The 144,179-nt window shown below is 36.0% G+C and overlaps 1 protein-coding gene and 3 long non-coding RNA genes across 6 annotated transcripts; 2 read left to right on the top strand and 2 right to left on the bottom strand.

Moving 5' to 3' along the window:
- Positions 1–11,116: 11,116 nt before the first annotated feature.
- LOC127953179 (uncharacterized) lies at positions 11,117–19,128 on the top strand. The gene is made up of 6 exons (XR_008153101.1): positions 11,117–11,131; positions 11,231–11,281; positions 11,470–11,577; positions 11,984–12,154; positions 12,298–12,419; positions 18,240–19,128. It is a non-coding gene; the product is annotated as an uncharacterized LOC127953179 (long non-coding RNA).
- A 12,285-nt stretch (positions 19,129–31,413) lies between these two features.
- LOC127953111 (NACHT, LRR and PYD domains-containing protein 12-like) lies at positions 31,414–105,429 on the bottom strand. Of its 3 annotated transcripts, XM_052552008.1 has the most exons (11): positions 104,866–105,429; positions 88,366–88,449; positions 85,339–87,273; positions 79,305–79,478; positions 78,807–78,980; positions 68,961–69,110; positions 68,645–68,815; positions 66,314–66,487; positions 65,281–65,439; positions 32,291–32,337; positions 31,414–32,182 (listed from the first exon to the last, which is right to left on the bottom strand). In XM_052552008.1, exons 1-11 carry the CDS (start codon positions 105,375–105,377, stop codon positions 31,647–31,649), a joined length of 4,116 nt encoding a protein of 1,371 aa, XP_052407968.1. In that variant the 5' UTR covers positions 105,378–105,429; the 3' UTR covers positions 31,414–31,646. The 3 variants fall into 3 exon arrangements, with proteins under 3 accessions (XP_052407968.1, XP_052407969.1, XP_052407970.1); XM_052552009.1 differs by lacking the exon at positions 78,807–78,980 and having other exon boundaries at positions 104,866–105,423; XM_052552010.1 differs by lacking the exons at positions 68,645–68,815; positions 68,961–69,110; positions 78,807–78,980; positions 79,305–79,478 and having other exon boundaries at positions 104,866–105,423.
- Positions 105,430–106,612: 1,183 nt separating this feature from the next.
- LOC127953182 (uncharacterized) lies at positions 106,613–108,399 on the top strand. Its single transcript, XR_008153104.1, has 2 exons — positions 106,613–107,039; positions 108,268–108,399. It is a non-coding gene; the product is annotated as an uncharacterized LOC127953182 (long non-coding RNA).
- An 8,330-nt stretch (positions 108,400–116,729) lies between these two features.
- On the bottom strand, positions 116,730–120,168 carry LOC127953181 (uncharacterized). The gene is made up of 6 exons (XR_008153103.1): positions 119,984–120,168; positions 119,156–119,255; positions 118,034–118,149; positions 117,806–117,890; positions 117,193–117,320; positions 116,730–117,072 (listed from the first exon to the last, which is right to left on the bottom strand). It is a non-coding gene; the product is annotated as an uncharacterized LOC127953181 (long non-coding RNA).
- Positions 120,169–144,179: the final 24,011 nt, after the last annotated feature.

The raw sequence follows: 144,179 nt of genomic DNA on the forward strand, positions 1-144,179 counted from the left end.
AATCATAAAGTGTCACACAAAAAAAAAAAAAAAAAAATAATAATAATAATTTGGCGTCACGTACTCTTTGACTATCCATCTTTCATGCCGAATCTTGATCGTTTATATCAGCTGTCGTTCCTTTGACGTACTTGATTGAAAATCACAGGTGTCCAATCACAACAGACTTCCGGAAAAGGGGAAGTAACCAATGACATTTGAGGTTATAAAAACAGTAAGCCCCGCCCCTCGACTGCCAAAACTAAATTTGTTTGCGCGAGCAAAAGCAGCAGGTGAGAGCAGTGAGAGCGCGAGAGCGTGGGGAATGATCATGCGAGTGCTGTAAAACATGTTCCGAACAAGCGAGAGTATGGCAAGCCAAAAGGGTCATAATTACGCCTAGATTAAACGCGTTTGCATACAAAACGCCGTTTTTTACGTCGTTTAAAACGGTATTAGCGCCGTCAAATACGCCGTCCTTATAGCAGACGCCGTAAAAAACGCGCGTAAACCGTAAAAAACGCCGCAAAAAACGGCGTTTTAGTGTTTGTAAAAAGCGCCGCTTTTAACGCCGTCGGCTTGCCACAGGACGCCGTAAAAAACGCCGTTCTGAATGCACAAAAGCGCGCGTTATTTACGGCGTTTTCCTTGTAGTATAATGAGCCACGCCCGCTGATTTCCACAGCCAGTAATAATGAACTGTTCTCACCCAATCAAAGACGAACAGAACCAGACCAGACTAATTTACCACAGATCGTTTAAGCGGAAGAAGTGCCTGTGAACTGATAGGAATATTAAGTAACTTTTTATATATTTTAATCGCTACAAACATTGAACATAGGCCGATTACACATCTTTATCCTACTTGAATGTAACTGTTAATTATTTAACAATTACAAACCCTAGTTTATATATCATTTACTACCCAAATACCTTTTATGTATATACATAAAGTGCTGGTTCGAAATATTCAATTAGCTTTGAGTCATTTAATTTCCAATACAAGAAATCATACATGATAACGGAAGTCGACCAGAGAGTGTGTAAAAGCTGTGCAGCTACAGAAGTTGGAGGCAATGGTCCTAGTCTTGTTGACCACTATACACCGCTACAACCGCTGGTTCGAGCCCCGCTCCAAACTGATTCTGGTATACAGGGGAGTTTATTTGCTGTTTAACAAACAAATATACGTTGAGGCATTGCTTCCACACATATCATTTTTTTCCGCTCTCATGATAATAATGAGTTGTTTAGTTAAAACGGCATATTTTCTCGTAATAACGAGATGTTACGTCCTTAAAACGACACATTTCTTTCTCAACAACATTTCATAAAAAACAGTATGATTTTCCTGTTATAGATTACATAATGTGAGCAAGCGAAGCGATTGTCCGAGCTGCTGTCGCCGTGGTCCTGACATAAAAGAGCATCTGCACGCTACTGAAATTCGAAGAATACACTGTTTTAAATGTATAGTAATATTTTTACTGTAACGTCATGCTTATTTGGATTAATCTCCAATCTTACTACAATATTCTATCCAATAACTGCATTCAGACCAAGAGGATATGACATGATCAAATCAAACCAGTTACAAAAAGAAAAAAAGAGGAGTGACAGTTTGATTCTATTATTATTACATCACTATTATTAATATTTCGTTCTGTCTGAAAAACGGAAAAAACGAAAATGAAGCTATATTTTTCGTATTTTTTTGTTTGTGGATAAAAATGATCTTATGCATTTGTGCGTGAGCGGCCCTGAAACGCCACTTTTCAACTCAGCCTGTCTTCACTGTCTGTCCTAAAGCAGAATAAGAGTTCATCTGATACAGCTCTGCAATTTAGTCACATCGTTTCTTCATATTGTTTGGCTGTTGCGACTATATTTCTTGCAAATATAGATCTCATATAAAGAGCAACACTGCACTTCTAGGGTCGGTGGCGTCTGGGCTTCTTATCTGCATTGTCCTCGCCTCACACCCACGCTCAGCGCAGCCTATTCCTTAAAGCCTGGAATATACCCCATGCCCAAAGATTCGATGCGACGCACGGCTCGATTCAGGTAAAGATAGCAATGTATAGTCAATAATATATAATAATCGGACTAAAAATGGGCCTAACGCCGCCCACGCATGTGAAAGAAATATTAAAGAATAGTTTATTTGCTTATTTGTTTTTACCCACGAAAAAAACATCTAGCTTAATTTAATTTTTCCGTTTCTCAAACAAAACAAAATAACAACAACAATAATAATAGTCTAATAATTATAAAATCAAACCGTTTGTCACTCAAATAAATAAAATATAAAAAAAACAAACATTTTTTTTAACAGCAGAGAGAAGTGCATGTGGGTGACATAAAACAATTGCATGTGCATGTCAGTGCTGCTATATTGTTAGCTAAAACTTTTTAAATGCTCAAATGAAATAAAATAAAAATGTAAATAAAAATAAAACAAATCTATTAGATTAAAAACTTAAACTGAAAATAAAGATGCTGCCTCCACAACAAAATAAATTAAATAACTAAATTAAGTAAGTTCTAAAGAACAACAAAAAATAAATAAATATTCTGTCAAATACAGAGTTTTAAACAGTATCTGCGCCGCAAAATACGTCGTTGTGATAACAAACGCCGTAAAAAACGTGCGAAAATACGCCAGTGACGCCGTATTTGACGGCGTTTTAGTGTGTATGAAAACGCCGTTTTTTACGCCGTTCATGTTGCCATATGACGGCGTAAAAAACGTCGTTTTGGTTGCACAGAGAACGCGCTACGGCGTTTTGCTAATAGTATAATGAGCCACGCCCACTGATTCCTACAGCCAGTACGTATGAACGGTTTTCCAATCGGCCAATTGTAATGCTGCTCATTAAAACTGCTCAGTCGGTGCCACATTATTTTATATTTGCCCGTTACATTTTTATTTTGAGCAAATCTGAGTCGTGATACTCTGTTCGTGTTTTCTGGATAATCGCAAATGTCAGTACAATTTAAATGAATTAAAGATTGTTTAAAGCAGTGGTTCTCAAAGTGTGGTGCGAGTAGCACTAGTGGTACTCAGGCTCCCTCTAGTGCTACGAAGAGGAATCACTAAATGAAACATTAATGAACGTTAATAAATTTTAATTTGATCTTTATTTGAATAAAGTTGTTTTTTTTGGTTGTGTTGTTGTTGTTTTACATCTAAGTACAGTACAGTTTTTATTTCACTTTTGGTACAACACATTTTAATTCAATCATTTTTTTTCATTTACCGGTATGTAAGCACAGTACAGTGTTAATGCTCAAACTGTGTATTTACAATGTTGAAGTGGCTGACAACAATAAATAAAACTGCCTCGTGTAAAACTGTGCAGAGCTGTAGCTGAATAGTTAGGCCTACGCTGCTGAAATGTAATGTTGCTCATTATGGTGCTGCTTGGAGAGCCAAATATTTTCTGAAGTGGTTGGTATAAAAAGTTTGAGAACCACTGGTTTAAAGAAATGGTATAAAATGAATTCATGCTTTTTAAGAACTTCTCAGTAAAACATTTATTCTTTCCCCTTGTAGAGTCATCAAGGATCCAACTTATTATGCAATAAATTATGCAAAAAATATTTGGCAGAAGAGCTGGGCCAACAGATGAAACTGGTTCACTTTCATTAAATGGACAAAACATAGACCTAACCTTTTCAAGTTTGTTTAGAGTATGTCCCGTTATACATTATTACTTTCATGTTTTTATTTCTTGACTCCAAAAAAAAAAAAAAAAAACTGTCCCCAAAACATACAAATTTTTTTTTGGGAAAGTTGGTCATGTTTTTACATTTTTATAGACCCAAATAAGTGCTGCTTGTGGCAATGACTTTAATAGTCATTATTTTAATATGTAAATATGTTAAGATGTTGTAGTAGTCATTTTAATTTTAGGTCATGTGAATCAATGTCTGTGTTTAGGTCTTCTGGAATGTTGGTGAAATAAAAGTGCCAAGTTTCCACACCAAATTTGTTTTCTAATTTATTATTTAACAGTCAAATACATTCAGATCTTGCCCCACAATTTTTAACAGAGCTGAAAGGAAACAAAAAAAAAAGAAAAAAAAAAGGTGACGCTTATACCTTCCCAAATCCGAGAGATCCTTTTATTGCAAGGAGCATTAATTCCCTGAATTCCTCTTCTTCTGACACACCTCTTGGCAGGTAGAGAGTCAGGGCACAGGTTGAAGCATATGGAATCCTTCAGGTAGGCTCCTCTTGGTCATAACATTCCACTTGGCACTTTTGCTAAAAAGCAAATTATTAACCACCACCTCCCACAACTGGCCACAGGAGTTCAGCCCAGAAGTGAACTGCTGGATCTTACTAGCCAGATTCAGATTTTAGTTTTGCTTTAAATAAGTTATAGGCTTAGCATTTAAAATAAATGTTGTTCGTAAATAATTGCAATATAATTTATTTTATGACATACAGTTAATTAAAACACGAGGAAGAGGGTTTTTCCTAATAGCAGGACCTTTGCAAATGTTTATTGAACTGAATCAATATAACAAGTACGGTATTTTGAGTGAGTTTACTATTAATAGTAACTAAAATTGTAACTATTTTCTCATTTTGCTCTATTTTGACAAAAAGATTCCAAACAAAGCCACAGCAGAACAATGTCCTCTTCAAGCAACAGCAGCCTTTGGTATTAAATGATTCACTTTATTCCTCATTGAATGAATCAGCCATTTGAATTAATGATTTAATGTCTTACTCTAACCTCTCTTCTTTGAAAATTTACATTTGTGATTATAAAATTTTTCAAGGTAGTAGTAGCCTTAATTAAGAAGAAATTTAAAATGAGAAGAGTCTAACTTCAAATAGTCGCTAAAGAACATTTTTTGACTTACACAGAACTTTAAGGATAGATACATTTTAACAAAGACTGAAGTCAATCCAGAATAGTAGCTATGTAATATACACAAATTTAAACTAATTTAAACTGCCTAACTAAATTAAAATCCTTGCCCTAAAAGGATCTCTTGGCTTTGGGAAGGTGTAGGCTAAGTGTTCTAAAACTTAATTAACATTTTAAAGTCACTTTAGCCAGGGCTGTCCAATCCTGCTCCTGGAGGGACACTGTCCTGAGAGTTTAGCTCCAACCCCAATTAAACACACCTGATTCAACTAATCAAGGTTTTTAGACCTACAGGAAATTTCCAGGCAGTTGTGTTGTGGTAAGTTGGAGGTAAACTCTGCAGAACAGTGGCTATCCAGGACAGAGTTTGGACACCCCTGCACTAATTTTGTCATATTCAATAATCCTGAATGATTAAAGGGATGGTTCACCCAAAAATGAAAAATTCTCACATCATTTATTCTAAACCCTTCTATACAGGTTTTTATAGACCTGTATAAATTGTAGTACACCAGAATCTTCTGTCAGCTGTCGAGTGCAATTGTTCAGCTTCTGCTGACAACGCAAAATAAAGATTCTCCTGGCCATCTTCATATCATTATCAACCAACCAACCAATCGAGTGATTAAAATAACAATCGAACTCGGATGTAAACTAGTCTGGTCTGAGTCAGGTCATCATTGATTGGGTGAGAACAGTTCATTATTACTGGCTGTGGAAATCTGACAGCTGACAGAAGATTCTGGTGTACTACAATCAACTTTAGTGAGGTAAGGATTGCTTTGTTTCAGATTATATAAAACATGGGCGCTGTCCTGCAACCATTTTTCTCCAACCGCAATTAAACACACCTGATTCAGCTAATCAAGCCCTCAACAGCATACTGGAAACTTCTAGTCCGGTGTATTGCAAGTTGAGCTAAACTCTGCAGGACAGTGATCTTCTAGGAATGAGTTAAGACACCCCTGTTTCTGAACCTTGGATTTGTGTGCTGTCTTTAGCACTAAGTTGAATGTTCTTATTCTATTCTTAATTATCTCTTTTATTATATTGCTGAACATTTTGCATCCTGAAATGTAAATTTTCAAAGAAGAGAGGTTAGAGTAAGACATTAAATCATTAATTCAAATGGCTGATTCATTCAATGAGGAATAAAGTGAATCATTTAATACCAAAGGCTGCTGTTGCTTGAAGAGGACATTGTTCTGCTGTGGCTTTGTTTGGACTCTTTTTGTCAAAATAGAGCAAAATGAGAAAATAGTTACAATTTTAGTTACTATTAATAGTAAACTCACTCAAAATACCGTACTTGTTATATTGATTCAGTTCAATAAACATTTGCAAAGGTCCTGCTATTAGGAAAAACCCTCTTCCTCGTGTTTTAATTAACTGTATGTCATAAAATAAATTATATTGCAATTATTTACGAACAACATTTATTTTAAATGCTAAGCCTATAACTTATTTAAAGCAAAACTAAAATCTGAATCTGGCTAGTAAGATCCAGCAGTTCACTTCTGGGCTGAACTCCTGTGGCCAGTTGTGGGAGGTGGTGGTTAATAATTTGCTTTTTAGCAAAAGTGCCAAGTGGAATGTTATGACCAAGAGGAGCCTACCTGAAGGATTCCATATGCTTCAACCTGTGCCCTGACTCTCTACCTGCCAAGAGGTGTGTCAGAAGAAGAGGAATTCAGGGAATTAATGCTCCTTGCAATAAAAGGATCTCTCGGATTTGGGAAGGTATAAGCGTCACCTTTTTTTTTCTTTTTTTTTTTGTTTCCTTTCAGCTCTGTTAAAAATTGTGGGGCAAGATCTGAATGTATTTGACTGTTAAATAATAAATTAGAAAACAAATTTGGTGTGGAAACTTGGCACTTTTATTTCACCAACATTCCAGAAGACCTAAACACAGACATTGATTCACATGACCTAAAATTAAAATGACTACTACAACATCTTAACATATTTACATATTAAAATAATGACTATTAAAGTCATTGCCACAAGCAGCACTTATTTGGGTCTATAAAAATGTAAAAACATGACCAACTTTCCCAAAAAAAAATTTGTATGTTTTGGGGACAGTTTTTTTTTTTTTTTTTTGGAGTCAAGAAATAAAAACATGAAAGTAATAATGTATAACGGGACATACTCTAAACAAACTTGAAAAGGTTAGGTCTATGTTTTGTCCATTTAATGAAAGTGAACCAGTTTCATCTGTTGGCCCAGCTCTTCTGCCAAATATTTTTTGCATAATTTATTGCATAATAAGTTGGATCCTTGATGACTCTACAAGGGGAAAGAATAAATGTTTTACTGAGAAGTTCTTAAAAAGCATGAATTCATTTTATACCATTTCTTTAAACCAGTGGTTCTCAAACTTTTTATACCAACCACTTCAGAAAATATTTGGCTCTCCAAGCAGCACCATAATGAGCAACATTACATTTCAGCAGCGTAGGCCTAACTATTCAGCTACAGCTCTGCACAGTTTTACACGAGGCAGTTTTATTTATTGTTGTCAGCCACTTCAACATTGTAAATACACAGTTTGAGCATTAACACTGTACTGTGCTTACATACCGGTAAATGAAAAAAAATGATTGAATTAAAATGTGTTGTACCAAAAGTGAAATAAAAACTGTACTGTACTTAGATGTAAAACAACAACAACACAACCAAAAAAAACAACTTTATTCAAATAAAGATCAAATTAAAATTTATTAACGTTCATTAATGTTTCATTTAGTGATTCCTCTTCGTAGCACTAGAGGGAGCCTGAGTACCACTAGTGCTACTCGCACCACACTTTGAGAACCACTGCTTTAAACAATCTTTAATTCATTTAAATTGTACTGACATTTGCGATTATCCAGAAAACACGAACAGAGTATCACGACTCAGATTTGCTCAAAATAAAAATGTAACGGGCAAATATAAAATAATGTGGCACCGACTGAGCAGTTTTAATGAGCAGCATTACAATTGGCCGATTGGAAAACCGTTCATACGTACTGGCTGTAGGAATCAGTGGGCGTGGCTCATTATACTATTAGCAAAACGCCGTAGCGCGTTCTCTGTGCAACCAAAACGACGTTTTTTACGCCGTCATATGGCAACATGAACGGCGTAAAAAACGGCGTTTTCATACACACTAAAACGCCGTCAAATACGGCGTCACTGGCGTATTTTCGCACGTTTTTTACGGCGTTTGTTATCACAACGACGTATTTTGCGGCGCAGATACTGTTTAAAACTCTGTATTTGACAGAATATTTATTTATTTTTTGTTGTTCTTTAGAACTTACTTAATTTAGTTATTTAATTTATTTTGTTGTGGAGGCAGCATCTTTATTTTCAGTTTAAGTTTTTAATCTAATAGATTTGTTTTTTTATTTTACATTTTTATTTTATTTCATTTGAGCATTTAAAAAGTTTTAGCTAACAATATAGCAGCACTGACATGCACATGCAATTGTTTTATGTCACCCACATGCACTTCTCTCTGCTGTTAAAAAAAATGTTTTTTTTTTTTTATATTTTATTTATTTGAGTGACAAACGGTTTGATTTTATAATTATTAGACTATTATTATTGTTGTTGTTATTTTGTTTTGTTTGAGAAACGGAAAAATTAAATTAAGCTAGATGTTTTTTTCGTGGGTAAAAACAAATAAGCAAATAAACTATTCTTTAATATTTCTTTCACATGCGTGGGCGGCGTTAGGCCAATTTTTAGTCCGATTATTATATATTATTGACTATACATTGCTATCTTTACCTGAATCGAGCCGTGCGTCGCATCGAATCTTTGGGCATGGGGTATATTCCAGGCTTTAAGGAATAGGCTGCGCTGAGCGTGGGTGTGAGGCGAGGACAATGCAGATAAGAAGCCCAGACGCCACCGACCCTAGAAGTGCAGTGTTGCTCTTTATATGAGATCTATATTTGCAAGAAATATAGTCGCAACAGCCAAACAATATGAAGAAACGATGTGACTAAATTGCAGAGCTGTATCAGATGAACTCTTATTCTGCTTTAGGACAGACAGTGAAGACAGGCTGAGTTGAAAAGTGGCGTTTCAGGGCCGCTCACGCACAAATGCATAAGATCATTTTTATCCACAAACAAAAAAATACGAAAAATATAGCTTCATTTTCGTTTTTTCCGTTTTTCAGACAGAACGAAATATTAATAATAGTGATGTAATAATAATAGAATCAAACTGTCACTCCTCTTTTTTTCTTTTTGTAACTGGTTTGATTTGATCATGTCATATCCTCTTGGTCTGAATGCAGTTATTGGATAGAATATTGTAGTAAGATTGGAGATTAATCCAAATAAGCATGACGTTACAGTAAAAATATTACTATACATTTAAAACAGTGTATTCTTCGAATTTCAGTAGCGTGCAGATGCTCTTTTATGTCAGGACCACGGCGACAGCAGCTCGGACAATCGCTTCGCTTGCTCACATTATGTAATCTATAACAGGAAAATCATACTGTTTTTTATGAAATGTTGTTGAGAAAGAAATGTGTCGTTTTAAGGACGTAACATCTCGTTATTACGAGAAAATATGCCGTTTTAACTAAACAACTCATTATTATCATGAGAGCGGAAAAAAATGATATGTGTGGAAGCAATGCCTCAACGTATATTTGTTTGTTAAACAGCAAATAAACTCCCCTGTATACCAGAATCAGTTTGGAGCGGGGCTCGAACCAGCGGTTGTAGCGGTGTATAGTGGTCAACAAGACTAGGACCATTGCCTCCAACTTCTGTAGCTGCACAGCTTTTACACACTCTCTGGTCGACTTCCGTTATCATGTATGATTTCTTGTATTGGAAATTAAATGACTCAAAGCTAATTGAATATTTCGAACCAGCACTTTATGTATATACATAAAAGGTATTTGGGTAGTAAATGATATATAAACTAGGGTTTGTAATTGTTAAATAATTAACAGTTACATTCAAGTAGGATAAAGATGTGTAATCGGCCTATGTTCAATGTTTGTAGCGATTAAAATATATAAAAAGTTACTTAATATTCCTATCAGTTCACAGGCACTTCTTCCGCTTAAACGATCTGTGGTAAATTAGTCTGGTCTGGTTCTGTTCGTCTTTGATTGGGTGAGAACAGTTCATTATTACTGGCTGTGGAAATCAGCGGGCGTGGCTCATTATACTACAAGGAAAACGCCGTAAATAACGCGCGCTTTTGTGCATTCAGAACGGCGTTTTTTACGGCGTCCTGTGGCAAGCCGACGGCGTTAAAAGCGGCGCTTTTTACAAACACTAAAACGCCGTTTTTTGCGGCGTTTTTTACGGTTTACGCGCGTTTTTTACGGCGTCTGCTATAAGGACGGCGTATTTGACGGCGCTAATACCGTTTTAAACGACGTAAAAAACCCCAGACAGCACATGTACGTCTGGCCGACGTCGGCCCAATATCGAAACGTCGGCCTCTATACCTAAAACATCTACAAAACATCGGCCTGGCGGAGGCCGATATAATTTGGTCAGTGCTCTGTTCTCCAGCTCATCAATCGTCGGCCCTGAGTTGGTTCACGACCGCGGGCCGATGCCACGCTTATCTGTGTGTGCGTGCCCAGTATTCGTCTCTTTTAGCCACCCAGAGAGAGAGAAGAGGATAATCCCAGCGACGTCTGTGGCTCTGAGGTATCTGTAGCTCTGAGGTAACGTTACGATTTCACTTCAGCTCAATTAGACAAAAAATACTACTTTGTTAATTCTGTGACACTGAAAAAGTACTAGTGCACACGGTGTGTTTTATACAGTCAACTGAAGAGTCTGGCTCATTTTCAAATAATGTTACCGTTAACTTTTTGTGCCATTGTTCACGGTAGCGATTTTTTTAACATTAATGTTAACGCCTTAATTCGTTTTCAGAAGTTTCTCGGAGGGAAAATGTAAAAGTGGGTTAATAGCGAGAAGTCCTGAATGCTTTTCACCTTGTTTTTCACTCTTTTACAGGCTTCCAGAAATAATCCGGTGAAATAATATGAGCTATTGTTGCTGTTGCTTGTGAACTAAAAAATGATTTTAAAATTTATTATTGAATGAGACTGTACATTATAAATGTAATGCTTTAACTCTAGATGTTTGTTTGTGTAAATGCTGTGTGTGTGTTGAGTCCTGCGCGAGCGGGGAGCAGAGTTGCCATGGAAACGGGGCATCAACACAAACCCGTTACTGGCAAGCAGTAATCTCCGTCTCTCGCTGCAGTTTACACTGTTTTGGGTAAGTTTAGTCGCTAAAATCACACAAATATTATATACAAATGTTCCTGACACGTTTCTTGCTTGTTATTGACATGTTTCAATTAAATTTATTTTATAGAAACGGTTTAGTGTCTTTGGAAAAGTCCGTTATCATTTTAGCAGTTTTCAGGTAGGCTAACTATATAGATTGAGCTCTTGTTGATGAAACTCTGGGCTTTTAATCAAATCTTCGATTTGATTAAAACAAAATGATTTGTAAATTAATTATTGAATGATTATTGAATGAGTCTGTACTTTATAAATGTAATGTTTTAACTCTAGATGTTTGTTTGTGTAAATGCTGTGTGCGCCTTTGAGTCCTGCGCCAGCGGGGAGCAGAGTTGCCATGGAAACGGGGCGTCAACACAAAAACCGTTACTGGCAAGCAGTAATCTCCGTCTCTCGCTGCAGTTTACACTGTTTTGGGTAAGTTTAGTCGCTAAAATCACACAAATATTACATACAAATGTTCCTGACACGTTTCTTGCTTGTTATTGACATGTTTCAGTTAAATTTATTTTATAGAAACAGTTTAGTTTCTTCGAAAAAGTCCGTTAGCATCTTAGCAGTTTTCAGGTAGGCTAACTATATAGATTGAGCTCTTGTTGATGAAACTCTGGGCTTTTAATCATATCTTCGTGTGTGTATGAGATATTTTGATGGCACTTTGAATGTTTTGCTGGTGATTTGTCAGTATGTTATTGGAAAAGGCTGATTTACTGAATCGATGACGTCACTTACAGTGAGAGTGTAATCGGCTGAAATCAAGTTCACATTAGTTTCGATATTTCATGATAAACAGATATTAATACAAATTGTTCTGTGATTTCAGGAGGACAGAAAGAAACTCTACAGAACAGAAGTGAAGCTCCAAGATTTCAACATTTCTGAAGGGAGATTCTGACTTAGAAATACAGGTGACCTGAAGAAGCTCATGAAAAACATGAATATGCCTTTTTCAGAATACATTTCACCAATTTTAAGAAGTCCCTGACATCATAACGTAAGTCACACTCAACCTAAAACTAAAAATATAGATTGTGTTATTTTAAGATTATAATTTTAGTAGTAGAATATGTATATTACATGTTATTATAATTGTTATATATTATTCTGTCTTTTATCTCCATTTCACCTCTACTCTAGCTTGTTTCCTTCTAATGAACCTGGAACTGCAGAGTAATTATTGTTGTCTCTGTGTCAGCTTGTTTTGTTCCTGGATTCTTCAGTGATGATGAGCAGAGTCTGAGTGAACCTGCTGTCAGACAGTGAGTACCGTGGGGTTTCAGTCAGGGCCTTCAGTAAACAACTGTTAGATACCTGTACACATCTTACACATCTCTGTTACAGCTAACGCAGCCGTATGTGTAAAGGTGCGGTCACACTAGCCTTTGAACGTGCAAAATTATTTCGGACGCCGCTGCGAATATGAGCGGGAGCAAGATATAACGGTTTTCCCTTATCACAACATGGGTTAATCTGTGCTTTTACTGTGTCTTTGGCGATGGCGTCGAAAGCGTCTTATTATATTGCACTCTGTCTCTCTCTTTCTCTATAAATATACACACTAAACAATAAAAAAATATAGAACGTGTCCTCATTCAAATGTGCCATCTGTTCCTGTTTCCATTGACACTGCGAACCATGCAGCTTCTTTTTTAATTATCTTTTAAATATGTATTATATAAAATAGGATGCTGCGCTACGGCTAAAATAGGCACTTCATTTTTTAATTTCTGTACAGAGAGGTCACGCAGTGACGTATCATTCATCTACTGGTCCCACGACTTCACGTGATGCGAATTCGCAGGTCAAAGTTCACCAAACTTGAACTTTCGAATGCAGCGAAATGCGAAAATTTTCGCATGAGCCTGGGTTTCCGGTCTGACGCATTCGCATGTGTATGAATGGAAGTCAGTGGAATGAAAAGTGCAGTGTGACCGCCCCTTAATGCACATATTATGCCCCACACAGGCTCTCAACAACAATGACGGGGCTGATCAACAACTTCAGCTGTAGGCTAGATTAGTGTGGGTTAAAGGGATAGTTCACCCCAAAATGAAAATTTGCTGTTAATTTACTTTCCCTCAGGTCTTCCAAGGTGTGGGTGACTTTTTGGTAACAATTTATAATAAAGTTCAGTTGTAAGTCACTTTTAAGTGAGTAGTTAATGATGAACTAATCATTTACAAAACATTCATAAGTGCCTAATAAGTGATATACTAATAATTTGTGTACTTTTTGTAAATTCGTTTTAAAAGTTATTTACAAGTAATTAGATTATGATTAACGAATTATTTACAAAACATGACTGTGTTCATAGAAATAAATGATGTTAATATTTTTATCTATGTTCTGTAGATTAAGTTATAAATAATTTACAAGTGACATGAATATACATTCACTAATGATTAAGTAATATGCTATGATTTACACATCTTTCATAAGCAATCTTAAAAAAAAAAAATCACGAAAAAAATCAAACAGATCCTTAATTTTTAATAGTTACTAGTTAATATATTATGAATCACTTATAAATCATTGAAATGTCAACATTGTACTATTATCTCAATAAACAGTATAAATCATTTAAGATGTACATAAGATGTAAACTACTCATCAGTTGTAAATGTTTTACAAACTTTGTGGTTTTCAGTTGTGTGTGCGTATGTATATATATATATATATATATATATATATATATATATATATACACACACATATACACACGCACACGCACACACACACACACACACACATACACATATATATATATATATATATATATATATATATATATATATATATATATATATATATATATATATAAACACACCAACACACACACACAAAATCAACCAACCTGTAACCGGAAAGTTTACATTTACAACTGATGAGTAGTTTACACTTTAGATTGTGGGTGCAGAAAGCTTTGTAAGTTATTTATAACTTAATCTACAGAACATAGATAAAAATATTAACATCACTTATTAATCATCTATGAACACATAGTCATGTTTTGTAAATTATTAGTTTACCATTAGCTAATTACTTTTATTACATGGCTCTGTGGGTACTTGATTCTGATTGGTCAGTTGCGACATTCCGATGCATGTTATCCCTGGATAAAAACCTGTAAAATGTAATAACACAGGCTCATCCGGGTAACAGTAGTTGGTGCTGTACTCTTGCTTTAACTATTTTTTTTATTGGTGGAAGCTGTGCATTTGTTTAGCTAATAAATTATAAAAACTGTGTACAACAGTTGTGAACAATTGTTTAATTATCTCATCCTGGTTAGGGTTGCCCTGATTGACGATCCCATCGTCCATCGCCGATGGCTGATAGACATCACGATGCTGCGCCGGAAACAGCGTCATCAGCTCCAGTATCTCGCACGTGCATCTGTTGTCATGCGACAGAGAAGTCACATTCTATAGACAGTTTCTATAGATAGTTGTGAACGTGCTGACAGCTGGTTGCCCAGGCTATGGATTAAAGGTAATACTGTTGTAAGTAGTGTTCATTTTCTCCTAAATACCGATCATTTCGCTTCATTAGACCTCAATGTATCACCAGTAGCCACCGGTATTGATTTGGTCTTTTTTTTTTTCTGGACATCCACACAGCACCACAGTATTATCAACTAGAGATCAACCGATAGTGGATTTTTCCAATACTGATAGCTAGTTTGGACCACACTGGCCGATACCGATTTATAAACCAATAGTTTTTAAAATGAATACTGAACAAAATGGATACTGAAGGAGAGCAGTGGTCTGCGGTCGCGCTGTGGGTTCCCGGGTTTGTGTCCATTCTCGGACCATTCCATGTATTTCAACTGTAGAAAAGGTTGTTCCAAGCCGAAACTGACTTCTTTCATATTTGTCGACCAAAATACAGAAAACTACATCAGTATATCATCATAAACACAAACGTACAGTATTTTTGTTTAAAGAGACAACAGCCTAATAAATGCGCTGTCTGTCATTAATGTTAATCAAAGAACAAAAGAAACAAAAGAAAATCATTCACTGATCTCGACTGAATATATTTAATAACTTTAATTGATTAATCTTTATTTTATTTATAAAAAGAAAACTATGCAGTGTTTTTAAACTTTTAATTACAGTTTCTGTACCTGAAATTTTGTTTAGTTGTATTTAGGATATTGCTAATTGATTTGTTTGTTCATAACATCTGTAACACTTTAATATTTTTATAAATTAATAGTTTTTGCTATGGTATTTTATTTTTTTTTAAGCACAGGCAAAATTCCTCTTGCAGTGTTTTGTAAGCTGCTGATTTTTGCTCATGTTATTCAGCTGTAACAGAATGCTTTGTAAAAAGACAGAAACATGTTTGACATCTAAATGTTTGACTTAATTTTTTTATATTGGATTTTTTATCTTATTGGAATCGAAACTAGGAATCGATAAGCAGAATCGGAATTGGAATCGATAAAATTCAAACGATACCCAAGCCTACACACCGGACGCGTCACATTTTATTTGCTGCTATTTTAGAACAGTGCTTGATTATCTAATCATGTGCAGCATCTTTGAGAAGTCACAGTTATCACACACACCGGATGCGTCACATTCAATTCAAGCAGCGGTCTAAAACTGTTTATTTAATCACTAAACGGACATAAGTTTGCTTCAGGAATGAACTATGTGGCATATGTGTTTAAAGTTCAGTGTTAAAAAAAAAAAGGCAAACGGAAAGAAAACGCGCAATCTGTATTACAGCTTTCTATATGAAGCATACAGACTGTATTAGAGCCACAGAAAGACCAACCTTTTTGCTGTAAAATGCACAATACATAATTTATAGCCTAGGGTGAAGTCATTATGTAAATTTACAATGATTTGAGAGTAATATAATGTTATTTAATAGAAAACTATGTGAACGGCTGCATTTAAACTCGCGTTTGAAGTTTCCCACTCTGTGCAGCGCACAGTGTCACATGGCAAAACAAACACAACACGGAAAAATATCTCCATGGATTTTGCAGATAACCGATAGTTCTACAAATCAACTATCGGTGCCGATTAACCAGCAAAACCAATGAATCGGTCGACCTCTGTTATAACAATGTGCATGATACAATACTCATCAAATAATAAAGAACTCTTTTCATGTCCCTTGACTCAGATTAAAAAGTAATCACGGCCAACAAAATAACTTGTGCTTGGTGTTAACTGTTAGCCACTCATAGCACTCGTAGTTGCAATCTTTGAAATGGTGCATAAAAATGTTGCTGGCCTTCAGTTTAGGTGTAGGTCTTCCTTTCTCAGTTGTAGATCTTCATTTCTCAGTTATTCTCTTTTTTCTGCAAAATAGCACCTTAAAAAAGCATTTTAGTAGATTGGCAACCAGGTCTGTAGGCTGTATTTTCTTTTCATTTAATTTCACTTTCGTACTTCGTAATCCCTGACTAAAAGGGCAGTCTAACGCTGGGGGTAGCACTGGGCACGTCTCTAGACCCAGAGGGTGTGCTGTCATTGAATGTCAATATTTTGATTGGCTGATGATTCTGTCACTAATGCTTGTAACAAATCAAATGTGACTTCTTTCATCAAAAGGGTAGCACAATCTGTAGTGCTGGCCATAGACTTTTTGTAATGTAGGATATTCCAGGTCAACCTCAACTAAACTAATCACAAGCAATTTGTGAACATTAAACAAATGTAAATGATAACTAAATAGTCTTTAAAAGCTTTTTTCACACAATTTTGTTTTTTATAGGGCCAGCAGAGCCCTTCTCACCCTGACGGCCCACCGCTGCTGTCAGACAATCTCCAAGATGCTAGAAACTGCAGGACCAGTAAGTACAATCTTGAACATACACAACTGTATCATAAGTTTGGGAAGGTATGGTTTTTTGTGTTTTTGAAAGTCTTTTATGGCAACCACAGTTTAATATATGAAATGAAAACAGTTCACTACAATTTAAAATAATAGTTTTCTATTTGAATATATTTGGAGAAGTCATTTATTCCTGTGATGGTAAAGCTGTATTTTCAGCATCATTACTCCAGTCTTCAGTGTCACATGATCTTCAGAAATCATTCTTATATTCTGATTTGCTTCTGAAGAAACATTTCTGACTATTATCAGTGTTGAAAACCGCTGTGCTCCTTCACTTTTTCAGGATTCTCTGATGAATAAAGTTTTAAAACAGTACAGTGTTTGAAACAGAAATGTCTGTTTTAACGTTTGATAATTGATAAGACAGTGATAATTGAAAATGTTTATTGAGCAGCAAATCAGAATGATTTCTGAAGGATCATGTGACACTGAAGACTGGAGTAATAAAAATTAGCTTAGATCACAGAAATAAATTACATTTCACAATATATTCACATAGAAAACTGTTGTTAAATTGTAATATTTCACAATATTACAGTTTTTTTACATGCTTTTGATCAAATAAAGGCAGCCTTGGTGAGCAGAAGAGACTTTTCTCAAAGACGTAAAAAGAAAATCGTACTGACCCTTTTAACGGTAGTATAAATTACAAATATAATGTTCCACCTACTGAAATGTATATTCCATTCTAAAGAGATGCCTTTTCCACAAATATTACATTTACAGGGATCACGTGAAACACTTCATCAATAAACTGATTTTTGAGAGCATTAGTGGCAGTGTGTCGATTTTTGTTTATTGATTGGTGAATTGGAAGTGGATGTGCATTTATTAAACCTACTTGTGATTAAATCACATATATATATATATATAGCAAAATAAGCTCAAATTGAGGCAGCACCATCTATGGTGCATGGCCTGTAGTGAGGTCACTAAATTCTAACACCAAGAATTTATCAAAGTCCACTAAAGGAAGCAAAACCTATTGGTATTTTACTTTGAAAATAGCCTTCCAAATAATATTTGGGGCTCGGACACACTTTTTTTTGTTGTTTAAATTAAATTAAAATACATAGTTTAGTATTCAAACAACACATCTAATAACCATGCACTCCAGTTATATGTGATTAAATAAATAATATTTTGTCTGAAATAATATGAACAGCAGCAGCTATTCTAAACTTTCTCCTTTTTATTTCCTGTTTCTATCTCAGGATGGCCATCCCAAGGTTTCTAGAGATTACAGCAGCTCCAGACTGAATCCAAACTCACTTTTGAAGACTTCAGATGACACCAACGCTCACAAAGACTACAGACAACAACTGTACATGAACACACAAAACATTGGACACACAAAACAAATATTATCCTTATTTTGCCTGTAAGGGTAAATTTGATGATTTTCAAACTGCTTTATTGTAACGTCTCTTATATCTGTAAATGAACAATATTTACTCTCTGAGTTATGTGGACCTACATGTCCCCTTTTATTTGTAAGCATCACTTTAAAAATGTTGAAAGATAATGTTAATAACTGAATAACTCAAAACTGAATACAAAACTAGAGACTTGTTTAGTAAGATTTTATCAGAAAATATTTTTTAACTTTTATCATGCAATTTAAAACATTTTAATTGCTTAATTAGTATTGTTTGCCTGGTTTTATTTTGTGTTTATGTAACTCTTTTTAAAAAGTTCTTGGCATAAAGTTCGCATGCGATGCTGACAGCACAGAACACATGACTTTTTATTATGAACTAGATGGTCTTCCCAGTGAGTCTTAGTCATCTATGGCTTTTTAAACTGTAACCTTGAAACATGCATTTCCTGTAAACCTACTTTGAAATAAGTATTGTCAAAAGGTGCTATACTCATACAACATTTAACCATGCAAGTACTGTAGTAATGGTTATTTTTGTTTTTACTATGGGTTTACTGCAAAAGCTGTAGTAAAATCATGGTGATTGTAGTAAAACTGTGGTTGATTTTGTTTTTTCTATGGTTTTACTGCAAAAGCTGTAGTAAAATCATGGTTTATGTTCAAAAGACTACAAATAATCCCGAATTATCCACTTTTGATCAAAGCATCTGGTAAATGTTATTGTCTTTGTACATGTAATATGAAATAAATGAAAATATTAATACAGTTGCGTCTGTTCTTGAGAGTGGTGTGTATTGTTTTATTATAAACCAGCGGCGGTAGCTGCGGGTGGTCCGTAACGATGAGCAAAACGCCGGTGAACCGCGTCCACGCAGAGCGGCCGGGATGTATCGTCTCAGCATCGGCCGGAGAGCATTTCCGATCAGAGGCCGACGTCGCCGAGACATCTTGCCTATTAGCAAACGCTCCCTGAGCGATATCGTCCCGATGGAATTTTGTAGGTCGGCTCGACATCGGCACAACGTATGTGTGCTGTCTGGGACGGCGTTTTGTATGCAAACGCGTTTAATCTAGGCGTAATTATGACCCTTTTGGCTTGCCATACGAGAGTGCGTCACAGCCCCGTGCTCGCGAGACAGTATTTGTGCGCGTGGAGCAGAAACGCGCGCGGATACTTTCTGAGCGCTCGCGGTGCAGAAATGCGCCCGCGCGAGGATGGCATTTTGCGCGCGGATGCTGTTCTTTGCCCTCGTATCCTGTGCACGCGCCTAGATTTTATGTGCGCGAGTTTTGAGACTGAATAAACGCCATAATCTTCACCTCTTTACATTTTTTACAGGTTTTCTATTTAATTATTATTTAGCTGTCCATGTCTGATCCAATATGACCTGAAGCATTACATTCACTTAGATTATCAAACTACTCTTTATATAATCTATTTATTCACATCATCTACTACTGTACATTTGCTGAAGAGCTCAATGCACTATATAAACAGAATAATACAAAATCCAAATTTTTCGAAATACAACATTTTTATTTCTAAGATGATAACATTGCGGTTTGCCGAATTAAGTGTAATGAGTCTAACAAACTACTGTTTGATTTGATTATTGTTGAATAATGCCTGTGGTTTCATTTACATAAATACACTGATTAGTAAATAGTAATGTTTTATCAAAACAAAAGTATTTTATCATCATTATACAATATTTCTTGAATTACACCAACTTTCTGAGACACTGTTCATTCACTAGTGTAAACATATATTTGTTCACTAGTGTAAACAGATGTTCATTCACTAGTGTAAACAGAGATTGATTCACTAGTGTAAACAGATTGTTCGTTCACTAGTGTAAACAGATGTTCGTTCACTAGTGCAAACAGAGATTGATTCACTAGTGTAAACAGATGTTCGTTCACTAGTATAAACAGAGATTGATTCACTAGTGTAAACAGATGTTCGTTCACTAGTATAAACAGAGATTGACTCACAAGTGTAAACAGATGTTCGTTCACTAGTGTAAACAGAGATTGATTCACCAGTGTAAACAGATGTTCGTTCACTAGTGTAAACAGAGATTGATTCACCAGTGTAAACAGATGTTCGTTCACTAGTGTAAACAGAGATTGATTCACTAGTGTAAACAGATTGTTAGTTCACTAGTGTAAACATATATTTGTTCACTAGTGTAAACAGATGTTCATTCACTAGTGTAAACAGATGTTCGTTCACTATTGTAAACAGAGATTGATTCACTAGTGTAAACAGATTGTTCGTTCACTAGTGTAAACAGATGTTCGTTCACTAGTGCAAACAGAGATTGATTCACTAGTGTAAACAGATATTCGTTCACTAGTGTAAACAGATGTTCGTTCACTAGTATAAACAGAGATTGATTCACAAGTGTAAACAGATGTTCGTTCACTTTTATAAACAGATTGATTCACTAGTCTAAACAGATGTTCGTTCACTAGTGTAAACAGAGATTGATTCACCAGTGTAAACAGATGTTCGTTCACTAGTGTAAACAAATGTTCGTTCACTAGTGTAAACAGATGTTCGTTCACTAGTGTAAACAGAGATTGATTCACTAGTGTAAACAGATTGTTAGTTCACTAGTGTAAACAGAGATTGATTCACTAGTGTAAACATGTTCATTCACTAGTGTAAACAGAGATTGATTCACCAGTGTAAACAGATGTTCGTTCACTAGTGTAAACAGAGATTGATTCACTAGTGTAAACAGATTGTTAGTTCACTAGTGTAAACAGAGATTGATTCACTAGTGTAAACATGTTCATTCACTAGTGTAAACAGAGATTGATTCACCAGTGTAAACAGATGTTCATTCACTAGTGTAAACAGATTTTCATTCACTAGTGTAAACAGAGACTGATTCACTAGTGTAAACAGATGTTCGTTCACTAGTATAAAAAGAGATTGATTCACCACTGTAAACAGATGTTCGTTCACTAGTGTAAACAGAGATTGATTCACCAGTGTAAACAGATGTTCTTTCACTAGTGTAACAGAAATGAGTCGAACCAGACAAATTAAAGAGTCTATCAAAGCTGTATGCATTGAAACACAAGAGCCGAATTCCTCAGGAAGTCATAAATCAGTTCTAGTGCCACAAGAACCAAGCAAGATGACAGACAAACCAATTTGTTCACACAACAGCTTTCAACATGAACACCACTAGAGCAATTATTTACAATTTCAATTCGAAGAAGAGATTGTAAAATTTGTTGTTTATAATTGAAATGCAATGCTAGACATCACATGAAAACCCATGAGAGTACTGCACAAGTCCCATTGACCCCCCCCCCCCCCCCCACACACACCTAGCAGAACCAGACTGAAATTCCTAAGGGGGGGAAGGGCTTTAAACCTCTGTCTTCACAGAAAAGTCCTTTGCCAGAGAATGGCAAAGAAACTTCTTTTGTACATATATATGGACCAGAATGAACTCAAAAAGACTTATAAATGAATCATTCCATTGCTTAACTCCATATTCATTTATGTGTAACCCACACATTTGACTATCATGTATAATCACTTATTGTGTATGTCTTTTGATAACTATAGGATACATAGTCATGTCTAGTATTGATATACTCGAATTTTCTTGCTTGATATTGTCCTGACAATCATTTATTTGTAAAATATATCATAATCGTGTTATAGGAATCATGTCCAAAATTAGACCCTGCCAGAGCAGGAACATTCGGACCACATGCTTGGTAAGATAAACAAATGATTTATGATACCCCCCGAGCCAAGACAATATCTGATTGGTCAAGACAACATTTGAGGTGTGGCCAACAAGCCAGTTTAAATACCTAGGACATCGTAAAATCTTTGCTTTTAGTCCCTAGCTGCTGCTATTAACCATGTCCGCTTTTAGTCGGCTTTTAGTTCCAGCCTTGCTCGTGCTATCTGTTCTTTGAGCGCGGTTCTGCGTGCTTCAGCCTGCACGCCTGCTACTTAGCCACGATGAGAAGAAACACAACCTAGTCTCGTCAAACTTTATTTCTTTTCTTTCCCGTTTGAGAGTTTCGTGTTCTGAGTTAAGTTTTGTAACGTCGAGTCTCCGACGCCTGACCTCGGGTGCCCGTTCAACTTCGACCAGCGCACACGACTCTGCACTTTCAGCCAACGCCCAACAACCATGGGCTTCCCAAGACGTCACTTCAGCGACTGAACTTCCAGCCAATCAACGACCTCGGGATAGCCCTTTCACCGAGACTCCTTTTTCACAGGAGACGCAAGTAACTTTACCTCCAGACTCTGACATTTGTGCTGGTGTATCTAATATAATTTTACCCCATTGAGGAACTCAATGCGAGCGTTAATTACGTGATTGATGGTTGTTCATGTCTATGCAATTTAACGTATTGCTGTGAACTTGGGATTCCATATTTCCATTCTCTTAAACTCATCTTTCCCTAAATTTCGATCTTCCTGCAACTTGTGTGAATGTGTGTGTGCGTGCGTTTATGTGTTAGATTAGTTTATATGTCTTAGATTTATCTAATAAAGCCTTATTCATATTGAAAAGAGAAGTATCTTGTGTTTTGTGCTTACAAGTTAATGTCTTAAACTGCCGATCTTGTTACTGTGCTAATTGATAGTGTTTCACTATAGTTTGGATATTAGTATCCAGCACAGATTTTATGTTAAACGGCCCATTCACTGAATCGCAGGGCGTCTAAGTGACCAACAGTGAAACAGTGATTCTGTTCAAATTCCATTTAAAATCTTAAATGATTCCCTTTGAGCTAAATTGACCTGTTTCCCTTACACTAGTGTAAACAGATGTTCGTGATTTGTTGGTGATTTGAACACAATTGGACCAAATTGTGGAAGTGAACCACTATTAATAATGTATTATTTGATACAAATGTGTGTTTGTGTGTGTGTTTCACTCATTTATGTTCACCTTCAGTGTTCTTTAGACCACTGGAATCAACCACGTTCCTGGAGGCCCACCAACACTGCAAGTTTTCCAAGTCTCCTTAATCAAACACACCCGATTCAGATCATTGGAACTCTAACTTGGTTCTATAAGGTTCTAGCTGTGAGCCAATCAGCTTCGAATGCACACAAGAAGACCAATCAGGATCAATTTTCTTTCTCATGTCGCCAGACTGCGCCAACAGTAGCGAAGATTTAACGTCAAATAGTTTAATTGTAAAATAATTTTAATTTTAATGCCACAGTGAAATATTTTTAAATGTTTATTATCTCTTAAAAGGCATATCTCTGGTCTTTAGCGACCCGGGACGAGGGTACGGGCTGTTAATGGTTGTGTGGAGAGACAGTCAAAGGTTCAGTTTCCCAAAAGTATTGTTAGCTAGCTATGGTCCTTAGCTCTATTAGTAATGACGAACTTGTGACCATAGTTATTTTGGGAAACTTGCTGAAAAAGACAGCATATTCTGGTTGGGTATGTTTTGAAGCATGGCTGCTGGTTTGAGCTGTTCCTAAACAACTAGCTCCTGCTCAAGACCAGCTCAAACCAACACAAATTTATTTGTAAATAGTGACAGAGGAAGACTGGCTACCATACACAATATGACTGAATATAATACATTACCAGAGCTTCAAGTCGTTCCAATCACAATAAACTCATTCAGAAATGTGTGCCTTGTTGTTAGGAGACACATGACAAATGAAAACAATATGTTTTCTCAATATATGAAAATCAAGGAAGCCATTCACAGAAGCATCTTGGCAAGAAAAAAAAGAAGTATTTTTAGGCAGATTATATATTTTTTTCCATAACCACGTGTGACAGTTAAAAAGAAACGAGACATGAAAGAGAACTTAGTTTATTAATCACATGCTGTGACGGCATCTTTCTGTCCATGTGTTTCAGATGTGTGCTCTCAGAAAACACTTTATCAGAAGTTTAAACTCATATGGTTTAAAACACATGATTTCAGCGATAAACATGATAATCAGAACCAAAACAGACCTGCAAAAAAAAATAAAAAAATAAACATCTGAGCTGTGATGCAGCTCTATTCTGGAAAAGGGGGCGGGGAGCAGCAGCTCATTTGCATTTAAAGAGACAGGCCCAAAAAACTGCTTTCTGCTTCCACTCAAAATAGGCATTTTCATAATGATATAATAAATGATCTGTGAAGTATTTTGAGCTGAAACTTCACAGACACATTCTGGGGACACCTGAGACTTACATTACATCTTGGAAAAAGGGGCATAATATGTCTCCTTTAAAGGGTAAAAAAAATAAAAAAAGTAAGGCTTAGTACACTGCCCTGTCTAAACATTAATAAAACATTATTATTGAAAAAAAAAAACATATTACTTTGATTTTTCCTGTAAAAATAAATGGTCAAATTTTACAGTAAGGTTACCTGAATAATCATGAATTAATGCTTAATTCATCAAATACTAATGTTTATTAAAGTTGTTAACTAATTAATTAATGAATTAATGAAGAGCTATTAACTACAGCTGGAGTCGATATGGATTGATGCATGAAAAACAGCAGGCTTAATTACATGTTACTTCATGTTTGATAATTAATGTGCTATAATTAACATTTCGTCCCCTTGGAATTATAAGGTTCTATCTGACATTTTTGTCAAAATTGAGTTATTCAAATATTCTTATTCTGTGACAACTTATTTACATTAAGTGATGGTTTTTTTGAAGTTGTGTGCATTTTGGGACTTTTTATTGAAAAAACAAAAAGGTTCTATCTACAAAGACGAACTCTAACTTGGCTCTATAAGGTTCTATCTGCGTGAGCCAATCAGCACTTCGAATGCACAGAAGAGGACCAATCAGGATCAACTTTATATGTCGTGTCACCGGCTTTAAATCGCAGTGTGAGGATTATGGCACGAAACCAAGGTAGTGTTATTAGTCCAGTTTTATTTAATGTTATGATCAATGATATTTTTATGAATCTAAATAGAAGGATTGGGTCAGCTCTGTATGCAGATGATGGGGCCATATGGGTAAGAGGACGAGATGCCATAAGGGTGAGAAGTAAAATCAAGGAAGCAATAGGAAAGGTAGAACAATGGTCGTATAATTGGGGATTTAAGCTTTCTACAAGTAAGTCTTGTCATATGATATTTACCAGGAAGAAAGGGATAGATAAACAGAAGCTACAGTTATATGGCCACAATATGGAAACAGTAGATCATTTTAAATATCTTGGTATTTGGTTAGATCAAAAGGGAACATGGAAAATACACATTGAAAAAGTGGAATCAAAATGCAAGAAAGTCATACATTTAATGAGAGCGGTAGTGGGGAAAGATTGGGGAGCAAATAAACAATCATTAATGTATATTTTTAGGGCTCTAATGAGGGCAACAATTGATTATGGATGTTATGTTTATGGAGCAACAGCTAAAACCCATTTATTGAAGTTAGATAGAGTTAGTAATAAAGCATTGAGGATCTGTGCAGGTGTAATGAGATCAACACCAATTAAAGCAATCCAGGTTGAGTTAGGAGAAGTGCCCTCAGACCTGAGAAGAGATAAAATCATGCTTACATACTGGAGTCGCTTAAGTGGATGTGGGTTTGAAAACCATGCTAAGAGCATTATTCAGGAATGTTGGGAGTATAGTTCTTTTAAAGGTAATGGTTTTGGATGGGTAATAAAGACTAAATCAGAGGAATATAGAGTAAATAATATATGGTTTAACTCCCCTACACCTATCAGTAATATCCCTATTTGGTTATTTCCAAGAACTGAGATAGACTTAAATATATTGGAACTTAAAAATGAATGGGAAGAGAGTAGGAAAGGACATTTGGCAAGTCAGTACATAAGGAACAAATATTACAGTTATTTAGATATGTATACAGACGGATCTAAAGATGAAGAGGACAAGGTAGGAATAGGAATATATATACCAACAATGAATATAAGCATTGGGAAAAGATTACCTGATCAGGCATCAGTGTACACGGCAGAGATGATGGCGATTATTGTAGGACTGCAGTGGGTTGAGGAAGTAAAACCAGACAGAGTGGTGTGTTGTGTTGACTCTGTAGCAGCTCTTTATAGTATTCAAAATATGAAATCTAATAGAGAAGATCTAATGCTAGAAATTCAACAAAGTTTATTTCGATTACAGAGACTACGGATAGATGTGAGATTCTGCTGGGTACCTGCCCACACAGGTGTACAAGGGAATGAGGAAGCAGACAATATAGCAAAAAAAAAAATCAACTAAGATGAACAATGTCATAAATATATCTCTTGGAAAAGGAGAAGCTAAGGCGATAATTAAAAAAAAGAAATGTTAAAGAAATGGCAGGATAGGTGGGATGTGGATAAAAGTGGAAGGAAATATTACAGCTTGCAAAAATCTATTAATGCTCAGGGTGTGAATAGAAGTAATAGAAGAGAGGAGAGTGTTTTAACCAGGCTAAGGTTTGATCACACAGGGTTAAATAAAACACTGTTTTTAATGGGCAAAAGTCCATCAGATGAATGTTTGGAATGTAGGTCCAAGGAAGATGTAGAACATGTATTGCTATATTGTAAGAAATATAGAGATGAGAGGATGAGGCTAAAACAAAAGATAAGTCAGACAGGAAGGAAGTGGAACCTTGAAGGTTTATTAGGCACAACAGGAGATGGGCTAAAGGATACACAGAAAGCAGTTATACAATATCTAAAAAAATATAGGGATATACAATAGGATATAGAATTTTTTTTTTTTTTTTTTTTTTTTTTTTTTTATATATAAAGTATTATTAATGGATATAGCTCATGTTACATACTCTGATACAGTAGGTGGCGGTATGCACCTTTAAAAGTCATGGTTGCAATCTGCCAAAAAAAAATGAAAACAAGAAGAATGGCAAGAAAAAAGTTTTTAAAAAACCTAAAGATCTACAGTTTTATTGACGATCTTGTCAAGGACCGCAGCTCGAATTCCAGGCAAGTTCACTCTTTATTTTTTTAGGTCTTGCTGAGAAGATTGTTTTCATAGTTAGACACCACACTAGCCAGCAGCGCTAGCTTTATAGTTCCTGATACTAAGAGGCAAGCACTAAGGTAAAAAAAAAAAGAAAAAAAAAAACAACTAACGAACCTATCCTACTCAAAATAGTTCGTTTACAGTAAGTTATGATCGTTATGTGAACAAGTGAAAGATCGTTAAAGCAGTTACCTCAGTATTAAAACGATTTAAGAATGATTGTAGACTGTGTAGCTACTCAATGGGATACCATGCTAAATATATCTAATATAAATATTGTGTTTAAATATGATTTTTTTCTCCAGGCAGGTGACAAGGTAGATGCAGCAGGGTCTAGGGTCTTACCAGACAAAGCAGTGGGGAACCAGTGACTGCACCTAACAGTTTACAAATTAAAGACCTGGGGTCTACTCAGAAAAGAAGAAACGGGAGAAGTGTCTCAGACAGAGAGTATTATAAGTTTGTTTTAAAAAATGACTCCCAGAGAGTATAATAGTTCTGTGTTTTAAAAAATGAGTCTGACATTTTTTTTTTGTGATTTATATATAGTCAGTGAATCATTTTTCAATGATTATTAAACTTTATGAATTAATTTGCTGAAACATGTCTTTTTTCTTTTTTTGTTGTTGCAGTTTTTAAAGTCTTAAAATGTCAATATTAAGCCTTAAAGGTCAAATAGTCAACAATTTAATTGATTGGGTCTTAATTATAACAATAAACATTAGCATGTTATTTCAGCCATACTGATGTCTAGAGAGAAAGCCATTTTACCTGCTCAGATATATTACTGTAGCTTCTTTCTGTCTAAACAAAAGAAAGATTAAAGTAACAATTTCTGCAATAATGTGTTTAATTACCCACCAAATTGTTACTAAAATTAACATCTGCACTCCTAACATCTGACGTACCTTGCTTAATTTGAAATGTCCTAAATACATGAAAGTGCTAAAAAAATATAAAATAAATGTCATAGAAAGGATACAATTTTACTTTCGAACACATTTTGAGACATTGTTACAACATTAAGTTAAAGTTTATATTCAATGTTCAAATAATGTTTTGGCAGATAGAACCTTATAATTCTAAGTGAAAGGTGTTTTTTTAGAACTGGAAGGTTCTATCTGCATTTGACTCATTCCAAAAATCCCCATTTACAAATTCGATAGGATTTTGATATTGTTTATTTCGAATAAATTTAGGGTCGCTGTTATTTTCATGTTTGAAAGAAACTTGTTCCCCATATACATTTTCCTATATGTAATGCAAAAACTTTGAAGCTCAATATCTCAAAACTGCTCAGAACGAAGATAGAACATTATAATTCCAAGGGGACGATTTAGCTAAACTAAATCAAACGGAATTTTTAAAAAAGAATAAGAAACTCTTTGACTTTGAAATAAATTGAAATAATTTAATATCTTGATTTGAGCTTTATGATTGATCTTGTCTGCTTTGTGTTGTTCTCGTTCCCTTTAAACTCACCGTGCTGTGACTTATAAACAGCTAAAAAAAAAATAAAACTCTACAAATCATTAAATGAAAACCATTAAACATGCTGTAAGAGTCATCTTTATTCCTTTACACCACCAGCACAATGATCAAGATTATTTATTGTCCTTTTATCATTTATTTACGTCACATATGGACTCAAAAGAAAGTCCAAGCATAAAAACACACATAAGGTGAAATATTAAGGTTAAATATGGAGCGTCCAAAAGTTAATCTTAATCCAAGCAAAATCTTTCTCATTATTTATTCATGCGTCAATCCAGCTGTAGTTAGGACAGCTCTTCATTAATGTATGATTATTAGTTAACACCTTTAATAATCATTAGTATTTGATGAATTAAGCATTATTCTGCATTTATGTGAACAAAGCTCGGTGCTGTCATTGTTGGGAGACACTGCTCAGAGTTTCTCATGATTAAATGTAGACCGTTTTATCTTTCGCAGCCATAACAAACACAGATACTAATGCACAGCTTGCTTTGAACGAACTTCACACGGTCCAAGCATTCCTCAAGTGTTACCAAATAAATTAATAATAATCATGTTTTTTAAAGAGCCAAGGGCTCAAGAGTTTAATTTGAATGGGGAAAACAGTTAACAGATATTGTATAAATATTGCATAGTATCATAAGATCACTGAAAAACTCTAAATATTAAACAAAAAAATATTATTGGACAAAAATATATTACATTGATTTTACTGTAAAAAAAAAAAAAAAAAGTAATGTATTTTTAAGTACCAAGGGTGACCCAAAAATAATATTTTAATTTTAAAGGAAAAATAGCTCATACATTTTTTATAAATGTTGCAAGGTATCATAAAATATTTGAATAATTCTAAATAATCAACAGAAAATATTATAGAACAAAAAAGTTATGATGTTGATTTTCCTGAGGAATAAAAAAATAAAAAATAAAATTATTTTTGTGACTCAAAAATGTAGGGACTAAATGGTTTAATTTTGAAGGGAAAATTCAAGCTTATTGTATAAATATTGCAAAGTATCAAAAAACCATCTCAAAACTCTAGATATTAAACAAACAATATTATTAAGTAAAAACATTACTTTGATTTACCTGTTATTTATTCTTTTTACATATTTATTTATTTACTTATTTATTTTTACAAATCATGTATTTTACCAAGTGACCAAAGAATAAAACATAAAAACAATCTAAAGAGTTTAATTTTAAATATAAAATAGCAAAAACATTTTTTATAAATATTACAATGTTCAAATCACCTCAAAATTCCAAATATTAAAACCAAAATATTATTGAACAAAAACATTACATTGATTTCCCTGTTTTTAGTGTGACCCCAAAAATAAAGGAGCTCAAGAGTTTAATTTTAAAGGAAATATATACAAATATCGCATATTAAACATAAAATATTTTAATAATTCTAAATAATTAACAGAAAATATTATTAAACAAAAATATATTATGCTCAATTTCCTTAGGAAAAAAAAAGTTTTATTTTAAGTATGCAGAGCCCAAAAATGAAGGAGCTCAAGAGTTTAGTTTTAAAGGGTAAAAACAGCTAATAAAAAATTTATATATATTGCATAGTATCATAAAATCTGGTCAAAACTTTAAATATTAAACATAAAATATTATTGAACAAAAATATATTACATTGATTTTCCTGTTTAAAAAAATAAAATAGTTAAAATGTAAGTACCAAGTGTGACCCAAAAATAAAGGAGCTAAAGAGTTTAATTTAATTTTGTATAAATATTGCATAAAATCATTTAAAAATTCTAAATATTAAAGAAAAAAATATAATTGAACAAAAACATTATTTTGATTTCCCTGTTATGTATTTATTTATTACAAATCAAGTTTGACCCCAAAAATAAAGGAGCTAAATAGCTTAATATTAAAGGAACAATAGCTCATAAAAGTTTTATAAATATTGCATAGTATCATACAATCTTTTAATAAGTCTAAATAATAATTATATTACATTGATTTCCCTGTAAATATATATATATATATATACATACATAAATCATGTATTTACCAAGTACCAAGTGTGACCAAAAAAAAAAAAAAAGACAATCTAGGGTTTAATTTTTAAAAGAAAAACTACTAAACATTAGTGTATACATATTGCACAATATGATCAAATCACCTCAAAACTCTTAAATATTAAAATCAAAATATTATTGAACAAAAATATAAATATTGATTTTCCTGGAAAATTAAGAAGAGTTAGATTTCAAGTATGTAGAGTACAGAAGAGGATCAGGACCAAACAATAATAAAATCTTGATTAAAGTCATTATAATACGAGATTAAACTTGTTACATTTTGAGGAAATAGTGAATATAATATGTTGAGAATAAACTCATTAAACTACAAGAAAAAGAGACATTTTGAGAATAAAAGTCAAATAAACTGTAGAGAATGAGTCGATGAATATGAGAGAAGAAAGAGAGAGAAAGTAGAGACACAGAGTTGATCTGATCGAACACAAGACACACGAGGAAGCAGAAGACACAGAGGACCAGGATCTGAATCAGATTTACTTCATTTTCATCACAATAACAATATTTCACATCAGAGAAAAAGAGATTAATAATACTGTTAATAATTATGTACATTAATAATTATCTGATTAGAGAGGTTTCTATAAAACTAAAACTGGATGAACTCCTGAAAATAATATGACACAACAGAGGAAATATGAGATATTACTTTACACATATTTATCAGTGTGTGTGTGAGTGTGTGTGTGTGTTTAATGTTTAATGTGACACAGAGACACTGAAGAGTAGTCATAAAGTCTAAATCCAGCGAGTAGCGGCTGAGTGAATGTGTGTGTGAATGTGTGTAAGTGTGTGAGTGTGTGTGTGTCAGAGACGCTGTAGAAGGACAGAGAGTCGCTCGACTCGTCCAGAAACACTGCGACTCTCTTACAGGAGTCTGGAGCAACAGAGATACGAGTGTCTTTACGATTGTGAAGAGCAGTGAATCCTTGATCAGAGCAGATCAGAATCCAGGAGATATCATTACATCCAAACGCACAGTCACTCACTCCTTTCCTCTTGATTTCTTTATAACACACTGATATATCAACTCTTCCGCTCCATTCAGTTTCCCAGTAACAGCGTCCAGTCAGTCTCTCTGAACACAGAACCTGCTCATAATAATCAAATCTGTCGGGATGATCAGGATACGACTGTGACTTAGAGACCCGCGTCACCTTTCTGTTCTCCTCAGACAGAACGAGGTTTCTGTTTGCTGTGTTTGGATCCAGTGTGAGATCACAGGCGTCTGAACACAACACACACATTTACAACTCAACTACAAACAACAAAACTGTGTTTCTCTCTGTGTGTGTGTGTGTGTGTGTGTGTGTGTGTGTGTGTGTGTGTGACTTACATTTCTGAGGTCCTGCTGTGATCCTGAACTCTCCTCCGTGATCCACACTAGAAAACACACACACACAACTTTTTCTATTAACTCAAGAACGTATAATGCCAAGAACCAAACATCTAGCAGAATTGAAACACCAAATTGCTCAAATTAACACGCACAATACACAAGAAAACAATCTGCGTAATATTAACATACTGTAATGAGACAATTAGATGTTGTAACTCGTTTATATGCATTTAGCAATTTCAAGCATTCGATTACCAGGAAATGGATGAAGTTATAAATTGCATAACCATGAATTAGCAATTTAAAAGAAACAGAACAGGATTGTGTCTTTATTTGTTTTTGTGTTTTTGGTGAAATGATGTACAGAACACTTCTTATATTTTCTTTAAGGGTTAATTGGTTTGAACATTACATAAAATAATTAAAGAAACTGAACATTATTTGACTTCTACAAACCTCTGATGTGTAAAACTACACGACTGTGATTAGAAAGTTAAGTGTGTGAGATACCACACTTCTAAATTAAATTACCTGAGATCTCGTCACACCCCTAATATCTAATATATAACAACAATATTATTGAATAAAAATATATTACACTATTTTTAGCTTAATAGCTAAATTTATAGGGGAAATTTATCAAAAAGATTGTAGAAATATTGCAAATTATAATAAAATATCGTCAATACTTTAAATATTTGAAAATATGTATTACTGAACAAAAACATTGATTTTCCTGTAAAAATAAATAAATTGTTTTAAGTACCAAGTCTAACCCAAAAAAAATAAAGGAGCTAGAGAGTTTAATTTTAAAGGGAAAATAGCTCATAATATTTTAATAAATATTAAATAATATCATAAAATATTTTAATAATAATAAATAATGAACAGAAAATAATATTGAACAAAAATATATTACATTTATTTCCATTGAAAAAAAAAAAATTATATATATATATATTAATTACCAAGGGTGACCAGAAAAAAAGGATCTAAAGAGTTTAATTTATAAGGAAAAATAGCATAGTATCATAAAATAACCTCAAAACTCTAAATATTAAACAAAAAATATTATTGAACAAAAATATTACATTGACTTCCCTGTAAAAAAAAAAAAAAAAAAAGTATTATATATATATATATATATATATAATAAAAATCATGTATTTTAAGTACCACGTCTGACCCAAAAATGAAAGGGCACAGTTTAAAAAAATGTAATAGGGAAAAAATGCTAATAAAAATGGTATAAATATTGGATTGTATCATAAAATATTTTATTCAATGTAAATAATAAACAAAAAATATTATTGAACAAAAATATAATACATTGGATTTTCCTTAAAAAAAAAAAAAAGTTTTATTTCAAGGACCATGTGCGTCCCAAAATTAAAGAGGGTTAGAATTAATTTTAAACGGCCAAACAATAATACAAAACAAAACCATCTCGAGATTAAAGTCATTTAACAGCCTGAGAAATTTGACACAACAGAGTAAATATGATAAATTATTTTACACGTAATTATTTGTGTGTGTCTGTGAGAGAGAGAGAGAGATGTGTGAGAGTGTGTGTGTGTGTGTGTGTGTGTGTGTGTGTGTGTGTGTGTGTGTGTGTGAATGTGTGCAAGTGTGTGAGTGTGTGTGTTTAATGTGTGTGTGTAAGTGTGTGAGTGTGTGTGTTTAATGTGACACAGAGACACAGAAGAGTTTGAATAAAGAAGGTAAAATCCAGCGAGTAGAGGTTGAGTGTGTGTGTGTGTGTGTGTGTGTGTGTGTGTGTGTGTGTGTGTGAGTGTGTGTGTTTAGTGTTTAATGTGACACAGAGACACTGAAGAGTTTGTATAAGGAAGGTTAAATCCAGCGTATAGAGGTTGAGTGAATGTGTGTAAGTGAGAGTGTGTGTGTGTGTGTGTGTGTGTGTGTGTGTGTGTGTGTGTGTGTGTGTTAGTGTGTGAGTGTGTGTGTGTCAGAGACGCTGTAGAAGGACAGAGAGCCGCTCGACTCGTCCAGAAACACTGCGACTCTCTTACAGGAGTCTGGAGCAGCTAGGGTGACCATATGAGCTATTTTCCCAGGACGTATCCTTGCCAGGATTTTTATATTGTCTAAATATCCAGATTTTGTCTGTTTGCTGTGCAGTTCAATCATTGTGTGACATTCATAAGAGCTATAGAGAGCAGAGCAGACGGTTAAATCACTTGTACTTTGGTGTTATTCAATGATCGGTGCGCAGCGACGCTTCAAGTTCAAGGATTAATGAACAAACACCAAACATGTACGTGTGTTTACATTGCTCTGATCCTTCTCTGTAGATCTCACCTTCTCACACGATACGATTGGTTGATAACGTAACATACCTGTATGTTATTGGTCAAACTACTTTGGATGTTTTAGGTAATATGTAAATCCTGGAAAGGACGCGTCCTGGGAAAATGGCTCATATGGTCACCCTAGGATCAGCAGAGATCTCAGTGTCACTCTGGACATCTTCTGGTTGTGTCACACTCTTATTAACATACTGTTGTGCTGCTGATATGTATTTTAGAGTTAGACTTTACTTTATTGTCCTATATGTAGATGTTCCTATAGAAATGTGAATGTACACACATATATACACATACATTCACAACATTAAAGCAGTTTTTTAGTTCCCAGCATGCCTTGCTTCTGACTGGTGAAGTCAGTTAAGTGCTATGTCATGTGTTTACTGCTTAACGTTTCTATTATTTAGAAATGTAAAAGTGTTTCTGGTGTGTGTGAGTTTGTGAGGTTACTGTTGTTCAGGAGGACGAACACTATTAAGATTACATGTTACTTCTTGAAGAAAGAAAGAAAGGCTGTGCACTGTTCAGCACTGTGAAGTGCTTTAGTGAGAGCAGATGATATTGTAAACTAGCTATGTTTTAAAATATGAAACACATTTTGCAAATAATTTCTAAACAAAGAAATAAGCATTTCCATATATACTGCATGAGTAAACATGTTCAACATATTTTCACAGATGCTGAAAGATTTAACATTTACATTTAGCAGAAAAATGACTTACAGTGCATTCAGGCTATGTTTTTTTTATTACATTGGGAATCGAACCTGTGACCTTTAGCACTGCTAACACAATGCTCTACCACTGAACCACAGGAACACTAAGTTTAAAAACCCTCAGATGGTTTCTGGGGTCTTTTCTGACCCCAAATGACTTTTGCTCAAATAAAAAAAAATGTTCCCTTTGTCCAAATGGTATGAAACCTTCTACGGCTCTCAACACTTTCTAGATCTACAAAAAAAAAAAAAAAATTGGAATGATATATGTTTTTATGTTAGTGTGACAAAAATTGTGACACTCGGGGTCTTTGGGGTCTCTGGAGACCAAATCAAAATAAGACTAAATTCATCATCAAAATCAGAAACAACGCAGAACAAATCGACAGAAATGGCACAAATAAAGTGGCACACTTCCACCAATGCAAAAAACATCCACAATGCTAAATTATATTGCTCACAACACGCGTATACACACACACACACACACACACACACATAGAGAAATGCATTTTTGAGACTATAAAAACTGCTCTCTTATCATTTGTCAAATAAAATCATCCAAAATGCAGAACCAACACAAATATAAAGTGGTGACACTGACACCAACAATGTGTACACACACACACACACACACACACACACACACACACACACACACACACACACACACACACACACGTGAGGTTATAAAACAACTGCTCTCTTATAATTATTTTTAAAAAATCATGCAAAATGCAGAACCACCAAAGAGGGAGAGAGAGTGAGAGAGAGATGACAGGATGAGACAAAACAATTTAGCACGCGCACACACACACACACACAAACCTGCTCCAACCCCGTCTACAGAAGTCATGCGGTTTACAATGCTTACTGCTTGCAATGCATTCTAATGTAACATTATTGAAAAACAGGAAAAAAAATGCTAAACTTTGACAAAAAATATTTTATTTTTGTTATAATTGTGATTTTATAATATTTAGATATGAATCCAACTGAATCCAACTTGTGAAAAGATATCTTTCAAGTAGTCAAACAGCAAATAGCATATAGTGGAGCTCTATAGCCATCTAGTGGTTAAAGTGATTTTTTTTTATTTTAAAACTGCATTTTCCAAAAAATGGGTATAAATGTTACATTAAATCATTTAAAATGATCCATGTTATCCCCATGAATGAAAGTTAGAAATCTGGGTCTTTTATAAAGTGCATTTTACATAAAATGCTGTTTTTTTTTTTTGTAAAAAGCCTATTTAAATAAATATTTATTTATTTATAGAAATTTAAAAGATATCATAAACCCTCCAAAAACTGCACAAATGTTGAGTAAAAACATTAACAAACAGAGTAAAATTACATTTGTAAAAAAAAAAAAACTATTATCTTATTACAAAATTAAATGTTATTGTCTGGGGTCTCTAGAAACCCAAAGATCATGAGTGTATGCAGGAAACGAAGACCATCAGAGGGTAGGACTGCAAATTAGTCACTTAAGCCCTATTCGGACGGTACTAGTTTCCTAAACTACATTTGAGTTACCACCTGACGTCTGTGATTTTCATGCACCAACAGGACTAACATCTCCGTGTTTATTACAGAGGTGGGAGGGTCTGATTTGTGTATCGGGGCGTCACAGAGATCACGAGCTCTGTATGCGTGCATTGCATTCATTCAGAAAGGATTGCCATTAGTATTATTACACAATAAATACTAAACGGATAGTATAGCAAAAACCATGTTAATGTGTGGTTCCCTTAGTTTAACTTGTTTTTCTTTAAAAAAAAAAAAGAAAAAAAAAAAGAAAAATGTTTACATTTCATAAAGGTACATCTGTAATTAAAACATTATGTAACTGAGTGCACAAATGAAAGTGAGTAATCTTACCTGATGCTGATATTACAATAGCCGGTATTAACAGTTTACGTGATCTTGCTCTTGATTTTATTATTTGTATTATTTTTTTTTATTATTATTTATTTGCCGCTAAGCAAATCTATCAAACATCCGCGCAGTAAGAGCATCTACGGTAATTCACGTTGGCCAAAACACACAAGGAAACGCGTTGTGAAATAAAATATCACCGGCAATCACAGGCATTCGGACGGGATTAGTTTTCTCAGAGGATCACTGAGTTTGCTGAAAAACGGTAGGTAATCTGCTCTGGAATTATCACAGAGGTTGTGTGAGAAAAACACAGACGTGGCAGATTCTTCTGTGAAACACAGATTTCTCTAATGACCCCCTGTAAAACTAGTCCCGTCCGAATAGGGATTTAGAAATAAAATGGTATAAACCTCTTTAGTCACGCCTGTTTCTGTTTATTTGTAGTCACAGTCTACATAATACTTTTTTTTTTTTGTATGGAAATAAGTTTATTTGAGTCCACAATCATGAGTGTAAAACATCCTGAAGCAGTGTTAATGAGATAACTGGTGATTAATTGAATGATGATTGATCATTAGTGAAGACACCTGATGTTACCAAGCAGAAGCAAATTAAAATGACTTCTTTCACAGAAGCAAAGAGTTCACATTTTTAAGTCGCTAGTGGCTAGTTGTATTTATTATAAACAGCCACAAACTTCAAGCAAAACTGAAACCGCATTGGGCTCACAAGCCTCTCTCATTCAACAAGAATCCAAACGTTTCAATTTTTTTTCTATTTTTGTAACATTTGGTTACTAAACTATTATTCATCGTGTAGAATAAACAAGGCACTCATGTTCCAAAATCGGAGTAAAATCCTTCACATGCACTAAAGTGTTTGTTTAAGTGCAGCACGCTAATTTTACAGAGTCACAAAATGACCGTAGACTATATTTTATTTTTTTTCTTTTGTTAAGAGAAATATATTTTGTGTAGTCCTTTTTTTTTTAATTCATTTTATAAACAAAATATAAAAATTACATTCTAATCTTACTGTTTGACAATTGACTAATGAGCTTCAGTTGTCAGTCAGGAAAATAATCTAAATGAACAAAATGCTGCCATTATATAATTCACCAGATTTTTGTGCTGAATGCCAGTTCAGGCGACTCAAAAAACTTGCACACATGAGCTGAGACCGGACTTGAGATTTGATTGTATCCATCGCTCATGTCCATATCGATAAATTCCAAGTTTTGTGCAGAAATGACCACACGCCCACTTTTATGTTGTACATCTGTTTCACAAATGAGGCCCAAAGAGTTTCTCTTTCTTTTATGATATAAGATGGATCACAGCTAGATGTGCCATATATAGTCTTAATGCACTTTGCATCAAGTGGTACTTGCCTCTAAAAATAACACAATGCACGCCTAGCCAAGGGTTTTCCATTTGCATATTTACAAATGACAGTACACAAATTAATAACAGTTAATAGTCTTCCTCTCTCTATCTCACTTCTCCATGTCTCTATGTAAAATATGCTTAAAATAGAATACATACATTATAATTATATAATTATTAGGACTGCCCCTAATAGTCGACGAGAAGAGGCTTAGTTGATCTAAACTGTATTGCTTAGTTGCAGAAAAAAAATATCACAGAAAGTGACAAAGTCATGGACATATTATTAACAGCTGGTCTGTGTGGTAATCACAGTACAATGACGATTATCATCTGAAACATTAACTTAAGAGCAGAGAACCCCACCAGAATTGGACCCAAGATGATTCTAAAAAAGAAATTAATGTTAACCTAGAAAAATGTGTGCTATTGAAATGTTTGTAAAGTGAAGTAGTGAGAAAAAGTAAAGTGACGTGTGGCCAATACTTTGAATTTGTGCTCTGCATTTAACGCACCCAAGTGCACACTAGTGTTGTATATATATAATTATTATTATTAATGCTGAAAAGAGCTGAGAATATTTTTTTCATTTTTTGATCAATTGAAAGAACAGCATTGTAACATTTATCCTATTAATCGTTTTTATTTATCATCGTGTGTGTGCTAAATAAAACTTTTAATTTCTATATATACTGACTCCAAGCTTTTGAATAGTGTAGTGTATATTGTTACACTTGGAGTAAGACTGGAGTAATGATGATGAAAATGCAGCTTTGATCACAGGAATAAATTAAATTGTAAAATATATTCAAATAGAAATCAGTTATTTTAAATAGTAAAAATACTTTATTGCTTAAAATTTTAAAATAAATTACTGCTTTAGTGAACTGGTATTGTGTAATGTTGAAATATATAAATGAAAATCACATAACTAGCATTTCCAAAGTGTATATTGTTTATATGCACTCAAATAAACTAAAAGATAAACTACATTATTAGCATTATTTGTAATTTTATTATATATATATATATATATATATATATATATATATATATATATATATATAGATGTGTGTGTGTGTGTGTGTGTGTGTGTGTGTGTTTGGTTTGAACATTTTTGAACCAGTTTCTTGTTTTTTTTTTGGCATAACTGCATTCATGGACCTGCATCATATTAGTCAGCAGTCAACTGTACAGTGTTAATTTTGTCAGCAAATTCAGATTTAGTCTTAGTCTAGTCTTAAGTCTTTTAGTCTTAGTCTAGTTTTTTTAGTAGAACAAAGTCAACTTAGTTGACTTGACTAAATGTTTCCATCAGTCTGTTATGGAATGGTATTTATAAAATAAACATAAGGCCTGCTCTTAATGAAAAATATACAAGCTCTCTGAAAAAGATATGCATTCGTCCTGAATGATATGCAATGCATATGACATTCTTTCAAGATGAAGTACAGTTTTATTGAAATAGACAACCACTTAACTCTAAACTTACTGTCTTCTACTGTCTGTGCAAAATCAAAAACATTAAGAAATATAAAGTGCAATTCTCAAAAACAATAAAAAGTTTTCGTCCTAGACCTAACGTTAGCTCTGACATCTCTGTTCTGTCATTGCCCTTGGACCAGGTGCACGGCAAAACGTTAGCGTGTTGCTAATGAAAAAAGTCAGCTGAAATCACCCAAAGCTGTGTAACTAAGACTGTGCAACCACAACTAACTATAATGTAACAGGGAACTACACTAACTTTTTCCATTGGTGGCACTTGCACTACTGACTTTTTCAGTTAATGGCGCAAAACATGATTTGGTCACACAAATTATTTATAGTATAGTAATTACTGGATAACAATCAACAATAATGAAACTGTATTGCATACAGATGTGCTTTTTATTTTACTTGCCATCTTTTAAACCACATGCCTTGTTCTATTTCTTACAGTACACACTGTATTGCTCCGTCTTGTAGCTGGGGTTAGAGGGACCCCGGTGCAGGTTGTACAGTGGGCCCTGTTTAAAAGGGTTTAATTTGTATTGTATGTTCATTCTATTTCTTTATTTGTGCTATTTACACAAAGTTTAAATTTTTTTAAGTTTGTGTTTGTTCATTTATAATAGCACTGCATAGTCTTCACTGTAAAATAAAATACACAATCAAACCAAAATGTATTCAGACACCTTCAATGTTTCTTACAATATCACAGTTTATTTGCTGTAGTTTAGAAATTGGTAATAAAATATGACAATAACTCAGGGTTAAACTGTGTCAGGACAACAAATTCATCTTGATAATGTCGGATGCAATGCTTAATTTGGTTCAGTCTGTGGTGTGAAAAGGTTGCATTAGCAATTAAAGAAAGAAACACTTAAGCAAAACATGGTCAGGTCCCTAATAATTTTTTATTTTTTTTATATTTTTTAGTCACTAGTAAAACAATATAATCTATTTTATATGATTTTTGGATTGAGTTTGGATAAATTCTTGTTAAAACTACAAAGTAATTCAATCAAGAGCAGTGAGTGATTTACTTTCATTTTCATACATTAAAGACACTGACAGCAGAGCTAGTAAATTAGGCGCGGTCACTTTAAGAGACAAATGCATCCATTATAAAGATACACATCCGATTTCTTTCCAACTCTTTACTTTCACTGAAGACATAACCACAGACTTTTTGAACACACTTTCCAAGACGGGTATTTCGACATATTTAGTATGTATTTGTTGTCGGTACAAAAGCAAGAAGACTTTGAGACGCGTCTCTGCTTGCTCCCTGAACACCAGAACACCGCGCTGCTGAATTGAGCTCTTTCACTTTTCGCTCTTTTTCTTATGTTTATTTAAAATGCGATTTGTATTTGTTCGTTCAGGTGCAGGAGGACGCAAACGTCCTGAAGGAGAGCTCGGTTCAGTGTTGCGCGAGTAACCAGCTGCTCAGTTCAACTTTCCCGCATCGCGGGGCTGAAGCCAACTTGATGTGTTGAATGGAGCACGTTATAAAACGTATTCTTAAAATACACATTTCTATTTTAATAAATGCTCATATTAAAACATAGCATTACACATAAGTAGGTACTAAAATAATCAGTGATACATTTACGACCCCATAAAAATTTGGGTCGCAATGGCATTTCAAAAGGTCCTATATGTGACCATTTTGGTCGCAGTGTAGTTCCCTGTGTAAACAACTTAACTGTTATGAAAACGTCCTCGAAAATGTGCGAATTTCTGCAAACTCATCTTTGTTCTCTTTTCTGTGTAACTGCTGCTGCGTTTGTTTAGCTGTTGCGCTTGCATTTGCCGCGGCTTTTTAAAATGGCTCGGCTGCTTCTGCATAGATCAACCTACCCTCAAAGATTCGCTCTGATTGGATCTCTTCTCCATTCGTCCCTCCCATATATTTTTGTCTCATTTTTATTCGTTGAAAAAGGTTAGTTGACGAATATTTTTCGTCATAGTCTTCGTCAACGAAAATTAACACTGCAACTGTATGAAATGTAAGATGATGTACAGGACTGGGGCCAGTGCATTAACTTTGTTAAAATATTTTAACTAGGGTTGGGTATCGTTAGTATTTTCCACCTAACCATTCTGGTTACGGTTCTGGTTCCGATTCTGGGTTCCATTAAAATCATTAAACAACTATTAAAAAAATAGTGGTAGGGAAAAATGCACAATACTCAACTACTCAATGCTCAATACTGTTTTTACTTAGTCAACTTAATTTAAAGGATGGAAGTGTCAAAATTCAACATATATTACAGTATACAGATCTTCTTAAGTAGGTTTGAGTATGGTTAGAAATTTTCCGATTCCGTTTAAATGAACTAATATTAGTTTTTTTTTTTACTATTTTACCTTCATTGAATATAGTGTTGCTGGAAGATAGTGAGTAATGTTGATTTTAGATTTAGACAGATTTATAAACAATATTTAAGAGAAATAGGCCTTTTGTGTACATAGTAAATGTAAAAAAAATGTATGCATTTAGCAGACGCTTTTATCCAAAGCGACTTACAGTGCATTCAGGCTATCAATTTTTACTTATCATGTGTTCCCGGGGAATCGAACCCCCAACCTTGCGCTTGATAGCGCAGTGCTCTACCAATTGAGCTACAGGAACGCTGAAAGTAATATAGTAAAAGTCTTAGATCTTTGAGTTCAGCTCATGAAAAATTTCAGACTTTGTACTTTCGCTCAATTTCAGTTTGCTTCGGTACTCAGTCTGAGATAGCAAACCAGATTTTCTCCAGCTCCACACCAGCTATCCAATCAATGAACAGAGTGCGGGCTGAGAGCCGTGACATAGATGCTAACTAAGCGCAATCGCCGTATTTAAGAATGTAGTTTAGGTTAGGGAAATTGAAAACGACAGCAGACATGAAGACACGGGATGCTATTTGCTCTGTTGTGGAGAATATTCCCGGCTCTTGCCAAATGAAGCACGAACCAGAAGAGTGTTTGTTTCACATTTTTAATGGAGGGGATAGTAGTTATTATACTATAGCTTATGCCAAGATGATTTATGACTTTGACCTTTGACCTTTTGACAGGTTGAACTTCCGGTAACCTTATGATGGATGGGCGGAACTTTCCGACTTCAAGGGTTAGCCTATGACCTTTGCAATCATCGATCATGCGGTTTTGACAGAAAGTTTTACCCTATTGACCTGTTAGTTTTAAATTAAAACGGTATATGAAAGACTCCCCAATCATCGATCATGTGGTTTTGACAGAAAGTTTTACCCTATCGACCGTTAGTTTGTTTGAAGTTTACCACAGTTATACGGTTATGTGTGTGTGGTTATACGGTTTCTCCCCCTCCCATTACGTTTATGAGCGGTGTATAAATGGGGTCTGTGTGTTCTACATTTATATATATAAAACATCCTATAATTTATATATATAAAACAATTAAAGATTGAAAAACATTTCAGTTATATAATTTATATAATCTAAAACACATTTTAATTATTTCACATTTATATATAAAACATTATATAATTTATATAATCTACAACACATTTTAATTATTTCACATTTATATATATAAAACATTCTATAATTTATATAATGTAAAGCGATTTAACCAAGGTTGAAAAAAATATTCTGTTCTTTTAAAAAAGGTTATAAATTAAACCGTATAAAAAATATACTGAAACCGACTGCTTCAGATAAACAAGATCCAATGTTTTTTTTTTAGAGAGCAGAAAGGAGGTATTTTCACACACCTTTGATCCAGCGTCTGCGTTTGCACGCCACAGTGCACACTCGTCGGAATTTACTAACCAATCATAATATCTTCAAAGCCATTTTTAATTAAAACCAAACGTATCTCACACGGGAGTACCACGATTCTGACAGTTTTCTGACGGTTCACCTATGAATTACGGCTGGTGCGCGTCTAGCATCTCTTGTACCCCCTTTCTCTCTCTCCCTCTCTCTCCCTCTAATGCCCGTGTACACACATTCGTCTCCAAGTCTTATTTTCTTCTTTTAATGAATATAAACACATTATACATTCACAAACAATATAAAACAAAACATTTACATTAGTTTTGTTCATCACTAAAAAATATACATTTTACCAGGATCGGGGAAAAAATATATAATTGAACAGAATGAAGAATATGGTCTATTGAGGAACCCGGACGTGTCATTGACACAATTCAGTTAAATTCATTTCACATTATTTGTTGCAAGACATTTTCTATATTATATTTAAAACCTTTTATATCCATCTTTATATCATATCTTTTTCAAAAAGCTGTTTAATTATTTATTTTAACCGTACACCTACAGTACCACCATACAATAAAATGCTGCATGCACGTACACTTTTAAGCGATCTGAATTATGACTAGCCTATAAATTTAATCATAAGCCACACGTACCTTGTTATATCACTATAATATCCACGGCGCTATACAAATTTGTATTCTGATAAACCATATAAACAAGCGGACATACGCGTGGACATATCAAGTTAAAAAGAGACTTATCTCTATTTTAAACAATATTAAAATATATATGACGGCATGTTACTAAACCGGAACATACATTTTAAACAAGTATTCATCCTTTTTATAAAACACATCGCAGTAACAGACATGTTACTAAACCAAAACAAATAATTTTATCATACTTTTTTTTAATCGTGTATTCAATCAATACTTATACAACATATACAAACACGTTTTAAACATATTTTAAACAAAAACTAATAATAAACGCAGCCTTCTCAAAATTACAGACATGTACAATCATGCTGATCACATATTATGGGATATTCAGACTTTTAGCCACTAATACGTTTTAGGATAATGAAAAACACCAACGTCTGAGGGGTGTCAAAATATCTCCAGTCCCCAAAACCCACTCAGACTCCAGGGGTTAAAGAATATGAAAATAAATAATTATATAATGACATCGGGCTACTAAAGCAATTCATTAAACAAAAAAAGGTATTCAACATTTAAGTTATTCAAACTTATAAAACACACAATACTCTTCTTTTTTTTAAAAGATAACTTATTTTAAATGTGATAGCATAGTATATATATAAAATAAACATTTCTGATGATACATATAAAAAATTATCCCTTACAGTTTTAGACCGGTGAGAGATGTCCAAACATGAATGAAATATCCCCAAAATAAAATAATCCGACTTAAAAAATAAAATAAAAATGATTAAATCATAAACAGAATCTCACAGGTCCTCGTAGTGAAATGTATGTGAGACCCGAGGGGCTGCTTCACACACACCCCGCGCAGGCGAGGGTGGAGTTCCAGACCGCATGATCTAAGTGTACATTAGAATGGATAGAATGGTGTACATAGAATGGTGTACATTATTTCAAAGCTAACATTAATGTAATTTTTTTAATAATCAGTACCCCCCAGTACATCTGATGTCCGTTGATTCTTAATTCAACAAAATGATGATATATATTACCTAAAATATTTTATATTTTTATATAATATTATATAATAAAAAATTATTTATATCATATTATATCATATCATATATATGATCATATTATATCAGATGCGTCATGCATTAATCACTTTAGATTCTTTAAAGTTCTTATTTTTAGCACCATCTTCAAAGTTTTCATACCATCTCTCTCTCTCTCTCTCTCCCTCACACCCACACACACACACACACACACACACACACACCCCCCCCCCCCCCCTCTCTCACACACACACACTCTCTCTCTCTCTCTATCTCTCTCTCTCACACACACACACACACTCTTTCTCTCTCCCTTTCCCTCTCCCTCTCTCTCTCTCTCTCTCTCTCTCTCTCACACACACACACACACACACAATATGAAACATGATGCCAAAGTCTTTCTGTATGTTTTTTAAAAATAAAACTTAAAATATTGATTTTGCTTTAAATCTATACTGAGGAGCTCGTTTGTTTGTCACAGTATAGACTGTGAAGTTTAGATGAAGTTGCTTTATCTTTTAGAAGAAAGACCCTCGATCGTATTCAACCATTAAAGATGGTTCAGGAAAGACCCACGCGTCCTAGAGATGTAATTTATGTGCGTTGCTACGGTCGTAAACCTTTCACATATCTACGGTACTTTCAGACACAGAGCAGGAAAGACATTTGCAGACCCTCTGCTTAGCCGTCCCAAAATATCTCCATTTAAAAGCAAAAATATTGAAATGACCGCCTGTACATCTAACAGGCTGTAGTTCTATTTTATATGTTTTGTATTAAAAGTACTTACTTTTGTATTTAAATCCTTATTTAAAACAATATATTTAACCGACAGTATCCCCCCAACGTGTGTTTTCCATCAGTTGTTTGCCCTTCAGCCTTATTACGTAGTGCTTTTCATTTAGCCTACTGTAAGATCCCTTTACAATAGTGTAATGAAAGTTAACTTTTCTTAAAGTTTATAGTTGTATTTTACTGTATCCCCATCCTTCTATCCTGTAGATTGTATGCGTACTGTAAAATAACAAAAATACATCTTGCTTAAAGTCACTAAAATAATTACACCCACAATTTGAAATGTGTTTAAACACATTGTGTGTCACTAAAGCAAGGCACACCGTCTATGGTCTCTTCATATAATTTATCCACCCGAGTGCTTTTCTCACACGAGTAGAAAACTCTTTCTCTTTGGATGTGTTTGGCTGAAACATAATTTCTACATCAGAATTTTTTTTTAAATGTACGCTGAACTTTTCTCATTCGACAGAAATACTATTTTCAAATTATTTACCCGGCCTATAACACTCGGTGTAAATGTTCTTACCTAGAACAGAAAACATACACTTTGACTGTTTTGTAGATGCCAACAGATTATGTCAAGGGTGTTTCACATCTAACACCTCGAGATTTAGCCCTATCAAGATTTCGGAGGTCCGTTCACAATTTGTTTGTCGGATCCTAGGTTTTTATGCGATCTTTGTGCGGCGTCATCGTAATAGGAATAAATGAAAATTAAGAAATTAAGTTACAGTTTTTCTCTTCGAGATATTTCTTTTAGCTCAACTTTGTGTCTGTCCAAAAGTGTGATCGCATGAAGCATCGAAGCAAAAATGAAGTCTAGCTGTTTTACACTTTAAACTATTACAACCTAAACAAATCAAACGGTACACTCGTTTACGTTTGAGCGCGTTAAAGTTTCCACACTCTTGTGAGATACATTTTATCCATAACCTTTTGTGTATTCGAGCGACCAAACCACTAAGAAAGAGAGTATAGCAAGAAAACTAACGTTTACAACGCATATAGAATTCAGAATACAATTGTTAAAGTATTTTTTTTTTTTTTTTTTTTTTGTTAAATGTTGATTTGTAAATGATATTTTTATTACTCCGTTAGATTTACTCATCGTGTTCGGATAGCGGATGACACAATTCACATTTTGTTTTAAGACTCCTGTAAGTTCATGCTAACTCTCGCGTGGGAAAGAGAGCGGGGTGAGCGTATTCTATTCATTTAAGAAAAATTATTAAACATTTGCCCAAACTTTTTTATTATTTTGACAAAACACGACACAACGACATTAAAGAATGTTATCAGTTCCTACGGCCATCTTCTTCGATTCAAATAAAGCAACATCTCTTGTGTACGTGTGTATGTGCTAAACATCTTTGCTTCTCCACTTCTCCAGATTTGTTAGATGGGCTACCGTTGTAATACAAACACATTTGAGAACTACGACGTTCTCACTTTTGTAACGGTTATAGAAAAATACCGTACACACTTTTGCATTTCATAATTCAGTGATTTTAGCTGTAATGGTCACATAAGACAAAAATTGTCAATGTGTGACTCGTAAACATGTATAATTCATTTATTTATTTTTACCAGAGATAGTCGACCGATCTGTTGACACGTTGTTTTGCAGTTTTCTCAGACTGCGGTCAAACATACACTGCCTGTTCATAGGAATTTTATGTATGACAATATCGCCCCAACATCGAGAGCTCTTGTTCATATAGCCGATGACCACATTCACATTGTTTCAGCATTTGCCGCTTGACATTAAAGAGTAGGCCTATGCGTACTCCCCTTCGGTCGTAAGCATTATCATCTACCGTGCGCTGAGATTTTTCTGCTTTGTCCACTTTTGACGGATTTGCTAGAGGGACTGTCACCTTGTTGTAACGTGATTACGTTTAAGATCCATAAGATTGCACTACATTCACCTGAAAAGGTTATACTCTTTTATACAGGAAATGTGTATCAGAATAACAATTACCTAATAGTGAAATCCACTCTTCTAAACTATTGTGAAAACTTTTAATGTTGATCTGTCCCAACAGCCGTGTATCTTTTTCATTGTTTTTTAGATAAAGACTATTCTCAGAGTTTGGCCAACAGACAAAAACATGAACAAAATAGAGTACAAGATGATTAAATGATTGTCAAGAGAGTGTTTAAACTGAGCTTGTGATGCACTTTAGAGCTTTTTTCTGGTCTACCTGTGTCACAAAGACACATAATAGCCACTACCTCGACTTTTAAAATGAGTCTTACCATCTTCTGTTATGACTGTTACACTTAATACAAACCCATCTACAACACTAAAGTTAGACATTAAAAATCATGGATGTCATGGATGTGGTATTAGAATGTACAGAAGATCCACCGCTACTTCCTCGTGACTACGGCTAGTCTTAATTCCCTGTGAGCGGCTGACCTCATAAACTCTACAGTTATCGCAGGTTTTCTTATGATCCGCGAACAAGGGTTTTACAGCGCGGTCGACGGAGTATCTGTCAGTATCTACGTGGACGGACAGAATCGGCTCTGTATGAAACTGACGCACTCTCTAATTTTTCAAGTAATAAGACTTCGACGGATCTGAACCATTTGAAAAAACACTGGATCGTCGTGGATTTAAAAAAAAAAAAACACTAGATCATCGTGGATTTTAAAAACGCTCGGTTTACGTCTTGGAACAAATTCTGAAAAGGATGTCTGCTACTACCAGCGCTGCGGATGATCGAGTGGAGTGCGGCTGTGACGAAGGAAAGATGTGTCCTGTAAAAGCCAACATAGACTCTATGTTTAAACAATGTTACAGAGAGCAAATGATTGATCTGATGCGTAAAATCATAGACGATGCGTCTGATCCAAATCATGATTGTACGACGGATTCCAAGCGAGTAGCAAATCTCAAGAAAGAAATGGACGTTGTAAGAAGACTGAAAAATAACCTGTGGCCCGATTTGACGAGCTTGTATACGACCAGCAAGGCGCCGATTTGTGTAACGACCAGAAAAATTCTGTATGTGACGGCCGAATGTAGCGACGAGATGTACATTAACGAGACTCTCTGTCTGTGTACGTGCATAACGGATTTGTGTGTGATGTTAGTCGCTAAACATTATGGTTTCGCCATACATGAAATTATTGAAACCGTCGTCAATTTCATAGTAGAACAAAACTTGAGGGCCTGCCGAGATTTTCTTTTCTGGCTAGATAACTTGTGATGTCATGTCATCCCTATTGTTTGTAATAACAATTTGATCACTTTCTTCATTACTTCATTGTAAATTCAACACTGTTTTGTTGAAATAAAAGTTTGAATCCTTTCACCGGATATTCTTTCTCAGAGTTCATATTTTGGATTTTAATGATTTAGCACATTACAATGAGTATACTGTCGCAGATACTCTAACAGGGGTAGAATGGACGGGGGTAGATGTAAGAGAAATATGAAGAAACAAACTTGTATCTGATATAAACTAGGATAGTATAATGATATAACGTAAAAGATATTTTATGAAATCGAGCAGATTCACAGAGATATCACTACGTATGAACAAAGAATTTGAGGGCCAAAACTAGAAAACAATCCGCGAGGCCTAGGAATAACGCTTAGTTGGTGAAAATAAGATAAGAATGCGAAAGTCCGTTTAAACAAATTGAAACAGAAAGAATGAGCAGAGTCCTGGAAGATTGTACTTGTTTAGATTCAACTTTATTGTCATTATGCAGAGTACAAGTACAGAGCTAATGAAATGCAGTTAGCATCTCACCAGAAGTGCAAGAATATAGTGTTTTATATACATAAAAGTGTAGAGTAAGTAAAGCTATGATATAAAGAATATACAGTGTAGTTGCTATATACGATATTGATCAGAGTATATACAGAACATAAATATGAATGCAATGTAGGGATCGTATGTACATGATGAACCTAGCAATGAAGGATTATATATACATTATGAACAGCAGGAACGTGAGAACGGCGGTAATAAATAAAGTCGAATGAGTGTGCAAAAGTATTGTTGAACGATGTAGGCCTATTATACGCAAAAAAACAGTAGTGCGATGATATTTTTTTGTAGAAATAGTTTACTGTGCTTGTACATTAACAACTTTAGACAGTGTAATAGCTTTAACCATGTGCAGTTTCTTAGCGTAATGCGATGAGAAAGTCTGTAGTTTACAGTTCGCTGCGGCGTGATGAGATCTAGCGAAGTCAAGAAGTCTCGCAATTTTAGGGCGACAGCGTTAGAACAAAACATTTGTCAATGCGGTGTTAGGCTATAGGGTCATTATAAAGTTTTGTATGTTTATTTTCATTTCAACATATTAATGAACGCTGTTACAGATTTTGTCTTAGTAACGCGTAATACGACAGTTTTTGTTAAAAGGTAAAGATATGGGCTGTTTGAGTAACACCGTCGTCTCCGATGCTCGAAGTTTTCACCGCTTACAGGCACCCCACTAACCTAAACCTGTAACTCTATCATAATTATTTTAAATAACTATAAACTTCATGCGTGACGCCTATGTAACTGACTAACATGTATGCTAAACAAAACATTTGCTGTGGTGAAAAAAATGAAGTGAATTAATAGATGTCAGAAACTGCTCGCCTCGCGGTTTTCTTAAAGAAGAGCGGGTTATTTAGACGTGACAGCGATTTATTTATTGAAGTACTGTTTAGAGATGCATACGATGAAAATACCACATCCATGACATCCATGATTTTTAATGTCTAACTTTAGTGTTGTAGATGGGTTTGTATTAAGTGTAACAGTCATAACAGAAGATGGTAAGACTCATTTTAAAAGTCGAGGTAGTGGCTATTATGTGTCTTTGTGACACAGGTAGACCAGAAAAAAGCTCTAAAGTGCATCACAAGCTCAGTTTAAACACTCTCTTGACAATCATTTAATCATCTTGTACTCTATTTTGTTCATGTTTTTGTCTGTTGGCCAAACTCTGAGAATAGTCTTTATCTAAAAAACAATGAAAAAGATACACGGCTGTTGGGACAGATCAACATTAAAAGTTTTCACAATAGTTTAGAAGAGTGGATTTCACTATTAGGTAATTGTTATTCTGATACACATTTCCTGTATAAAAGAGTATAACCTTTTCAGGTGAATGTAGTGCAATCTTATGGATCTTAAACGTAATCACGTTACAACAAGGTGACAGTCCCTCTAGCAAATCCGTCAAAAGTGGACAAAGCAGAAAAATCTCAGCGCACGGTAGATGATAATGCTTACGACCGAAGGGGAGTACGCATAGGCCTACTCTTTAATGTCAAGCGGCAAATGCTGAAACAATGTGAATGTGGTCATCGGCTATATGAACAAGAGCTCTCGATGTTGGGGCGATATTGTCATACATAAAATTCCTATGAACAGGCAGTGTATGTTTGACCGCAGTCTGAGAAAACTGCAAAACAACGTGTCAACAGATCGGTCGACTATCTCTGGTAAAAATAAATAAATGAATTATACATGTTTACGAGTCACACATTGACAATTTTTGTCTTATGTGACCATTACAGCTAAAATCACTGAATTATGAAATGCAAAAGTGTGTACGGTATTTTTCTATAACCGTTACAAAAGTGAGAACGTCGTAGTTCTCAAATGTGTTTGTATTACAACGGTAGCCCATCTAACAAATCTGGAGAAGTGGAGAAGCAAAGATGTTTAGCACATACACACGTACACAAGAGATGTTGCTTTATTTGAATCGAAGAAGATGGCCGTAGGAACTGATAACATTCTTTAATGTCGTTGTGTCGTGTTTTGTCAAAATAATAAAAAAGTTTGGGCAAATGTTTAATAATTTTTCTTAAATGAATAGAATACGCTCACCCCGCTCTCTTTCCCACGCGAGAGTTAGCATGAACTTACAGGAGTCTTAAAACAAAATGTGAATTGTGTCATCCGCTATCCGAACACGATGAGTAAATCTAACGGAGTAATAAAAATATCATTTACAAATCAACATTTAACAAAAAAAAAAAAAAAAAAAAAAATACTTTAACAATTGTATTCTGAATTCTATATGCGTTGTAAACGTTAGTTTTCTTGCTATACTCTCTTTCTTAGTGGTTTGGTCGCTCGAATACACAAAAGGTTATGGATAAAATGTATCTCACAAGAGTGTGGAAACTTTAACGCGCTCAAACGTAAACGAGTGTACCGTTTGATTTGTTTAGGTTGTAATAGTTTAAAGTGTAAAACAGCTAGACTTCATTTTTGCTTCGATGCTTCATGCGATCACACTTTTGGACAGACACAAAGTTGAGCTAAAAGAAATATCTCGAAGAGAAAAACTGTAACTTAATTTCTTAATTTTCATTTATTCCTATTACGATGACGCCGCACAAAGATCGCATAAAAACCTAGGATCCGACAAACAAATTGTGAACGGACCTCCGAAATCTTGATAGGGCTAAATCTCGAGGTGTTAGATGTGAAACACCCTTGACATAATCTGTTGGCATCTACAAAACAGTCAAAGTGTATGTTTTCTGTTCTAGGTAAGAACATTTACACCGAGTGTTATAGGCCGGGTAAATAATTTGAAAATAGTATTTCTGTCGAATGAGAAAAGTTCAGCGTACATTTAAAAAAAAATTCTGATGTAGAAATTATGTTTCAGCCAAACACATCCAAAGAGAAAGAGTTTTCTACTCGTGTGAGAAAAGCACTCGGGTGGATAAATTATATGAAGAGACCATAGACGGTGTGCCTTGCTTTAGTGACACACAATGTGTTTAAACACATTTCAAATTGTGGGTGTAATTATTTTAGTGACTTTAAGCAAGATGTATTTTTGTTATTTTACAGTACGCATACAATCTACAGGATAGAAGGATGGGGATACAGTAAAATACAACTATAAACTTTAAGAAAAGTTAACTTTCATTACACTATTGTAAAGGGATCTTACAGTAGGCTAAATGAAAAGCACTACGTAATAAGGCTGAAGGGCAAACAACTGATGGAAAACACACGTTGGGGGGATACTGTCGGTTAAATATATTGTTTTAAATAAGGATTTAAATACAAAAGTAAGTACTTTTAATACAAAACATATAAAATAGAACTACAGCCTGTTAGATGTACAGGCGGTCATTTCAATATTTTTGCTTTTAAATGGAGATATTTTGGGACGGCTAAGCAGAGGGTCTGCAAATGTCTTTCCTGCTCTGTGTCTGAAAGTACCGTAGATATGTGAAAGGTTTACGACCGTAGCAACGCACATAAATTACATCTCTAGGACGCGTGGGTCTTTCCTGAACCATCTTTAATGGTTGAATACGATCGAGGGTCTTTCTTCTAAAAGATAAAGCAACTTCATCTAAACTTCACAGTCTATACTGTGACAAACAAACGAGCTCCTCAGTATAGATTTAAAGCAAAATCAATATTTTAAGTTTTATTTTTAAAAAACATACAGAAAGACTTTGGCATCATGTTTCATATTGTGTGTGTGTGTGTGTGTGTGAGAGAGAGAGAGAGAGAGAGAGAGAGAGGGAGAGGGAAAGGGAGAGAGAAAGAGTGTGTGTGTGTGTGTGAGAGAGAGAGATAGAGAGAGAGAGAGAGTGTGTGTGTGTGAGAGAGGGGGGGGGGGGGGTGTGTGTGTGTGTGTGTGTGTGTGTGTGTGGGTGTGAGGGAGAGAGAGAGAGAGAGAGATGGTATGAAAACTTTGAAGATGGTGCTAAAAATAAGAACTTTAAAGAATCTAAAGTGATTAATGCATGACGCATCTGATATAATATGATCATATATATGATATGATATAATATGATATAAATAATTTTTTATTATATAATATTATATAAAAATATAAAATATTTTAGGTAATATATATCATCATTTTGTTGAATTAAGAATCAACGGACATCAGATGTACTGGGGGGTACTGATTATTAAAAAAATTACATTAATGTTAGCTTTGAAATAATGTACACCATTCTATGTACACCATTCTATCCATTCTAATGTACACTTAGATCATGCGGTCTGGAACTCCACCCTCGCCTGCGCGGGGTGTGTGTGAAGCAGCCCCTCGGGTCTCACATACATTTCACTACGAGGACCTGTGAGATTCTGTTTATGATTTAATCATTTTTATTTTATTTTTTAAGTCGGATTATTTTATTTTGGGGATATTTCATTCATGTTTGGACATCTCTCACCGGTCTAAAACTGTAAGGGATAATTTTTTATATGTATCATCAGAAATGTTTATTTTATATATATACTATGCTATCACATTTAAAATAAGTTATCTTTTAAAAAAAAGAAGAGTATTGTGTGTTTTATAAGTTTGAATAACTTAAATGTTGAATACCTTTTTTTGTTTAATGAATTGCTTTAGTAGCCCGATGTCATTATATAATTATTTATTTTCATATTCTTTAACCCCTGGAGTCTGAGTGGGTTTTGGGGACTGGAGATATTTTGACACCCCTCAGACGTTGGTGTTTTTCATTATCCTAAAACGTATTAGTGGCTAAAAGTCTGAATATCCCATAATATGTGATCAGCATGATTGTACATGTCTGTAATTTTGAGAAGGCTGCGTTTATTATTAGTTTTTGTTTAAAATATGTTTAAAACGTGTTTGTATATGTTGTATAAGTATTGATTGAATACACGATTAAAAAAAAGTATGATAAAATTATTTGTTTTGGTTTAGTAACATGTCTGTTACTGCGATGTGTTTTATAAAAAGGATGAATACTTGTTTAAAATGTATGTTCCGGTTTAGTAACATGCCGTCATATATAATTTAATATTGTTTAAAATAGAGATAAGTCTCTTTTTAACTTGATATGTCCACGCGTATGTCCGCTTGTTTATATGGTTTATCAGAATACAAATTTGTATAGCGCCGTGGATATTATAGTGATATAACAAGGTACGTGTGGCTTATGATTAAATTTATAGGCTAGTCATAATTCAGATCGCTTAAAAGTGTACGTGCATGCAGCATTTTATTGTATGGTGGTACTGTAGGTGTACGGTTAAAATAAATAATTAAACAGCTTTTTGAAAAAGATATGATATAAAGATGGATATAAAAGGTTTTAAATATAATATAGAAAATGTCTTGCAACAAATAATGTGAAATGAATTTAACTGAATTGTGTCAATGACACGTCCGGGTTCCTCAATAGACCATATTCTTCATTCTGTTCAATTATATATTTTTTCCCCGATCCTGGTAAAATGTATATTTTTTAGTGATGAACAAAACTAATGTAAATGTTTTGTTTTATATTGTTTGTGAATGTATAATGTGTTTATATTCATTAAAAGAAGAAAATAAGACTTGGAGACGAATGTGTGTACACGGGCATTAGAGGGAGAGAGAGGGAGAGAGAGAAAGGGGGTACAAGAGATGCTAGACGCGCACCAGCCGTAATTCATAGGTGAACCGTCAGAAAACTGTCAGAATCGTGGTACTCCCGTGTGAGATACGTTTGGTTTTAATTAAAAATGGCTTTGAAGATATTATGATTGGTTAGTAAATTCCGACGAGTGTGCACTGTGGCGTGCAAACGCAGACGCTGGATCAAAGGTGTGTGAAAATACCTCCTTTCTGCTCTCTAAAAAAAAAACATTGGATCTTGTTTATCTGAAGCAGTCGGTTTCAGTATATTTTTTATACGGTTTAATTTATAACCTTTTTTAAAAGAACAGAATATTTTTTTCAACCTTGGTTAAATCGCTTTACATTATATAAATTATAGAATGTTTTATATATATAAATGTGAAATAATTAAAATGTGTTGTAGATTATATAAATTATATAATGTTTTATATATAAATGTGAAATAATTAAAATGTGTTTTAGATTATATAAATTATATAACTGAAATGTTTTTCAATCTTTAATTGTTTTATATATATAAATTATAGGATGTTTTATATATATAAATGTAGAACACACAGACCCCATTTATACACCGCTCATAAACGTAATGGGAGGGGGAGAAACCGTATAACCACACACACATAACCGTATAACTGTGGTAAACTTCAAACAAACTAACGGTCGATAGGGTAAAACTTTCTGTCAAAACCACATGATCGATGATTGGGGAGTCTTTCATATACCGTTTTAATTTAAAACTAACAGGTCAATAGGGTAAAACTTTCTGTCAAAACCGCATGATCGATGATTGCAAAGGTCATAGGCTAACCCTTGAAGTCGGAAAGTTCCGCCCATCCATCATAAGGTTACCGGAAGTTCAACCTGTCAAAAGGTCAAAGGTCAAAGTCATAAATCATCTTGGCATAAGCTATAGTATAATAACTACTGGGGATGTTGTTGCCCTACTAATGACAGATAAAGTTTATTTTATCAACTGTTACGATCGTCAGCAAGAAACTGGGGAGGCCAAAGTCCGGCAAGGTGATAATAGTGATTGTGTCCCCCTTGGTTACTCTCTTGGAGGATCAGGTTAAGGAGGCAGCAAAACTTCTTTCTTTTTGTGGGAACCAAAGAAGCATGATGTACAAAATAAATATTTTAGGGCTGCCTTCAACTAAAGATTTTTCTGGTCAAAAAGTAGTTTTTCATTTTAAGCATTAGTCAAGTAATCAGACATTTATTAATAAACTTTTTTTAATGAGCCTTTAACTGCCTACCTAATAAGTGCTCAAGCAAAGTAAGCTAATAATTATGAATGTATGAAGAAAAAACACTAAGGAGGCGGCATTAATATTTTAATAATGTATTAATTTACTATTTGCTTTTGGCTTAAGATATGAAGTTGGCGACTGTTATGTGTATCTGTGTGATTAATTATTTCTGAGTCCGTAGGTGGCGTTGTGGAAAGATTTCTTATGTGAGAATTATGTGACATCATCGGGGGTTTTATGTTGAGCTTAGGTTTAACGTATACAGTTGTGTTTTGATATTTGGTATATTTCTTACTGTTCAGTTGCGGGTGGTGTATGTATTTATTTATTAGTTCACGTTTGCTTATTTAATAAGAACTGAGCTAGGGAAGCAGATGTCCAGAAGACTCACCTGTTTTTATTTTTCGGTAGTCAGGTAAGAACTTTACCCCGAGAACAGGTGTAGTTAGGGAACTGTTTTCTTAGTTTCCCTACCCGTGAACTGTTTGTTTTCTTTCTTATAAATATTATTTGTGAATGTTTGATTTTGAATTCTGTTAATTAAATAGAGACGTCTTGGAACTCACATCAGGGGTTGTGATTCTTTGTTATATGTTCGGCCTGTGTCCTTAGAATTTACGAGCCTGGAAATGGTAATGGGCCGTAACATCTGTTCACACTTGAATTTGTTACTTTGTAACTTTGTTAAATCACAGACTTTGATGGGCATTTTTGGGTTGTGTAGTGCTTTATTGTTTTTCTCTTTAACCTGAGATGTTTATAAATCATGTTTGAATTAACAAATTTTATTGCGAATCCGACGCAAGCTGAGTTGTTCCAAATTAATAGGGTTGATCTTATGTAATATAAGATTGCTGCACATTATAAGGTTGGTTTTCATAATACACAGTCCAAACGGGAACTTCAGGTGTTGCTTGTGGATTTGTTGCATAAACAGGGTGTTTTTGGTGTGGAAAAGCTGGTTGATTATCCTTAAACGGATGAGGTTAGTTTAGATCTTGCTTTGCAAGTCAAGAAGTTGGAGTTGCAAGCTAAAGAGCACAATAGAGAGTTGTTGAAAGAAAGAGAAGAATGGGAGCGTCAGAAAGAGAGACGAAGAGAGCGTGAGAGACATGAACTTGAGTTGAAACGGCTTGAGATGGAACAAGCTTGCCGCCTCAAGGTAATCGAGCTGAAAGCTCGTGAAAGGGGTGCCGCGGATGTTTTGGATTTCGATGTGGGTCGCAATATTCGTATGGTTCCTCCTTTTCGAGAAAAAGACGTAGACAAGTTTTTTGCTCTCTTTTGAATGGGTTGCCATCAATCTTAAGTGGCCGAAAACATTTTGTCCCATGTTGTTGCAGTGTGTTCTTGTGGGGAAAGCCCAGGAAGCTTATTCTTCTTTGTCCGTGGAGGAGCTGCTGTTCTTCGAATTTATGAATTGGTTCCTGAGGCTTATCGCCAAAAGTTTCGTTATCATCGAAAAACTGATGAGACCTACATTGAATTCGTTCGTGAGAAAGAGTCAATGTTTGATCGTTGGTGTGCTTCTATGAAAGTAAAAATGTATGAAGAGCTACGTGAACTGATTGTCTTAGAAGAATTTAAAAACTGTTTACCAGAATGCGTTGAAACGTATCTAAATGAGCAGAAAGTTCTCAAATGTTCTGCCACTGCTGCTCTAGCGGATGAATATGTGCTTACACATAAGACTGTGTTTGGTACTGTACAAAATCCTGGTAGCAACAGTCGACGGGTAAAGCACATCTTGGATCGCGCTCCACGTGAGGATAGAGTGGTGGAGAATACTATCAAATCCGTGTCCTCACCCGTTTGTTTCTATTGCTGCATTATTGCTGAGTGCAAAGCACTCAAAAAGAAAAATAGTGTCCCTAAACCGGTAGGTTTATTGATGTCCTCGCCACATTTAGAAGGACTGGAGTCATTAGCTTTACAGGCTGACATGTGTGAAAACAGGGGTATGTCCCGTTCATAATGGACGGATTTGTGTCTTTGGTTGGTAATGCAAATTCACCAGTCAGGGTACTTTGTGACACAGGAGCGGCCCAGAGTTTTATTCTAGAAGGAATATTACCGTTGTCAAATGAGAGCTCTATTGGTTCAAGTGTCTTGGTACAGGGATTTGAGATGGGCTTTGTGAATGTGCCTTTGCACAGAATTGAAATTGAGACCTCCCTTGTTACCGGCCGCGTTGTTGTTGGAGTGCGTCCGTGTCTTCCCGTTCGTGATGTCACATTTATTTTGTGGAATGACTTGGCGGGAGGAAAAGTTTTTGCCAGCCCTGAGGTAACAAATGTTCCTCTTTCCTGTGATAATCCTGATGAATTGGCTCAGAAATTTCCAGAGGTATTTCCTTTGTGTGCTGTAACCCGCGCTATTTCACAGAGACTTAAAGATAAAAGCTTTGATAAATCAGAAGGTGAGTGGGAATTTGATTTGAATAATACGTTCCTCTCGAATTCAGATTTTGGTGAAATGACGTGTTCAAACTCTGTTGATGGTTTAGACCTCGCCATCAAGAAACGAGACGAACATTTCATGGAGCTTGATAAATTGTCTCTGTCACGCGAGCAGCTTATTGTTGAACAGAGGAAAGATGAGAAAATGTCATCCCTCTTTGAAGCTGTTGTTCCTGTTGAGCAACTCGAGTGTGTATCGCAAGGATACTTTGTTGAAGATGGTGTGCTGATGAGGAAGTGGAGACCATCAAATGCTGCTGCTGCTGACGAATGGCAGATGGAGACAAATGTCTTTGGCCCGGCCCCACCAATGCACACTGAACTCTCTCTGTTAAACAGGTAGTAGTTCCTTCCTCATATCGTCCTGAAATCTTGAGACTTGCGCATGACGGTCCGTTCGCCGGTCATTTAGGAGTAAACAAAACATATGATCGTGTGATCCGACATTTTTTCTGGCCTGGCTTAAAAAAAGATGTAGCAAGTTATTGCCGAAGTTGTCATGTGTGTCAAAAGATTGGGAAACCGAATCAAAATATTCCACCTGCTCCGTTATATCCAATTCCAGCCATTGGTGAACCATTTGAGCATGTGATGGTTGACTGTGTAGGTCCCTTGCCTCGAACGAAGTCTGGTAATCAGTACTTATTGATAATAATGTGTACATCTACGCGTTTTCCGGAGGCAATTCCTTTGCGGAAAGTTACTGCACCGGTGATCGTAAAATCACTTCTCAAGTTTTTCTCATTGTTTGGTCTCCCGCGTACTATTCAATCCGACCAAGGTACGAATTTCATGTCGCGTGCGTTTAAACAGGCTCTAGATCAGCTACACATCAAACACTGCACATCAAGTTGTTACCATCCAGAAAGCAAAGGGGCACTCGAACGGTTCCACCAGACTTTAAAATCAATGCTTCGTGCGTTTTGTCTAGAGTTCCAGAAAGACTGGGATGAAGGAGTGCCTATGGTAATGTTTGCAGTGAGGGAGGAAGTATAGGAATCATTAGGTTTTAGTCCGGCCGAGTTAGTGTTTGGTCATACTGTTCGTGGCCCACTAAAGCTGATCAAAGATCATTGGACTAATGATCTGACAACAAACAATGTTCTTTATTATGTTTCAGAGTTCCGTTTGAAACTGCACCGTGCATGTGAGTTAGCCAAAGAAAATGTAAAGATGTCACAACACAGAATGAAAACATGTTTCGATCGTGGTAATAACTTCGTAGTTTTTCTCCTGGTGATAAAGTGCTAGTGCTGTTGCCAGTATCTGGATCTGCTCTGCACGTTATCATGGTCCTTACCAGGTGAAGGAGAAGGTGAGTGAGCTTGATTATGTGATAATGACCTCCGATAGAAAGAAAAAAACTCGTCTGTGTCATATTAACATGCTTAAACCGTACTTTGAGAGACAGCAAGATCTGTCTAGAGCGAAGTCGGCTGTGTTAATAGTTTCACCTACAGATTCTCCGGTGGTCAAAGAGCAGGCGCTGTCCAGTGCTGATCTACCTGTTGATGGGGTGCTGTCCAGTGCTGAACCTTTGCCCTGTTTATTGTTCTCTGATACCTCTGATAGTGCTGCCGTCCTGACCACGCTGGAGGATGATGTTGATTTTCCTTCTACAGAGTTGGTGGCGGGAAGGTTGAGAAATTCGGAGATAATTCAAAATCTTAACTCGTTTCTTTCTCATTTGACTGTTATCGAACGCTCTGACGTGATTAATGTAATTCAGATATATGGTAATCTGTTCTCTGACTTCGCTGGTAGAGCATGATATTGATGTTGGCGATTCAAGGATTATAAAACAGCATGCATATAGGGTGAATCCTGAGAAGAGAGCTCAGTTGAAAAAAGAAGTTACTTTCATGCTCGAAAATAACATCGCTGAGCCAAGTTTTAGCCCTTGGAGTTCACCCTGTTTGCTGGTTAAAAAGTCAGATGGCTTGTTTCGTTTTTGTACTGACTTTTGACGTGTTAATTCTGTAACTAAACCAGATAGCTACCCACTGCCTCATATGGAGGATTGTGTAGATCGTGTTGGAAATGCTGCTTTCGTCACCAAAATTGATCTTTTGAAAGGTTACTGGCAGGTGCCTCTGTCGGATCGCGCAAAAGAAATCTCTGCGTTTGTAACACCGGAACTCACATCAGGGGTTGTGATTCTTTGTTATATGTTCGGCCTGTGTCCTTAGAATTCACGAGCCTGGAAATGGTAATGGGCCATAACAGCGACACTGAGACGACTCGTCATCTCCACAGTAGTGATGTGCCTGTATGTTTTATACAGTTATATAATATGAATATTTGTTTTCCATTTGAACTGGTTCATTTGAAAGTAGACATTTCACTCTCTATATGTTTTTCATATCTGTAAAGCAAATATACACTGAGTTTTGTGCTCAAGTTCACAGAGATCATGTGAACAATTCAGAAAGGGCACCCTGCTTGTTATTGTGAGTGCAAACAAATAAATGTAGAGTCTTCACAAGCTTCTTCTAGTCGACTAATGGTTGGTCGACTATTTCGCCTGTTTCACACCGCAAGCCTGAGCAGTGCGTCACTGCAGCAGCATCAATGCAGCTGCAGATGCGCCAGAGTACTCACACTGGAAGCATTTGCACAGCGTCCCAGCAGTGGCTCCATAGCAACATATTTCTTTACAAAGACAACTATAAAGTTGTCTTGAGGGGTTGGTCAGTTATAAACTTGTCATGAAGTCTTAAAAATTTGTTAAAATGGGGATTCACATGGCATTTAAACTAAACTGGATGACGAGTAATTTCTTACTGCTAAATTCTGAAAAAAAAAACAGAGGTGTTAATTATAGGGCCTAAAAACTCTGCATGTAATAACCTGGAACACTGTCTAAGACTTGATGGCTGCACTGTCAATTCTCCATCATCAGATAGGAACCTAGGTGTGCTATTTGAAAGCAATCTTTCCTTAGAAAGCCACATTTCTAGCATTTGTAAAACTGCATTTTTCCATCTAAAAAAATAAATCTAAATTACGGCCTATGCTCTCAATGTCAATGTTAATCCATGCATTTATGACCTCAAGGTTATATTATTGTAATGCTTTATTGGGTGGTTGTTCTGCATGATTAGTAAACAAACTACAGCTAGTCCAAAATGCAGCAGCAAGAGTTATTACTAGAACCAGGAAGTATGACCATATTAGCCCGGTCCTGTCAACACTACACTGGCTCCCTATCAAATGTCATATAGATTTTAAAATATTGCCTATTACTTATAAAGCCCTGAATGGTTTAGCACCTCGGTATTTGAATGAGCTCCTTTTATATTATAATCCTATACATCCGCTACGTTCTCAAAGCTCAGGCAATTTGATAATACCTAGAATATCAAAATCAACTGCGGGCGGCAGATCCTTTTCCTATTTGGTGCCTAAACTCTGGAATAACCTACCTAACATTGTTCAGGAGGCAGATACACTCTTGCAGTTTAAATCTAGATTAAAGACCCATCTCTTTAACCTGGCTTACACATAACACACTAATATCCAAATCCGTTAAAGGATTTTTAGGCTGCTTTAATTAGGTAAACTGGAACCGGGAACACTTCCCATAACACTCGATGTAGTTGCTACATCATTAGAAGAATGGCATTTATGCTAATATTAGTCTGTTTCTCTCTTATTCCAAGGTCACAGTAGCCACCAGATCGAGTCTGGATCCAGATCAGAGGGTCACTGCAGTCACCCGGATCCAGTACGTATCCAGACCAGATGGTGGATCCCTGAAAGACAGCGGAGACCAGGACAACTAGAACCCCAGATACAGATCCCCTGTAAAGACCTTGTCTCAGATGACCACCAGGACAAGACCACAGGAAACAGATGATTCTTCTGAACAATCTGACTTTGCTGCTGTCACCGATGGAGTTTCGGTTCCTTGCCACTGTCACCTTTGGCTTGCTTAGTTGGGGACACTTCATCTACAGCGATATCGTTGACTTGATTGCAAATAAATGCACAGACACTATTTAAACTGAACTGAAATGAAATCACTGAATTCAATAATGAACTGTCTTTAACTGTCATGTTGCATTATTGACACACTGTTTTCCTAATGAATGTTGTTCAGTTGCTTTGACGCAATGTATTTTGTTTAAAGCGCTATATAAATAAAGGTGACTTGACTTGACTAAATGGTAAACAACAAAAACAGTTCCTGTTGTTTCAGTCAGACTCAAATATAGAACTTGCTGTTCATACAGTTTTTTTTATAATACATACTTTTACGCAGGCACTAACTCAGATATGCACTATAAAACAAGTTATAGCTTGTGTAATTTATGTAAATTACTTGTGATTAAGCTCTGTTTTTGTAAGTGATTGGGAGAAATGTGAACAAATCGTTGGATTATAACTAATTGTGAGGCTAAGGAAAAATGTCAAAATGTTTTAAGTTCTTGTTTATGTAGAACTGAATAAAGTAGGCTAAGCGTTTCTAGCCAATCGCAATCTATAGCTTAATATTTTTCTTAGAACCTGTAAATATGATTTATATATTTTTTTTGTGTCGGTGTTCGTCTTGTGTCCTTATTTGTCATTGTGCCTTGTTGTCCATTTTTGTAACTGAAGACCTGGAGCAATATAATATCCATTCTATTTTAGAAGTGAGAATATTATGTTTAAGTCATTATTTGTTCATAGAAATTTATTAAAAAAAGAAAAGGTGTGTTTCTAACCAAAGTGAACACGCTGAACATTCATAATATTTTTATTAGTCTGAATATTGAACATGTCAGTATGCTTCATGTGCACTTATTGTGTCTATAGCTCCGTTTCTCTAACTGTGGAACTAAAAATAAATAAAGGCTTAAGTATGTCAAGTCAGTCGTAAGTGAAGATGTGTGCAATGTTTACAGAATATAATATTTACAGAAGCTGTCAATAATGAATGAATAATGAATTTATCATGTTTATAGCCTACTTCATTGTAACGTAAGATCCTGAGCAAGATGAACTGTTGATCTGAGTTTGATGAAATGTTTTATGTTACAATGCTCATGCAATTTAAAAGCCTCTATACATATTTTATTATTATTATTATTATTCCCGTTAAAACACACTAGGCATTGTTGTTCTGTGCATTTTTAGCACGTTTTATGGGAAATCATATTTATTTAGTTCATCAAAGGTGTGCTGTCACTTTAATTGGGCATGAACGTTGCAGCAAAAATAGACCTGATGCCAAAACCATCACTGCAGCACTGCTCACGCTATGCTCCTGCTCAACGCTCATGCTCTGCTGCCAGTGTGAATGCACTCAGGGCCTTTATTCTTCACGCTTTACATGTTACCCTTGGGAGATATACGGTGTTAACGTTCACTGTTATACTGATGATACTCATCTCTATATTTATTGATGGCCTGGCGAAACAAACCAATCTGAAAAACTAACGGAATGCAAAAAAAAACTGGATGACGAGTAATTTCTTACTGCTAAATTTTGAAAAAACACAGGAGTTAATTATAGGACCTAAAAACTCTGCATGTAATATCCTAGAACACAGTCTAAGACTTGATGGCTGCTCTGTCAATTCTTCGTCATCAGTTAGGAACCTAGGTTTGCTATTTAATTGTAATCTTTCCTTAGAAAAACACGTTTCTTTCTTCTCCACGAGTCTGGTGACTTGACTTGACTCATTGATTAACATGGACGCCGAAAAAATATATGCGCTGCTCACACGCTGCTCATGCTTGCAGTGTGAAACCGGTGTTAGGAGGCATCCCTAAATAATTACAGATTGTCTCACAATCACAGAAGAGAGGATGATTGTTACTGCTCAACTTACTTGAGTTTGTCCAGATGTTTGAGTGTTTCAGAGAGTTTAACTCCTGAATCTCCTGGGTGATTGTAGCTTAGATCCAGCTCTCTCAGGTGTGAGGGGTTTGAACTCAGAGCTGATGCCAGAGCAGCACAACCATCTGCTGTCACCATACAGCCAGATAATCTACAACAAAAGTCCAATTGTTAAAATAATGTAAAGATTTACAATACAATAGTCAACAGAGCTCTTCAACCGGTGACCAAAGTGGCAAGTCTGTGAGCAACAGTCAGTTATAAAGCTATCTAAATTATTTTAATGAAATCATGAAGCTGTCTGATTTCATGAGATTCTCTGTGCAAAACTCACCAATGAGTTCAAAAGATCTTAGTGGTCATCAGTTACTGCCACCCAACTATATCCAGACCAGAAAGTGTATCTTGTTATGCTCATAGGCCAGCGTTTTACTCAAAAAGTGTGAGACACATAATTTAACCTGTTTGGTTCTTCATGCAGTTGGTCAGTAAACTTTCTGTGTGATCATTACTGAACATTTGCTGAAATACCTGTGAACTCCTCTACTCCAGTAAGCAAATTAATTGAAGCTATCAGATTAAGCTTTTTTTTTTTTTTTTTTTTTTTTAAGAAAAGTTTATTATAACCCAGTTTTTAGTTAAACACTGTAAAGCGCATATTGGTGTTATTTCCTGTTGGGGTTATCTCTTTATTTTCTCTTCTTTTTTTGCAACCTAAAAGCTGTTATTGATATAAATTGAATCAACATTGATCTGACTCGACAGGAATAACTACGTTGACATTAAAAAGCTATCCATTTTTATCCTTTACTATTTATTGCACATATATCTTAACATATATATTTGTGTAAAATAGATAGAAACAGTTATTTACTTTTTTTTATTAAAGATGAAAATGATAAACTATTAATATTTTATTCCACAGCTGCCTTTGCTCATGTTTACCAAGTGTGCCAATATTTGTGGAGGGCACTGTATATACTTAGTAATGCTCTACACAGTGAGTTAAAAAAGCACTTAAATACCTCAGTATGTTGAGTTGACAGTTTGGACTCCTCAGTCCAGCACACAGCAGCTTTATTCCTGTATCCTGAAGATCATTGCGACTCAGGTCTAGCTCTCTCAGTGGGGAGTTTGATGACTGTAGAGCTGAAGCCACAAATTCACAGTGCTGACCAGTGAGATTACAGCTGACCAATCTAAACAAGGTAATGAAACACAACCCATTACATAGGAACTGATTAAATGTAGTGTGTTAATTGTAAAACACTTTATTAGGAGCACTCTATTAAAATATTAAGAAGGGCATCCAAGTACTCTCAAAACAGTATGAATTCCTCATGCCATTAATTCCACAAACACAAATAATCCAAACACATTGCTATAAAATTCTGATCCATGGTGACATGACAACATTATTCAGATTTGTCAGATGTATGTTCATGCTGTGTATCTCTTCTGCAACATGCCAAAGGCGTTCTACTGAATTCCAATCTGGGCAGTGCCAGTGAAGAACAGGGAAGTCATGCTGGCTATTAACTACCAAATAAAATAACTATATATCCATAGATGGATTTTGTATAAATGTTAAGTTTAAATATAAAAATTTTATGAAGAAATATAAAACTAATTGCAAAAATTAAATAAACAACTTTTTAAAATATGAAACTACAACCGCCGGTAGGTGGCAGCAAGTGTCTTAATGAGTGAGTTTAATCAACCAATTAATTTAAAAAGCTGATTAATTCAACTTTGCAAACTACTGTACTTGTAGCCTGATTTAATAATTTGCTGGTCTGTGTATGTCACAGTGTCTGGTCTGTGTATCCCTGGGTGCCCACTAGTGGTCTTACTTCCCCATATAGTCATCCCACTGCAGGTACTACATTTCCCACAAGCCTTTGTCTGCACTCAGCTGTTCCATTTTCATCGTTTTCACCTGTCCATATATACCCTGTTGTTTCTATCATTTTCATGGAGTCCTTGGCTTATGTCACCCTGCTTTTTTGTGTTCCCTGGTGTCTGTTGTGTTCCTTGTTTTGGACTGCTTTTCTGATTTTGACCTTTTGCCTGACTGGATTTATGATTTTTGGATTCCCCTGTTAAAACACTGCTACTGGATCTCCCTGTTTTTTTCGGTGTGTTTCATGACAGAGTAACCCTTTGGAACAAAAGATAGTTTTTCAGAGTTCTGTTGTTTGTTCTATTTACTTTCTGATGGAGTTAAACAGAATTTTGTGTCTGAAAGTTACTCTGTAAGTTGATGTTTATTGTACATTTGAGATCAGGCAGATATTCGTGAGATAAAAAAAAGATAGTTTTTTGTTTGATAGGCTAAGTCCTACATCATAGCCATAGCTATGTTATAAAAACAGATACTCATTATTCTTTTTATTTTTTTTTAAATCATTTTGATGACATTTCTTCCCCACTATGTGTAATGGCAGTAAGATGAGAGAGGGCTCTCAAAACTATTTAGATGATCACATAATTTAGTGTAACATTGATATAGTAATATAGAATCAGAGGATGTATCATTATCTTTCAAAATGTGGGGCTAAATGCTTAATAGAGCTGTTTGAAGTGGCAATTTGATAACAAACCAATTGGTGCAGACATGATTCAATACGTGTTTTCTTCTATGTGAAATAATCATAAATACCATTTTTTGCTCTTTGATTGTGGCCGTGAAGGTTGCAGTTGTATGCTGTAGCCCCGGCTGCCCATTAGGATCTTGCTTGTGCAGTGGAAATGCAGATAATAATTTCTGAATTCTGACTGGCATATAACATACAAATCAAACAAACATAAACTGACAAAGCTGCAGCCCACTCAAAGCCCAATGGTTATAGACCATTAACTTCGATTAACTAAATATGAAGTATTCTGAAATGGTGTTCTGCTCTCCACAATTGCTGTGTGGTTATCTGAGTTACTGTAGCCTTTCTGTCAGCTCAAACCAGTCTGACTATTCTCCATTGGTCTATCCAATCAACAAAGCAAATGAATCCACAGATCTCCCACTCACTGGATAGTTATAATTTCTTAGTAAAAGTGATTTTTTAGTAAAAGACTGTTGTGTGAAAAAGTCTCAGTAAATCAGTAGTTTAAATAAATACTTAAACAAGCCTGCCTGACACCAACAATCATGCCAATGTCAAAATCAGAGGTGATTTTCCAATTCAAACATTATACTATTTAAACATTAACTGACCAACACCAGCAATATTTTATGCACTGTACTTCTGCCACATGCCTGGATGAGTACACAATGGCATGAATATGTAGGTTCACAGGTGTTCCTAATACGTGACACATTATTATTAAAATATTAATGAATCAATGTGAAAGCAAACCTCAGTATGCAGAGTTGACAGTTTGCACTCTTTAGTCCAATCAGCAGCTTTATTCCTGAATCCTGCAGGTCATGTTTACTCAGGTCCAGCTCTCTCAATGGGGAGTTTGATGACTGTAGAGCTGAAGCCACAATTTCACAGTGCTGATCAGAGAGATAACAACCTGTCAGACTGAAAGAAATTGACTTTAGTTAAAAAGGTTGCAGGTATCACATTAGATTGCATGATCTCACAACAGATCACAAAGGTGCGTCAATTAAAAAATATAAATATCAGAAAGGATAAATTTTTTTACCATACATTCAGATCAACTTACTTGAGTTTTTCCAAATGGTTGATTAGCTTCACTCCTGATTCTCCTGGGTGATTGTGGCTCAGATCCAGCTCTTTTAGGTGTGAGGGGTTTGACCTCAGAGCTGATGACAGAGCAGCACAACCATCTGCTGTCACCATACAGCCAGATAATCTACAAAAACAGTAAGTGTTCATTTTATAAAGAGATATATGGTAAAATAACAATCAATACTTTTCAACTGGTGATATATAGGTAAAATCAGTGACATTCATCATTTAACCCTTTGAAGTCGATTAATGCTTAAACGCGTTATGAGGGATTTTCAGCTGAAAACCTTAAAAGAACAATATCCGTTTTTCACATCTCTCTTCATTATCTTCTAATGCGACCACACTCCCGTATATATACTTGTACTAGTTTTCACATAATATGTAAACATTTTACTAGTTAGAATTTTTCCAAACTATAATTCCTGACTAAATGTATAATCAAGTGAAACATTATGAAGTTTCAATAACAATATACACTACCAATCGGAAGCTTGATGTAAATAATATAAATGTAACAAATAAATGTAACTGTAACAAATGACAAACACTAAACAAACAATGCTGTCCTTTCAATTTAACCCCTCCCCCCCAAAAAAATGAAAAAAATATTCTTAGCTCTTTTCAACATTAATAATTATAATAATATTAATAATAACAATAAATGTTTTTTTGTGTAGACAATCAGACAGTCACACAGCTGACTGAAAGGCTCATTATGCAGGTCTTCTCAGGTGTAAATCACAATGATATTCATGATAGCTGATGCCTACTCGCATATTACTTTTTCAAGCAAAAAAGTGCCTCAGAAAATGTAAATCAATATATTGTTTTCTGTGAGTGAGTAAACGATGAAGTCCCAGGAACTAATGTTCCTTATGTGTTTCATGGCCTTATTTAAGTGATTTTACATTTTTAGTTTTTCACTATCCATGCATAACATTTTTTTTTTCTCAAAAACACAATCATTAGAAGATAATGAAGGGAAACGTGAAAAACGGACATCGTGTTGTTTTCATATGGATTACTTCATAACAGAATATTTGTTATTAGCAGCTTTGTTTAGTTCAAAAGTAGACATGTCAGGCTTTCTATAGATATATCTCTCATGTCTTTTCGTTGAGTATTCACTGAGTTACAGTTCATTTTAATGACGCGTTTGTAAATGAAGGACAACTCAGACAAAGGCTGCAGCTGCAGCTTTGTTGTTATTATGTCTGTATACAAAAAGGTAGACCCTTTACAGATTCGATTGATGCATTGCTCTTATCTGTACGATCAAAACTGAAAGTGTAATTTAAGTTATTTTCGGGGTTATCAGGAGAAAATGCGTCATAATGCGTATAAGTGTTAATCAACTCCAGAGGGTTAAAATATTAATTTGAAGCTTCTTTCTTTTCAGATTCTTACATCTTTATCAAAATAAGCTGTATATTAGCCCATTGGGAGAAAACCAGTAGATCTACGTCAAATAAGACATTTGAGCTCTTCATATAGTCAAAATGGCATAATCAATAACACCCTGCGAATATTCAACTGTAAGATTGGTTGGTGAATCAGGCTCCTCAAATCAAAGCATCAATTCATCGACTATTTGGGGTAACCCCTAATGTATTAGTAGTAGTAGCATTGTTGTTACATTGAGTCTTTTGACTCCTAAATTGTAATATATTTCTGACAGTTTCTTCACTTGCAGGGGCTCAAATTAAATGGTAAAATACTAGTGAAATGACTCTCAGAGCAGCTGGAGATGACATCTGTGTGTTCATATCATTAGGGCTGTACGATTAAGCAAAATTAGATCCAAAGGTGATAAATCACAATTAGGTAGAAGCTGCGATTGTCATTTGTATCTTTCAGTGAAGCTGTAATCTGTGACCTGTAGTAAATCTCAATTTGAAGGCCAGAGTTCCCTCTCGTGCTAAAACTCCTAATACATACCGCAGAAGAAACTGGAAAACCCAGCTGAATGAACAGAAGATTTAACTGCTTTTATTGATTCAATGTGACTAATAAACAAACAAATATGACAATATATCACTGCTTACAATACTATGAAATATAATGCATGCCATATTCTGTAAGCCACATCATCTCACAGAAGGATTTATTTCAAACACTCGGAAGGGAATACCCTATTGAGAAAGGAGGCCATCGAGGTTTTACCTCCTCAGGAGAGGGAATCCGGATTTTACTGCTGGTATTTTATAGTTCCAAAGAAGGATTGAGGTTTGTGGCTGATCATAGGTCTGAATCAGTTAAACTGCTCAGTCACGCGGCTAAAGTTCAAGATGCTCATAATCAAGCATGTTGTATCTCAAATCAGGTTTGAGGACTGGTTTGTCATGATAGATCTCAAAGACGCATACTTCCATGTCTCCATCCTTCCCCAACACAGGAAGTTTCTGAGGTTTGCTATCAAGGCGAAGCATACCAATATCGAGTACTTCCAATCGGTCTTGCACTCTCACCCTGGCATGTCTACGAAGTGTGTGGATGCTACTCTGGTTCCACTGCGACTGCAGGGCATCTGCATATTAAACTGCATCCCAAATTATTATGCAAGCGATATATCAATAGCATTCTGGTACAATAAAGAGTCAGGTTTTTGTCTGTGTGGTTTTTCACATATTTTTAGATAACTGGTATCAGTCTCAGACAGATTTGTTCAATAGTTTGCCAGGTCTTCTTAGGTAAATGGAAACCCTACTTAAATAGTTTGTTTCACATTATTAAGAAAGTTACAGTTCTCATGAAATATGGTGAGGAAGAAAGATCTTTCTAAAGATGAAAAGTATGAAAAAATGCAATGTCTTGCAAAAGGCATCAAAACAAACAATATTTCATGAAAAGCTAATAGAAATGATTGAACGGTCAAAAGATTTGTGAGTGTCAGAAGCAATCGAAAGGTCTTCTTTCCATTTGATTGTTGGTAAAGTTATGGTTTTATTTGAATTAGCTATAATTTTGTATATTTTGGAAAGTAATTTTTTCGGGGAGGATATATTAATTAAATCTGCCAATGCGGTAGGAAGGTGAGTGTTGATAGTTCTGTTGTTGATTTTGGATAATACAGCTGAATTGAGTTGCAGATAATTCAAGAATTGATTGCTCCTGATACCGTACTCCTGGACTAAGTAAGAAAATGAAACAAGGTTGTTAGACTGAAAAATGTGCTTTAAATGTGAGATGCCCTTTTGTGCCCATTTATGAAAATGTAGTGTTTTTTTGTTGCTTGTGAAATCAGGGTTATTCCAGAGTGGGGTGAGTTCAGATGGGGCCTGATTGGAGTTGGTGATGTGATGATATTTCCACCAGGCTGTCAGAGCAGAGGCTATTGTCAATGATTTGAAACATGGGTGGTGTTTAATGGACTGACTAAGAAATGGGATGTCTGATATGTGCAAATTTTCGCAGAGTGATTGTTCTATGTCTAGCCATGTAGCCATGTCTGACTGAGTGGGGTGAGTCCATTTATATATGTATTGAAGTTGGTTTGCTAGTGAGTAATGGTAAAAATGCGGTGCTTCTAGTCCTCCAAAGGATTTGGGTTTTTGTAAAGTGCTTAATTTTATCCGGGGTGGTTTATTTTTCCAGTAGAATCGGGTATTGATGGAGTCTAAAGATTTGAACCAACTGAGAGAAGGTTGGGTTGGGATCATTGAGAAAAAATAGTTTATTTTTGGAAGTACTGTCATTTTGATTATAGCTATTCTGCCCTGGATGGAGAGTGGTAAGTTGTGCCAGCGGTGAAGGTCGTCTTCTAATGTTTTCAGTAGAGGAGTGAAGTTGAGTCCAGTCAGCTCTGACAGCCTGGAGGAAACCTTAACACCTAAATAAGTGATGTGGCCTGTGCATAGAGGAATGGGTGATACCTGGGCTACAACGTCCCATTTAGTTTGATGTAGCGGAAGAATTGAAGATTTATTCCAATTTATTGCATAATCTGATATTGTAGAATATAGATAAATGGTTTTAGTTATTTCTTGCAGAGATGATTGAGGATTTAGCAAAAAGAGTAAAATGTCATCAGCATATAAACTAATCTTGTGTTGTGTTTGGGGTGTGTGGATTCCTCTGATGAGTGGGTTCTGACGGATGGGCTGCTGCTAAGGGTTCAATGAAGATGTTGAATAAAGAAGGAGAGGGTGGGCATCCTTGCCTAGTCCCCCTGTGCAGTGTGAAGCTTTGTGATGTTAGTCCATTGGTTGTGACTGTGGCAGAAGGTGATGTGTATAGAATTTTAATCCAATTAATAAACGACTCACCAAAGCCAAATTTTTGTAATGTGGTGAATAAAAAGTTCCAATTGACTCTGTCAAAAGCTTTTTTTGCATCTAAAGTAACTATAATGGTATTTTCCTGTTGTAGTGATGAATAATGGATTAAATCGTATAATCTGCGTGTGTTGTTGGATGCCTGCCTACCTTTAATAAAACCAGTCTGATCCGGGTGGATTATGAGCGGGATAATTTTTTCAATTCTATGTGCAAGAACTTTACTGATTATTTTAATGTCTACATTGATGAGAGATATAGGATGGTAGTTTGATGGAAGGGTTGGGTCTTTATTAGGTTTAAGAATAAGAGAAATAGTGGCTGTGTTCATGTTCACTGGTAGTCTTGAATTTTCTTTTATTTCCGTTATTGCTCTGATAAATAATGGAGATAAAATGGACCAGAAATGTTTATAGAACTCAGCAGTGAAGCCATCAGGTCCTGGTGCTTTATTGTTAGGCATTTGACTCAGTGCGATATGGAGTTCTTTTTCTATGATTGGATTATCCAGTGCGCTGATTTGTTCGGTGTTTTGGGAGTTGAATATTATTGAAAAATAAATCAATATCATCTTGTCTTGTGTTATTATCCGATGAGTAAAGTTTGGCATAGAAGTTTCAAAATATTGTATTTATTTCTTATGGAGAGTTGGTAGGCTTCCCTGCTGAGTCCTTAATAGTTGCAATTGTTACTTTTTCTCAGTTTCTTTTGATCTGATTGGCCAAATATTTACTAGATTTGTTGCTATGATGGTAGGTTTCTTGACTAAGTCTATGAATTAGAAATTGAGTTTTTTTTATTTATGATTTAGTTTAGTAGGAATTTTTGTTTTCTTAATTCATTATATACTTCTGTTTGGTTATTTGCATGTAATATTTCAAGTTCTTTTATTTTATTTTCTAGTCTGATTTCTTCTTGTTTTTCTATTTTCTTTTTATGGACAGAGAATGAAATGATTTTACCTCGTAATACTGCTTTGCCTGTTTCCCAAAGTAATGAAGCTGATAACTTTGGTGAGTCGTTTATTTCTAGGAAGGATGTCCACTCTCTTTTAAGATAACTATCGAACTCTTGGTCTTTAAAGGGGGGGGGGGTGAAATGCTATTTCATGCATACTGAGTTTTTTTACACTGTTAAAGAGTTGGATTCCCATGCTAAACATGGACAAAGTTTCAAAAATTAAGTTGTACGTTTGAAGGAGTATTTCTGTTCCAAAAATACTCCTTCCGGTTTGTCACAAGTTTCGTAAAGTTTTTTTCGAGTATGGCTCTGTGTGACGTTAGATGGGGCGGAATTTCCTTATATGGGTCCTAAGAGCACTTCTGCCGGAAGAGCGCGCGCTCCCGTATAGCAGAGCACTGAGAGCACAACAGGCATTCACTGATCAGAGCGAGAGCGTCGCGAAATATCACAAAAGGAGTGTATTTTTGGTTGCCAGGGCAAGACAACCCTGCACAGATTACCAAAAAAAACAGCATTAAGGGACCAGTGGATGGAGTTTTTTTCTACAGAGCATCAACGGAGTTGTGCAAGTGTTTGTTCCCTGCATTTCGAAGATGCTTGTTTTACAAACAAGGCCCAGTTTGACGACGGATTTGCGTATCGTTTATTTCTTAAGGATGATGCAATCCCAAGGAAAAAGGGTCACGATCGTGTGTTGGAACCGCAGGCGGTGAGTAAAACTGCTTCAAATATCTCTGCCTCCTTGTTAGTGCGTCCCCTCCCATGCCAGAGACCCGGGTTCGAGCCCCGCTCGGAGCGAGTCGTTGCTGCTGCTGCTGCTTTCGTTCAGTTTCAGCCTCTTAATCTGATTTTGGATCATAAATAAACGGCTGAATCTGACTGTAAGCCATGGTTTGTTTTGGATGATGGGTTTTCCCTCAGGGTAATGTCACAGCTTCCACATGCTCTCAACGCAAAAGCCTATTTGCGCTCGTGATTCTTTAGCTCTGCCCACACGCCACGCCTCCAGCCGGTCGTGTTTTTCCGGGAAAAATCGGTACAGACTATCTTTCTCTTATGAATATAATAAAACTAAAGACTTTTTGGATTTATGAAGGATGCAGTACTACTCTATATGTACTCAAGATTAACAGGATATTGAGTGAAAACGAGCATTTCACAGGTTTTGAGAAGTAGAGTAGGCTTGTTGTTTGTTGTTTCTCAAATTCTATTAGAGATAAAATTGCAACCATTCAGCCGTCAGCTACAGTATCGCATCAGACAGTGCACTATAGACCCCCTGAGGAACAGTTCCACTCATTCTCTACCATAGGAGAGGAAGAATTGTATAAACTTGTTAAATCATCTAAACCAACAACATGTATGTTAGACCCTATACCATCTAAGCTCCTAAAATAGGTGCTTCCAGAAGTCATAGATCCTCTTCTGACTATTATTAATTCCTCATTGTCATTAGGATATGTCCCCAAAACCTTCACACTGGCTGTTATTAAGCCTCTCATCAAAAAACCACAACTTGACCCCAAAGAACTAGTTAATTATAGACCAATCTCGAATCTCCCTTTTTTGTCCAAGATACTAGAAAAGGTGGTATCCTCACAATTATATTCCTTCTTAGAGATAAATGGTATATGTGAGGATTTCCAGTCAGGATTTAGACCGTATCATAGTACTGAGACTGCTGTCCTTAGAGTTACAAATGATCTGCTCTTATCATCTGATCGTGGGTGTATCTCTCTATTAGTTTTATTGGAACTTAGTGCTGCGTTTGATACAATTGACCACAACATTCATTTGCATAGACTTGAACACTTTGTTGGCATCAGTGGAAGTGCATTAGCATGGTTTAAATCGTACTTATATGATCGCCATCAGTTCGTAGCAGTGAATGAAGATGTATCCTATCGATCACAAGTGCAGTATGGAGTACCTCAAGGGTCAGTACTAGGGCCGCTACTCTTCAAGCTTTATATGTTACCCTTGGGAGATATCATCAGGAAACATGGTGTTAGCTTTCACTGTTATGCTGATGATACTCAGCTCTATATTTCTTCGCGGCCTGGTGAAAAACACCAATTTGAAAAACTAATGGAATGCATAGTCAATATAAAAAACTGGATGACGAGTAATTTCTTACTGCTAAATTCTGAAAAAACAGAGGTGTTAATTATAGGACCTAAAAACTCCACTTGTAATAACCTAGAACACTGTCTAAGACTTGAAGGTTGCTCTGTCAATTCTTCGTCATCAGTTAAGAACCTAGGTGTGCTATTTGATCGAAATCTTTCCTTAGAAAGCCATGTTTCTAGCGTTTGTAAAACTGAATTTTTCCATCTCAAAAATATATCTAAATTACGGCCTATGCTCTAAATGTCAAATGCAGAAATGTTAATACATGCATTTATGACCTCAAGGTTAGATTTATTGTAATGCTTTATTGGGTGGTTGTTCTGCACGCTTAGTAAACAAACTACAGCTAGTCCAAAATGCAGCACCAAGAGTTCTTACTAGAACCAGGAAGTATGACCATATCAGCCCGGTCCTGTCAACACTGCACTGGCTCCCTATCAAGCATCGTATAGATTTTAAAATATTGCTTATTATTTATAAAGCCCTGAATGGTTTAGCACCTCAGTATTTGAATAAGCTCCTTGGTCCCACTTTATATTAGGTGGCCTTAACTACTATGTACTTACATAAAAAATAAGTACAATGTACTTATTGTGTTCATATTGTATAGTAAAACACTTTTGCTGCTATTGAGGTGGGATAGGGGTAAGGTTAGGGAGAGGGTTGGAGGTATGGGTAAGTTTAAGGGTGGGTTAAGGTGTAAAGTATGGGTCAACAGTGTAATTATAAATGTAATTACAGAAATTAAATACAGATGTAATTACATGTCGTTTTTTTTAAATTTAAGTACAATGTAAAAACATGTACACAATAAGTACATTGTACTAAATTATTAATTAAAATGTAAGTACATAGTTGTTAAGGCCAATTAATATAAAGTGGGTCCAGCTCCTTTTACATTATAATCCTCTACGTCCGCTACGTTCTCAAAACTCAGGCAATTTGATAATTCCTAGAATATCAAAAATCAACTGCGGGCGGCAGATCCTTTTCCTATTTGGCGCCTAAACTCTGGAATAACCTACCTAACATTGTTCGGGAAGCAGACACACTCTTGCAGTTTAAATCTAGATTAAAGACCCATCTCTTTAACCTGGCATACACATACTAATATGCTTTTAATATCCAAATCCGTTAAAGGATTTTTAGGCTGCATTAATTAGGTAAACCGGAACCGGAGACACTTCCCATAACACCCTATGTACTCGCTACATAATTCAAAGAATGGCATCTACGCTAATATTTGTCTGTTTCTCTCTTGTTCCTAGGTCACCGTGGCCACCAGATCCAGTCTGTGTCCAGATCAGAGGGTCACTGCAGTCACCCGGATCCAGTACGTATCCAGACCAGATGGTGGATCAGCACCTAGAAAGGACCTCTACATCCCTGAAAGACAGCGGAGACCAGGACAACTAGAGCCCCAGATACAGATCCCCTGTAAAGACCTTGTCTCAGAGGAGCACCAGGACAAGACCACAGGAAACGGATGATTCTTCTGCACAATCTGACTTTGCTGCAGCCTGGAATTGAACTACTGGTTTCATCTGGTCAGAGGAGAACTGGCCCCCAAACTGAGCCTGGTTTCTCCCAAGGTTTTTTTCTCCATTCTGTCACTGATGGAGTTTCGGTTCCTTGCCGCTGTTGCCTCCGGCTTGCTTAGTTGGAGACACTTCATCTACAGCGATATCGTTGACTTGATTGCAAATAAATGCACACACACTATTTAACGGAACAGAGATGACATAACTGAATTCAATGATGAACTGCCTTTAACTATCATTTTGCATTATTGACACTGTTTTCCTAATGAATGTTGTTCAGTTGCTTTGACGCAATGTATTTTGTTCACAGACATGGTTTTATGTTTACACAGCGCGTTACACAAATGTGTAAAAAGACAGTATAAGTCATTATAATCAGTAATTATGTCCCCACTGGATGCAAAAAATGCCTTGTTTGTAATGGGGTTTATTGGTTTTGTCTATTCAACTAGATCTTCTTAGTGATCCAGTGGAACCATTTCACCAAATCTATCTGAACCATTGGAAACGGTTAGCACCTCAGTATTCAGTAATCCACAAATTACTCAAGTTATTTGGTTTTAACTGTGCCTTACACTCCCTCTGATGCGAAATAAACCAATATCCCAAGTTATTCAGTTACTCCTAACAGTACATTGACTAGACTACTAAAAGAGAACCGATGATGGGATGTGCACAAGCAGAGCAGCTGGACTGAATCTTGTGCTGCTGGCCTGGGAGACAGCATAGTATGTTAAGGGTCATAACATTACTGTCACATGCTTGAGGCATCTGGCCAATCACAATGTGATTTCAGAACGATGAGCTTTTGTTCAAATCGAAACATTTCAGAAACAATAATGTACATTATATGGAAAATAATCATATGACCCCTTTAATGGCACATTGTAACAGTTGTGAAAGCCAAACCTCAGCACACTGAGAGGACAGATTGGAGTCCTCAGTCCAGCAGAGAGTAGTTTCACTCCTGAATCCTGCAGGTGATTGTTACTCAGGTCCAGCTCTCTCAGTGGGAGGTTTGATGACTGTAGAGCTGAAGCCACAATTTCACAGTGCCGATCAATGAGATTACAGGCAGTTAATCTGAAAAAAGGAACAACCTTGTTTAAAACGCATGCTGATGTGCTGGTGTTTCCTGCAGGACTTCCTTGATAAAAGAATTTCACAATAAAATTATGTGCACTGCAACAATGGATGGTTTATTTTTAATGACCTCCAGGATTGTGAATTATATGTTTGTCTGGAGCATTTTGTCTAAACCTTAACTTTAGGTGAAACCGGTAAAGTGGGAAAAAATGTCTTGTATGCTTGTAAAAGTGTTATATTTATTTTTTCTTCATAAACATTCTAGACATTGAACTGTACTCTAACGTCAACATATTGGACAAATTAAAGTGAAAACCAAACCTCAGTATTTTGAGTTGACAGTTTGGACTCTTCAGTCCATCGGAGAGGAGTTTTACTGCTGAATCCTGCAGGTGGTTTCTACTCAGGTCCAGCTCTCTCAGCGGGGAGTTTGATGATTGTAGAGTATAAGCCACAATTTCACAGTGTTGATCAGCGAGCTTACAGGCTGTTAATCTGAAAAGAGGGGAAACACTTGCTTGTATGATGGTGTTTCCATCAGATTGTTTTCATGATAAATAAAACTTTACCATCAATCTGTTCTTGACCATTCCCTGACTGGTCTTGTCTTATCATGAAAGTCCGGCCAATAAAATAGGTTTGACACATATTTCATGAACATCATCTGTATGATGCTTCACTACTTTTGTTTCTTCTTGTTTATACAAACAGTCTTCTAAGCCAAGTGTCATTATAAATATTTTCAGATTCATGTTTTCCTAACAGAATTAAATACATAAACCAGATATACTGACTTGGCTATTTTCCTCCTGTGGGAACAGTTTTAAATGAAGAGTTTAGATGTGAAAGCCTCTAAGTAAGGCTGAACTGTAAATAGTATCTGCTTCAATATTGTGATGTGCACATCTGCGATAGTCACATCACAGGATGTGTGATTTTTGTTATACTATTTGTTATATTTATACTGATTGTTTTTGAGACAGCTCGATGTCTACTCTGGACATGATGCGGCTGTTACAAATCCTTTGAACTTTGTGACAGCATCACTGATTATAATGGGTTCTATTGTATGTTGTCACATTGTGCCGCACCACGCCGCTCAAGTCCATTGTATAAATGGTGAGAGCCACTCTAATACACGTGAACACTGGGTTCACAAAAATGGTTCACTACATGAAGCTTTTAACACAATGTGCATTAGCAACATCTGGTGGTCAGACTTGGTTTCTCCACCAAAACATCGCAGAGCAGAGGATGGTTTAGAAAAGTTTTTAATCTGTGTCAACTCTTGTCATGTGTAGTCTGGTCAACAGATTCAAATATTGATCAATAATTAAAAATATAAAAGTTAACTGTGTTAAAATATTTTAATTTCATTATTATTATTATTATCATAACTAATTAATTAATGTTTTAAACTGACAGCCCTAGGTTCTATAGAAGTACTAATACTTCTGAATAGGTTGAGGCTGGGATTTAGTGCATTTGAAGTGAAAGCAGAGTTCTGCATGGGTCCATTTTTGTAGGCCTGCCCGCACCCGCAAAGTTCAGCACCAGATCTGACCCGTCACCCATGATAATTTCAAAATTAAATCCGTAACCGCCCAGACCGTTAATATTTGGCCTGTTACCCGATCTTTGCCCATGATAAACCACACATGCTAAAATTAAAGTGCTTTACTTTTTATCTCGCACCTTTCTCAACATCACAACAGGGTCATGAATGGGCTAATGAAAAAAAGAGTGCGCTTTGTTTTGCGCGATTCAAGTAGCCTATCATCGTCACCTAAATAGGCTATGGAACGTCTTGGTTACGTATGTAACCCTCGTTCCCTGAAGGGTTACGTATGGGATCTCGCCCGAGATTTAGAGACAGCAGGCGAGATTTAGGCGAGTTCATTCTCCACACGAGGAAGACGAATCCTGAAACACTGCCTTGTTAAAACTTTCAAATACCGTGCGATTCCGCAGCAACCCCCGGAAGACCTGAACCACGAACAAAGAGAACATGCTCACGCCAGGCTCCAGCACACGCACGCTATTTTCAAAAGACCACGCTCACACACGCTGGCCCATGCAAGTATCGTTTTGTATGGCGATGTGCTTAAATGCTGCTTAAAGTTTGTCTATGATTTGAGTTGTTGTTGGCGTCCAAGGGTTACTGTACTTGTGAGTTTGCATAACTGAGCTCATTCACAGTCCACGCTCTCTCTCTCTCACCTCCCTCCTCTCTCATTCATTCTCTCTCTCTCTCACTCTCTCCCTCATTTGGATTCTGTTATGTCTTGTACAAAGTTTACTGTCTGTAATGTCGTATGGTATTTACTCTGTGTGATTTGTAGTTTGATGTATTATTAGTTCAATTATTAAAAACCCATATATTCATGACTGCCTCCGAACCGCTCACATTACGAGTCATAGAAAGTGTCTGATCTTAGCTACAAGCTTTACTTTTAGAAACTAAATTTATCATAATGATAGGATAATGTTTTCATGGCCAGAGAATATTTTTCCTTGAATTATAAGAAGTGATAACTTTATTGAAAATTGATAAGTTAATCTTACGGCCGTTTGCTGGACAAACCACTGTTTGATTTGCAGTAATTTACAGTAAGAGATATCACTATAATTGATATGAAGAATGGAATATTGACATATTAATGAGTGAATTACAGTGCCCTGTAATGAGTTATTTATATGTATGAAATTGAGCTATTTTTCATCTTCAATAAAATTTAGTGTAACTGTCATATGAGATATATATTAATCATATTCCTGATTAATTATTCAAATTCCCTATATATCATTTGAGTTAATTATTATGTACAACCCAGTGTGGCTACACCACTCAAGCCCGATGCTCTCCGCTGCCCGGGAAAGCAAGGCCGTCAGCACGGGATCGGACTCGGACAACGCTGGCACTCCTGAGGGAGGCAACGCAGCCGAACCCTCATCTCCCGAGGACTCAAGCCCGCCTTGTGATGCGGCGATCGACATACTGTCCTCTTCGCGAGCCCCGAATGAGATGTCAGGAGACTGAGAGGGTCCAGCAAGCTCATCCGGGAACTCAACCGGCTGCGGCGTATGTGAGGGGGGTGTGGCCTGAGGAGGTTCGCTCGTCGGGGAAGCCCACACAGTAACCCTCGGATTACCCTCGCCAGCAGCCGAAGTAGCCTTCTTATGAGAAGAAGAGCTAGAACGAGGTGTGGCAGAGGGGACTCTATACCTTTTAAGGTAATCGAGTCTCGATCTCAACGCCGAGATGGTCATGTCCCCGCAATGAGAACATGAGCCATCCACGAACGCAGTCTCAGCGTGCTGGAAGCCCATACACATGACACAGCGATCGTGACCGTCACGAGGAGCGATATATCGGCCTGTATCTCTTTTGTGAGAAAAATTGCTCTTTTAGGGGTGTTGAAGCGCTTAGGGAACGCGGGAGCTGTCGCAGGAAACCCAGACAAACCGCTGAATCGCGCCGTCACACCAACACCAGCTCTTGCTTGTAAACACTCCGGTGATTGCAGCAAGCGATGTGCTCGGCTCCGGAGCGAAAGCTTGAATGCGAGTTGCTCGCGTTGCTCCTTATATACCCGCTCAGCGGGGCGGAGCTCGCGATGCAAATTCCGCAGACTAAGGTACTTTGTGTACCATTGGCTCATTTTGTACCACTCGAAGGTAATTGGGCTCTCGGGCGAGATCCCATTCGTAACGTTGAACGTGACTGACTGAAAGGGAACCTGACAACTATATGCAAATAGACCTATTTATGACAAAATACTAATAAAAATAAAACATACCACCTGAGCCTGTCACTCACAAACAATACCCTATAGGCATATGCCTATGCATTTGCTTCCCTTACTGTGCAGGAAGAGGATATCGTCCACACTCCCAGGTTCAAATTGCATTCTCCATTCTTGAAGCCTCGAAAGTCTCTCTCACTCGCAGCGCTGGATGCTGGGATGAGAAAACATTCTGCGCAATCATTGCCAGATTGGCAAATGTTTTCGCATGCTCAGCATTAACAAAAGTCACACTATTGCAGTGGTGGTGACTTGATGGGTCAAAAGTCATAATGTTGTTGCGTATGTGTAATGGTAATTTAGACATGCAAATATTGCACATATTTTTCATCAGTGCTACTACCTGCCCACAAGGAGTTAATTATCCGCCTGCATCCCCGCCCGTAAATTTTAGGAATGTCACAATCCACCCGTTTTAGCCACTTTATGCGTATACCTCTAAGTGAGGCCTCTAAGTGAAAGCAATTGATGAACATATACTATGTGTGGGGAGTATTCACTCAGTGTCATTATCTCATTTTTGACCAAGGCTTTTGGAGGCCTTTGCATTGGAACTCTCTTCATATGCAAGCTTGAACTAACATCTATGTTTGTGTTAGAACTTAAAAACACGTACATGGTGCACCCGGGAACTGGGACATATACAAATGCTTGACCAGGCAGAGAGAGATATATGTAGTTGTGATTTCTGTGTTCTTGGCTACTTCTCACCTGACACTTGCATAGTAAGAAACTTTAATAAAATACACTGTATATCCACTACAGACTCCCTGTATCTTCATTCATGTTCCAACACCCCTGCAATGATAATTGCTTCACCTTATATCTGATTCTGCACTATAAGAGGGCTATGGGACACAAGCTGAACAGAGCCCACCTCTTGTCTCACATCTTCATGATTTCTCCCAATAGTCAGTAAAGTTAATTAAAGTGAATTTTTAAAAGTCAATTATAAAGTGAACCATAATTAACACAGCATGGCCATAACTTTACCCTTGTGTGACCTTGTGTGATTTTTTTTTTTTTTTTTTTTTTTTTACCATTTTCCACTTGATAGGGCCATTAGTGAAATGCAGAAAATACTTTCCCCCACAAATCTCCCTAGATAAGTTAGATTTTTACATAAAGATACTCATAATTTACCCATATTAATAATGGGGGTGTGAAGCACAAAGCATGTTTAGCCACTTGCTAGAGGTAGCCTGTTACGTAACAGTACACAAAAAAACAGACTAAGGAGATATGACAGATGTATGATTCTGAGCACCAATGACGAACATCTAATCTTGTAAAATGTGTGGTAAGTACTGCCACTCAGTAGCACACACAGAGTATGTGTGATCATGAATCTTGAAAGTGAAAGTGAAAAACGTGTGTGCATTCAAAAGCGATTTCAATGTCTCACATATTAATAGCGGCTTCCTGATGCCCGCAGTTTATATACAGTATAATTATCCAATGATATTATTGAGAGAGAAAGTATTGAAATATGATTTCAATACTTTCGGCGGGTTGTGGGAGGATGGGTGGGGGGAGGAATCACAATGCCAGATCAACATTGTGATGTCTGTCAGCCATCGGCGTGGACGATGGCATCGTCTATCGCGCCAACCCTAGTGTCATCATTATAAAATGGCGAGATCCTGGAAAACCTATAGCTTTAGAAAAGAAGCATTTCCTGTCACTCTGCGATGATTATCATGTGCTATCTTACATTGTGCTTTGGCTCAAATGTAATCAAGACCACCTGCTCTGTATAAATATATGCAACCTATTATGGTTTACGTATGTTTAGTTACAAGATAAAACATGGCAAAAAAGCCAAACATACACAATTTACATGTACTTTGACAGCACTTGGTTTAGTTTCTAAATGAAGCAGATTATTGTATTCTAAGTTTAAAGTGTGAAATGAATTTTCATTCAACAATGATGCTGCGTAAAACAAAAAGGTGAAAGTGGAGAAAAATATTAGTATAGTTTTTTCATGACAGTTTTTGGACACAGACACTGTGTAACTTTAAAAAATTAATGTGCAAGGTTTAACTAAAATAAGACAAATTATACACTGGTCCAAATGTTTTATTTTCTCACTGTGTGCAAATGAGACACTGAGTATTTGGAAAAAGAAACAAGAGATTCCTTATTTTGTGGAATAACTCTTGGGATACTGTTAAATTTGCGAAAATCTGAGTGACCAGCCCCCAGACCAGAACACAAAACTGCATATGGCTTAATTAAATTTTATGTCCTCAGAAATCTCTCCCATTCAACAAGAATTCAAAATTTTAAATGGTCATGATATAACAATTGGCTGCAAATCAATTGTTTTTTATTTTGTAAACAAAACACTGTACTTTATTTTTGTCCTAATATCCATATTTGTTTTGCCGTACCCAAACAGTGGGCCAATTGTCACATTGACCAGCACAGTCATAACTAAAATCCATTATGTTTTATGGTTGTCAGCACAAATCCAGAAAATATCATCAAACATTTTACAACTCTTTCAAATTATGTTTGTAATGCAATATGATGTTCATACTTACACAGCTTTTCTGCAGTTCCTCACAGCAGGTACCAGTCTCCTTCTGCCCTCTTTAGATTTGATGTTGTACTTATTGAAGTCTAGCTCATCCAGCACCTCCTCTGACATCAGGATTATGTTTGCCAAAGTTGAACATTGTGCAAGAGAGAATTTTTTCCTTTTTGTTTTAGAGTTTAAAAATGCCTGCATTTCTTTAACAACAGAATTATCTTTCATCTCAATCAAGCAGTGTGACAGATTCATCCATCTTTCAGGACTGATATTGTTTTTCTGACCTCGTTTGAGGTTTTGGATTATTTTCTTGAGGCTCTCTGGGTTGTTCTCGGTGTGTATCAGTACTTCCTGTAAGAGGCTTTGATTGGACTCCAGTGAGATACCATGAAGAAACCGAAGGAAGAGATCCAGGTGTCCATTTTCACTGCTCAAGGCTTTATTCACTGCTTCCTTCAGAAACACATCCAGAGGAATATTCCCACACTGAGTTCTGTTCTTTCCTGTCAGGAACATTTTAAGAATCTCAGTGTTCTTGTGTAAATAGCAGAAAAACACATACAGTGCTGCAAAAAACTCCTGAAAGCTCAAATGTACAAAACTATAAACCTTCCTCTGATAAATCACAGATTCCTCTCTAAAGATCTCAGTGCAGATCCCAGAATACACTGAGGCGTCAGTGACATCTATGCCGCTCTCTCTCAGGTCCTCCTCATAAAACATCACATTGCCCTTCATCAGCTGATTGAAAGCCAGTTCAGCAAGTTTCACAATCACTTCTCTGTTGGACTGCAGGAGTTTCTCTGGATGTCTCTCTTCATACTTCTGGTTCTTCATCTTTGTTTGAATGAGCAGGAAGTAGATGTACATTTCAGTCAGAGTTTGAGGGATTTCTGCACTGAGATCTTGTTTCAGGATGTTTTGAAGCACAGTGGATGAGATCCAGCAGAAGACGGGTATGTGACACATGATGTGGAGGCTTCTTGCTCTTCTGATGTGTGAGATGATTCTGCTGGCTTGATGCTCGTCACTGATTCTCTTCCTGAAATATTCCTCCTTCTGAGGGTCATTGAATCCCTGAATCTCTGTCACACGGTTGATGTAGTTGGAGGGGATCTGATTGGCTGCTGCTGGTCTGGTGGTGATCCAGATGAGAGCAGAGGGAAGCAGATCTCCTCTCAGGAGGTTTGACATCAACAGATCCACTGATGAAATCTCAGTCACATCAGAAACTTTCTGACTGTCTGTAAACATCAGTGTAATTCTGCTTTCATCCAGACCATCAAAGATGAACACAACTTTACATTCATCATAAATCTTTGAGTCCAGATGTTGAAGTTCAGGATGAAAGTCAAGCAGAAGTCTGTGAAGACTGTACTGATGATCTTTAATCAAGTTCATTTCTCTAAATGGAAGCACAAACATGAAATCTACATCCTGATTGGCTTTTCCCTCGGCCCAGTCCAGGATGAACTTCTGCACAGAGACGGTTTTTCCAATTCCAGCGATGCCTTTAGTAAGAACAGTCTTTATTGTGTCTTTCTTTCTTCTCTTCTCCTCATCTCCTGGTTCAGGTAAAGGATTAAAGATGTCATTGCAGTTGATTGGAGTGTCTTGGAGTGTCCTGTAACTTTTCTCCATCTGTAGCACTTCATGTTCTTCATTCACTCCTTCACTCTCTCCCTCTATGATGTACAGCTGTGTGTAAATCCTGTTCAGGAGGGTTTGATTCTCTTGTAGTTTGACTCCCTCAAATAAGCTCTCATACTTGTTCTTCATGCTGGTTTTGTGCTGGTCTTTGACTCTCTGTAGATCATCATGCTCTGGTTGATGAGAAAAGATCTGCAGGTTTGCTTCTGTGTCATGATGACTGAAGTGGTTCTGATGGTAAGGGGATGTGAAGGTCTGATAGGACACAAATCTGATCTGATCAGCTTTCCTGCCACTTAAAAGATATTAAAAAGAACAGACAAAAGCAAACAGAATAAACATTTATTGTTTCTTCAAAACATAGAACAAACTGTATGATTAGTAGTCTCCTTTTTAATATAATCAACCTATTATGGCCAACTAAATTCCTGATAACTATCGCCTGTTTCACATATAATCCGTCTGCAGTGCGTCTGCAGTCCGTGTGCATTACGTATGTGGTGCTGAAGCAGCACAGACTCATTGTGCTTTCACACATGACACGTTTGCAGTCCTACTGATCTGGGCTGTTTAAGCCACAAAACACAACATTTGTCTATTGTTTTTATATCAAATCATGTAAAAAAATAATAATAAAAAAAAACTAATCAAAAAGCTTTTTCAGCATTGTGATATTCTTTCATCACAGTACAGTAACAATCTTTCATAGACATATTTAAATTCAAATATAAACAACGTATTACTCATGCATTTGACTGCTAGGTTTTTATAATAAGTTGCTGAAAAAAGCTGCAACACATTTAAACACAACATAAGCCTACTTTTCTTGTTAGGCTATCACAAACATTTAAAATGAAAACTCCCCACTGACAGAAACAGTCGCCTTTTGCATTTAAATCTTTATTACACGCAATCCAACCGAACTTAAATAACTTTTTTTTTCTGCCTCTATAAAAGTGCATATAAAATGTTGCCTATAATGTTTCTCTAAAGTTGCTCTTTTTCTTGTTTTGAATCTAGCCAAAACCCATGTGTTGCGTGTGAAACACATTAGGCTTTAATTATTATACATTTATTGTATCGTAAACGATCACTGCACTGCTGCAGACGCACTGCTCCTGGAACGCATTGATGGGCCGCAACCGTGTGCAGTGTGAACGCTGGAATCCGTTAACGTGTGCGTAAAAAAATACGCAACGCATTCGCACTGCAGACGGAGTATGTGTGAAACTTCACTAAATAATTTAAACTCAGTTTGTTAGATTTTTTCCTAAATTTTATTGCAGAAATAAAATGTAATAAAGATATTTCTCTCTTGTTATATCCGTGTACATTGTGTTCTTGTGTTTAAAGTATCACTCAGATATATTATCTGATATATACTCACACAGTATCAAAGGGCTCTGCTCCTTCACCGATATCAGGGGGCTGCAGTGGAGACGTTGCTCTCTTTCTCTTCTTGCTGATGATGCTGAAAAAAAAAAGAAAGAAATATGTCAGATTGTGTCTCTGGAGATTGATTGTCAGCTAAGATTTATGTATTGTAATTATGTAGAGTGATGTTTGTTTGTGTGATAAAAGGAATTGTGTGTTATAAGTAGCATAAAAGGATACACCTCATGTATCCTCCAGATTCCTATGAAAGAACATATTCAAAGAGTGCATCTGGAGTGCCTGTTTGCTTTTCTGAAATAATGAACTTCAGCTGTGTCTGAAATGACTCCCCACATTGTGTATCATCAAAATGTGAAAATGAATACATTAATTCAACTTTTTTTATATATGGAAACTTTTATATTTAGATAAATTTACTTAGATGGCTTCTTGATTCAGACTGAATTTTAAAGAATTTAAAAAATATCAATAAAACAGACATAAACAATGTCTAACAATGTCTATGTTGTTGTTGTTGCTCTTGTTTATTAATAAGGTGGTTTAATTCTTTTCTTGTAAAAGAGTGCATTATCTTTGTGTATTTAAAATAATTGCAGCAGCGCTGCACGGGAATCATTCGGGAAGAATGTCTCTAAAAGTGTGTTTGGTGGTAAGGAAAAGATAACTTTGTTCAGCTTCTGAAAAGATCACGACGTTATGTAAACAGTGGATGTAGTTTGTTTCCAGAGCAGCAACTCAGTTTCACAAGCGTGTTTGTTGATGAAAATTTGATATACAAGGCCCAGTTTGAGACAGGATTAGCACTTTGTTTGAAACTGAAGGATGGAGTAGTTCCAATTATAAAAGATCCCTTTCATGATTCAAAACTGCAGAAAGTTAAAGAAACTGCATGGCGCTCAAGTGCTCATCACTCTTTAGTTCCGCCCAAGGCACACATCCAGGAGCTTAGGTTTTTCGGGAGAGAGTCGTAAAGCTGATACAACTAAAGACTTTTATGAGATATGAAGGATGAAATACTACTCTATAGTAACTCAAGATAAACATGAGATTGGGTGAAACTGTGTGTTATGTTCCCTTTAATGAGTTTAATTTCAAGGTTTTATCTTGACTTTATTCTTGAAATGTAACTACTTCAATCTTGAGATGGTTTTATTTTTTTTTTATTATTGCTTGGTCCTAACCCTCTGCCGTACCTTAATTTAAACGGGTCACTGGATGCAAAATTCCCTTTTACATGTTGTTTGAACTAAAATGCACATTGGCAGTGTGTGTACACAAACACCCTATAATGATCAAAATCCAACCAGTGTTTTTATTTTATTTAACTTTTTTATGCAAACCCATTTCTCATATGAAGTCTTTCACAGATTCTTGGCAGAATGACGTAGTTCTTCACAATCGTCATTTACTCCGGATATCTGAGCCTCTAAAGACACAAAGGATAATCCTTCATGATCCAACCTCACCTACAGAAGTGAGTATAAGTTAGGGCTGGTAAATATAATGATTTTTGATGGTGGACGGTAAATATGTCTGCAAGATCTTCTTTTGAAGAATGTTCTGAAGTGACCTTTTTCTGAGCACCTACACCCGAAGCACATAAGCAAAAAAACTTGTCAAACAGTGCCTGATTACTGAAGTAAGTTATTTTATGTGAATACTGTCAAAACACACACTGTTTACACAAAGAAGCTAACAGTTGAGAGAAAAATGGATACCTTTCTGTATACTGGATGAGTGCAGCTCTTTAAGGGACAGAACTAAACATGATGCCAGTTGTCATTAAAGGAATGGTTCATCTGTGGACCAGCAGCTGTTTGGTTTTCCATGTTCTTCAAAATAGCATTTATGTTCAGCATAATAAATAAACTCATTTATGTTTAAAAAAAAAATTATTGAGTAAATTAATGTTCAAATTGGCCAAGTGCATCTGTCTGTTAAAATGCAAGACCTCGCATAAGAACTCCATTCAACTTGACTAGGCATGAACAGATTTGACTTGCCATAAACAGACTTGACTTGGTATGAACAAACTTGATTTGGCATGAACAGACTTGACTCCCCGACAGCAGGATACAACGCAATGCATGAGCAGAGACAAAAGGTGTGTTCAACTTCTTGCAGCAACATGCTGACCTATCGGAGAGTAGCCGCTAAGCAGAGACATGAAGTTGGACACTTTCTGCTCCCGGTAGTGATGCTCTCGCAGCGTTTGCATACTCTTATCACAGATGAGGTGAATAACATGCAATATTTGTCAGATTGCGCACACAAGTTTCAGAAACGTTTTCATGCAGAAACACTTTTTTATACTGCTTAATACAGCGTTATCTGTTCAACATAAACATAGACTATAAATACCAATAGAGTGAAGGATTATTTGCTTTTATCAAATGTTGATAAACATTTTGTATTTAATATGACTTAAAATAACATTTTGTCAACAGTAAAAAAAAGTTACAAATTCTAAAAACAGATTTGTGAGAAGTTTTGGAATTGAAGAAACACACATCACTGTTGTCATGTGGTAAATTTGGCCAATCTTAAAACATGTGTCCTCATCAGCACTCTTGTAGTCAATCTTGAGAAACTGCGCCAGATGAGTCACACAGCTGCTCTTAAAATGCTATCGCGGTACTTTGATGCCAAATGTGACCGTGATTTAGCGTCAGCGCTTGTTCAAGTCAGACAAAATTTCTAACAGGGCATGCACTGCAATCACACCTAAAGGCTACTTGAGTGCTGTATATACACCAAAAAATCAGGGTGAGACAATCCAATCAATGAGGAACAAGAAACATGACTGGGATAACCAATCAGAACATGACACAATGAACAAAGGAACCAATAGCAGGAATACAAGAAGGCAAAGCAACCACATGACTAAATAGGAACCATGACTAAACTCCAAAATAAAAGACATGAAAACATGAACAGGAAATAACCCCCAAAACCAGGCGTGACGGGTATTCTGTACTAATGGTATTGGGGAAAATCTGGTCTCTTTAAATTTTTTAATAGTTCAGTACTGACTTGGTACCAAAGTATCTAGTGTTTAAATGTCCTCTCGATTGGATTAGACATAATCTACACCACCCCTTTCAAGCTCAGCTGGATTGATTGTGGTGTTAACAATTAAGCCATCAATCCAATTACTAAAGACATCATTCTTGTTAGTTGCATGTAAACGTAGTGTTTTACATTACAGACTGGTTTGAAAAGGAAACTCACCGTTTCCACAGACCACTTTCACTTTAGTTGGATAGTACATCTTCTCAGAGTGTCACTCACACAATGACAGGGCTGTCAGAGGTAAAATTCAAAAATAAAACCCAGCCAAAACTCATATAAAAGCTGCTTTGTGGCAGTATAGGTAGGACTTTTACTTTAATTCAACATCACATAGTCCTGACATTTTATGTATAATACTCTGAGAAGATGCTCTATGAATGTACAGTAGTGAAAGTGATCTGCAGAAAAGTATGATTCGTGATAAGTATGGCCTTCATGAAATGTCTACCTCTTACTTTGTCTAAAATTCTTCAATGGTTAAACAACTAGGTCAAAAACAGCGCTGTCTTGGCGAATGTCACTTTAAATTATAATCTAAGATATTATGTGTGTGTGTGTGTGTTTAGTGGCACCAGAGTCAGATTATCCATAAGGGCACTTGGGCAAGTGCCCAGGGGCACCAACCATTCACAACAACTAGGGGGGCACCACATGACACAAGCTTTAAAATATAAATTGTTTTATTATTAACTTGAAATTCCTGAAAGACCATACATAACTCATTTATGAAAACTAACTTAACAACAATAATAATAATTATAATAAATTATAGATAAATAAAGATTACATGACCACTATCAGTCCCCCCCTTCCATCCCCAATCTGTCAGAGTTGAGTTGGTCCACAAAAACTATGCGCAAATGTGTCATTTTTTTAACTGCTACAGAAAATGAATCAAAATGGACAGACGTCAATTGAGTGGTTTTGCAAAAAGAAAGTAAAAGGAGAAGGACGCTAGACGTTTAGCTAAAATTCAAAATGTTCCACGGATCAAAAGTTTTTTTTTTCTTGTTTTTTTTTTAAACTATTTACCATTGAAGTTAAAGTTAAGTTGAGCCCTGAGTTGCACTTTACCACCAAAAACTATACTGCTCCACTGCGTCCTCAATGGCTCTAATAAAAAAAAAAAAAAATAGGAAATGAAAACTCTTATGTTCACTTTTACATCCAACTACAAAACACCTTCTCAGTTGTCGCAACAGCTGCTCAAACACAGATAAAAAGGTAGACAGCTTACAAATGGCTGAGGGCAGAAGCATAATGCCATACTGCTCAGAAGTTTTTGTATTTGTATTGTATTATCTCGTAATTTTTTGTATTTCATATTTATTTACTATTGTTATTGTATTTATGAATTGTATTAATTTCTTATTGATAGACTGAATACATTAATGTGAAATTATATTCAGTGGAAGATTCAGTGGAACACATTCTTTTTTAAATAAGTTCTTACATGATACTTCCATAATACTTGGGTTCAGATACACTCTCTGTTTAAATCTAGATTAAAGACTCTCTCTGGTCAAGCATTCAAATAATGCATCCCATAATCGTGTACTGCAGTTATATCTGATCAAATGCACATTACTATTCTTAAGCTTGGGTTAAGCAATTACATTTTGCTTGGTTAGAACAGCAGCTATGCTAATTATGTCTCTATTTTTTTTTCTCTGTTTTTGCTTAACTAGGATTTACAAAAGCTTCAATCTGGATCCAGAACAACGGAGATGAGATGTTACCAAGCCTGAAACCACAAAACAGAACTACCAAATTTAGCTATAAGTTTGATTGCATCATATAATAATTGCTGTTAATAGTTGCTCATCATCTGTTTTATTACATACATATGTACATTCATTGACAGTTACCACTGATAAGCTACTAACAAATATTGTAGAAACTACATTTTCTGTAAAGTTGCTTTGCTATGATTTGTATCATGAAAAGGTCTATAAAAATAAACTTGAATTGAATTGAATATTGCCTACTATGTGCATGTTTTTTAGACAATCTTACAGCTAAAATGAACAAAGATTGTGAGGTTGGTGGATTTCTACATTACATTTATATTCATAGACTTTTTTTAACTGAAATGTGTTCTTGAATGCTGAAAGTAGATTAGAAAGTATTGTAGCTTCTACCTTTCTGTTACTTAGAATTATAAAAGCAAACCCTATAATACTTTTTGTATTCCCGTTGAAAAGTTCTGAGTAGTAATTTATTATTCAGAGCTGCTAAACAGAGACAGTAAACTAATGAAAAATTTGAGAATGGCATCTCTGTGTGCTCAGCTGCTGGTATTTTTACCATTGTCATATTGACCAAACAGAAAAGAAAAGAAAAGAAAAGAAAAGAAAAGAAAAGAAAAGAAAAGAAAAGAAAAGAAAAGAAAAGAAAAGAAAATTAGGCCAATGCAATACTTTAAAAATGCTTGTAAAATATATCAAGCTTGGCCATATATTAGTCGATTACTAATTTTCAGCTAAGCAAATTTATTATTTCTGTTCTGGTGTCAATATTTCTCTGGCACTGTAGATATAAATTATGTAAAATAATTTTTGCAGTGATGCAAAACTATTGCCCTTTTCCCACTACAAGATTAGCAATGTGCAGTGAAAGAATTGCAATATTTACTAGTCGTTACTTTATAAATTGGCCTAATGCAACTGCATTAAAAATATTTTGACATGAAAATTCAAATATTTTTCTATAAACATATTAGTCTGCATTGTTCTGTTAAATAACATTTGTCTCCAATTCGAAAATGAATCCCGCATTTATGAGAGAGTTAGAGCACTACCGAAACAATGTTGCTTGTATAGGGGCCGTTAGCAGTATAAAAATCTTTTATTCAAATTCTGACTGGAATATAGTCTACTTAGCCTAGAAAGTGTGCAAATAGCTCTTGTTTTATAATCACTAAAAAGGAGTCGCTTTACTTCAGTTTATTGCAATCTCACAAAGTTTCTTTATAATCAATGAATGGTAAAAAAAAAAAAAAATAGGGTGTTTCAAATGAGGGTGTTTTTTTGACTGCATGAGAAAATGGATGTGTGGTGTGAGAGAATGAGAAATTTGTCAGTTGCATGAGTCTCATGCTGAAAGCATGAGAGTTGGCAGCCCTGATAACAGGTCTATCGCTTTTGCTGCTCAGAATTGCAAATAATGGATCATCAACAGTAACAAGGTCACGCTATTTGTGGCTCATGCTACCTGTCTCTAAGTGAAACAATCTCATGGAGAAATAAAAACTACTGAGTTCGGTATTTCATTACTGAATGATTCAGTGGTTCATTAATAAAGACTTAATTCTTGAATGAATTAGCCATCGATTCCTTTTAATCAATGCCTCAATGACTCACTCACTAAGACAGCCACTTGCTGCCACTTTCATATATAAAAGTTATATTCACGTTTTTTACACAACATTAGATTTTTATATATATATATATATAAGTTTATAAGTTTAACTAATTTAAAACACCAAGCTCATAACATTATTTGTTATATTACAATTTTGCAGTGTAAATGCATTCATGCTACATTTCAGCTTCCTTACACTGTGTTAATGCATCTAAATGCCACTTTTTGTTTCCTCTGCAGTGGAAAGATCGGTTTTGTTTAGGATTTGGCATTGAAAATCGATTCCAATTCCAGAACATAAGATACATAATATCACAATACATAAGATCAGCTATCGGATAGTTCTTGTAAAATTAAAGTTCATATACCTTTTTAGGTTCTTAGTAGTTTTAATTTCAGTGATCATGCAGGTCTGCTGTGCAAAGGCAAAAGACCGTAACTTCGATTTTGGTTGAAAATGAGTTATTCATGAAAATGAGTTATAGTGATTTTTTCATTGCTGATGTATGATGCTGCTCACGTATTTTCTGGTGCACCCAATAACAAAAATAATATGTCAGCATGTTATTTACTGTTTACTGTCCATTAAAGTCTGCCACATTTTGATTATGGTGTAGACAAAATAATTCTATCACAAGCTACCAAACAGGTCCATATAACAAAGCACTGTAAGTACTATATACCTTGACAGCAATATGTAATCATGAATAACCAAATAAGATTTCTTAGATTTTTTCTAACGTTTCTAAGAATTTTTTTTTTTTTTTTTTTGGTAATGCAGATTATTCACCAGGTTGTCACTTCTAGTTGGACAAATGTGGATTTGAATGCCATAGCTATCATGATCAATCATAAAATCAGTAGTCTACTAACAGTTTCCAATTAAATCCAAGTCATCTAAAATGTTTAATCCATAAGCATTATGAGGATTATTCCTTCTTGCTGGCATTCCCATCCACAAGTCCTTTTAGTTTAGGCTATTTAAAGAGCCACACAGATGGGAAATCAAAAATTACCTGTATTACAGTGTATGATGTAGCTGTCCATCAGTGTAAACAATGTGCGAGTCGTTATAGATTTCAAATCTTTTGTCCATCTCTATGTACGTCACTAGGAACACTATGCATAATAATCTCCGCCTGCCGTCTTGGGAGAAACGGAACTCTGACCTGTTTTTTTTGTTGTGTTCACAACATTTCACTGATGACTGCTTTCTCGGTGAGTACAAGGTGTGATTTTCAAAGTGTTTGGCCATAAAAGAGGGTTCATTACCAACTTTATTTAGACCAACAAGCATCTCCGAATCACAACGCGAAGTATGATTATGAAGTTATGTGTTTGTTTTCTCCCGAGCGTCTTATCAGTATGTGTGCTGTCTGCTGCCTTTGTTTATGCTGATCTTCATTTACAAACACGTCATTAAAATGAAGTGTAACTCCGTGAATACTCAACGAAGAGACATGAGAGAAATATCTATAGAAAGCTTGACATGTCTACTTTAAAACTAAACAAGTGCCTAAAACACGTATTCTGTGATAAAGTAATCCATATGAAAACAATGCGATGTCCGTTTTTCACGTCTCCCTTCATCATATCTAATGTGACCACGCCCCCGCGCTGAACGCGCTATTCAGATTCAAACTGAAGCGCGCGGCTTGAATACGGAACAACCAATCAAAACTGACTATGTTAGTTGACCAATCAGAACACAGTATGCTACCGAAAGGTGGGGTTTAAGGAAACTGAATCTTTTGAACAGCTTCGCACGAACCGTTTGGGGATCTCTGAGAATTGAGGTAATTTTAAAATGATATTTTGACAAAATGACAATGTTTATTAACTTTGGATGATTTAAACCTATTGTACAGGACTTATAAACAGTGATAGGAAGCTTAGAATTTTAATCTTACTGGCTCTTTAATACAAGCCAATATAAAAGCAATTATGCTATGTCTAGCCTTCTTTTACGTTAATGAGCATAGTAAATAAATTGGTATGCACACTATCCACTCACATTTAACTTTTAGTCTACTTGTTATGTTCAAAAAAAAGTACAATATTAATACAGTCACATTACTACGTATATGCAATAGCCTAAATGAGATATGATCCCTTGATCACTAGATTTTTTACAGGTGTTACTATACAAATTTTGTAAATGAAATTGCTGCCTTTTGCCTTGATGTGACTTCTCATGTTTTGCAGACAATGCAAAGGCATAGCACAAACTAACCTAAAAATAGGGGTAAAGTTTGAGCTTATTTTATTGTATTTTTTTATGTAGATAATTTTCATTACTAAAACATCTAATTGTTAAATTTCCAGTGTCCTACCTATAATTAGTTTGTCTGGACAGGTAAAAGATATTAAAGTCATTTTTCTCATTTCCCTGTTAGTCTGACAATCTCGACGTCAAGTCGGTGACCAACAAATTGGGATTATCACTTCGATAGACAAATCTTCTTCTTCTTCTTCTTTTATTTTTTATTTTTTTTACAATTAATTCTCTTAGTTTTTATTACTTTTAATTTGTTGTAAGAAATCAAACACACTGCTTGACAATAATAATTTGTAATCAAATTTTATGATTTTTTTTTCGATAGGCTACTACATTTTTTTTTCTAAATGTTTTATCAGTTAGTTCTGCTTTTATTCAGTTAAGCTGCAGATAAAGCCTGGCACGTCTATGAGAGCAGGATCACTTCTCTGTCAGTGTGAAAACTTCTTTATCTCATTTTCACAAAATAAAATGCTATTGTAATTTATTTAACTTCTCCTCTCCATCAGCGAATTATGACTCTGAAAGAAAACAAGCCAGAATTCTGTTTGATAAAGCAACAAATGCTACTTTCATGCATCTGATTATCAGATAAACCTTGTGCTCCTGTTCCAAGGTTGTTGTTTATGCTGTGGTTGTTTTAACGGTTTCCTTCGCATTGTTAAAACACATTTATCATTCAATAGAACTGTGTGTATAAAGACACTTACTGTACATTTCTGCTCCGTCCATGCAATAAATATGCAGCTTTTGACTGCTCAGGTAATTGCATTGGTAAGAAGCAGAGAGCCATTGACAAACTACAGAAAAGTAAAGCTACTTCACTTTAGAATTACTGGCCACGAGCCCTGAGGAGAGATCACAATCAGCTGCTTCAGAACAAGATGAACAAAGCGTGAGCGCAATCATGTGACAGTCTTGAGCGGAAATAGCGGAGCATGTGAAGGATAGATGCGAGGCACAAACACTGTTCAAGGTCTCCATTAATTTGTGCATGTAATAGTTTAATGTGTACATATTTTGCAAGCATTGAATGGCTATAAAAATCGAGATTCATTTGATTCTTAGAGTTTTAAATTGATTAATGTCCGAGATCGGCGATTCACGATTTGAAAATCATGTTTCAAGATTGATGCATATGTATCGTCAGGGTTTGTAATCGATCAAGAAAACGAGTAAATCGATACACACCTAACATTTATATTTCAGTACTGTATAAAACAGTATATAATAACACTGTATTATTAATGAGATATTTTATTTCCAGTTATCAATTTATTTTTATTGAAAATAAATGCCTTTCTTGTCTTATATAGGATGGGAAAAGGAGTAACCTAGAACAAGTTTTGGTAAAGGAGGCAGCCTCAAAAATCTTTCATCATAGGGCTAATATGAGGATATTAAATAGGATGGACGAAATTAAAAGTCTATCGATTCATATTGTGCTCTATAGTTTTTTTCGTGGTGTCGCAAAATACATTGTTTATGGCAATACATACATGCAGATAGACACGTGAATAACAGCATGTACTCGCTCACGTCAAGTTGCTATGTGCATGGTCACAGAAATGTATTGTTTGTATATGTTTTTAAGCAATGCAGTTTAAAACAACTGATTTTAGACCATTGAAACACAAACAACAAAGCTATAAGCTATACAGAGAGGAGTGCTGCTAATAGAGCTTGTGAGCATTTTTTAACGATTGCATAAACACTTATATGCATCCTAAATGCAGTCATTTAGGTCTTAAGGGAATGTTCCTTAGACAGGCGTTCCTGAGACAGGCGACCCAGAGTTGAAGACGTCAGCTCGTCAGGAGATGGTAGCAGGATCACTCTTTCCCCCGGAGGAGGGCCGGGGGAGAATCCTTTGTTCTCGTTTTCTTTTTGTGCCGCCACTGGCCCTGCGGCCACGAACGACAGTTGGCGATGTGCTTCCTCGCCGCTCTCATTCTCCTCTCCCCTTGCCAGTTTCCATGCAAAGCCGGCTCGAGAACGCTTCGCCTTCTCATGCCCGCTTTGCTACTTGGAGTCAGACGAGTGCCCGCACTTCGCCCCCGCTAAGGGACGCTATGCCTCCCATGCCAGGGCTGTCTGCTCCATGACGCTGCCCCACCGTGGGTATGCCTGTAGTCCCCTTGACTCCGCTGGTTCGGTTTCTGGGAGACTGGCTAGAGCTCCCCAGGCCTTCCCGCTGGCTCATCCGGATGCTCAAGCTCGGCTACGCGATTCAGTTCGTCCGGCGTCCCCCAAGGTTTCGGGGTGTCTGCACGACAATGGTGGGTAAAGATGCCCCTGTCATGCGCGCAACCCTGCTGGCAAAGGGTGCGACAGAGCTGGTCCCTCCAGCCGACATGAAGTCCGGCTTTTACAGCCCTTACTTCATAGTACCCAAGAAGACAGGTGGGATACGCCCAATCCTGGACTTGCGTGCCTTGAACCGAGCTCTGCACAGACTCCCGTTCAAGATGCTAATGCCCATGCGCATTTTTTAATGCATTCGTCCGATGGATTGGTTTGCAGCAATCGACCTGAAGGACGCGTACTTTCATGTCTCCATTTGTCCTCAACACAGACCATTTCTTCGGTTTCCTTCCGAGGGGCAGGCATATCAGTACAAGGTTCTCCCATTCGGGTTGGCCCTGTCTCCCCGCGTCTTTACAAAGGTCGCGGAGGGAGCCCTGGCTCCTCTCAGGGAACAAGATGTCCGTATCCTCAACTATTTTGACAACTGGCTGATCCTAGCTCACTCTCGAGAGCGGTTGTGCGAGCAAAGGGATCTGGTGCTCAGACACCTCGCCCGACTGGGTCTTCAGGTCAACTGGGAAAAGAGCAAGCTCTCCCCTGTGCAAAGGATCTCTTTTCTCGGTATGGATATAGACTCGGTCGCCACCCGGCTTACAAATGAGCGCACGCAGTCACAGCTGAATTGCCTGAGACAATTTGATGGCAAGAGAGCGGTTCCACTGAAACTGTTTCAGAGGCTCCTGGGGCATATGGCGTCCACAGTGGCGGTCATACCGCTCGGGTTACTCCATATGAGACAGCTTCAGCACTGGTTTCACTACCGAGCCCGAGATAGGCATGGCAACAGGGCATGCTCTGAGTGACCATCACTCCGGCCTGCCGCTGAAACTTCACCCCGTGGTTGGACCCCTCGTTCCTACGGGCCGGCATGCCCCTAGAACATGTCCAGACATGTTGTTGTGTCAACAGATGCCTCTGCCACGAGCTGGGGTGCCATGTGCAACGGGCATCCTGCGTCGGGCTCCTGGACAGGACGCCGACTTCAGTGGCATGTAAATTGCCTTGAGTTGCTAGCAGTACGGCTAGCTCTGCACTGCTTCAGGGCCCTGCTGCAGGACAAGCACGTTTTTGTCCATACGGACAACACTGCGACCATAACGTACATCAACTGTCAGGGTGGTCTATGCTAATATTCGTTTCCCCCAGTGAGCCTTCTAGCACAGACGTTGTGCAAGATCAGGGAGGAGGTGAGCAGGTCCTCATGGTTGCGCCTTTTTGGCCCGGCCGGACCTGGTTCCCCGAACTTGTACTACTTGCGACAGCCCCTCCCTGGCCAATTCCTCTGAGGAAGGACCTTCTTTCTCAGAGACGGGGCACCCTCTGGCACCCACATTCCGATCTGTGGAACCTACATGTGTGGGTTCTGGACGGGTTACGGAAGGTTTAGGTACCTTGCCACCACAGGTGGTAGCTACCATCACTTCGGCCAGAGCCATGTCCACCAGACACACCTATGCTTTGAAGTGGAACCTCTTCGTCACTTGGTGTTCTTCACGGCGTGAGGACCCCTTGAAATGTCCGATCGGGTCAGTGCTTTCCTTTCTTCAGGACGGGTTGGAACGAAGGCTGTCTCCTTCCACCCTCAAGGTCTATGTGGCTGCCATTTCGGCTCACCATGACCCTGTTGAAGGTAAGTCTCTGGGGAGGCACAATCTGATCATAAGGTTCCTGAGAGGAGCAAGGAGGCTCAAACTCCCTTTGAACCCTTGCGCTCAGTAGAGGTATAGATTTTATCTTTGAAAACTGTGCTCCTGACAGCTTTGGCTTTGGTGAAGAGGGTCGGTGACCTGCAGGCATTTTCAGTTGACGAAGCGTGCCTGGAATTTCGGGCTGGCTAACTTTCACATTATCTTGAGACCCCAGCCTGGGTACGTGCCCAAAGTTCCCACCACTCCTTTTAGGGATCAGGTGGTGAACTTGCAAGCGCTGCCCCTGGAGGAGGCAGACACAGTCCCTGTGCGGCTCTGTCCAGTACATGCGCTCCGCACCTACGTGGACAGAACTTAGTGCCTTATGAACTCAGACCAGCTCTCTGTCTGTTATGGAGGCCAGCAGAAGGGACAAGGCTGTCTCCAAGCAGAGGTTATCCCACTGGATAGTGGATGCTATTGTCCTGGCTTATCAGGCTCAAGACCTGCCATGCCCTCTAGGGGTGAGAGCTCACTCAACTAGGAGTGTAGCTTCCTCCTGGGCACTGGCGCATGGCGCCTCACTAACAGACATCTGTAGAGCTGCGGGCTGGGCGAGACCTAACACATTCGCAAGATTTTATAATTTCTGTGTAGAGCCCGTGTCCTCCCGGGTGCTCACCCATTCAGGCCAGTAAGGACCTGCTTGGTGTCAATCCGCTTGCTGCACCATTCCACTCCGTGGACTGGATGCGTGCGCTATTCCCCTCAGGTGAGTTCCTCAGTCAGAACCCTGGGTTCCTCCAGCACTGTTAATGTCCAACACTTGCGTACATGCCCTTTGGTCAGCCCTGTGTGGGACTAGGTGCCTCCATGTGTTGTGATTCCCGTTTTCTGGGCAATCCCACTATGTATGTCTACAGTAAGTCTCTTCGCAGCATGTGTCTATCCCTTGGCAAGCTCATTGCCAGCTCTGTCGTTGAAACTTCCACCCTGCGGGCTGGGTACCTCAGAGTTCTTCTGTATCACCATCTTGGTGGATACCTGCATTCTGTAAGTCCTCCCACGGGCAAGTAGCCTGCTACCATACGTCCAGCTGGAATATGCTACCCAGTGTATTCTATGTAAGCTATAGGCCCTCATTCGTGTTGGCCTCATGACAGGGTGCTATCACTCACACGGGTCGCTGGAAGACAGCCATGTGGCGTTTTGTAAGGGACCCCATTCGTATCGTCGAATGTGACCGACTGAACGGGAACGTCTTGGTTATGTATGTAACCCTCGTTCCCTGAAGGAGGGAACGTAGACGTTAAGTCCCCTTGCCACATCGCTGTTCCGCTGAACGGCCGGGTCACTGGCTCGGCTCCTCAGCGAAAACTTGAATGTGAGTTGCTCGTGTTGCTCATTATATACCGGCTCTGTGGGGCAGAGCTCACGATGCAACTCCAGCAGACCAAGGTACTTTGTGTACCATTGGCTCGTTTTGTACCACTCGAAGGTGATTGGGCTCTCGGGCGAGATCCCATTCGTAACGTCTCCGTTCCCTACTTCAGGGAAGGTTCTGTAAGTATTTGAACGACCACTGACCTTGAGGTCCAAACAACAAAGGTTACCACGACTTGTCCTGGTCGTGCGATGTCCACGCTAGTGGTCCAGGAGTGCCATCTTTGGCTGTGTCTGGCAGACATGAGGAACAGCGACAAGGGTTCCCCTGTGTTCCAGATTGGCCTCTTTGGCAACGCAGTGAAGAGCTTTGCCCTGCAATTCTCAGCTACCCAGAAGCAGACTGAGGTGATCGGACACACCTGCCCCTGCGGCCAGCTGCGGCCAGGCTGCAGCACCCCAGCCTGCTCATTGCAGAGGGGAGGGTGGGCACCCACATCTGCCCCCGCTCCTGTGCCACAGCAGCCTCCAGCAGAGCATTATCGTGGTGCCAGGTGTGGGTGGGCCACCTTGCCTGTCAAGGCCCCCATCAAACCTGGCGGTTAATGCAAGAGCAAGCGGCCCTGAGACAGGCGACCCAGAGATGGAGGGATCTGCTCTTCGGGAGATGGTGAATGCACCACTCCCTCCCCCGGAGGAGGGCTGAGTAGGGAACCTTTTGTTTAGTTTAGTTTTTTTTTTTTACGTACCCACATTCTCAACTAAATTGCAGTTTCCTTTATCTCTGGGTCCCAGGAGGTCACAGAGAGTTGCGGATAGTTAAGAACCGGACCTTGCTAATCCTCCACCTTCGCCAGATGGCTGCAGCGGTTGGGTCGAGAGGGTCATTAAAGGCCCTACTCACGCACCCTCTGCCAACCTGTGGAACCAGGTGAGCCTTGCACCCCACACTCATACCACACTCCAGCCTGCTCACAAGCCGCCCGAATTGGGTCCCTTTGTTTCATCAACTGCCCCGCTGCAGGTACTGCTGTCTGGTTCTGCTTGTATGGTTTCTATCGCTGGCTTCTTCAGACCAGCAGATCACCAGGCATGCTTTGGTTTACACGGATGCCTCCACCACTGGCTGGGAGGCCATGTAGAACGGACATGCAGTCTCTGGGGTTTGGACACAACCAGACCTTTGGAAACTCCATCTTTGGTCCCTAGACAGGACCCAGAGGTTCTAGGTGACATACCCCAGGAGGTAGTGAACACTATCACTTTGCCAAGAGCACCGTCTACAAGACACACTTACACCTTGAAGTGGAACCTGTTTATGGAGTGGTGTTCTTCTCACCAAGAAGACCCCGATTTCGGGCTGTTCTCCTCACCAAGAAGAGCCAGATTGCGGTCATGCTTTCCTTTCTTTAGCAAGGACTGGAGCGTAGGCAGTCTCCTTCCACCATTAAAGTCCAGGTTACTGCTATAGCTGCCAACCATGAACCCATGAATGGGAAGTTTTTAGGTAAGCATGACCTCTTCATCAGGTCCCTTAGAGGGCCCAGGAGTTTAAATCATTCCCGGTTCTCCTCTACCCTCTTGGGACCTGACTCTAGTGGTAAAATGGCAGTGCCCATTCAAGCCTTTGCATTCAGTTGAGCTAAAGTTTCTTTCATTGAAAACTCTGCTCCTGCTTGCACTGGCCTCCATCAAGAAAGTAGGGGACCTGCACACATTTTTGGTTGACGATTCATGCCCTGAGTTTGGGACAGCTGACTCCCAGGTAATCCCAAGGCCCCAGCCCAGCTACGTGCCCAAGGTTCCCATTACACCCTTCAAAGACCAAGTTGTGAACCTGCAAGCGCTGTCCTTGGAGGAGGCAGACCCAGCCCTGGCTTTGGTTTGTCCCATCCAAGCACTGAGATGCTACGTAGACCGGACAAAAAATGGACACAAAGCAGGGCACTGGAAGGAGAAGCAACCATTGGAGCTTTAGTAGGGATCCCAATTCGTCAACCACCAACGTGATGTCGAGAGACCGACTGAAAGGAAACGTCTCGATTACGTATGGTAACCCTTGTTCCTTGAGGGAGGGAACGGAGACCTCACGCCCCATTGCTATCATTGCTGTACCACCGCTGAGTGGCCGGGTCACTGGCTGGGCTCCTCAGCAAAAACCTGGTATGCATTGCACCTGCTGCCTTATTATCCTCACGCTGTGATCATCAGCAGCTGGATGCAATAATTGCATGCGAATGTGCATTGGGCCATTTAGTTCACATTCGAAGTAGATTGGTCAAAGTGATATCCCAATTCGTTGGTCACTGACGTGCCATCTCCATTCCCTGCTTCAGGGAACAATGGTTTCCATACATAACCAAAACATTTTAACAAGTTAAGGTCTTTTGCCTTTGTCTTTTGCTTAAGTTAAGGTATTTTGCCTTTGCCTATATTTATAAAATAATTTTTTGATACTCACACAGGGTTAAAGGTTATAGCAGGTCCATCACTGAGTTCAGGGGGCAGACCCATGGAGTTGTTAGTCTTCACAGACACACAGCTGAATCCTGAAGATGCTGCTCTCTGAGTATGAACATCACTTAGTTCAGGGGGCAGACCCATGGAGTTGTTAGTCTTCACAGACACACAGCTGAATCCTGAAGATTCTGCTCTCTGAGTATGAAGATCACTGAGTTCAGGGGGCAGACCCATGGAGTTGTTACTCTGCATAGACACACAGCTGAATCCTGAAGATGCTGCTCTCTGAGTGTGAAGATCACTAAGTTCAGGGGGCAGACCCATGGAGTTGTTACTCTGCATAGACACACAGCTGAATTCTGAAGATGCTGCTCTCTGAGTGTGAAGATTACTGAGTTCAGGGGACAGAACCATGGAGTTGTTAGTCTTCATAGACACACATCTGAATCCTGGAGATGCTTCCTTCTGAGTGTCAACAGGAGCCTCATCCTCTCTCTCCTCATATACACTCATTTTACAGGCTGTTCTTCTGCTTCTCCTCTTCCTAGAGATTTTATGTCAGGTCTGTATGTGGAAACAAAAATTGAGATTCAGAATTGGCTGGTGAGCAAAAGTGAGGAAGCAGAGTGACTAATAATGTTAAAACTTTACTTTAATAAGACAGTAAGACCATTTCATTCCTGTCCCACGAGTACAACATGTTTAACAGCATTGAGCATCATAGACAATCACAAACTTGCTTGTTGAGCACTAAACACAATTATTCAGACGTGTTTAAATTAGTGGCACATCCACTCCATACTGATCAAAAGCTGGATTAAAAAAAAATAAAAAATCTTGAGTGTGTCAAAATTGTCTGTGCTGATAGCCTTGTGGGCAGCTCGCTGACATGACGTGCCATTGTAATATGGGCATCCTGAGTTCAGATCCCAGCTCAAGGACCCTTCCCTGTCCTGCCTCCTCTCTCTCCCACAATCATTATCAAGCAATAGCAGACCTTGACTGACCAATCAGATTAATGCATTTCAGAAAGCCATTTAATTAAGTGATTTAAATGAAGACATTCTAAATATTATAGATAAACATCTGCAAAAAGCTTTACCAAGTTTGTAAGCTAAGAAAAATGACTCAGTGGAGTTTTAATTATATTAAAAAATATATAAATATAAACAAATAACAAGTTGACAGGACTGTTTTATTTTCAATAAGGAATTATTTCCAAGGCACTGAAAAGGTAAGGATCAAATTGCATATGAGCAAATTAATTGCTGAATGCTTTAAATGTTTCCAAATACGCAATGATAGCTGGTTCACAAGTACTCCTGCATTTTTCGTAGGTATTGAGCTCTCATTTATGGCTACAGCATTAATTAACTGTTACCATGTGAAAAAGAGCAAAAGACAAGAATAAAATCAGACCACTGAAATCCCGAAGATGCACTGGAAAAGGTAAGAGTCACAGTAAATATGACCAGATTGATCTTTGAATGTTGTAAATACAATACTGTAATGGGGTATAAATTAAATATAATGTCTATGGTCCTACCTTTTACCATTTAACATTTAGTCTATGCTTTTGCTTTTATTTATTTTATTTATTCAGAATGAAATTTTCTACTTTAAGAAAGATGTTGTCAAAACCTGAACCCGCCAGTGCTAATTTTGACACGAAATTTTAATTTAGTTTTAGTCTTAGTCTTTTGACTATAATTCTTTTTAGTTTTAGTCAAGTTTTAGTCATCTGATTTGTTTTACAGGGTCCCCGCGGGTCCTTAAAAAGTCTTGAAATGTCTTAAATACAATTTTCGATTTTTAAGGTCTGAAAATGTCTTGAATCCTGGAATTTTCCATATGAATGTCTTAAATTTCATGTGGGATCTTAAATTTCATGTCCGACTCGTCATTTTTATTTATTTTTTCAACCGCAATTTGACCAGCGCAACATTTGGGGGCAGCACTTCGTCGGTGCAACCTGCATCATTCCATAGGTGACATACGAGTAAGTGATTGATGAACGCGTTGCGTTGATGGTTCGCCACCACGGCAGTTTGCGAAATCGCAAGCATGGGCAAAGACGATAAAGCTGTGGATAAGACCACGATTGTCAGGTCTCGCTATCTTGGTTCTCAGTTTTTGAGCCCCTCAACGGCAGAAGACTTGCTGGAGCACTTTAAGGTAAGACTCTAAAAGTAACATTTAAAATTATTTGAATATGTTAAAATGCTTCATGTGTTTTTGCTATTTCCTAATGAATATTTGGGACAATATATCGATGCGTCACAATTCTTGGATTGATTTAAATTTTTTCCGAATGCGTTGGGAATTGATTCTGAGCTTAGTTTTTGCAGATGGCGCTCTAGGCTAGTTTTTAACCGAACACTCAAATGCTCACGACGAAGAGCGCTCGTGCGTTCTGCTGAGTCTGAGTATGTAATTGATATATTGCTTTAATGACGCGAGATTAATGTAAATGCCCCACTGCAAACACCCTTGTACTTCGCTTCAACCTTTTCGAACTTTATTAATTATTATTTTATAGTAGGTTCAAGTGGTGTGTGTAAGGCAAATAAATCACGCAGTGGCATCTGCTGTTAAAAACTAAACTAAGAATCGTTTTCGATAGAGAATCGAAATGCATTCAGAAAAATTGGAATCGATCCAGAATAATTTCTCGATTCAAAATGCATCGATATATTGTCCCAGCCAATCAGTTAAAAAAAATGTGTGGGTGGGTGACATCTAGGCATAGTACTACTGCATTATGGATGGAAGGCAGTGCTGTAAATAACTTTATTGTATAAAGCATTCCATATGCATTATGCTTCTTGCATATTTTTTATGTTAAAAGTAAAATTAATTGAATTAAATAATGTAGCCCAGTTCATAATTAGACTCCAAATATCTGTTTTGTGCTTCTCAATTTTAGGTTAACAACGTTGACACTGAACCCTAATTTGTGAGCATTCACTATTATGGCTAAACTTGTTTCTCAAACATTTTTTCTTTCAAATCAAGGACCACTTAGCCAATAAAAAAAAAAAAAAAAAAAAAACTTGACATATTTGGCTTAATGATCATCCCTAATGCATGTAAAAATGCAGGCCATTTTAGTCTTCTGAAACCATGGCTAACTTCACCTGCTAATAATGTGCATGATTAGAAAACAAGTCATGAGAAGTGAATTGGAAATGTTCAACGGTGTCACAGTCCATGTCAGTCATTTTTGGTTGATGACTTTTGCTCACAGACCTCTTTGGTAATCTGGCATACCTCCAGTGGTCCCCAGACCACAGTTTGAGAATCACTACTTTAGATAAACCATCTAATCTGAGTGAACATGAATGAAAATGTTATCATTCTTGAGGTGGACTTTGTTTTGATTTTATTTTTTTTATAATTTCAGGAGGGCACCAAGGAACTTAATTTAAGGAACATGCTTTCTGTGTCAATGGATGGACCCACACTAAATTGGAAAGTCATGGATCTCCTACAACTGGAACATGCAATAAATTTCTGATCCTGATCTTTCCTACAATTGTCTGTCATTCATTAGGTCTATGCATAGATTATTGAATGTGCTTGCATTTATCTGGTCTGAAATGACATAGAAAACACTAATCAGACCCTGAACAACATTTTCTTGGGGGAGAACCCCTAAACCCAGCTCAAGGCTATTAGGCAGCAACATTTAACCATAATTTAGATCAAGTATGATGAAATGGGCTTTTGTAATGTCCTGGGGCTGTCTTCCATGTCTTTTTCAAACTGCTATGAGGGGCCAGAATTTAGAAATTACCTGAAGTACCTTAAAGGCTGATAGTTTATACATAGTCAACCATGTCAGGGTTGTAAGGTCAATCAGCACTCGGTATAAAAGTTTCCGCGCCCCTTTGACCTGTCTTGAGCGTGGTTGTGATGTGTTGTGCCACACTAATGCTTCGCCACATCAATCTGTGTTGTCGGACTGAACATTTTCCTGTTTTTTTTTTTTGTTTAGATGAAGTCTTAAATTTTCCTTTTAGAGGACTTAAAAAGGTCTTAAAAGTCATTAAATTTGCTGTTAAAAAATGTGAAGATACCCTGTTTTAATTTTAGTCTTATTTTAGTCGACTAAAATTGCTTGGTATTTTAGTCGACTAAAATAAGACTAAAATCAATAACAGATTTACTAGACAATTTTTTACAACTGGTATAGGAATCAAACTTAACCAAAATATATAAAACACAAATTCAACTTTATTTCAACACAACTGTGTCTTTATTTCGATTCAAAAGCTTTTATGCAGCAACAAACACTGTCATGATAATGTAAACAATAACTAGCTGCCAACTGACCATCAATAAAAGAAAAATAAAGTTAGGTCCAGGACCTTAAAGCTTACAGCTGAGCTGAACAAGGAGTGCATACATTTAAAGTAAATATTTAATAAGTTGGGTGGATAAAAAAAAGTAACAAGATTTTATAAGGTATATTTTTACAAATTTATAATTTGTCTAGCAATATTGTATGTTTTAAATACTACAATATTGCTAGATTAGTATGTATAATGATAGGATGTGAACATTCACGTTTCACATGACTAATACAGAAATATTTGTGATATTGTCAACAAGTAGAACATTATAAAATATACTAAACATTAGTATTAATCAAATGTATTTATCATGATATTACGTATTAGTATTGTGCTCTCATCTAACTTGAAGAAGGGGCTATTTTACAGTACTTTTCAGTTCGTAATATTTAATGCTACAACATCTACGCACTGCATTATTCCAATTTTGCTTAGCTCAATAAACAAAAGAACATCGTTGTGAAATTACATTTGAGAAAATGTCCGGGTGGCTCGTCTGTAATTGTCTTTTCAAATTGGTTGTGTTCTTGCCACGAATGAGCGCTCCGTGTGCTTTACAGTTTGTTTTGTTTTGTTCGTCGTCAAACGTGAAGTGAGCTGTGGACATTTTGTCGCTCTTTTAGACATCACCTCTTCGAACGCCGACTTCCCGGGAGCTCATTTAAAAACTGAAGACCTTCGCTTCACGTCTCAATAAGTCAGGCTCGGATTGTTCATTCCTCGCATCTCTCCCGTCTGCTGATTTGATTTTCGTCACAGTCTATTTTCGTCTCGTCCTTTATTCGTTGACGATAATGTCAATCAATTTAGTCATAGTTTTAGTCTCCTTAAGTGCCTTCTTTTTTAGTTTTCGTTTCGTTTTCGTCCGCAAAAATATATTCCTGACGAAAATAATGACGAATATATTTAGTCAACGAAATTAACACTGGAACCCGCAAACTCACACTACTCTAAATTGACCATTTGCAAAGACCCAGTAAAAATAAGTCTGCTAACTAAATTAAAGGCAACTCTGAAATTATAGAACAAAAATATGAAATCATTATTTACAAAAATATTTAGTTTCTAAACATTTTAATTACTGAGAACATCAAAAACAAATGCTAAGCATGTTAAGGAAATGAATTAATTTTAATATAAATCATGGTTACACCACATGACATTTAAGGCTAAATTCATAAATACAGTATGAATTTGTGTACACTGGATTTTCAATGTTTGAACAATTACAAGATATGTTATTTTAGTACACACATTATCCCACCAGTCACAATTGTGACAAACATAAAACACAATTTTCCAAAACACACACACACATACATATTAGGTTACTAATGACACGTCATTTGGATATTTTTATATCTGGAAAAAAATTAATGGGTTAATATTAAATTTAGATTTTTAACTATAAATATACACTGCATGTATAATTATTATGCACGTTGATATTCTGATGATAATTTTTTTTCCAAGAACATTTTACAGACCAATTCCAAACAACATCAATCTTAATAACTAGTATTAATTTTGTATTTAATCATTAATAAGTGATATATAATTGTCCATGAAGGCTGTAAGTGAACAAATCTTTATATACTCCCTCCAGAGAGCACATTTGTCAGCCAGATACATACAAGGCTGCTTCGTTTAAGAAATAATTTGAGTGAAGCCTTCAAAAAGAGACACAGATAGACATATATCCAGCTGCAGATGCACAGCATCAGTAGTTTGAGGAGAGCTGCAGTCAGTAACAGAGGGGAAGTGAAAGTGTTACTGACAACAGAACAAGCATAACGGAAAAACACAATTAGTTGTCTGTAATCTTTCTGTCATAATGTGATTGCCATTGTGTCCTCTTAGAATTAGAACGTTCTATCTGAATTCCGAGTAGTTTTGAGATATTGAGCTTCAATTTTTTTTTGTATCATTCGACTGTATAGATAGATCTTTATTGTTTTTTAAATAAAAAAATCCCCAAATTTAGCCAACATTAAAAAATTTATCACATAATGTAAATACGTTGACACAGAATAAGAATATGTGAATAACTCAATTTTGACAAAAAATGTCAGATAGAACCTTATAATTCCAAGGGGACGATTGATGTTGCTTTTATTATTATTATTATTATTATTATTATGAGCTATTTATATATTTTGTATTATTACTTTAGTTATTTTTATTATTTAAATATTGGTTTTAATGAAACAAAGTATGTTTGTGCAAAGCTTCATTTTAAATGTTTACATTTGATGTGATATGATTCAATTTGACATGAAATGCCCATCCTGTGTAAGTTATATTTGTACAAAAATAACACTTACAGTAATAACACTTAATATCACAAACAGATAAACGCTTTGCAATTTACAACTACCTCTGTTAAAATGAATAAAAGCAATGTTTACAGCATTGGCTCATGCTGGTTAATAAAATACGAAATGTATTGAGGTCCACTTTCCTGCAAAGATTCGCTGCAACGCTAATCAAACATAGGCCACATGAAAAGGCTAATCAGGATTGCTAGAAAGTTTGATCAAGGTTGGAGATAACTATGCAGAAAAGTGGACCTCTAGGACCAGAATTGTATAAGCCTGATCTATAGTAAAGAGCTGATGAGTTTAATCAGGTGTGTTTGATTAAGATTTGGGTTAGAGTTAGCAACTGTTTAAACAGCCGTGCTCTTCTGTCCTGCGTTAAGTCGCTAACAGGAGAGTATTTAATTAATTAATTAAATAATTATAACAGTATTTTTCACGTCAAAAGCAAAAAATCTACTCATAAATTGACTTTTGTTGAATTAGAGCACGTCACCTACAGTAATAATCTAATGTGCTACATACTAAACCAAAAGCAAGTTTGTGCTAATATTACCATATAACCAGGTAAAAGAAAATAAAACGCAATGTTGTAGTCTATCGATTTGTGATGTAGGCTATTCATGCAATAAAATGTGGACTGATGCTGTGAAATTTATTTGTAAATATCAAACAATGTTCAGTCCTAATTCATCCATTTCATAAAGGTGGAACATAGATTTGGAACCGAATAATATTTCAATATTAAATTAATATTAAATAAAGAACATTAATAAGACTACATTATACAAAATAAAATAAACTATGTAAAAAGACTAAATGAACCATTGTATTTAGTTCTAAAAATATATAATGGAATAATTAAATAGCTAACTAGAATCCCAGCAAAAGCAACCCATTCTCACTCCAAAGGCGTCAAAAACCGAAGCATGGTCAAGCGCCCCTAGCGTCACTTTTATGACGCCAAATGTGCCTCTCGGCGTCGAATATCGAAGCACTACGACCTTCATTGCTTTCAATGGGAAACTTTTGGCGTCAGAATTCGACACGAGGACATGAGATGTTTATCGCTATGAAATCACGTTCAAGAAGTCTCATTCAGCACACATCGCGATACTTGCTATCAGTTCCACAGTTTGGGTGAGTAGTCGTATATACGCTCTTTTAATGCCTTTTATAAAATGTATTCTGTCTTATTTATTAATCAGATTAGTGCCATATGTTTAATCGCTGTATTATATCGGTCATCCGCGGCTGTCTTTGAGTTTCATTGCGTTTAAATAAATGAACACAGCTGCTAATTAGTGTGATTAAACTCTATCTGTCACGTGACGTGCCATAGACCTTCGATTCCGTTTTATATTATTATTAATTTCAGGATTAATGATGTAAGTTGTATTTGTAGTAAAATCATGGTAATCACGACACTAACAATAGTAATAAATGAAATGTGAAGTTAAAACACAGTAAACAGGACATTAGTAACTGTAACTGTAGTTTTACTATGGTATATTAATAATCAATACAACAATACAATAATCACCAAACCAGCTATGTTTGTATCACTGTAATGTTAGTGTTTTTATGTGCTTTTATATGACAGATATCACAGTAATCATATGTTCTGTACCATGCTTTTAATACCTTTTAATGTAAATCCAAAAAAAAAAAAAAAAATCAAATTTAAAATAAATAATAAAACATGCATTTTTCCATCTTGCAGTTCTTTCATATCAGTTTATATATATATATATATATATATATATATATATATATATATATATATATATATATATATATATATATATATATATTATATCTAAATATTTTGCTCACAGATCATTATTAACATTCTTTATATAATTCAATTTTATTTACTCTCCCCATTTTATTATTTTTATTTTTATTTTTAGCTGAAAAGACATAAAGGCAGTCAGCCCAGTGGTGTTTTCTGGAGAGGGATTCCTTCAGAAATGGAGAAGACAGAAAGCTGCGGAGGCAGATATTTGCAGCAGTAAGTCTGTGATAGTTTGTCTCTTTTATCAAAAATTCCTGCTGTTATAATTTGTACAGCATTTGTTGTTTCTTAAACTGTTGCACTGTCCAAATACCCACACTTGCCATCTTTGCACTTGATCACTTGATTACTTATTTGAAGTCTTTCCTGTATTTGGCCTAGTGTTCGAGTGAGCATGATGACCACGAGTGTGTGTCGAACTTTTCATGACCTGATGACTGTGTTTCCCAATCCTGATCCTGGAGAACCCAAGCACTGCACGGTTTTGGTGTCTCTCTAATCTGCCTTGGAGTCTTCACTGATGAGCTGATGAGTTGAATCAGGTGTGTTTGATCAGGGAGACATCTCAAATGTGCAGTGTTGGGATTCTCCAGGACCAGGATTGGGAGCCACTGCCTTATGGGACACTTATGTGTTTACAGAGATTTTTAATAACTAATTATCAATATTTCACATACTGTACATTGGACAGCTTCCCATGACCTCTTGTGAGATCTCGGCAAAAAGTCTGACGATTTATTCCAAAACATGATGCATGATGGGATACACTAAGCTTTGTATAGCGCTCCGGAGCAGTATTGGAGAGGTTTAGTGTGTGTTAAGGACGCTGTGCTTTGGCATTATTAAGACCGGGGACAGTCTCGTTCACACACTGTCACGTACACACACTCTCAAGTTTTTACAGAGGCTGCTTTTATGGTCTAAACAAAACACAGTGTAATGTATAAGTTGAATGTAATTTAATATTTCCTTCCTTTCTGTCTTACAGGATTGTTTGAGGATAACGCTGTAGCTCCATCATGCACAAGGACTCACCTCGTTAACTCTTTATCCCCCGCACACACAGAAATGGTCCCTGGATCAGTGATTAGACTTTGCAGTGGTTTGATTTTTGCAGAAGATGTAACTTTGTTTTAATTATAAGCTCATAATGAATACATTACAGAACCAGTGATGAAAACAATAGTTAAAAATAGCGCTCCATATTAAAAATATATTGCACACTTGACATGCATGTCTTCATGGTGTTTTTTTGTGAGTTTGAAACATTTACATTGTGTTGTATAACATTTTGGTCACAACACTTTTTCCAGTGTTCTCTGAAAGACATACTGTATTTACTGTTTTGTTTTTTAATAAAAGCATTTTCATTTGCATACTGAAAATAGTTAATGTTTACAACATAACTGCCTTTTTATTCTTTATGGTGGCAAAAACGAGCTTGGTGACAGAGGATGCAGTGTAGTAATTTGGGCATGTTGTCTTTAAATGAGTTTGACATATAAATAAATAATGGAAGATCCTTACAAAAATATGCATGTTTATTATGCTTTATGTATTTATTTGTTCATTCATTCATTCATTTATAATTTCAGTTTTTATTCCTAGAGTTCAAATGGTAGAGAATGGTAAATCACAGAAACACAAATGTGAACAATTTTAACTTTAAAACACAATGTAATATACAATGTAAATTTTAGAAGCACGTCATTTGATTAGTAAATATATTTGTCTTTGGTCAAAAAAAAAAAATACAAATCTTAAAAATGTGTCTTATATTTATTATAGAGGAATCTGTCTGTTGGATACAACTGCGACTGCTGGGCATGTGCACATCAATATTGCCCAATGTTTGTCAAGCTGAACAACGGAGGAAGGTGAAGACGTTAATAAAACCGAATCTAATAAGTAGCAAGCTTAATCTATTGTTAACCGAATCTATCCCTTCAGCCGAAAAACGAAAGACGTCGGTCATACATGGATAAGGAAGTGTGACGCTGCTGCTCAGCTTTGATGTCATTGGCTATGAATTTTCAGGACAGTCTGTGGTTGGACTATCTTTTAACCCATATTAAACAGCGCATCATGTAAAAAAGTATGTTTTGTTGCTATCATCACATTAGTAATATATTAAGTCAACAATGAAGTGTTGCTATCTTGACAAAAATGACATCTTTAGCGAGATCCTAATCCTAACCCTAAGCATAACTTCAATGAACTACAAAAAACAGCCCCCTAGTGTTGCCTTTCTATAGATAGAACGACGGAGGCTTGTGGGTAATGTAGTTTAAAACTTTTTATTAACGAAACTAAATAAATTATTTATTTTAAGGAAAACTGGATATCTAAATATGTTTATTGTGCAAACCTCTATGATATATTTGAGAGGCAGGCTGAAATGTGGTATTTTACAGTGAGCAATATTTAAAATGCCTTTATGTCAGCTTTCCATTTATTTCTGAAAACTGAGCTCAACATTATTTTATCAGCATAGCATAAGTAATAATCCTGCCCATTTTCTCTTTGATATGTTAATTGGACTCTGATTTACAGCCATTTGAAATGTAGTTTTGGGCTCTTCCGGGGGGTGCTACTGGGCCCCCGGGGGTAGAAGGGCAGTAAAACCTACATATATGTATTCTACTCATCATGGACAACAAACTGAGCTGAGTCACATTTATATCTGACAGTTTTCACAGTCCTCTGTTTTCTATTCTATTCATCATGACTATTATACCTTTTGACAGGACATTGTGAGGCCATCTGATGAAACATGGAAAAATTAGAAAGAAATGATTTAATAATGAAAATAATAGATTATTTATTTGATTTTTGAAGTATATGGCAAGAAATATAATGGATGAACCTGCAACAACTTGCCATTATCTATTCCCCACTGTAAAGCAGTAATCAAGGACTAACTATTTAGCAAAAATCAGTGTAAAAATGTGCTCCTCACCCCCGTATCTTGCTCCTCAGGTGCTGGACATCAGTAATGTGCCTGCTCTTGGTTTGAATACAGTACAAGATCCACGTTGATCATTCCTGCTACATTCTCAGTTATCCCTCAAGTGTTTGTAACAATAAAGCCCATGGCACCATCTTGTAATGCAGAATAGTTAATCTCGTAACTCCCTTTATTTCACTAAAAAAATTGCATATTTGTTACTAAAATATAAAAAAATTACTTTCTGGTGTACTGATGTCCCAGATGTTATTAATCCGATCAAAAATGTTTATGTCTTAAATAAAAAAATAATCCCAATAATTAATATGTAGTTTTTCCAAGTCTAAAATAAACACATATCAGCCTACCTAGTAAAATTATGTATTTAACAAGAATCTTCAGAACACAATATTCACCATTTTCATTTTATTGAAGCTTAGACTATAAAGTTGATAAAGTAGCATCAAGACAAATAAGATTCAATGAAAATAATTATCATCAAAGATACATTAACCTCATATATAAATCAGTTCACACAGATGAGTGATGAAATGTCCTTAAAAGTCACACAGTCCCATCCAGTCAACTGTGATACAGATCATGTGATGCATATAAGACATGAGATACTGTTCCAGAAAATAATGATTCCCATCATCACATCTAAACTGGTTTCATCTCCCCATCGTGTTCTTCTTCTCTCGTGTCTGGAAACAGTTTGTGGTTGATATCCAGCACTGATGTGGTGTAGCTTCTCTCAGCCAGAGGATCTCTCAGTCCTAAGATCCCAGACCTGGTCAAAATGAAACAAACAATCCAGATGAAGTTGTTTAATGGACATAGAGCTCAGCTTATGTTCTGTGTGATTTTAGCAGTGTGAGCAACTATGACCCTTGTAGTACTGTACACTTACCATTCTTCAAGCTGTTTTAAGACCTTTAGAGAAGGTTTTTCTCTGAAGACAATTTACCACATCCTCTTCTTTCACTCCTTTCAAGAGCATCACTTGGTCAAAACCCCTCATTTGGCTGATGAGATCATCTGTACAAATTAAAGAATTAAGAAAAAGTTACAGAGGCAAAGGTCTTGCTCATGAGACTGCATTAGCATGTGTAGTTCTCAGAGACTCTAGAATTGATCTATTGTTGCAGTAAATGTGTTTTTTTCCTCTAGAATCTTTCTCCAAAGTTCCTGACTTCTCTCACAAATGTGTTTTAGTCTGTGCAGTGTAAGGCCTGGCTTCAAACCAATCCACTATCAATTCACAATTTATAACATAACATTTAGAAAACAATGAAATAATGTAAATTGGTGTTTATATCAACTAAACCAATTTCATGATACTTGTCTACTTTTAAAACAGGTGGTGTGTTTTTAAAAACATAATATTAAAAATGTCCAGTCACACTTTGCTAACATGCTGTAATTGTAATAGTAAAAAAAGAAATCAAGGCTGACATGACCAGTTCTGTGAGAGATCATCATAAAATGTTGTATAACACAGCATTGCTTCAACACACACATACCAGAGGACTTCTGTTTGTTTGAGCACAAGATGGCCATCTTCATTCCTCATCCTGAGCAAATCATTTCCTTGGTCTTCCTTCTCTTCTGTGAAACAAGATAATCTCTACTTACTCTGTGTGCAAATAATATTGCTCATTAAACATAATTAAGTTAATTTAAAGTAAGATTCAGACCAGAGCATTTGAGGAGTAAATGTTGATTAAAAAAAATATTCTAAACAAATGTACCTGGGAAGAGCTGATCATGGCAAGATTCGCTGAGACTCAGTAATAGCTCTTTTAGTTTTTAGGAAGGTTTGTGAGGGTTGGCTCTTGAGTGAGTTGTTGAGCTTGATATTTTAGACCTGAAAAAGAAGAACAGCATTAGGATTATCTGCAAAAAATCCTGTAAGACAGAAAGAAGGAAATATTATTAATTACGTGCAACTTGTACATTACACCTCTGTAAAGATGCTGTATAATTAAAAGTTAAATGCATCCATTATTGAAAGCAAGTAATTAATAGCAAGATATAGTCATATGAATTCTTTTGATAGTGTCAGATGAGACCGTCCTGGGGCTTGTACAATATCATACAAGTGTTAAACTGGATTATTAAGACTGTGATGTGTTTAGGGATCATTTTTAAGACTTTGACCCTGTCCAGATACCCACACTTGCAGTCTTGGCCACTTGAGAGTGTGTGTACATGACAGTGTGTGAACAAGACTGTCCCCGGTCTTAATAATGCCAAAGCACAGCGTCCTTAACACACACTAAACCTCTCCAATACTGCTCCGGAGCGCTATACAAAGCTTAGTGTATCCCATCATGCATCATGTTTTGGAATAAATCGTCAGACTTTTTGCTGAGATCTCACAAGAGGTCATGGGAAGCTGTCCAATGTACAGTATGTGAAATATTGATAATTAGTTATTAAAAATCTCTGTAAACACATAAGTGTCCCATAAGGCAGTGGCTCCCAATCCTGGTCCTGGAGAATCCCAACACTGCACATTTGAGATGTCTCCCTGATCAAACACACCTGATTCAACTCATCAGCTCATCAGTGAAGACTCCAAGGCAGATTAGAGAGACACCAAAACCGTGCAGTGCTTGGGTTCTCCAGGATCAGGATTGGGAAACACAGTCATCAGGTCATGAAAAGTTCGACACACACTCGTGGTCATCATGCTCACTCGAACACTAGGCCAAATACAGGAAAGACATCAAATAAGTAATCAAGTGGTCAAGTGCAAAGATGGCAAGTGTGGGTATTTGGACAGTGCAACAGTTTAAGAAACAACAAATGCTGTACAAATTTTAACAGCAGGAATGTTTGATAAAAGAGACAAACTATCACAGACTTACTGCTGCAAATATCTGCCTCCGCAGCTTTCTGTCTTCTCCATTTCTGAAGGAATCCCTCTCCAGAAACACCACTGGGCTGACTGCCTTTATGTCTTTTCAGCTAAAAATAAAAATAAAAATAATAAAATGGGGAGAGTAAATAAAATTGAATTATATAAAGAATGTTAATAATGATCTGTGAGCAAAATATTTAGATATAATAAATATATATAAATATATATATATAAATATAAACTGATATGAATGAACTGCAAAATGGAAAAATACATGTTTTATTATTTATTTTTAATTTGATTTTTTGTTTTTTTGGGATTTACATTAAAAGGTATTAAAAGCATGGTACAGAACATATGATTACTGTGATATCTGTCATATAAAAGCACATAAAAACACTAACATTACAGTGATACAAACATAGCTGGTTTGGTGATTATTGTATTGTTGTATTGATTATTAATATACCATAGTAAAACTACAGTTACAGTTACTAATGTCCTGTTTACTGTGTTTTAACTTCACATTTCATTTATTACTATTGTAAGTGTCGTGATTACCATGATTTTACTACAAATACAACTTACATCATTAATCCTGAAATTAATAATAATATAAAACTGTTCGAAGGTCTATGGCACGTCACGTGACAGATAGAGTTTAATCACACTAATTAGCAGCTGTGTTCATTTATTTAAACGCAATGAAACTCAAAGACAGCCGCGGATGACCGATATAATACAGCGATTAAACATATGGCACTAATTTGATTAATAAATAAGACAGAATACATTTTATAAAAGGCATTAAAAGAGCGTATTTACGACTACTCACCCAAACTGTGGAACTGATAGCAAGTATCGCGATGTGTGCTGAATGAGACTTCTTGAACGTGATTTCATAGCGATAAACATCTCATGTCCTCGTGTCGAATTCTGACGCCAAAAGTTTCCCATTGAAAGCAATGAAGGTCGTAGTGCTTCGATATTCGACGCCGAGAGGCACATTTGGCGTCATAAAAGTGATGCTAGGGGCGCTTGACCATGCTTCGGTTTTTGACGCCTTTGGAGTGAGAATGGGTTGGCAAAAGACATTCATTTAAAGGTATATTTACTTTATGACTATGTATGCATATTAATATGTCCATATTTATTAGTTGTGCATATTTTGTTTGAGTACATATCATAGCAACACTGAATTCAAATTGAATGATTTGACTCAATCAGGCTATATGTTTTAAGGAATAGTAAGTACGTCTGAAAATATTGAATGAATTACATGAAACACTAAATGGAAAAGAAAATGTAATAAAAAAATAAATAAATACAAACAATAGTAACACTAGTTTCTGTAGTTGCTAGGATGTTGCTGGACTTAGAGGTTCAGGTTCAGATGCAGATGACACAGTTATTTATACTTATGCTAAGACAAAAGAACAAGCTGCTATCAAACTAACTAAGTCCCAGATTGTCTGTCATTCTTGCCTTACTCTTAATGTGAGTAAAACTGTGGGAATGTTTATATATATATATATATATATATATATATATATATATATATATACAGGTCCTTCTCAAAAAATTACCATATTGTGATCAAGTTCATTATTTTCCATAATGTAATGATAAAAGTTTAACTTTCATATATTTTAGATTCATTGCACACCAACTGAAATATTTTAGGTCTTTTATTGTATTAATACTAATGATTTTGGCGTACATCTCATGAAAACCCAAAATTCCTATCTCAAAAAATTAGCATATTTCATCCGACCAATAAAAGAAAAGTGATTTTAATACAAAAAAAGTCAACCTTCAAATAATTATGTTCAGTTATGCACTGAATACTTGGTCGGGAATCTTTTTGCAGAAATGACTGCTTCAATGCGGCGTGGCATGGAGGCAATCAGCCTGTGGCACTGCTGAGGTGTTCTGGAGGCCCAGGATGCTTCGATAGCGGCCTTAAGCTCATCCAAAGTGTTGGGTCTTGCGTCTCTCAACTTTTTCTTCACAATATCCCACAGATTCTCTATGGGGTTCAGGTCAGGAGAGTTGGCAGGCCAATTGAGCACAGTAATACCATGGTCAGTAAACCATTTACCAGTGGTTTTGGCACTGTGAGCAGGTGCCAGGTCGTGCTGAAAAACTAAATCTTCATCTCCATAAAGCTTTTCAGCAGATGGAAGCATGAGGTGCTCCAAAATCTCCTGATAGCTAGCTGCATTGACCCTGCCCTTGATAAAACACAGTGGACCAACACCAGCAGCTGACATGGCACTCCAGACCATCACTGACTGTGGGTACTTGACACTGGACTTCAGGCATTTTGGCATTTCCTTCTCCCCAGTCTTCCTCCAGACTCTGGCACCTTGATTTCCGAATGACATGCAAAATTAGCTTTCATCCGAAAAAAGTACTTTGGACCACTGAGCAACAGTCCAGTGCTGCTTCTCTGTAGCCCATTTGCTGCACACGCCTGTGCACGGTGGCTCTGGATGTTTCTACTCCAGGCTCAGTCCACTGCTTCCGCAGGTCCCCCAAGGTCTGGAATCGGTCCTTCTCCACAATCTTCCTCAGGGTCCGGTCACCTCTTCTCGTTGTGCAGCGTATTTTGCCACACTTTTTCCTTCCCACAGACTTCCCACTGAGGTGCCTTGATACAGCACTCTGGGAACAGCCTATTCGTTCAGAAATTTCTTTCTGTGTCTTACCCTCTCGCTTGAGGGTTTCAATGATGGCCTTCTGGACAGCAGTCAGATCGGCAGTCTTACCCATTATTGTGGTTTTGAGTAATGAACCAGGCTGGGAGATTTTAAAAGCCTCAGGAATCTTTTGCAGGTGTTTAGAGTTAATTAGTTGATTCAGATGATTAGGTTAATAGCTCGTTTAGAGAACCTTTTCATGATATGCTAATTTTTTGAGATAGGAATTTTGGGTTTTCATGAGCTGTATGCCAAAATCATCAGTATTAGAACAATAAAAGACCGGAAATATTTCAGTTGGTGTGCAATGAATCTAAAATATATGAAAGTTTAATTTTTATCATTACATTGTGGAAAATAATGAACTTTATCACAATATGCTAATTTTTTGAGAAGGACCTGTATATATATAATTTTGTGTTTGGTTTTATATTATTAGTATTATCTGGTTCCCGCCTCCTTCTTTCAGTGATTATGGAGTTTTATATTGTTCAAATACTATTTATAAACAAGCTGTAAAAATCTTAGCTAAAAGCCAAGGAGTTATCATCACTATAACATTATTAAAATGTATCAATTATTGACGTTTGACTTATTTTCATTATTATTATTTGCTGATGTGTGTTTAATGAACAAACTATTTCATGATCTTGCACCACCACCTCTTAAACAATGTGTGACTTTCTGTAAGGACAATATCGGACAGACTAGGTCATCAGTTAGAGGTGACTGTTCAACTAAATAGTTTTTGGACAATCAGCTGTTTCAGTTCGAGCAGCAGAAGATGGGATTTAATACCTGCTTATATTAGAGCTTGTACAACACTTAGTATTTTTTAAAACCACGCTTAAAATATGGCTTAAGGAAAATCTGATATGTGATCACTGACTTTGATTTATAATCTAATGTAGTATGTTGTGATATTGTATGTGTTATATGTATTGTATTGAATTGTTTGTCACTTAATATTGTAATTTTGTAACAACACTGTTGTTGTGCATTGTCCCTGTACAAATAAATCAATAAAGTAAAGTAAGATGGTTATTAGATGGAAGAGGAAGTAAAAAAAAAAGTGGATTGGAGGCAAGTTCAAGAAAAAAAGCTGCCAAATGTAATCAACAAAGATTGGATTGACTCATTTTGTTTCTTTTTTTTGTATCTCTGTTCATTCAATCATAAGACTGCAAGAGTCAAGTTGTTAAGAGATATGACTTATGTAAAAAATTCTATAAAATGATCATCAAATAAAACAATAATTCTGATAAGTTACTGTTTTAAAAATTCTGCCGTTATTTTCAGTGTAAGCCTGGTATCCAAGATATGGATTTCCATCTTCATATTTTCTAATGTATAAACAGAATATCCTCGCTGTCATATAATTTTCATTAAAAAAAAAAATGTGTTTATTAGTTTGTTACTGGGTTACAGGAACCAGCAGAATATGAAGAAATGAGTGATTTCACCTTTACCCCTGTGTAATTTAGAAAGCTGTAGAGATAAACTCCACCTGCTGATCATGACTGAGAGAGTATTTCAGCTCTGCACTGCTCCTGATTCAGATGAGTTATTCTTATTTTTATTAAAATCATCACAGAGATTATAAAAAGTGATACAAATCACACAGGAATTGAGACTAGGCTGACAGGTTGTGTTATAAACTAGAGTGATGAATTAGCTGTTTTGATGGTCAGAAATGCTGTCTAAATAGTCAGCTCACTGTGTTATGAAACAGAACTGTCAAGTGTAACTATGAAACGCTGATTCTATCTATCGTGTATAATATTTGTATTCCAGAAAGTTATTACATACAAAACATTTGTATTTGCTTAGTCCCTCACTGTTTTTCTATCCATGAATAAAGCCAAACCTACATGTTCAACATAGTTTTGATTTTATTATTTCTGATTATTTGTATGAACATTGAAGGAAAAGTTCACCCAAAAAAGAAAATAAAACTCATAACTCACTCTCATTTCAAACTTTCTGCAGAACAGTTGATTCTTCAGAAAGAGCTGTATGAACATGAATGTTCTCCTTCAGTGTTTCTTATCAAAATAATAGCATGAAAGTCTGGAATGACATGAAATAATGAATGATTTTTTTAAATCTCATAGGTGGTGTGGAAGGGATCCGTCTGTTTCTCCTGAATGCTGTTGACTAGACATGCGTTACTTGTTCTTCTGGAGATCAGCGATGGAAAACTCATACTAAAGCTTGTACTGTAAGGGAAGCACAGTTACACAGATCCATTCTCTGGTCATAACATCCAAATACTTCTGTAAGTTTGATGAGCTTTACATTAGTCAGGTTTTAATATTTAACCAATATGTCATGTTGATTCAAATAGTTCATGTTGCTGTTGTTAAAAATATTGTACCATTTGCATACTGATGACATTTCATAACAAGACTTTGTTATTGATTTCTGATATCAATAACAACTGATGATATTTTCAATCATTGTCTGAAAAAAAAACAGGGTTATATTGTGTCATCAGTGTTCATGTTGTTGTAAAAAAACGCCTGGATTTAAGGAGCCCTGTTCGATAAGAAGAGGATCTTTCTACAGTCCCTACAGTAAAAGCAGACCTGTCAGAGGAGAAAACGAGGAGACAACGTCATGTGTGTCACACTTTCAGTCACTGCCCTTTTGGATTTTGTATCGTTTTTGGGGGACTACAATTTACAATGAATTACAGTAAAAATGTAATTTAATTTTGAATAGAAATGTCAAAATAAGGGGAATAGTTTTAACATCATCACCATATAATAAATCTACTGATATAAATATACTTCTCCACGCAAAGCATTTCATCTGGTGCCCTTGCAAAAAGGTTTACATTTTAGTCAGTTAACCAGAATTAAAAGGAAATGTGAAGATGACGAATTTAAGAAAGAGATAAATATACTGTTGTGAAAATTCAAAGAACAACAGTATAAGGAGGTATAAAGTATAAAGTATAAAGCAGATCTTAAAAGTCAAGATTTACTGTACTTGTGAACTCTAAAAAAACATTTAAGACTGCTCCAGACCTTATCTTTTGTACTACAGTATATATACCCCGAAGACAACTAACTTATATTATATTGATATTTTATTGAACTAATTGCATTTCAAGCCAATACGTTTATTACACAGTTATGTTATATTATGTTATACAATCATTATATAGCACTTAAAAATACACATTATATTCATATACAGTAAATAGATTATGTTAAAAAATAATTTTTCTTCACCATTATTTCTAAGCCTTAACTGGCGCCAAACAGTGCATCATAGATTATTTCAGGTCATCTCTGCTTGTTTTACACTCTTTGAACACCAGGTGATAGTGTGAGCAAATGAAGCACAAAGAAACAAACCCGGCAGCATTTGTGAGAAAAAATACAAAGTAATTCTTTTTTTTTTTTTTTTTTTTACTTCTAATACATAAATCAAATGGCATTGTTTTGTTAAAATGACTGCTTTTCTATTGTGTTTATGCATCTTTGCAGGATCTGAAATGTCTGCCGAGCAGACTGGTGTGAGCAGTGAGGATGGAGAAGAAGCATCCTGGAAATGGTCCAATGACATGGATGAGATCCTCTATCACTCCACCTGTTCTTGTTTTCTCATCTGGGCTGGATGTTGCTGTGGTCTCTTCATCATCAGTGGTCCCAGAGCCCGCGAGAACATCTAGAGAAAGACCAAAGGACATTGAGGAAGCTTCAAAATGTCATGTTTTATTCTGTTTAAATGTTTTACATGGACATCAGGCACACAAATGTTGGGAGCATACACCGTGGCAGCCAGATTTTCGCACACATGTTCTTTTGCTCATGTCTCAAGTTTGTGTGGTTCAGGGGGCGTCGCCATGGTCTGCCTCATTCAGGCAAGGACAGCCTCAATGACCCTTTCCCATCCATGATCAGATTCAGTCTGACTGCAGAAGTGATGGTCGTGATGGATGGCAGAGACAGGTGAAGGTGGACACGGTGGTCAGCTCCAGAACTGTCTCAGCTGTGTTGAGATAGCAGCAGATCACTGTCTATAAATACATGATTCTCAGAAAAATACGTTTAAATAAAGCTTTGTTTTGTGTGTTGTTGACTTGCATATTTATGTGTTTATTGTGACTGTTAATTTTTTTAATTCTTTTACTCATTTTTTCATGTTTCCAGCAAATAAAATATAATGATTTCATTAATAATGCATTAATTCATTGCTTGAATGAAAACTGAGATGTATTCACTTTGGCTGCTTTTGCATATCATTTGCATATCATTATTGTATTGTTGGTAATAGTGAGTAATGCATTCTGGGGTAATTACTTTTTCTAAAGTAGTAATACGAATGTATGTATCCAAAGGAGAGATCTTCATGCAGTTGCACTACATCTCTGTTACACAGACTGAGGAAAACAGTCCTATGTAGGGTTGTGGAGTTACTGACGCTATGAGCTGTGTAGAAACTCATAATGTAATAACTAAACATAATGTAAAAACTGCACATAATGTAATAAGTATTACATTATTATTGCAATAAAATGTTCATAATGTAATCATTTTCTCAAAGTGTAATAAAATCTTGAGCTCATAATGTCATAACAATTATTACATTATGATAAATGTTTTACATTATAAACTGACCAAACATGTTGTAATATTGTCATAATTATATAATGGTAGTTATAATAAATTATAAGCAGGTCAGTATAATGGACAGTCAACATAATTGTGCTGTTGTTTAGCCTATGTGTATGATATATATACAGTGTACAGCATAAATGAGGAGACCACCTCTGAATAAATATAAAAGATGTATTTTCTAAATGATCACTAATATAATTCATGGAAAGATGGCAAAATTGAAACGTATTAAACATATGCTTAATAAAAACAACATGCCAATATTTTCCGTAAAATAAGTAAAATTAAATTAAAATAAGTAAATTAACCAATTTGGTTTAAATGAAGGATGGCAGAAATGAGTACACCCTAGATTTAATTTAGAAAATGTATAATATTCTAGTACTTAATATGTCCTCCAGAACTTAAGGGATACTGCTCTGACTCTTCTTGGCACTGAGTGTGCAGGTTCATGAAAGATTTTCCCATCCATTCTGTTTAACTCCTGGACGACCTCCTTAAATGCTCTGGTCTTTAATGATGTGTGTTGCTCAGCTCGCCTCTACAGAATCCCCCACAGCTGTTCATGAGTGTTAAGATTGAGTGAAATACATGTCCACTGAAGGATTTTGACCTTGGGAGAAAGAATATATTTATTTTCATGCTGAAATGTCCAATAATGCAGGGAATGAAGGGAGGGTCGCATCTGCTGTTTCAAGTTTCTATATCTCATCACAGTAGTGTGTGAATTCATGCCAGTGCTGATAAAGCACCACTCTCTCAGCACTCATCCATCCCTATATAAAAGCTTTACTACCACTGAATGTCATGGTGGGTACCAAGCACTTCTCACTGTACTCCTCCACCAGAACATTTGGGATACTTTTGGATCCTAAATGACTGACTTGGTCTCTTGAGACCAGAGTATGGATTCCCAGAAGTCTCTGTTTTGTAAATATGGGCCCTGGAGGTTAAACGAGTTCATTTTGCATGTTATCGGTTCAATGGATGCGTCTGTGATTGGCTAAACTGTTCAACGCTGCAAACATTGTAAATAGAAACAACTATTCGCTTGTTAAGTCTGACGTCACGTAGCAGCGCTTCCGTGTCCAAACGCTCTATCAGTTACCACGAGAAAACAACAAAAGGTGCTAATATAAACTCACAATGTGATAGAATTCTAGCGAAAAAGTTATGATCTTAACATTTAACTCCATACTGAAGTCCCAGATAGCCAGACAATGAAAATATAAATATAAAAAAAATATATATAAAAATTATTTGTGTTTGGGACGCTGTGAGCACGGAGACTGTAGTGTATACTGTAAGTTTGAAAGCTTTTAGCTTAAATGATTAATATGAATAAACCGTGCTCATAAACGGCTGCTGGGGTCGTATTCTCAAGTGAAGCGAGTTGAGGCTTGGACCCGGAAACAGCGCTTCTTACGTCATCACTTAACAACCGAATAACATCCAAATATCTTATTACAGTTTCTACTAAGGTGCTCTTGTTGTTGTATATTTTTCTTTCTTTTCTTTTTTTTCTTTTTTTTGTGGGAGTGAGTAACTTCCTAAACTGGGCGAGACATGATAAACGACTTTCTGTAGGGATTTAATGGAATTTTGCTTAAATACGGTAACAGTTGGCAATCAAACTCTGCATGTTTTAAAGACTTCAATGCACATCCCTGAAAGACTGCAGTTTCCTGATATATTTACTTCAAAGTTTGCATGAACCGGAAGTTCCCCCCGACTGGATTTCAGTGTGGTGGCATATTTCCAACTGAAATTGAATACTGAATAGAGGACGGGGTTTTATTTTCACACTCCTTCTCTCATCTCTCACTCACAGCAGACTAATAGTTGGAGGTGCTTAGTTAAGCATATTTTGCCCAAAAAGTTCAACTGACGTCATCAGAAATGCATGGCATTCCAGAGCAAAAGTAAATGGTCAGATTGTGATTAAAGATTACCAAAACAAACACCTTTTTTTTTTCAGAGGATTAACTTGCACATATTAATTGTTGACCTTATGTGCGCTAACAAAATAATTATTGTATATGTTGATTTGAAAATTGGCAAGCTTCAAATGCAGTTCAGTCAGAATGTAGAGTCTAAAACTGTTATAAAAAAAAAAAAAAATACAGTATGAACTAAAATCATTTTTACACTCAAACCAAACGAACCAAAACAAAATATATTTGACTTCTTTATTTCATTTATTTATTTTCAATTCTGAATTAATATGGCTGTCATGAAATAATCACAATTATAATTATCTTGACAATCCTGGACACCACCTTCATGTTCTTCATGCAAAGTATAATTTCTTATTTCTGTAACACTTTAAAATAATGGTCCGTTGTTAATAAGTAACTACACAGGAAGTAATAGGTAGTACTACATTAACACTTAACTTAATACTATTAACTAATATAGAAGCAAGATTAACTAAGCAGTAAGTAATAGCTCATTTAGGACATAGGTAGTTCCTTATTAGGTATTTGATAATTACTAAAGAAAAATATAGTCATTGAGAACTACTTTGGAACTATGGCCAACTAATGAAGAATAACCAATTAATTACTAATCACAACAGCTACATCTATAAAGTGAACAATTAGCTTCTTTATGGAAACGTGTATATATATATATATATATATATATATATATATATATATATATATATATATATATATAGCCTATCCATATGATATATTTAATGAGCTCCATTAAGTTCAATGTCTCCAACTCTAATAACTTTAACGTTAGTGATATTATGCTGGGGAGGGCTTCTCTTTAGGAAGTGACAATAAATAATGATGTTCTCTTGTCAAAACATATTTGCATCCTTCATGAAAACATTGACTGCATTTATAGTGTTAAGCACAAAACAACATCTTCCAGATTACAGTGTCTGGTAGAATATCACTAGTTCCTCACAGAAATATATGGCTGTACAGTATGTGTCAGATAATTTTATTGTAAATTACTTGTGAAATCCATGACTCATTACTCGAGTGTTACCTTGTCAGTCCGCAGGAACTACTAGTGATCTGGACCATTATTTTAAAGTGAAAAACATGTTACAGGGTTCCCACACTTTCATGAACACCAGATTCAAGGACTTTCAAGGACTTTTTAAAGCACCATTTTATTAAATCAAGCACCTTTGAAATTCACACTCCCAGCACATAACATCATGAATGTCTTTACTGTACTTACCATTTCACTTACACTTAATATTTACATAAAGTAAATAATGTAATAATAATAAGTAATAATGATGTTTTGAATGTGTAGGTATTATAAAATTAAAGCATTTTAGACAGTCGTGTTTAAAGGACTTGAAATCCATTAAATTCAATACTGGTAATATTCAAATGCAGTTTCTGAAATATTGTTAAAAATGTATAACACTGGTTTTTAAAGAGTTTTTAAATTAAGAATACATTTTTCTCAGCTTTTGTTTTTTTTTAATAAAAAAACTGTTAAATGTTTTAATAACATAGTAAAACCTGTTAATATTAAACATTTGCACATTCACTCAATAAAGACGTGCAGGGACATAGCCATCTTTTCAGAAGTGAGGGGGACCGGAATTACACACACACACACACACACACACACACACACACACACACACACACTCACACACACACACACACACACACACATACACACACACACACACACACACACACACACACACACACACACAAACACATATATAACATTACAATATAATATAAAACATTACAATATAATATTTCTGTAATCAATATAGCCTACCAGTCTACAGTTTTTTTTACATAAGATTTTTAATGTTTTGAAAGAAGTCTCTTCTGCCCACCAAGCCTGCATTTATTTGATCCAAAGTACAGCAAAAGCAATTGTGAAATATTTTTACAATTTAAAATAACTCTTTTCTATTTGAACTTATTGTAAATTGTAATTTATTCCTGTGATCAAAGCTGTATTTTCAGCATCATTACTCCAGTCTTCAGTGTCACATCCTTCAGAAATCATTCTGATATGATGATTTGCTGATGATCAATATTTAAAACAGATGCTACATTTTTCAGTATTCTTTGATGAATAGAAGGATCCAAAATTCAGCATTTGTGTGAAACAAAAAGCTTTCGCAACATTATACCCTATACCATTCAAAAGCTTAGAGTCTATTTTTTGGAAAATAAATTATAGAAATGAATACTTTTATTTAGAAAGGATGATAAAGACATCATTTTACAAAAGATTTATATTTCAGATAAATGCTGTTCTTCTGAATTTTCTATTCATCAAAGAAACCTGAAAAAATTCTACTCTGCTGTTTTCAACATTATCATAATAAGTGTTTTTTAGCAGCAAATCAGAATATCAGATTTTTTTTTGAAGGATCGTGCGACTGGAATAACCCTTTAAGCTAAAATACGCTTTTTTTTGTTTTGTTTTTTTATAATGTTTAAGTTAATACTTGTTCAAAACAATCACTTAATATTTATATATATATATATATATAATTTTTTATAATATTTTTATAATATAAATATTCACTTAATAAAACAATCACTAAATATTTTTTTGTTTAGTATATGCATATAGGCGTTTTGTGGCATACCGCCGAAAATAACTTAAATTACACTTTCAGTTTTGATCATACAGGTAAGAGCAATACATCAATCGAATCTGTAAAGAGTCTACTTTAATTTGTATGCACACATAATGAGAAAACTTTGTGCATTTATAAAATAAAGAAAACAGAGTGCGCTGTCTGCAGCCTTGGTCTGCGTGATCTTCATTTAGAAATGCGTCATGAAAATGAACTGAAACTCAACAAATACTTCACAAAGAGATATGAGAGATATTTCTATAGAAATCTTGACTTGTCTACTTTTAAACTAAGCAAGTCTTATCAACAACAAATATTAAGTAATAAAGTAATCCATATGAAACCAACGCAATGTCCAGTCTTTTACGTCTCCCTTCATTAACTCTTACGCGACCACACGCTATAGATACATAATCATCCATGTGAAGCGTGCGGCGTGTAAACATTATTAACCCTTATGCGTTGTTGGGGACGTTTTTTGGTGACAAATCTTATTTTGAAATTTTTCAAAAACTCAACAGTAAACTGTGGGCAAATTCACTACCCTTTCATTATGTTTGTGGATGAAATCATTCACTAAATTAAACTGCTGTAAAAATGTATCAGATAAATATTTTTGTTTTTCAATTTTCTTTTACATAAATATACAAATCAACCTCAGTCCTGATCAAAACTACAAAATGTAAAAAAAAAAAAAAAAAAAGATTTGAACTCTTTAATTACCAAGATCATTTTCAATATAAAAATTTATTGTAGACTGGATATTATTTTACCTTTTATCACAGTGTTGCGCATGTCAAAGGTTAGTAACAAGATTGGCTTTGATGCATTGTTAGTTTTTGTGTAGCATTAGATTAAATTTTTTTCTCCCTCATTTGTTGTTGGTTGCTGTTTTTGCCCCATTGATTGATTGCAGAGCCATGACACCATATAATCATGCATTTTTGATTGTTGGTGGTTCTCCCTGTTGGGAAGAGTTAGCATTTGTTATTTTTTACAGTTGATCACTAGGTGGGACCATTAACCCTTTAGATAGGCCTGTGAAAAAAAAGGCTTAGTTTCTGGCTTGTATATGGAGTTATATGGAGTATAACAGCAAATTATAGTGTGTGTGTGTGTGTGTGTATGCGTAAGAGAGAGAGAAAGAGAGACCTTTGTGCACTTACCTTGATGTATCTGAAAAAATCAAAATATGCACCTCATGCTCTCAGAACTACATGGAGTAAACAATAAAAAAAAGAAGTGTGTTTATGCAGCTGCTGCCTTTTGATGGTGAAAAGTACGGATGGCCTATGTGTGAAATGCTCTTCTTTTCTTGATAGTAAAGCCAGTTTAAAACCTTAAAATCCTGTAAAAAAATCTACTTTGCATCAGATCTATGAACAAAATGTATTATGAACCAAAATACAATACCAACTTCAAATAAGCTGCAGCTCGCTGGAGGGGTCAAGCTGCATAGTCATTTCTAAACCTCAGTACAAGTCAAGCCCTCTCTCATGTTGCTTGCTGCTCTTCTCACCATTAAATGACCAGCAGGATGGAATGCAAGTGTCTAAATCCACGTACTTTGTTTAGTCTATACTTATCACCACCATCAAAAGGCAGCAGATGCATAAATACACTTTTGTTTACTCCATGTAGTTCTGAAAGCTGAGGTGTACATTTTGATTTCCTCAAATACATCAAGGTAAGTGCGCAAAGGTCTCTCTCACACACTCTCTCTCTCTCTCTCTCTCTCTCTCATTCTCTCACACACACACATACACACACAATATAATATGGTGTTATACTCCATATGACTCCATATACAAGCCAGAAACTAAGCCTTTTTTGCACAGGCCTATCTAAAGGGTTAATGGTCCCACCTAGTGATCAACTGTAAAAAATAACAAATGTTACCTCTTACCAACAGGGAAAACCACCAACAATCAAGAATCTCACACACACACACACACACACACACACACACACACACACACACACACACACACACACACACACACAAACACTATAATTTGCTGTTATACTCCATATAACTCCATATACAAGCCAGAAACTAAGACTTATTTTGCACAGGCCTATCTAGAGGGTTAATTGTCACACATAAAAAAATGTACCTCTTCCCAAAAGGGAAAACCACAAACAATCAAGAATGCATGATTATATGGTGTCATGTCTTTGCAATCAAAAAATGTAATTATAATGGAAGTCAATGGGGCAAAAACAGCCACCAACAACAAATGAGGGAGAAAAAATTAAAATCTAATGCTGCACAAAAACTATCAATGCATCAAAGCCAATGTTGCTACTAATCTTTGACATGCGCAACACTGTTATAAAAAGACAACAACAAAAAAAAAATCTGGCCATGATTAATTTTATATTGAAAATAAGTAATTTTATTTTATTTTTCCCCCCCAAAATCAGTGACATCATTTATGAACTTGGCAATTAAAGAGTTAAAATCTTGGATTAAAAAAAGAAAACATTTGGTAGTTTTGATCAAGACTGAGGTTGATTAATAGATTCATGCAAAAAAATATATATATATATATATTTATCTGATACATTTTTACAGTTCAATTGAGTGGATATTTTCATCCCAAACATAACGAAGTTGTAGTGAATTTGAACAATGCACATGGATTAATATCATGTTTTTAAATATGATGGTTTCATTCTAAACATGGTGATTATCTCCAAGGACACCCAACATAATATGGTATTTAGCAACTGAATCTAACCATATCATGTCAACAAATGGAAAAGTCAGCGGTCTATTAATTATCATGTTATTCACGGCACCTTTAGTCACTACAGCAGGGTCGCTTTTCACCCTAAATACCATACATTTGCATATTCTTTCGTTATTTAAAAATTTTGCTTTAAAGGGGGGGGGGGGGGGGGGGGGTGAAATGCTATTTCATGCATACTGAGTTTTTTTACACTGTTAAAGAGTTGGATTCCCATGCTAAACATGGACAAAGTTTCAAAAATTAAGTTGTACGTTTGAAGGAGTATTTCTATTCCAAAGATACTCCTTCTGGTTTGTCACAAGTTTTGGAAAGTTTTTTTCGAGTATGGCTCTGTGTGATGGAGCGGAATTTCCTTATATGGGTCCTAAGGCACTTTTGCCGGAAGAGCGCGCGCTCCCGTATAGCAGAGCAGAGAGAGGCTGAGCGCAGCCTGATCAGAGCGAGAGCGTGGCGAAATGTCACAAAAGAAGTGTGTTTTTTGGTTGCCAGGGCAAGACAACCCTGCACAGATTACCAAAAAAAAACAGCATTAAGGGACCAGTGGATGGAGTTTATTTTTACAGAGCATCAAAGGAGTTGTGCAAGTGTTTGTGTTTGTTCCCTGCATTTCGAAGATGCTTGTTTTACAAACAAGGCCCAGTTTGACGACGGATTTGCGTATCGTTTATTTCTTAAGGATGATGCAATCCCAACGAAAAAGGGTCACGATCGTGTGTTGGAACCGCAGGAGGTGAGTAAAACTGTTTAAAATATCTCTGCCTCTTTGCTAGTGCGTCCGCTCCCATGCCGAAACCCGGGTTCGAGCCCCGCTCGGAGCGAGTCGTTGCTGCTGCTGCTCTCATTCAGTTTCAGCCTCAGGATCTGATTCTGGATCATAAATAAACGGCTGAATCTGACTGTTAGCCATGGTTTATTTTGGATGATGGTTTTTTCCTCAAGGTAATGTCAGAGCCGTTAAATATGTTTTTCAACGGCTCTGGGTAATGTCACAGCTTCCAAACGCTCTCAATGTAAAAGCCTACTGTCGCTCGTGATTCTTTAGCTCTGCCCACACGTCACGCCTCCAGTCGGTCGTGTTTTTCCGGGAAAAATCGGTACAGACTATCTTTCTCTTATGAATCTAATAAAACTAAACTAATCAACTTTGCGGTGCTGTGCACGATCACGTCAGAGATCAAACAGATAACATCCCGTGTTTAGTTCTATTTTTGACAGAAGCACATATTGGACAATTTAAAAAATAGCAGCTCAAACAAAACTGATTTCAAATTTAATTCAAGCACTTTCAAAGACCTATGTTAGTTTTAAAAGTACTTTCCAGGCCTTGAATCCATATGTCTGAAATTCAAGCACTTTCAAGTACTTTCAAGAAGCGTGGGAACCCTGATGTTAACTCCTGACTAATTGCTCAAGCGTTACCTTGTCAGTCCGCAGGAACTACTAGTGATCTGGACCATTATTTTAAAGTGAAAAACATGTTAACACCTGACTAATTACTCAAGCGTTACCTTGTCAGTCCGCATGAACTACTAGTGATCTGGACCATTATTTTAAAGTGAAAAACATGTTAACTCCTGACTAATTACTCAAGCGTTACCTTGTCAGTCCGCATGAACTACTAGTGATCTGGACCATTATTTTAAAGTGAAAAACATGTTAACTCCTGACTAATTACTCAAGCATTACCTTGTCAGTCCGCATGAACTACTAGTGATCTGGACCATTATTTTAAAGTGAAAAACATGTTAACTCCTGACTAATTACTCAAGCATTACCTTGTCAGTCCGCATGAACTACTAGTGATCTGGACCATTATTTTAAAGTGAAAAACATGTTAACTCCTGACTAATTACTCAAGCGTTACCTTGTCAGTCCGCATGAACTACTAGTGATCTGGACCATTATTTTAAAGTGAAAAACATGTTAACACCTGACTAATTACTCAAGCGTTACCCTGTCAGTCCGCAGGAACTACTAGTGATCTGGACCATTATTTTAAAGTGAAAAACATGTTAACTCCTGACTAATTACTCAAGCGTTACCCTGTCAGTCCGCATGAACTACTAGTGATCTGGACCATTATTTTAAAGTGAAAAACATGTTAACTCCTGACTAATTACTCAAGCGTTACCTTGTCAGTCCGCATGAACTAGTATGGACCGTTATTTTAAAGTGAAAGATTTCACTTTAAAGTTAAAGATTTTTTATTTTAAAGACAAAATTTCTTAAAACTACATAACGTTACTGTTATAAATAAACAAATAACAAATAAACAGACGTAACGTTAATCATTTATTTTTTGAAAAAATATCAAAAGTGGTACCAAAAGTAGTCCAAATGATAATGAGTTCCAGTCGCAGTCCTCTATTTGGAGGTAATAGTTTTTATAGGGTACAGAGCAGAATTTAATTCATTATTCCATGAAATTATGTATCTGTCTTCTCTCCGTGAAGGTGCATTGGCGCAGAACTCAAATGTCGGGGGGCGCTGATTTGGAGGACAGACTGAATGATCAGGATCGATACTGTCGGAGATGGAATCTGCGTTTAGAAGGGCTGACTGAACGCACCGACGATAATGTCAAGTCTCGGGTGATTGAGATCTGCAAAGCGGTGGTTGTCGAGGAAGAGCGTAATTTCGTGGCGAATAATGTGGACATTGCTCATCGTATTGGAAGATCTAGTGCAGACAGCGGCAATGGAAAGAAACCGAGGCCAGTAATAATACGATTTGCTTCCAGAACAGCTCGAGACCTCACATGGAAAGGAGCAAAGGGAAATGACTTCCTTAAACAGAACAAGATGTACTTCAAAGAAGACCTCACGATCAAAGATAAAGCTACACGAAATCTCCTTTGGCCTGTAATTGACAAAGCACGTAAAGAAGGCAAGAGGGCCTTCTATGTGGGAGTCAAGGCAATAGTGAATGGTAAAGAAATCAAACCTTAAACCGTGCTTAATGTCATTGGTCTAGAATTCCAGTCTGCTGCAAAAATTCTGTTTGACTCACTAACCAATAATTTGTTTAATTTAAATATAGAGAGCTGGACATAATAAAAAAAAAAAAAAAAATATATATATATATATATATATATATATATATATATATATATATATATATATATATATATATATATATATATATATTTTTTTTTTTTTTTTTCTAAAATAACCTTAAGATTATAAAGATGTTAACGTGAATACATCACTTGATTTTTCTTTTGTGAAACTGGGACTATAAAAAGACTTAACTTTATTTTATTTTCCGTTAAATTTAAGCAAACAGGATCTCAAAATCTGAATTTGAATTGTGACTCCTATGAAAATTTGGAAGTAACTTAAGAGTACCCTTATACTCTCTCAACACTTACATTCCAGTTTACTCATTGTTCATTTAATTGTTCCATCAAGAATTTTTTATTTTTTTTAATTCTTCTTTCAAGTTCATGTCAATAAGAATTTTTTCAGTTAATGCCAGGGGTTTACGGAACATGCTAAAAAGAAAAGCTCTATTTTTGTTTTGTAAAGGAAAAGAAGCTGATTTTTGTTTCATTCAAGAAACTCATGCCTGCAAGGATGATGCGCTTTTTTGGAAGAATCAGTGGGGTTGTGACATCTGGTTCTCTTTTGGTGCCTCAAATAGAACAGCAGGTGTTGCCATTTTAAAGGATAGATTTTCAGGGAAAATTCTAAGTCACAAAACAGATGATCATTGGATTTCTCTACTTGTTGATTTAAACCAGGTTAAAATTATTATTATAAATATATATGCCACCAATAATAAAAAATCTAACGAGTTAATACTTCAAGATATTGAAGGTCATATAAATCATCTTCATTCAAAATTCCCGTCTGCTGAAGTAATTTGGGGGGGTGACTTTAATATGGTGTTTGATGGAAAACGAGATCGATGGCCACCTAGAATTGACAATATGGCAAGTGAATTAAGCAATGTTTGTTTACAACTGAACATAATTGACATATGGAGATATAACAATCCACAGTCACTTATATATACATGGAATAATAGGGACAGATCTCAACAATCACATATTGATTTTTGGCTCATTTCAGAACATATAAAAGACAGAGTTGAATTTGTTACTATTGAACCATCAGTTTTAACGGATCACAAAGGCATATCTATTCAAATTAGTGTGTTAGCTTGTCAATCGTCTTGGCTAACCCTAGACGAAGTTCTGTAAGATTTTCATCCAGACTGTGGAACCATTGGTGTACATGTCTGTATGTTACACACTGAACACTGTGGAGGGTCTATTTTTACTTCTTGTATATTTATTATTTGTTTTTTGTTTTGTTTTTTCTTCTATGTATGTGTTTTTGTATTGTACAATAGATCCCTCTGGGTCTGGAAATAAAGTAAAAAAATAAATAAAAATCAAGTAGAGTTAAGAGAGGATATTGGAAGTTAAATAATAGTCTATAATAGTCTTTGATTCAAACTTATGGGAAGTTATGGGAACAAACAAAATTTGAAATAAGGAAATTTGCAATGTCGTATGGAAAATCTATTAAGAAAAAGAAAAAAGAAAACAATATAATTAATGAAATTATATCCATCACTTCTAGAGCTAACCAAAATATGTCAAGCACTGAATTATTAAAACTTGCTACACTGCAGAATGAGCTGGATAATATTTATGAAGAGAAAGCTAGGGGTGCTTTCGTTAGGTCAAGACAAAAATGGATGGAAGCAGGAGAAAAAAATGCTAAATATTTCTTTGGGTTAGAAAAAAGAAATAGAGAAATAACTTCTGTAAACAAATTAATAATAAATGGGCTTACTAGTGATAATACCAAAGCTATATCTTATTTTGTTAATCAATTTTATAGTAAATTATATAGTCCAAATAATCAACTAAATGATTCAGATCGTTTTCTTAATAATTTATCCACCAATATTAATAGGATTACTTCAGATTACAAAAATGTATGTGATAAAGAATTAAATATTCAGGAAATCACAAATTGTATAAATAGTCTTAAAGAAAATAAGTCTCCTGGAAATGACGGATTGACAGGGGAGTTTTATAAAACTTTTTGTAATGACCTTGCACCCTTTTTATTGGCAGTCTTTAAAGAAGCAATTGATTTGGGAGAAATGCCCGCATCACTAAAACAAGGAGTAATATCACTTATACCCAAGCCTAACAAAGACAAATTGTCCTTAGAAAATTGGAGACCAATTAGTTTATTAAATAATGATACTAAAATCTTTTCATTGATTTTTGCAAAAAGACTTAAGAAAAATTTAAATACAATAATTGATGAAGAGCAGTCAGGTTTGCTGAAAGGCCGTTATATTGGAAATAATATACGATTAATTTTAGATTTAATTGATTATAGACACCTTATCTCAGATGATTGTTTTATATTATTTATTGACTTCTATAAAGCGTTTGACACTATTGAACATCAATTTATGTTCAAAGTTATTGACTTTTTTGGTTTTGGGCATTTTTTTCAAAAGGCAATTCGTACGCTTTATAATGGTTGTAATAGTTCAGTCCAGTTGTCTCACGGTACCTGTCAGAGATTTGATATGGGCCGTGGGATAAGACAAGGTTGTCCTATATCACCTTTTCTCTTCATATTGGTTACTCAAGTCATGGCTGCTCATGTCAAAAAAGCAAGTTTTCAAGGAATTTCAGTGTTTGGTAAAGAGATTAAATTTAAATTTAAATTTTATGATAGTACAATTTTTGTTAAAAATAGTGAAGAAATAGATGAAGTTATTAAATGTATTGAAGAATTTTCCAGAATCTCGGGATTGAAGATGAATAAAAATAAATCCACTTTATTCTCTCTTAAAGATTGTTTCCTCAAAGAAATTTGTGGAATACCAATTAAAGACAAAGTCACACACCTTGGGATAAAGGTGTGTAAAGATTTGAATCAGAGAAGCCTGTTAAATTTTGACCCTATTATTGAAAAAATTAAGAACAGATTCAATATGTGGCTTATGAGAGATCTGTCCCTATATGGACGTGTTCTACTCTCAAAAGCAGAAGGGCTTTCGAGGTCTGTTTATATATCTATGTCAGCAGATGGTCCAAAAAAAGTTGTCTGGGAATTAGATAAGATACTTTATGATTTTATTTGGAAGAAAAAAATACACTATCTACGGAAAGATATTATAAATAATAACAGAGACTTTGGGTGGCCTTGAAGTTTTAAACTTTACAGATCTTAATAACGTGTTTAAGATAAAATGGATAATTGAATTTATTCAAAATAAAGATAGTGTATGGAATGTTTTCCCAAATTACATATTTAACTCTTTGGGTGGCATTAATTTCCTTTTAAAATGTAATTTTTCAGTTGAAAAAATCCCAGTGAAAATGGCAAACTTTCATAAGCAGGCACTGCTGGCTTGGCAATTAATCTATAAACATAACTTTTCACCGCACCGATATTTTATATGGAATAATAAAGATATCTTGTACAAAAAAAAGTCAATCTTTAATCAGACATGGTACGACAGTGGAATTCTTACAGTTAGTCAGTTGCTTAATGAACAAGGTCTACTTTTAACATATTCTGAATTTCTGTATAAATGTATGATCCCTGTGAGGCCAAGAGAATACTCTATTATCTTTGATGCAATCCCTGGCAGAGTGGTATCATTATTGCGAAATCCTGGATTCTCTCCTGTTAGCATTGATCATCAAACTAGTTTTTGTAGTGATACAATATTTATTAGAGATATTAATATTGTAGTAGATAAATGTAGTAATAAATATATTAGAAACAGTTTAAAAACAAACTATTTACCATGTTCAACAATGTTTTGGTCTACTAAATATGAAAACATTCGTTGGAAAAAAAGTATGGTCAATAACAAATAGGTTTTTTATTAGTAACAAGATTAGAGAGGTATCCTATAAAATATTACACAAAATTTACCCTGTTAAGGAATTGCTCAAACGTTTCAATTTGAATATTGAAAATACATGTGAATTCTGTAGCAATGCCAAAGAATCTTTGACTCATCTTTTTTATTATTGTATTTATTCAAAAATGTTTTGGTTGGATGTATCTAATTTAATTTCTAGATTGTTTGGAACCTGTATACAAATTGATTTGTATGATATTGTATTTTTTTTTTTTTTTTGTACAGGACAATATTGATTCAAAAAGTACAATGTGCTTTCTTACACAACTTTTAATTTTGCTTGGAAAATATCACATTCATGAGAAAAAATGGTCTAAAGCTAAGCCAAACTTTGAACATTTTATAAAAGAGATTAAACAATATGGTACTACATTGGATAAAATTAAGAACAAAAAAGCAAGGAAGACCTATGAAGTTTTTTGTTACTTTAAATTGTTGTAATTTTACCCCTGGCATGAATTGTTTTATTTAACATATTCTTTCTATTGTTTATTTGTTTTTGTACTTGTTGTGAGATGTATATGTTTGTAAATTTTTTTGTATAATTTTTGCACAATAAAAAATAAAATAAAAATAAAAATAAAAATAAAAAAAGCAGTACTCAAATGTCATAAACTGAAACACGACATGTCGCAATCTGTGACGAATTGGATGAGGACCAATGAGCGTTCGATATCAGTGCCGTAAACCATGTCGTAACGTGGCGCACTGGCGCTATTTTCAAATTCGAATCATAACGAGCGCGAGCTTTGACTGTGACGGACGCTGTTGCTGAGGATGAATTTGAAGATCCATTGATAAAAGGCTGAATTTGGATATGTTACTTGCAAACATCTGGATTCTAAAGATATGCAGTACAGCAAACAAATCAAATGGATGTGATTTGTAATTGTATGCTGTGCTTTTGTGTATCTATGGTTTGCAGCATGCACATAAATGTTATTTCCTATTAAATAGCCGAGTAAACTGCTTTCAATAAATTGAATAAAAACATGTATTGATATGACAATTAAATACAACAGATTTAAATCATTAAATCCACGATTTTAATATTAATACATGGGAATTCATATACATTCACACTTTACGTTAGAATATTTACGGTTTTTTTAGCTGCTAACACTTAAGTATTTGTACGTTTTACTGCTATAAATACGTCTAAATTGTACGTTTCTATGTGCATGAAAACGTTAGTAAATATACGTGTGATAGAACCACATTTAACGTAAAAATACACACGTATATTCTCATGAGATAACGTTGAACACTCGAGTAATGAGTCATGGATTTCACAAGTAATTTACAATAAAATTATCTGACACATACTGTACAGCCATATATTTCTGTGAGGAACTAGTGATATTCTACCAGACATTGTAATCTGGAAGATGTTGAAGATGCTGTCACTTCCTAAAGAGAAGCCCTCCCCAGCATAATATCACTAACAGTCTCTGAGCATATATCACAGCTTTTACAATAGTCCAAATAGACTTTTGATTTTATTTTATTTGATAATAAACTAATAAAGTGTTATCTGCATTTTCTGTTCAAGTCCTGCTACTTCTACTTCCTCGTGTAACTTCTAGTTTGAGATACAGCTTTGAATCCTGTTTGTAATTAAACTCTGAATGGAGCTCAGCGCTGTGTGTTATGAATTATGAAATAATCACTTGATTTGTGTCCAGGTGCTGATCGAGATCACAGAAGTTTCGTCTGTCATTACGTGGGACTTTGATGTGTGTAAAGGAGACGTGATCTTCAACATCTATCACTCCAGAAGAGCTCCTCAGCCAGTTAAAAGAGACGGTCTGAGCGCACACAACCTCGCCTGTCCCGCCGGAAACAACGTCCAGCTGATCGACAGATCCTGGATGCTGGGACAAGACTACAGCATGGTGGAGACGGCCCTGAGCTGCCGAGAGGGAGAGAGCGTACAGGTGCGGAGTCTCATGAACCCTGTCACAACATCAACATGGCTCATATTTCACTACAAAACACACTGATCAGAAGATGAGACACACTTCTTTCTGCTCTGATCCACTTCTGTCCCATCAGGGATCTCATGTGACGCGCTGGCCTGGTTTCTACATCCTGCAGTGGCGTCTTTACAGCAGTCCATCATGCACTTCTTCCAGTCGGCCGCGTGTAGATGATGTTCTGGCCTCTCTGCAGGTCTCCTCACACAAATGCAGAGTCATGTATTTCACAGAGGTGCTGCTCTCCACTGACTTCAGGTCAGTATCATTACACCGCAAAGTGCTTAGCATTAAAACACCATTGACTAAAATAGCACACCTTCTCAAAGTATGATCTGGACGTCCGGATGTTTTCTGTAAAGGTGTGTGTGTGTGTGTGTGTTTGTATCAGGGGCTCCATGAGCAGCCTGGAGTCGAGTCACAGCGCTTTCTCTCTGCTCAGTGCCGCCACCAGCTCCTCCAACCAATCACAGACAGAGTCAAGCGTCTCAAGATAGCAGGAAAACAAGACGCTTCTGTGACTGTAGCTCTGCAGGAAATGATGAAGGATCATGTGACGCAGTGAAACATCAAAACACAACAAGCGTCTGCATGAGTGCTGATCTTTATCATCAAAAACTGCAGGCTTGATGGAAATTATGTGTGAGATTTCGGTATATTGTTACAAATACATTTGAACGTAATCGTAATCCTTGAAACGTACTTTTCAAGGATCAAGTGTGACCCAAAAGTGAAGGAACTCAGTCAAATTTATTTTAATAGAAAAATAGAAATGTTATAAATATTGTGTAGTAAATCCCAGGTAAATGTATGGTTAAAACAGTTTTTATTTGAAAATAATATCTTAAACTCTTTTCAATCTGGTTTTAAATTTTCTAATTTAATGAGATAACAACAATTTCATTTGACATATTCTGTGAATAGTTTAATTTATTTTCATGAAAAAAAGGTGATAAAAACTGTATAAATTCATTAATTTTCCTAAAAATAAATAAATAAATAAGTAAAATAATAAATAAATAAAAAAAAAACACTTTATTTCAAGCACCAAGAGTGACCCAAAAAAGGAGGAGTTTAATTTATTTTCATGGAGAAAAATAGATGATAAAAACTGCATAAATATTGCGTAGAATTATAAAATCTCCTTAAAATTCAAAATAAAAATATTTTTGAATAAAAATGTATTACATTAATTTTCATAAAAAGAAAGAAAATAATAAATAAAAATAAAAACCACTTAATTTCAAGCACCAAGTGTGACCCAAAAATGAAGCAGTTTAGAGTTTAATTTATTTTCATGGAAGAAAAATAGATGATAAAAACTGTATAAATATTTCATACTATCATAAATTCACCTAAAAATTCAAGATAAAAAAACTAAAAATATTACCGAATAAGAAAATGTATACAATAATTTTCTTAAAAAAGAAATGGAATCTCTTCAAAATTCTAACAAAAAA

This window comes from Carassius gibelio, chromosome B3 (genome assembly GCF_023724105.1).
Source record: "Carassius gibelio isolate Cgi1373 ecotype wild population from Czech Republic chromosome B3, carGib1.2-hapl.c, whole genome shotgun sequence".
Taxonomy (NCBI): domain Eukaryota; kingdom Metazoa; phylum Chordata; class Actinopteri; order Cypriniformes; family Cyprinidae; genus Carassius; species Carassius gibelio.

Excerpts from the sequence above, each read along its gene's own strand:
- LOC127953111 (XM_052552008.1), bottom strand. The coding sequence starts at position 105,377 with ATGAGTGTATATGAGGAGAGAGAGGATGAGGCTCCTGTTGACACTCAG. Across the intron at positions 88,450-104,865 it reads GCTATAACCTTTAACCCTGT|CATCATCAGCAAGAAGAGAA; the intron begins GTGAGTATCAAA and ends TTTTTTTTTCAG. Across the intron at positions 66,488-68,644 it reads TGTCAACTCTGCATACTGAG|ATTGGTCAGCTGTAATCTCA; the intron begins GTTTGCTTTCAC and ends TACCTTGTTTAG.